General features: G+C 43.9%; 1 protein-coding gene and 1 pseudogene across 4 annotated transcripts; one reads left to right on the top strand and one right to left on the bottom strand.

Annotated features, from left to right (window-relative positions):
• Positions 1-8,442: 8,442 nt before the first annotated feature.
• Positions 8,443-8,812, top strand: LOC148478938 (histone H3-like; annotated as a pseudogene).
• A 66,926-nt stretch (positions 8,813-75,738) lies between these two features.
• On the bottom strand, positions 75,739-122,362 carry PLPP5 (phospholipid phosphatase 5). Of its 4 annotated transcripts, none has more exons than XM_088455223.1 (9): positions 122,191-122,237; positions 118,282-118,373; positions 117,037-117,126; positions 102,894-103,002; positions 98,991-99,081; positions 83,979-84,042; positions 80,717-80,841; positions 76,361-76,531; positions 75,739-76,233 (listed from the first exon to the last, which is right to left on the bottom strand). In XM_088455223.1, the coding sequence occupies exons 3-9, from the start codon at positions 117,105-117,107 to the stop codon at positions 76,064-76,066; spliced, it is 801 nt and encodes a 266-aa protein (XP_088311349.1). In that variant the 5' UTR covers positions 117,108-117,126; positions 118,282-118,373; positions 122,191-122,237; the 3' UTR covers positions 75,739-76,063. The 4 variants fall into 4 exon arrangements, with proteins under 4 accessions (XP_088311349.1, XP_088311346.1, XP_088311347.1 ...); XM_088455220.1 differs by lacking the exon at positions 122,191-122,237 and adding an exon at positions 122,138-122,166 and having other exon boundaries at positions 118,282-118,524; XM_088455221.1 differs by lacking the exons at positions 118,282-118,373; positions 122,191-122,237 and adding an exon at positions 122,290-122,362.
• Positions 122,363-143,145: the final 20,783 nt, after the last annotated feature.

The following is a 143,145-nucleotide window of genomic DNA, read 5'->3' as shown; positions in this document are numbered from 1 at the left end:
GGATTGTTTAGTTTGTCCCATTACTTTTGGCCCCTTAAAAAGTGGGAGGCACATATAGAAACCGTTGTAATTCCTACACCGTTCACCTGATTTTGATGTAATTACCCTCAAATTAAATCTGAAAGTCTGCAGTTAAATCACATCTTGTTTGTTTCATTTCAAAGCCATTGTGGTGGTGAATAGAGGCCAAAATATGAAAATTCTGTCAATGTCTCAATATTTATGGACCTGACTGTATATATATATATATATATATATATATATATATATATATATATATATATGTTAAATTAAAATGAACATATAGACAGATGGAGAGGGTTTTTTTTTTTTTTTTTTTTTTTTAAATACCTAATGGATTATCTTAAACAAAAAACATGTGTTCTGTTTTTATTATATTTTTTTTCAAAATGTAAATTTTTTTAAAGCTCCCTTTGGATAGCAATGGCTGGATACAATGTCAAGTTATTCCTTGTAGGGTTACGGATACCCTCATCCAGGAGGCACTAGCCAGATTCTCTTTTGGACATAACATTCCAGTACAAGCTCGCAAGAGAATCTGTGTGGAAATAATCAAGATCATCATGTTGATGTTTATTTTGTCAGAAAAAAGTAGGTATTTTATTTATTTTACAAACAAAGGAAAAATGGCTTGAGAATGTTGTTGTTTTTTCATGATTAACAAACACAACAAAGTCTCTTTTGTTGTCCCAATGCTTTAAGCCCAATGGTCAATATATAATTTGTAACATAGCAAGGTGTTTTTTTCCCAAATTAATTGAAGCTGTAAATCTTATTAGGTGGGATGACCACTGAGAGTGCTTCGGTCAAATAAATGCGAGGTGACGTGTACAATGACGTTGTCCTTTAATTATGGACGCCCATGAAATAGGGTGGTAAAGTGGGCACAGGCACCAATTTATACATTTCAATACGTAGCTATAGTTGAGCAAAGGTTAAATAGCCTTGGGAAACAAAGTTGACACTTGGAATCCGAATCCACAGAGGGGGGTCACTTACATGTGACCCACTTGCAATTGGCATTGCCCAACAAGGTTTTGGGCAAAAAATAGGGTGGTTAAGGGGGCACAGGCACCAATTTATTCATTTTAATACGTAGTTGTATTTGTGCAAAGGTTAAATAGCTTGGGAAACAAATTTGACACTGTGAACCTATTCAGGGGGGTCACTTACAAAATGCTCTCTTGCAATTGACCTTGCCCAACAAGATTTTGGGCAGGAAATCTGATGGCAAAGTGGGCACAGGGACCATTTTATAAATTAGACTGATCTGCCATCCGAGAAACCGATTTGTAAGCTATACCCACATCAGGCATATAGTGTTACCCACAGCAACCAAGCCCCGGAGTGCATCACTTTCCAGGGCTTCATGCATATGTGAAATGTGGCCAAACCCAGTGGCGGAACTCCTGGAGACAATGGAGTCATTTGCCGCCGGGCTCCAGCCCTTAAGGAGGCACCTGGCTCTATTGTCCCCCAGGCCGTTCCGGGCACTGCTATGGAGATGGAGCGCCGCTGATCGGCGCTCCACCTCCAGCGGCGTCAATACGGGGGGTGCTGTTGCACCCTCTATTTGCCGGGCGCATGCTGAGTGTGTTAAGAGCAGGCGCCCGGCTCATTTTTTCCCCCCGGCGGTAGCCGGAGGAACGGAGCTCACTCCTGAGCTCCGCTTCCGGGTCCCGCAATGCACTATGGGAGTGATGTCATGGGGATTTGGGTAATTCGATCATTTTGGGTCAGACTGACTTCTTCCCTAGGTGCTCCTGAATCACATGGTTCAAATTGCCACTGTTAGAGTGCAAATGTGGAAGATTCCCATAACGTGCATGTGTATGATCTGTGGGTGACCACTTCTCACTGGAGTTATGCTGGGCAACCTTTCTGGCAATCATGCGTTGTGACCCAGATCCTTGCTAGGTTTTGACATTTGCTTTTAATATGAAGGGGCTGATGAATAATATCCTATATATTCTCCTAGACTTGATGGGCGAAATGGATGGATAGTGTGAATGGAAACCACATGATAGCGAGCTTCATACAGGATGTTATTTTTCTTTGGCCAGATGTTTATATTTATATTTTATGTAGGGTAAATATTTTGTTTGTTTCCATGTTTCTAATATTATACAGTGTATACATATTTACTCTTTTCATTTTACAGCATTAATGTAAATGTGTGTGGAAAATAGAGGATTGTTCCTGTCAATAAGATCTATTACAATATTATTGGTAAGTGTTAAAATTATAAAATATTTTAAATGTGTCTCTCGATGGTTTACAAAAGTGCGATTACCTGCCACCCCCAGTAATTATTGTCCATCCATGCTCATTGTCCTCCAGTGATAGCAGCACATGCAAGGGGTCCTATAGGGAAGCCAGTGTCCCCTAAACATTATCCCACCTGTCACCATCTAATTAGTAAGCACCAATTACCATCTGCACCAGTATGGATTATTACTTTATGATATTCTCTCCCCTTATAACTAATCCCATTACAGTAATAACTACGTAATTGCATGTTCCAGAGTCATGGACAGTAGTGCATCCGATTTGTACACAGAAGAGAAAGAGCGCTCACTGTTGGTATAATAATGCACCATAGGAAGAGGTCAGTGATTATCGTTACATTAGGTTTTACTTTTATTGTCAATTCAAATATATTCAGGTCACTGCACATACATTCATTTTAAATCTTTACAGTACTCTTCAAGAGTATTAAACGCCATTAATCACTAAAAATATATATTTTATTTATGGTTATTCTTCCCAAGAACAAGCAAAATATAATTAAGACAAATTAATGTTCAGAAAGATTATTATATAGAACAATACAAGTGATTACTTTTATATGCTGTATCTTTTGTGCTGTATCTGAATTTATTTTTTACCTAGTGCGGTGTATTATGAGCCCCTATATATAACAGATGTAGCCCTATATTTTCTTCATGTAGTTTCTCAGTTTTATTAAGTTTAGGTTGTGGTCTAATGGTGCATATACATGGTCAGATTTTTCTTCAGATCTGAACGATAACGATTTTAAAAATTGTGCAAAGTATTTCACCTCCTGTGCCTCCTTTATTAATTATACTCATAGGTAGCTAGCTTATTCTTTACTGAATCCTAATGCTATAGTTTCTAATGCCTTATGATTTGTAATAGTTAAATTGTTTTAAGGATTCTCTCAGTCTATTGACTAAAGTGAATGCTTGATTTATTTGTAGCCTTAGATGTATGGTATGTGGTCATTGTTGACTTAAGCCATTTTTATTGCTAGCTTTCTCTGGCTGGCCAATTGGGGGTTTTCATTAATTAGTGTCCACACTTGCCTGCATTCCTGTATAAGTGTCAGTAGTTTGGCTGGGGAAGCGTTGGCTGGGTTCAGCTTTTTTCAAAGTGCAGTGTTTTTAAGTGCATAACTAGCGTTAGACCAGCGTTAAACCGAGGAGAAACAGAAGGAGATAAGGTCCATCAAGCAACAAACCTCAACAATCTAAAGACTCAGACTACAACTGGACTCCCTGTACAATCACGGCAAGAACACTTCTATTGCTATTAATAATGCTGGCCTTCTGATTCTCGCATACAATTCAATGCTTATCGTACTTTTTCCCATGTCAGTTTACATCTATCTACTTTGAAACACTGTCCTTTATCTCAGCTCTCCTGCCTAGCCTCACATCATCTATCTGCTTACAATCTGCATTATTTTTCAAATTCTGCACACATTAGATTACCACTTTTAATCCTCCCTATGACAATCTTGTTATTCTGCAGACATATTGATACACTGTTTTTTGATACATCACTGTTTTTTTTTTCACTTGCATTCCTACAAATTTCTTGTACTCATATCTCATTTACATTTCCAAATTTCATTCCTCTTGTTTACTTATAAACACCATGACAAGGTTTTCGTCAACTCCCTCCTTCACTCAATCTCTACCTAATCCTCTGTTCTGCCCCCCTGCTTCCACCTTTATCCTTTCCCCCTTATCTCTTCCACCTCCTCCTTCCCTTCTCCCCCCTCCTCTGTCTGCCTACTCTCCCCTTCTCTCCCATTACTCCACTTTCTTCCTGCTCTACCCCCCCCATTGTCCTACTATCCCACCACTAAACCCTCCTCCCTGTTACTTCACCACACTGCCATCCACATCTCCCTCCCTGCTCACCTCCTACAGCTTCCCTTTCTAGCTCAGGTGCCCGCACCATCACTAAACTCTATTCATATCAGTCCCCCAAATTAATCTTTCCTCCATGTTACAGCAACCCGGATAATCTTATTCACATCTCCCCCACAAATGCTATCTCTCTATCCTGTGCCCTCTGGAATGCCAGGTCAGTCTGTAATAAACTGGTCCCCACCCATGACCTTTTTATCTCCAACTCTCTGAATCTCCTAGCCATCACTGAAACTTGGATCTGACCCTCTGACACCACTTCTCCTGCTGCCTTATCCTCTGGGGACCTTGCCTTCTCCCAGACCCCCCGGCCTGGGGGTCGCCATGGTGGTGGTGTTGGGGTCCTTCTGTCCACCAGATATTCCTACCAGCTAATACCCTCTGAACCATCCCTCACATTCCCCACATTTGAGGTTCATGATATATGCCTCTTCCAACCAGCAAACCTCAGAGTAGCTGTCATTTACCGTCCCCCTGGCTCTCCCTCCAAATTCCTTGACAACTTCGCTTCCTGGCTCCCTCACTTTCTCTCCTCAGATCTTCCCTCCATTATCCTAGGTGATTTTAATATTCCTATTGATATTCCCACAGAATCCTCTGCAGCTAAACTACTTACCCTCACCTCTTCATTTGGTCTCGCCCAATGGACCTCCTCACCCTCCCATGTGAGTGGGCACTCACTTGACCTGGTCTTTACTCACCATTGTGATATTTCTGATTACTCCAATTACCCATTCCCCCCTCTCTGACCATCACCTTCTCTCTTTTAACCTATCCCTCTCTCCTTCCCCTCCTCTAACTCCTAAGTCTACCATTACTAAGCGTAATATTGAGGCTATTGACACTGTTGCTTTTTCCTCCCTGCTGGACTCTCTTCTCTACCCTATCATTTCTCTCTCCTGTCCTGAACAAGCTACTTCCCTGTACAATTCCTCCCTTACTTCTGCTCTTGATTCTGTTGCTCCAGCAATAACCATTCACCCTCGCAGATCCACACCATAACCCTGGCATTCCAAATGCACCAGATACCTACAAAAGTGTTCAAGAGTTGCAGAGCGTCAGTGGAGAAAGTCACGCTCTAAGGCTGACTTCCTCCATTTCAAATTTATTCTCTCTTCCTACAGTGCTGCCCTGTCTCTCTCCAAACAAACATATTTCAAGAACCTCATCTCCTCCCAGTCCTCAAACCCCCGGCGTCTCTTTGCCACTTTCAACTCCCTACTCTGCCCTTCCCCTCCTCGCCTTCCCTCCTCGCTCTCTGCCCTCGACTTTGCCACCTACTTTACATCTAAAATTGACTCCATACGTGAGGACATCATATCCCATCAGACCCTCAGCACTTCTCCCCCTCCTTGCCCTTACCACCCCTCCCCTTCTGTCTCACCAACTCTGACATCCTTCTCCCCTGCTTCTGGAGAGGAAGTCATGGCCCTCATCTGGTCCTCCCCTCCTTCCACCTCCCCTCTTGACCCTATCCCTTCCCGTCTCCTCTCCCACCTGTCTACTTCTGCCTATTCCCATCTGGCTCACCTCCTTAATCTCTCCCTATCATCTGGCACTGTCCCTTCTGCATTCAAACATGCCCATTCTTAAAAACCTACCCTTGATCCTAACATACTTTCCAACTATCGACCCATCTCTCTTCTCCCTTTTGCTTCCGAACTCCTTGAGCGTATTGTCTACAACCGCCTTACCACCTTTCTTTCCTCCCACTCCCTCCTTGACTCATTTCAATCTGGCTTCCGATCTCTCCATTCCACTGAAACTGCCCTCACGAAAGTCAGTAACGACCTCCTTGCTGCCAAATCCAAGGGCCACTACTCTCTGCTCATTCTCCTTGACCTCTCTGCTGCATTTGACACTGTAGACCACCCTCTCCTCCTGCAAATCCTTTACTCTCTCGGTTTATGTGACACTGCCCTCTCCTGGCTTTTCTCCTACCTCTCTGATTGTTCCTTCGCTGTGTCCTCTTATGACTCCTCTTCCCCTCCACTTCCACTAACAGTAGAAGTTCCCCAAGGTTCTGTTCTTGGACCTCTCCTTTTCTCCCTATATACATCCTCTTTAGGTGAACTCATTAACTCCTTTGACCTCCAATATCATCTCTATGCAGATGATACTCAAATTTACCTTTCCACCCCTGAGCTCTCCCCCTCGCTCCTTACCAGTATCTCCAACTGTCTCTCTGCTGTCTCTTCGTTGGTGTCCAAGCGCTTTCTTAAACTTAACATGTCTAAGACTGAGTTGATCATCTTCCCACCCTCTTCCACTACATTACTTTCCACAATTTCATTATCTATTGATGGCACAGCCCCAAAGTGCGCTGTCTTGGAGTTATCCTAGACTCCTCCCTCTCCTTTAAGCACCTCTCGCAGTCCTGCCGTTTTCACCTAAAATATCTCCAGGATTAGACCCTTCCTCACCCAGGATGCCACTAAAACCCTCATCCACTCACTGGTCATATCCAGATTGGACTACTGTAACCTTCTCCTAGCTGGCCTCCCAGTCTCTCACCTCTCTCCACTACAATCTGTTCTCAATGCTGCTGCTTGGCTCATCTTCCTCTCCAGACGTTCTACATCTGCTTCCCCACTCCTTCAAGCCCTACACTGGCTCCCCTTCCCCTTCAGATGCCAATTCAAGGTTCTTACATTTGCCTACAAAGCCCTCACCAAATCCTCTCCCACATAAATTTCTGACCTCTCCCTTCACACTCCCGCCCGCCCACTTCGCTCAACTAATGCATGCCGCCTCTCTTGCCAACTGATTACTTCCTCCCACTCCCGCATCTGAGATTTTGCCCGTGCTGCTCCCTACCTTTGGAATGCACTCCCTCTCCCTATCAGACTCTCCACCTCTCTACAAATCTTCAAACGGGCTCTCAAGACCCACTACTTCATCAAGGCCTTTCAGCACTCATCCTAACCCACCTCATGCTCTTTCCTTCCTAACTTCCCCTTCTGTGTCATGCTTGTCTGTCTGCCCCTCCCCTTAGAATGTAAGCTCTCATGAGCAGGGACCTCTTCCCTCATGTGCTTCTCTTTACATTTTCTTCTACTCTCTACTCCCCATAGGGCACCTAACACGTGACTGCCAACTCCCGGCAGCTTATTGTGAGTGCTTTAATCGCTATTTCAGCAATGTATATAAATCGTGTCCTTGTCCTGCACTGTAATGTACTGTAAGTTACTTGTTTCTTGTACACCTATTAGTTCTATGTAAGGCGCTGCGGAACACTTGTGGCGCCATATAAATAAAGGATAATAATAATAATAATAATCGTTCATAGCTGAAGGAAAATCTGATATATCTGACATGTTTGTCAGATGAACGATGCACGTTCCCGCTGGTCAGATAACGGTATCTGACATCTGATGTGTTTGCAGTCAGACTTGGACGCTTCCTTTCAATTTAATGCAGACAGAAATCGTTCAATCGTTCAAATCGTTCATCTGACACATCTGACCGTGTGTATGCTCCATAAGTTTAAACTTTGGCACAGATTGAATCAGCAAATGTTTAACAGAATAGTAACAATTGTATAATACTATATACTGTTTCCCATTAGTATTATATTGTGTCCAATACATACATAAGCTCTGATTATACTCAATTCTAATGCTACTCATAATATGACAACTGATACCTTCCATATAATTTTATTCTTAATGCTTTAATAAGAAAATTATTATAAATATTTCATCACATAAGGATATATTGATCTAAGGTGCTGTATTTATTGCAAGCATATACTATGGTCTTCTGGGCATAAGTGAGTGTAGCTTAAAAGTATCATATTGTTTTAACACAATACTGTCCCTGCTCATGGTAGCCATTCAGCAATGTGATTACATTATCTCTTTCAAATCTCTTTAGACCCGAACCCTGTATTGCAATATCACAGCCATGAGTTCCGTATGTAGGGGGCAACTGTTGTTTCTTCTCGCTGGAATACAAGGAAATAATTCCCGGTTCAGTTACATGGACAGAAATATGATAACATTTAAAACTTCCATTTATTGTAACTCATGTCATTCCCACGCTGGGAATACTTAACTGTACCAATATCGGAGAAAACGAATTTTTGGCGGGCTTTTTAAAATTTACAACAACTTTGCCTCAGCCAATCAGGAAGATGGGCGTCTCTAATACATCAAATCACAACGCAGAACTGCGCATAAATAGTTGCCCACTACTATCTTTATTCATTCTTCCTACATAACTGTCTGTACTTGTATATAGAACAATGGCCAGGACCAAGCAGACCGCCCATAAGTCCACCGGTGGGAAAGCTCCCAGCAAGCAGCTGGCAGCCAAAGCCGCCCAGAAGAGCGCCCCAGCTACCGGCAGCGTGAAGGAAGCCTCACCGGTACCATCCTGGAACTGTTGCTCTCTGAGAGATCCGCTGTTACCAGAAATCCACCAAGCTGCTGATCCGCAAGCTGCACTTCCAGCGCCTAGTGTGGGAGATCGCCCAGGACTTTAAGACCGACCTGCGTTTCCAGAGCTCTGCCGTCATGGCCCTACATGAGGCCAGTGAGGCTTATTTGGTCGGGCTCTTCGAGGACACCAACCTGTGCATCATCCACGGCAAGAGGCAGAGCTGGATTTAGACCTCATGGGGCCTTAGGCAAAATACCGATTTTGGGGCCCCCCCTCCCTCAAACAATCCATATCACTATACTTTAATTACTAATTCATGAACCCCTCTCCCCACCCCTCTCCTGTTACAGCACCCCGCTACTCACAGCACCAACCCCTTTCCCTCTGAGCACAGAAGCCCTCTCTCCTCAAAGCACAGACTCCACTCAGCACACAACCCTCCCCCCACACAGCACAGACCCCTTTCTCCTCTGAGCACCCCTCTCTCCTCACAGCACAAACAGCTCTCCCCTCTCAGCACAGACTAATTTCCACTCTCAATACAGACCCCTCTCTTCTCTCAACACAGATCCCTCCTCCCCCCTCTCAGCACAGATCCCCCCTCTCAGCACAGTTCCCCCCTCTGCCCTTTTAGCACAGATCCTCATCTGCCCTCTCAGCACAGAACCCCCCCTATACCCTCACAGCAAAGACCCCCCCTGCCCTCACAGCACAGATCCCCCATCTGCCCTCACAGCACCCCCCCTCTGCCCTCACAGCACAAAACCATCCCCTCTACCCTCACAGCACAGAAGCCCCTCCCCTCTGTCCTCACAGCACAGAACCCCCTCCCCTCTGCCCTCACAGCACAGACCCCCCCTCTGCCCTCACAGCATAGAACCCCCCCCTCTGCCCTCACAGCACAGATTACCCACCCTCTGCCTTCACAGCGCAGATCCATCTCCCATTTCCTCATAGCAGCTTTCTCCCGTCCAGTTACAGGCAGCTCATCAGCATAATAACTTACCCGCCTGGCCTTGCTAGGTGCTGCTGCTGGTGGGCGGCAGGCTGGCAGAGTTGCGGGCTGTGGCCGCACGGCCTCCTCGATGTTGTTCCAGTGCGCATGCACACGAGGGAGCCGGCTCCTTCGTGCACATGCGTGAGACCCGCTACGACCGACAGCGCCAGTCGTAGCGGGTCTCTTTCCAAAGGGGGCGAGCTGTCGATGTTGATTGACAGCTCGCCCCGTTTGGAAGGCGGGCCGGGGGGGTGGCAGCCCAAACGGATGCGTTCCCATGGGAACGCCTGCCGTTTGGGGGAGGCCCCACTGACATCACTAGTTATGTCAGTGGAGAGCTTCCGGGTCTGACAGAGCCAGAAGCTCTCCGGGGCTTACGACAAGTGAGACCCTACCCTAGGGTCTCGTCGTATGAAGAATGATATTGTAATTCCAAACCAGCCCACCTCCTCATTTATATACACAGTAAGGATTCACTGCATGCTCTGTGATTGGTCAGTTTACCCAGTAACCAATACAGCAGAAGTTCAAGCACTGACCAATCAGCAAATTAAAATAGGGTTATTGCCGCTTAAACGTCACATAGCAAGCCTACTTAATAGTGCAGCCAGTAGGAAATGAAGCCTCATTTGCATGGGCTCCCTATAAATTTAGCAGATTTGAACCAAATCATTTTGCATTCATTTACTGACCCGGTGACAACTGTATTCATTTATTTGTTGTGTGGAAAGACCGAGAGAGGGTGGGGCAAATTTACTAAGAATTGAGATAGGTCAAGATGACCATCTCGGGTGATTTATTAATTTTTTTCCTGCTTGCAAATTTACTTAAGGCAAAAGTCGGGTGAGTTACAGAGAGATTTCTTTCATCTCAATCGTAAAACTCGGGTGAGATAGCAATCTCGAATCAAATCACTATCGGGCCAAATCGGAAGTACTTTTCACCTAAAACATACGTCTCTCAAATTTATCAAGAATCGGGATGACAAGCTCGGGTGAGATAGGAGCAAACTCTCTGTATGTGTTTTTCTGTAAATGGTTAAAATAGGGTTAATTTTCCCAAAAAAATTAAGTGAGGTCCCCCCCTCAGACTAACCAGCCCTGGACTTGCCAGCCAGTCCTGGTTCTTAAAATTACAGGGGAAAAAATGAGTAGGGTTCCACTGTAATTTAAGAACCAGCACCAGGCAGCAGGGACAGAGATGGTTTTAAATATAGGGAGAAAAAAAATGGCGTGAGGTTACCCTTATATTTAAAACTAGCTCTGGACCCTTTTTAGCGGGAGACTGATGCCACAGTCAGGGGTGTCCTTTTACTGGGGCCCCCAGCCGCAGCATCAGCCCTGACCGCTAGTCTATTCACTTATTATTTCGCCATTTTTTATTTACTTACTTCAATAACTCTAAGTACAGTATATATGTGTTTTTATTTGTTTTTTGCTATGATGTACTATTTTCCATATAGGATATCACTCTGATCATTCCCTTTTGCTGAGACATACTGTATATACATAGTGAATAATACCTCTATATGTATATAGACAATACTACTGAATACGTACTTCAATGAACCCGTTAATATGTATGATTAATCCATGCTTATAAGAGATATACATATATATGCCGAGTAGGTAAATTGTTGTTTTATTGTTTTCTCATACAGATCCCTTGGGATTTGAGGACAGTTATATGAATTGCGGATTGTATAATATGTCTTGGTAATTACCAAGTAGTATACTGTGTGTAATATTTGAAGGCTTAAATTCATTTGTGAACTATACATCATATCAGTCTGATAGAATTTCACATATTGTAGCCATTTCCTTGTGGGACGTTAGAACAGATATATAGGTGTTACATATTGGAATTTTCAGTGGATCTCCTTAATGGAGATTTGCTCATCCACATTGTAATTTTTCAGCTACTATATTTATATATTTAATTTTGATAGGTGTGTATAAGGCCATTCCATTTTTAATGAATACCAATAAATCTAATTTTTTAATAGATACATATTGCGTATGAAGAAGTGTGCCCCAATTTGGAGTCTTTTCTTTCCTCTTCTTACCTTGTTTTAATGATATTTTTGAGCAGGCCCGGCAACAGGGGGGACCCAGGGGTACGACTGTATCGGGCCCCGCAGTCCTAAGGAGCCCAGGAGTGTGTGCCTGTGCTGCTGCTGCAGTGATCAAAAGGGTGTAGGCATGTACAGCGCCCCTGCTGATCACTGCAGCAGCAAGTCCAGTGGCAGGTTGTGGGGGTGGACAGGGTGCCATCTGCCACCTGGTCTGTAGAAATTAACTGCAGCTGGCCCACAGGCTGCAATGCATATTCACATAGTCAGAGCTGTAACTACACTTTTTGGTGCCCTGTGCCAGAAAGAGCATTGGTGCCCCCCTCATTTTTCAAAAGGACATAATGCACCCAAAAAAGGGCCATGGCCTCATGGGGAAGGTCCAGGGAAGAGATAGGAGAGACCAGTAGATGCTGGGGATGAAATAAGAGGAAGCTACAAGTGAGAATGATAATAAACAGAAATGTGACGGGCCCAAACAGCGCCCCCTGACCTGTGGTGCCCTGTGCGATGGCCACACTACCCTAACTACGGCCCTGCACATAGTGACACAGGCCCGGCCGGCCCTGCTGCTATCACTCACTGCTGGCCTCCGGGGCTTGGAGAAGCTCAGCACTGTGGCTGCTGCCTGATGACTCCTCGATCTCTCAGCCAGTGATCCGAGGAGTCTGATGTAAGTTGAACTGTCTCCTCAGATCACTGGCTGAGAGATCTGAGGAGTCGTAATAACAAGGGAAAAGGGGAACAAGGGAGAACCTAAGAACTGGTAAGACAGAAGAAATCACAATATGATACAGTAGCACAAATTATAGTCGTAAATTGCCCACTATTCCAGATAAATTTAATGGTATGTTTTTATATCACTAAAAATCACAAATGTGGGGGTACACCTCAGAGGTATCAACAGGCAGCCCCGCCCCACCCCAGTATTTCGGCCCAGCAGCAGCAGTCAGTCAGCATAGTTGCCAAGTCTGCTTATAACAAGCGAAACTGGGCTTGTTTTTTGTTTCAAGTTAAGAAAAAATTAGAGAGAAAGCCGCACAGAAAAGTTTGGTATAGTAATCCTGTATTGTTATCCAACATAGGGCGGTGTTCAATTAGTTTCGCATCGGCGAAAAAGTTCGGCCTACCTGACTTTTCACCTACATTGCATGTTTTGGATGCGAAAACTTATCGTGCGCGTCCCTGCTTTTCGTCCTAATCAATTACTGACCAGGCGAAAACGGCAAGCGGTGAAGCCAGAACAGGCGGAAAGTACTGTCAGAATAGGGTGAATCAGTCTGAACCTCCCAAAAGGATGCACTAACATTGGGGATCAATGTAGAAGTGTTCATATAGCGCTAATACAACTATTTGGGGTATTGAAGTTGTTTAAAAACCTTGTTATTAGTGTCCTTGTTTAAGTGGTGAAGAATGGTATTAAGCAGGGCTTTTTGTGAAAATAATTTGCTGTACTTGAAAATGGGTGCTAGCACATTTTTAAGTCTTTAAAGTGAAGTTTTAAAAAATTGTGAGAAACGCACCTGTTGCCTGCACCTGCAATCCCAAAAACACCTGACCCATCATTGCAGACCCCTAAGAAGGATATTTTGTCTAGTTTTTATGCTTGTCCCCCCACTTTGTACTTTTTCGCCCCTGAAATGAAAGGACTTTTTTGGGGTGTTTTTATGTTTTTTCCCCGGATTTTTTTGACACAGTTGTCCTTTGGGGGCTGTCCCAGGGGTTCTGAGTGGTTTCCCCATGTTTTCACCCCAAAATAAAAAATTTGCATTTCTTTTCTCCTGCTATTCTTAGGCGAATCTTTTTCGCCTATTACACTGCATTAACTCCCCGTAGGCGAAACCCGGCTGGAATTTAATTCCAACCACACGGAAAGCCGCGATCGGCGATATTTATTGCGGAAAAGGGCTTTTTGCTTCTAATTGAATCCAGCCCATAAACTACAGATATGAGCCCATACCGGCTTGCAAATGACTCTAGTCGGCGATGCTCTCTATAGCCAAGATATTATGTATAAATATTAAGAGAGAGAGAAGGCTCTTTTTCTGGGGCACTCTTGTGGTTAATATTATACTAATTAAAATATAACTTTTATTAAAGTAATTTAAAATTATGGTTCTCTAGAATAATATAGTTCAAGATAAAATATGATTCAAGTAAAATTGCAAAGTAGCATAATGTGTTGTTAGAACGACATATAACTGATTCCTGCCTATGTATATATTACATTCATTGCATATGATTATTACTAGTATTTTTAGAAAGGAATCGCAAAAGTAAAAGTAAAACAAGGGCAAAGGGCAAAGGTCAAAATCTTAAGAAGCAATGGTAAAGAACTATTGTTCTCAAACAAGGTTCCCCTAGTGAACCATAGTTCATATATTTCCTTCCTATCTTCCCCATCTGTATCATGCCTGTATGTCTGCCCCTCCCCTTGAGAATATAAGCTCTTGTGAGCAGGGCCCTCTACCCTCTTGTGCTTCTCCTTACTTTATTTTCATCTACTTCTTACCCACCACTAGGGCACCTAACACTTGGTTGCTTATGCTCTGTTGCTTATTTGGGTATTATGCATACTTGCCTACTTTTGAAAAAGCATTTCAGGGAGATTGTGAAAGCAACACCTAAGAGCACAGCGTTAAAGTGGACTGTACTGCTACATCTGAGAGGCGTGTCATAATACTGACTTATATATTGAGCCCCAAAGCAGTTAGTAAGATTATTTGTTGATGAAAACACACTGATACTTTTCAGAAAATGCATGTAACCAATGTGCTTTATAACCAATGCAGGGAAATTATACTAATGATCCCATTTAAATGTATATAGCTCTGTTTTTTTTTTTTTTTTTTAATATAACAGCTTCATAATGGGGATAAGGTGTGATCAGGGAGATTGCTAGACTCTTCAGGGAGTCAGGGGGTTTGCTACTATTTCAGGGAGTCTCCCTGACAATCAGGGAGAGTTGGCAAGTATGGTATTATGGTCACCAATGTATCAATGTATATTATCCATGTCCTTGTCCTGCATTGTATTGTATTGTACTGTAAGTCACTTTTTTGGTTATGTACTTTGTAAGGAGCTGCGGAACACTTGTGGTGCCATATAAATTAATAATAATAATAATAATAATAATAATAATAATAATAATAATAATAATAATAATACATATATACATTTATATTTAAATTTTGTATATGTCTCTTGTATATGTTCAAGTTCATATTGGTAATCTGAAACTGGGAGTGTGTTCATGAATATCTAGACAATGGACTATTTATCTAGTGACAGGTTAATTTTCATATTTTCACTATCTATATCTATATCTATTCACTTAATATACTCTGAGGGAGCACCTCTGTATCAAATATCAGAATTCCTTAATCCTGACCTATTAGTGTTCCTCTTGTGCTATTGGTTTTTTTTTTCCCCTTCCCTATTAAGAATACTAACTTTCATATTTGTAATAATCCTCATTACTTCCACGTGAGTAATGGTATATAGGAAAACATCTAATACCTCTTTTCCACCAAAAACCCGGGTCCGACCTGGGTTTTCAGACATGGTTTCAACCAAGGTCAGACCCCGTTTACACAGCAACATCGATCTGGGTTATTCTCAGGATAACCCGGGTTGCGCCGTTTATACTGCACCATTACCCAGGTCCATCCTGGGTCCGACACTGGTAGCTACCTGGGTTGGATTTCCGGGTCACTGGACCCGGGTTATTTTTCAGGGACCCTTTTACACTGAGCTGCAACCTGGGTAGACCCAGCAAGAACCCAGGTTTTTGCTCTGGTGTAAAAGGGGTATAAATCTTTTTTACCAAAAAAATACAAATGTGTTACCCACTGCAGCATGTACCTGTGGTATGTTAAGCTCACACTTCAACCATAATATATCACAGGTTAACCATCCTTATATTATACATTTATATAGCAAATGATGGACTATTCCACATCGGTCACAAATAAATTATTAATTATTTCAAGATTAGCATGCATATGTGATACTCTTGTATTTCTGACAATATAATAAGTCACCATGGTTACAGAGATTTACAAAGTCGTCCACTAGTCCTAAACTAGTATTCATCCATAGTCCCTTCGTATAGCAGACAGTGCAGTGTATCATACAATTCACAGGGATTTCGAAGTCATCTATTGGTCCCAAAGTACAATAAAATATCTGCCAAGAGACAGCTGGTTAGTATAAACAGGACTTTTTGCATGCAACAAGGGCTGATTCTATATACATATATGTCAAGTTGCAGGGCCGAAACTAGGATTTTTGTCACCCGGGGCAAGACAGCAATTTGGCACCCCCATGGTAATTCCTCCATAGTAATGTCCCCTTCAGAAGTGTACCTATAGTAATGCCCCTGTAGTAGTGCCCATATAGTAATGTCCCTGTAGTAGTGCTCATATAGTAATGCACCTGTAGTAGTGCCCATATGGTGATGCCCCTGTAGTAGTGAGCATATGGTAATGCCCCTGTAGTAGTGCCCATATGGTGATGCCCCTGTAGTAGTGAGCATATGGTAATGTCCCTATAGTAATGCCCCTGTAGTAGTGCCCATATGGTAATGTCCCTATAGTAATGCCCCTGTAGTAGTGCCCATAAAGTAATGCCCCTGTAGTAGTACCCATATAGTAATGCCCCTGTAGAAGTGCCCATATAGTAATGCCCCCAACAGTAATGCCCCTGTAGTAGTGCCCATATGGTAATGCCCCTGTAATAGTGCCCCCATAGTAGTGCCCATATGTTAATGCCCCCTTAGTAATGCCCCTGTAGTAGTGCCCATATAGTATTACCCATATGGTAATGCCCCTGTAGTAGTGCCCATAAAGTAATGCCCCTGTAGTTCTGCGCATATTGTAATGCCCCCATAGTAATGCCGTATGTTAATGCCCCTGTAGTGCTGCTTACAGAAAAGGAAAAAAAACCCTTACTTACCTTAAACCCTGCTCCGACATCCAGTCTGCCCAGCTGCTCCTCGGAACTATGGGAAAGACGTCATGCCCATGGGGATAGCCGGAAGCTGGAGTTCAGGAGAGAACTTCAGCCTCCGGCTACCACGGCGCTGCAGGGAAGAAGCCGGGCGCCCACTGGTAATAAAATCTCAGTGGGCGTCTGGATTGGAACCTCCCTACGGGTCTGGGCTGGAGGACACTGGCGGCGGCACCTGCACCTCAAGCACCTCCTTCCCTAGTTGCAGCCCTGCTAGTTGCTTGTAATTTTTATGTTTGCTTGTTTGTTTTTGGGCTTGATTTTTTTTAAGTTTGCTTGTTTTTGGGCTTGTTTTTTTTGTGTGCATTGTGGAGGCACCATTGGAGGTAAGTGCAGTGGTATCCAGTGGTGGGCTGGGCCGGGGGGCAGGGTGCCATGTGCCCCCCCAGGCCGGTAACATTTTAGTGTCCCAGGGCCGCCAGCAGCCGTGCTCTGCATATACATAGCGGCGCAGGCTGTGGAAGGCCGTCGGCTGGGGCTGGTCCTCCTCCGCTCTCTGCTCCATCGGACTTCCTACCTCTTGCCCCGCCTCCTGTTCTCCGTTCACTCGCAGCGGGCCCCAGGCCATTAATTGCAGCTGCAGTCAGTGTATCAGTGCAGTGCAGATCCAAGTAGGCAGTCAGTGCCAGGCCAGAAGTAGCATGGATGAAAGTAGATTGAGGAGACAGAGCACATAAACAGTGAGTATACTGTATCCTGTCTGACAGTAAGGTGATAGAGAGGGGGGGATCCTGCGACTGTGTATGTATCTGTGTGTATAAGTGTGTAAGTATGAGTCTCTGTAACTATATCTGTGTGTATATATGTGTCTCTGTAACTGTATGCATGTAAGTGTGTGTATATATGTGTCTCTGTAACTGTATGTATGTGTGTTTGACTGTGTATGTGTTTATATTTAAGTGTGTTGTTTATGCGTGTTTGTGTGTGACTGTGTGTATGTCTGTATAAGTGTGTGTATGTATGTCTGTGACTGTGGGTATGTGTGTCTGACTATATTTATCAGTGTGCGTGTGTGTATGTATGTGTGTAACTATATGTATGTGTGTGTATGTGATTATATGTGGACTGTGTGTGTGTATTAATTTGTGACTGTAGGTGTGTATTAGTGTGTAACTGTATGTATGTGTGTATTAGTGTGACAGTGAATAAATGTGTGTAACTGTATGTGCGTATGTGACTATGTGTGTGTGTATTCATTTGTGACTAGGTGTGTATTAGTGTGTGACTGTATGAATGTGTATTAGTGTGTGACTGCAAATTGTGTCTGTATGTATGTGTGTAACTGTATGTATGTGTGTTATTGTATATGTGTGCAGTGGTGTAACTACTGTAGGTGCAGTAACTGCAGATGCTATGGGGCCCGGACCGTCCTGGGGCCCGGCCCTCCATCTGCATCTACGGTGCCAGGCCTCGGTCTATGCCCCCCGTCCGGGCCACTTGACTGCATGTGCCCCCCAGACTAAAAGTTGCCAGCCAGCCCCTGGTGGCATCCCTCCCTGTGGTGTCACTTGGGGCGGGGAGGGATGCTGTGGCCACACCGAAAAAGGGGCGTGGCCTCACAGCCTGAACCCCCGTGCCTATTACTTGGTGGGGGTACCTGTGTGCAGTGCCAGCTGCCTCAGTGTCAAGAGCCGAGTGCTGCACTTAATGCTACAGTGCAGCACCTGGCTACTGTCAGTGAGGGGGAGTCTGCACCTTGGTGTCACCCTTTGGCGGGTGACACCCAGGTGCTGACCGCACCCCCTTTGTGATGCCATTGGGTAAGTGAATGTGTTTATTACACTGGTAGTGACTGAGGGAGGGAGGGAAGATTGTGTCTGGGGAATAGAGAGCAGTGTACTGTGGACAGGGTAAGGTTGGAGGGGGCAGGCAAGAAGAAGGAGAGGTATAATGAGTGGTGTAACTAGGGTATTTGGAGCCCAGGGCAAATATGAACAGGGAGCCGCCCCCGATGTGCACGCGCAAAAGGTGCGCGCGGCAAAAAATGGGCATGGTCACTTAAAAATGCGGCATGTCAACATGACACACCCCTTTATTTTCAAACTGAACATTCCTATCCATATGCACCTTAACCCCAGTAGTACCCCTTATACAGTACCCCCAGTATGCAGTTGTGGTCCCTCTTATGCAGGCCCATAGTAGTGCCCCTTACTCAGTACCCCCAGTAGTGGCCCCCCCAAATGCAGTGCCCCACGTAGTGTTCCCACTTATGCAGTGCCCCCAGTAGCAGTCCCCACAATGCAGTGTGGCCAGTAGCGGTATCCCCTTATGCAGTGCCCTTTATATGGTGCCCCCAGTAGTAGTCCCCCCCCCCATGCAGTTTTCCCAGTAGTGGTTCCCTTATGCAGGCACCCTGTAGACATCCCCCCTATCCAGTGCCCCCTGTAGTGGCCCTTCCTATTATTGCCCCCAGTAGTGGTCCCCCGAGTGCAGTGCTTCTAGTAGTAGGCCCCTTTTATAATGCCCCCAGTGGTAGTTCCCCCCAAGTAGTAGTCCCCAGTAGAGGTTCCCCCTCCCGATTAAGTGCCCCCAGTAGTAGCCCCCCCAGTAGAGGTCCTCCCAATGGCGCCCCCAGTAGTAGCCACCCCACCCCCAGTAGAGGTCCCCCCAGTAGTAGCCACCCCCCTCCCCCGTTGTGCAGATAGGTTAAAAAAAAATATATATATATATAAAAATATACTTACCTGAATCCACGCTGCTGCTCCTGCTCCTGTCCGCGACGCCGCTCCCGCCCCCGCCAGTCCGCCCGGGCTGGCGCGCTCAGTATTATGGGACAGACGTCATGACGTCAGTCCCATTACCCACTGCAGGAGCCGGACGGAAATCCGGCTCTTGCAGTGGGTGCTGCAGCAGTCAATGAGAGTCTATCTGACTCTCATTGGCTGCTGTTTAACACACGCATCACCGCCAGCGCTGGTGGCGATGCGTGTGTTATGCACAGCCTGAGCCCGCCTCCTAGCGCTATTGGGCAAGCGCTCAGGGGGAGGGAACGGGCTCAGGTGTGCAGCACAGGACCGGCGCTGGAAGCCTAGCGCCGGTCCTGTGCAAATGTGTAGCGCTGTCCGCACTCATTGCGGTTGGCGCTACACTGGCTAACTAGGGCAGGCGGGCCGGTACTGTGGCCGGCGGCGCCCCCCCGCGCCGCCGGTCCAACGGCGCCCAAGGCACGCACCCCGCTCGCCCTGCCCTAGTTACGCCACTGGGTATAATAGATGATGGAAATGAGGCAGGTAAATGGGGGGTGAGTTAAAATTACTGTGGCTGTTTAAGAGAGGGGATAATGGAATTAGACAGGTGACAGGAATGAAGGAGGTAAAGAAGAGGGGTGAGAGGAATGTGGAGAAGTAGAGTCAGGTAAAGGAAAGATGGGAACACATTAGACGATATGTTGCCCGATCCTGCTGATCGGACCGACATATTGTTCACATCTGTCAGTGTATACCCACTATGTGCGACCCTGCGCACTCCCGCAGGTCGTCCATCAGGGTCGTTCCATCGGCCTACATGTAGGGCCGATGAAACGACCCAGATGCCAATGCTGGCATAGTGGATGGAGCCAGTCCCTACATATCTTATGTTTCGGTCACCGTATTGTGCAGTATGTATCGACCTCCCGTTATATATTGCGTCGTCATGCGTTGCATCGCTGGGTACACACATTAGCGAGTGTGTACCCAGCTGATGACTGGCAAGGGAATGAGGTATGAAAAGAGAGGAGATAAAAATATGGAGCTGGTGTAGAGAGAGAAAAGCAATGTAGGCAGATAAGGCTGTGCACACACTCACATATTTAGGTTAGAGAAGGGGGAATAAAGGATGTTAGGCAGGTAAATACTGAGAACAAAGAGATACCCCCATAAATTGGGCTTTTTTATTAGTATCCTGTGTATTCGAAAATAATACTATAGTGTCATATCATAAAGTGCACTGTGCAGGAAAAGTACATAGATCATATACATGCACACAATGCACTTTGAAAGTATTATTTTTCTATCATATGTCTCTTAATTATCAGAAAAACAATAATTACATTTATACAATAAAGTGCATTGTGCAAACAGGGAGTATACTAGAATTTCAATCCCAATAGCAATATCTTTTATTATAATTATTATTATCATTATTATTCTTATTCTTATTCTTATTATTATTATTATTATCATCATTTATTTATATGGCGCCACAAGTGTTCCGCAGCACCTTACAAAGTACATAGACATATAAGTAACCAGTGACTTACAATACAATACAATACAGGACATGGATAATAAACATTGCTATATTAGAGACCTTTACCCCCACATAAGCAGCCAAGTGTTAGTTGCCCTAGTGGGGAGTAAGAGATAAATTAAATTACAGTAGGGAGAAGCACAAGAGGGTAGAGGGCCCTGCTCAAAAGAGCTTACATTCTTTAAGGGAGGGGAAGACAAACAGGAGTGACACAGAATGGGGTAGGTGGGGAGAAAGGAAGATGTAGCAGCAAGTTAGGATGAGAGCTGGAAGGCTTTAATGAAGTATTGGGTCTTAAGAGCTCATTTGAAAGATTGTAGAGAGGTGCAGAGTCTGATGGGGAGAGGGAGGGAGTTCTAAAGGTGGGGAGCAGCATGGGCAAAATCTTGGAGGCGGGAGTGGGAGGAAGTAATCAATTGGCATGAAAGGCGGCATGTATTAAGTGAATGAAGAGGACGGACAGAAGAGTGAAGGGAGATGAGATCAGATATGTATATGAGAGAAGATTGGGTGAGGGCTTTGTAAGTGAGTGAGAGAACCTTGAATTGGCTTCTGAAAGGGAATGGGAGCCAGTGGAGGGCTTGCAAAAGAGGGGAGGCAGATGTAGACCGTTTGCAGAGGAAGATGAGCCGAGCAGCAGCATATAGCACAGACTGGAGAGGAGAGAGATGGGATTTGGGGAGGCCAGCTAGGAGAAGGTTACAGTTGTCCAATCTGGACATGACCAGTGAATGTACAAGGGTTTTGGTAGCATCCTGGGTGAGAAAGGGTCTGATCTTGGAAATATTCTTGAGATGGAAATGACAGGACTGCGAGAGGTTCTGAATGTGTGGTTTGAAGGAGAGGGAAGAGTCCAGGATGCCTCCAAGACAACGCACTTTGGGACTAGGTGAGATAGTTATGCCATCTATTAATAAAGAAATAGTGGGACATGATGTTATGTGGGAGGGTGGGAAGACTATCAGCTCAGTCTTAGACATATTAAGTTTGAGAAATCGCTGGGACATCCAGGAAGAGATAGCAGAGAGACAGTTAGAGATACGAGTCAGTAGAGAGGGGGAAAGATCAGGTGAGGAAAGGTAAATCTGAGTATCATCAGCATAGAGATGATAATGGAGGTCAAAAGAGCTGATGAGTTTACCTAGAGAGGACGTATAGAGAGAGAATAGGAGAGGTCCAAGAACAGAACCTTGGGGAACACCTACTGTAAGAGGCTGTGAGGGGGAGGAGTCATCGTGAGAGGAAACAGAGAAGGAATGGTCAGAGAGGTAGGAGGACAGTCAGGAGAGAGCAGTGTCACGTAGACCAAGGGAGTGAAGGATATGCAGCAGTAGAGGGTGGTCCACAGTGTCAAAAGCAGCAGAGAGGTCAAGGAGAATGAGCAGGGTGTAGTGGCCCTTGGATTTGGCAGCAAGGAGGTTGTTGCTGACTTTTGTGAGGGCAGTTTCAGTGGAGTGGAGAGAACGGAAGCCAGACTGAAAAGGGTCAAGGAGGGAGTGGGAGTAAAGAAATGTGGTGAGGTGGTTGTAGACAATACGCTCAAGGAGTTTGGAGGCAAAAGGGAGGAGAGAGATTGGTTAGTAGTTAGAGAGAATGTTAGGATCAATGTTAGGTTTTTTAAGAATGGGGGATTCAAAGGCATGCTTGAATGCAGAAGGAACAGTACAAGAAGAGAGGTAGAGATTAAGGAGGTGGGCAAGATGGGAGCAGGCAGAAGGAGAGAGGTAGCAAGGAGGCGGAAGTGGATAGGGTCAAGGGGAGAGGTGGAAGGGGGGGAGGACTGGATAAGGGCCTTAACTTCCTCTCCAGTCACAGGGGAGAAGGATGTCAGAGTCAGTAAAATGGATGGGGAGGGGTGATCCGGGAAAGGAGAAGGTGGAGAGCTGGGGGACTGGTTGGATATGATGTCCTGATGTATGGAATCAATTTTAGATGTGAAATAGGTAGCAAAGTCAGTGGCAGAGAGCAAGGAGGGGAGACGAGGAGGGGTTGGGCAGAGGAGGGAGTTGAAGGTGGAAAAGAGACGCTGGGGATTTGAGGACAGGGAGGAGATGATATTCTTGAAATATGACTGTTTACAGAGGGAAAGGGCAGCACTGTAGGATGACAGCATGAATTTGAAATGTAGAAAATCTGCCTGAGAGCGTGATCTTCTCCACTGTCGCTCGGCAGTTCGTGAACATTTTTGCAGGTATCTGATGCATTTGGAATGCCAGGGTTGAGGTGTGGATTTATGAGGGTGAGTAGTGATCGCCGAAGCAACAGAGTCAAGAGCAGAAGTAAGGGAGGCATTGTATAGGGAAGCAGCTTGTTCAGCGCAGGAGAAAGAGAGGATAAGGGAGAGAAGTGAGTCAAGTAGGGAAGAAAAGAAAGCAGTGTCGACAGCTTCAATGTTACGCTTAGTGATGGTGGCTTTCGGAGGTAGAGGAGGGGAAGGAGAGAGGGATAGATTAATAGAGAGGAGGTGATGGTCAGAGAGGGGGAATGGAGAATTGGAGTAGGCAGAAATATCACAAATAGCACATATATATATACAGTGTTTATATATATATATATATATATATATAGCAATGTCGGGTAGTACTAAATAAATAGCACTGAACCACACAGGTCACTCCACGGCTTTGTGAAAAAAGTTTCCTTTATGTAAATACGACGTTTCGGGACTGCGTAGATACAAACACCTGTTTGTATCCTGAAAAAGGGACTCTGCACAGTCCCGAAACGTCGTATTTCCATAAAGGAAACTTTTTTCACAAAGCCGTGGAGTGACCTGTGTGGTTCAGTGCTATTTATTTAGTACTACCTGACATTGCTTTACATGACTGTAACAGGAGCACCCAGGTAGTTGCTTATGTTTATATAGGAGTGCCTGACTATTGGACGAATATATATATATATATATATATATAGTAGCAAATGAACAGCGGCACTCCCGGACTTGATGTGAAAAAATAAAAGTCTTTAATGCATGCCTAGATATGCCGACGTTTCAGGGCCGTACAAGACTCTCTTGTCAAGGCTGCCGTTGCAGTGTTATAAATATAATAAACAGAAGAAGAAACAAGTCTGCCTCTTACCTTTCAGTAGAATACGCCATACTGCACGCTGTCGCAGGCCGAGGCAGACAGGAGGAGGCAGTGCCGGGCTGGCGGCAAGCTGGGCCCCCTCTAATGACATCACTCCTTGCAGTGTGGGTAGTCATAGAAACAGCCCACACATTGGGTACACTGTCTCACCGGCCCACTGACAGACTGCAGAACGAGAAAAAAACATTTAAGGAAATTTGTTACAATGCTAATAAAGGAGCCTATTAACCATAAATAACAGACTCTTCATTTAAAACGAGGCAGACAAGTCAATACACTGTCTACTGAATAAATAAGACAAGTATAGCAAAATATGTGACAAGAACAGGAAAAATCCACATATATACATATGTATAGACTATTTCAAAGGGTCCGTAAATTAGTCCATGATTTAACGTGTCATAAGTTTCAATAATTAGATAAATAGACTGGCTGTTGATGGATCAATTACAGAAATACATTAAAGGATAGTTTCTTGTTTAGTCCAGCAGGATAGATCGTGCCCAGTCTATGGATCCAGGTGGCCTCAAGCCGCAAAAGCTGTCGCCCTCTATCTCCTCCACGTAACGATGGGGCCACATGGTCAATAACCAGATGGTTTAATGATGCTAAAGGGTGGCCAACTTGTAAAAAGTGGCGAGCCACAGGTTGTTCAGCCACTTTTTTGTAACTGCTGTTTTAATAGCGGAGCGGTGGAGAGCCAAAGCTCTCTAACCGTTCTTGTGGTCTTGCCTACGTAATAATGTCCACAAGGGCACATGATTAGATAAATGATGTAAGATGACATGCAGGTCAGAACATGCTTAAGTAAAATCTCGATGTGGGTGCTTAAACGTTGATCCCGTGAGCATATATTGGCAGGTTGTGCACTTAGTGCATTTATAACATCCAGGAGCCCTGGTACGTAAAAATTGGTTGTCACGGTTCACATTACAGAATCCAGTGATGTCTGTATGAACCACTATGTCCCTTGTACTTCTGCCCCTAGTGTAACAGGCCATAGGACGCTTCCCTTTAAAACATGGTAAATCCTTGTCAGATGACACTAAAGGCATGTTGCTCGTTGTATTACTGGGCCACTGGTCTGGTACTCCAATTTCCAAGGGATTATATTTTTGTCACACTTGATTTTTGGATAAAGTAAATCTTCCCGTTTGTACAGCATTACCTCGTCCCTCTGCTTTCTTAATGTAGCTAATGGACTGTCGAAGCAGGATTAGTGGCTGAGACGGAATCAGCGTAGAAATTAGCGTGTGCGCCGCCATCTTGCGAGTGACAGCTAGACTCCATTTTAGAAACAAGACTCTGCAAGACGCCATTTTGCGACCAGCGCCATTTTTAAGTTACAACTCACCAGCTAAGTAGAGATGGCAATGTTTTTGATAATCTACCAAGGGCAACTGGAAGAACAGCCCCTGAGAAATAGTAAATAGAATAGACAATGCACCTGAATACTGTGAGTGTTTTACATACAAATTGGGAATCCCTGTATGTAGACAAGTATAGTTGTGGCAATTGTAATATAACCCAGGCATTGATCTACAGAATTGAATTTGTCTGAATCCTAAACAGGTTGTAGTCCCACACCCAGACAGAATGGCCCCAGCTTCACAGCTGGGAGTAACACATTTGCATTACAGTTTGAAACAAAGGAATGAGATATGTGTGTGTATATATATATGTGTATATGGAATCTCATGCATGAACACCGCACATTACGCACAGTTGAGCTGCTAACATGACGCTCAGTAGCGAATGCACAATATTCTGCATGCGAACGCTGTTTATTACCTGCATGCGTGCATATCTGCCCCAAATCAGATAAACCTAACTAGCGTCTTTTCCCATATCCCTAATACTTACATAATGCACACTTACACAAAAGGTTCCATAGCTATAAAGTAAAAGATTCAAGTTTTATTCATTTATTACAAATGCTGTGAAATAAAGACTATTTTGGTATCTAATGTTTAATACATGATAAGTAAGCTGTGTTTGATATTATACTGATCCGCACTTTATCCACAGCTTCCCGGTATCAACGGTGTGAAGATCGGAACATGCGTTCGCAACTTATGGACCGTAAAGACATAAAGAACCAAAATGTATTTTTGTGCATGCAGGGGAAATAGAGGAGGCAACAATCTGTTAGAGGCTGTTCTGTGTCCATTTGAATCAACCTGTTAAATGCTCTGTAACAGATGCGTCCCCCTTGGGAACCAATGGCATCATCAACAAGCCTTTCTATTGTGTTGTCTATTTCTGGGGGGGTATAAATTAGGGATGGGAATCATTTGATGTTTCATTGGAAACATCGGTCAGATGGTTTCGATGTTCGATGTTTAACCCTGCAATGTTTAGCAGCCAATGTTTCATTACCATCGCTAGATTTCTCCCCCGATGTTTTTCCCTACTTTTCCAATTTTTTTTTTTTTTATTTGTGACAATGTGTGGTGCAAGACTGCTTTGGGCTGCCAGCTGACTCTCTCGTTTTTTAGTCAATTGCAAAGTAAGATAAGAGTGTTCAAAACACACTGACTGGGTTACTACTGGTGGGTGTTGTGGCTGACAGAGTGATAGACACTCTAATTAACCAATTAGCAGCAGCACATAGGACAGTCCCACCCCTGGCTCACTGTCACTGGTGCTGCTCTCAGTGAATACTGATTGTGTACTGGGGGGTCTGGCTGCTGCAGCTGTTGGCACTATGGTAAGCAGCAGTGAGATGATTAAAGTTTCATTAGTTAATGCATCACATTTTATTTCTTTAAAAATATTGATTCACCACAAAACATGTTTTACTCCTACTTTTTGCACCATTTGTGTGTGTATGTGTGCACCATTTATGTTCTCTGCCTCCATGAAGATAGACATAGTAAACCAATTATTTTAAATGTTTATTAGCCTATTTTATGTTAAGTACAGACTTTGCATAAAAAAACAGAAACATCGGTAAACATCGGTTCCAGAGAACCAATGTTTATATCTAAATAATGTTTTGGATTCAATGTAAAAAACATAAGTACTTCCAATGTTTTGTTTCGATGTCCCATCCCTAGTGTAAATATGTGTGCTCCAACACTGGGTCTTAGTCTTCTTGTTGAATGCTGATTGACGAAGGGGTTTCTTGCTGATACCTAACATCTGGTCCGGAAGCGCTGCATATGTATACTGTACTTGGGTCTGTATAATTCCTTTGCGCCGAATTGTGTCTGGATCAATAGCGTGTAACTGACTGTACTTTTACTTGAATAATACTTGTGCTTTGGAACCACAGATTCCAGGTCTGAAGTCTTTATTTACTGTATGACTGCGTACGCAAATTAGCGTCATCCTTAGAAGGTATAGGCAGGATATTAGAAGGTATAGGAAGGAGTGTATAGAGGTTCTAATATAGATTCCTTAGTTGGGGACTCATAGTGAAGTCACTTACCTACTCACACGGTACATACGGTTATCGACATTTCAGCAAAGGATGGAGTGGCCACATGCAGGGTTTGTGCTGAAAGATCGCTATCCATTTCTGTGTGAGCCAAGGAAGCTGACTAGAATCCAGGGACAAGAGAGGAAAAAGTTTGTTTTCCTTTGTTGATAGAATCTAACGTTTAAAGGGGCGCCGCAGTATTGAGTACGCGGCTGAGTCACAGTTTTGCGCACAGTAAAGACGCATTTTTGCGTACACAGCTAAAAAGTTGTCATACGGTTGTGTGGTAGTCGCATTATTGTGTATGCGACTGGTTGCACAATAACGTATACGTACTTCCGGTTGTGCTGCCACGTGTTTAAACAAAGCCATTGAGGTTTACATTCTTTTCAATTGTTGCCAATAATTGGGTTAACTTGTAGTTTTCTGTGCAGGAAAATAGTGTGTGATTGTGAGTATTTGTTTAGAGTGTAACACGGGACCTAAAGGTTAAGGGTACTGTATGACCTTTAAGTACTAGGCGAAGGAGTTGGCCTAGTAGCTCAGTAAGTAGCTTACCGTTCTATACACATCAGCAGGTGTACTTGTTGTCTTTGTTGTAGGGACCCGCTCTCAGTGTGATTGCAGTGTTCAATAATTAGGTTGGGTTATTTGAGCATTGTAGTTGAGCCACACTAGGAAATTTGTGATTGTAAGCTGAGAGATAATAGGTGAGCGGGGGCATCTAGAAATTTCTTCCGTAGGTGAGCGGGGGCATCTAGAAATTTCCTCCGTAGGTGAGCAGGGGCATCTAGAAATTTCTTCCGTAGGTGAGAGGGGGCATCTAGAAATTTCTTCCGTAGGTGAGCGGGGGCATCTGGAAATTTCTTCCATAGGTAAGTGAGAGTATCTATATTGTCTTTCACCAATTTAAATCTTTATTGAAATACTTAGGGTTCTCACAGGATGAGGGCCAAGCAATCGGTAGAGATGTTAAATGATTTGCTGCTGTTGGACGCGCCACCTGGGTCGGCGTGGCATATTATGCATATTAAGTACGGTGCCAATGCAACCAGGTATTGTGATTTATGGTTTTATATGACGAGGAAGAGTGTTAGACCATTTTCCAGAATTGGTAGTTTTGATAAAAATGTACTAGATAATGTCCGAGATCACATCAGTTTGATGCGCTCCCGAGAGAAAAAGGGAAAATATTATGAATGTTTAAAGTTGTGGCAGCATGAAGGGGATGGCGTGGCTTAAAAATGTGCAAGCGACGAAAACTAGCGTTTGCGAGCGCATTGCCAGAGAATACATCCGCGACACTAAATTGCAATACGGGTGAGCCGCAAAATGGCGCGCACGTGTGGCAAGGTAGCATTGTGGAGAGTATTGCCAACAGTTCACGCTCACCTCCCCCACCTTATGTGGATGGAGGTGCAAGTACAGTTACCAAAAATACCCATAAAAATTTAACAAGCAACTTGTACCCTCTCTTAAGCAACCATAAAGAAAATGTTTATGATGTGGATGGTGAGCCTATTGTAATGTCTGCCATTTCCCATGCTGTGCAAATGATATATGCTGCATCACCACAATCACGAGTGGTGCCGCCATCTTCATCGGTAACCGCAAGGGAAGTGCTAACACCCTCTGCACCCGTAGAGGAAGTTGTTAATACCATACATAGCAGCAACAGATTAAACCCCCAGCCAGGTAACCAGGTCAAAGGTAGCAGCACTACCGGTCTGCATCCCATTCGGACGATAACTGTTCCGAATGGAAACGCAGATGCAAATGGTGTAGTGCCCACGAGGGAAGTAGTAATGCACTGTCCTTGGACAAGAGCAGAACTAAATTCCATCATAAATGATTTCCCCGATCCCAAAAAGGAACTAGCCAAATGTCACCACAGGGAAATGATAGTCACGGTACTCATGGACGGTCTGAAAGACGACTTAAAGACTCGGGTTCAGACCTCACAACCTGGCTGGAGGGGAGTCACAATAGATACACTCATAGAATCTGCCATAGAACATGATAAAAACATCTCAAAGAAGAGAGAGACCCAGAGCGAAAAAACTAATGGCTGTCAGTATCCAAGCTCTGGAAGGAATGACAATAACATCACAGCCAACCGACACACCTGCACCCACACACACACACCTGCACCTGAACAGTTACACATCCTCACCAATCCCACACCACAGCAAACACATCCTTACCCCACATATCATACACAACCACAGGTCTCATGCTACCCACAAACTTCATACCTCCCACCATACACTTATCCTCCAAATCCTTACCCATACCCACCATCTTTTCCTCTTGCTCAACTCCCACAAAAATCCTTTCATCCACCCCATTCAAAAAGATGTTTTAACTGTCACCAAGTGGGACACATAAGTAAGAACTGCAAAGTGGAGAACACCACACAGGAACACGAGTTTCCCATGGGTTCATAGGCAACCCCAGTATCTTCTCCCAGGCCTTATATGACTGTTTACTATCTTTTCAACCTATCAATGGATCTGTTCTAATGTAAAATGTGGACGATTTATTGTTGTATTTTAGGTCATGTTTAAATGATATTAAACTGTTGTGCTTTATCTCCCACTCACAGGACACAAGGTTGCTAAGGATAAATGGCAGCTATGCCAGGCTAAGGTCGAATACTCGGAATACTATCCAACCCAGTGGCCCAGGCATTATTTAGAGCAGTAGCTATTAATAACAAGATTTAATTGCAGGAACCTGTATGCAGATACTATATCCCTAGAATTATTAAAAAAATTATAGGGGGACTTATTTTACAGGTGACGTTTCCAAGAACATGAGTAAGGTGATGGGTAACAACACTAAGATTATCCCAGACTGTTTTTTCCTTTATTTGCCCCCCTTTGAGATACTGTTCAAACAGGCAGCCTCATGTGAAAATATGATAATGAGGTTACTGTGCAGGGTCTCACAAAGATGAATGAGAATAACCGAAATTGAAAATGTTATTTTCCGACATGTCTGATGCAAACTGTCATGATGTTGAACCTGGGGAATTTGTTATGATCCAAATTTTTTTTAGCTCAGGTTGTTTGACTGATAAGTGGAAAGGTCCGTATCTGACGTTGTTGACGATACCGCATCCTCAAAGGGTGGCCGGGGAAGATACGTGGGTCCATTCCGCTCACTGTAGGGAGGTTAACTGGCCGGTGGAGATACAAGGCGGAGACAGGGCCAATGGCGTAGACCTGTCGATTGCGAGCTTGTGCTGGGAGGATTGAAAAGGTGACGGTGAGATATCTGAGCTAAAAAAATGTGTAGATCAGTGCTTCCAGCAATGGAGTGGTCTGCTGTGGCCATCCTAGTTCTGTTTTTCCAGAGTTTCTGTCGTGATGATCTGTTTGGGGATACCTAGTGTCTGTGATGGAGGACCGATTGAGGAAATGGGAGCTTATGGCAGTGCTGATGGAGTGGAATCAGGAGGAGTGCAATGCCAATCAGGGGAGTGTCTGACCAATCTTAGTACTGTTATTGTGTTACCTGGGAAGAGTAGCCCCAGAAGTTATGACCCTCACACATGTTGAAATGCTTGGTATACATATACTTAGACATGCATATAATGTATTATTGAAATGCTATTTTTAAAACACCTCAGATAATGTAAAGTCTAAATTTCCCTTCAAGACTGCTTTTATAAGACTGGTGCATCCCCACACCTTTCACATGATCTTCCAAGATTCGTGGTGTGCATATAATAGTAGTTTTATGTCCCCACTCAGAGACACATTATTGATGGATTAAGAACCACCTTGTGCCATCCCATAATAACACTAAATAATATGTAAATGTAAGCCTAAATTAAATTCTAATAGCAGATTGTGATAGCATGTTGTTCGCTATCAAAGGGTGGACTGTCGAAGCTGGATTAGTGGCTGAGACGGAATCAGCGTACAAATTAGCGTGCGCGACGCCATCTTGCGAATGACAGCTAGACTCCATTTTAGAAACAAGAATCTGCAAGACGCCATTTTGCGACCAGCACCATTTTTAAGTCACAACTCACCAGCTAAGTACAGATGGCAATGTTTTTGATAATCTACCAAGGGCAACTGGAAGAACAGCCCCTGAGAAAAAGTAAATAGAATAGGCAATGCACCTGAATACTGTGAGTGTTTTATATACAAATTGGGAATCCCTGTATGTAGACAAGTATAGTTGTGGCAATTGTAATATAACCCAGGCATTGATCTACACAATTGAATTTGTCTGAATCCTAAACAGGTTTTAGTCCCACACCCAGACAGAATGGTCCCAGCTTCACAGCTGGGAGTAACACATTTGCATTACAGTTTGAAACTGTAAATAAGGAATGAGATGTGTGTGTACATATATACAGTCAGGTCCATAAATATTGGGACATTGACAGAATTTTCATATTTTGGCCTCTATTCACCACCACAATGGCTTTGAAATGAAACAAACAAGATGTGCTTTAACTGCAGACTTTCAGCTTTAATTTGAGAGTAATTACATCCAAATCAGGTGAATGGTGTAGGAATTACGACGGTTTCTATATGTGCCTCCCACTTTTTAAGGGGAAAAAGTAATGGGACAAACTAAACAATCCTAAATCTAACTTTCACTTTTTAATACTTTGTTGCAAATCCTTTGCAGGCAATTACAGCCTGAAGTCTGGAACGCATAGACATCACCAGACGCTGGGTTTCATCTCTGGTGATGCTCTGCCAGGCCTCTACTGCAAATGTTTTCAGTTCCTGCTTGTTGTTGGGGCATTTTCCCTCCAGTTTTGTCTTCATCAAGTGAAATGCATGCTCAATTGGATTCAGGTCAGGGGATTGACTTGGCCATTGCATAACATTCCACTTTTTAGCCTTAAAAAACTCTTTGGTTGCTTTTGCAGTATGCTTCGGGTCATTGTCCATCTGCACTGTGAAGCGCCGTTCAATGAGTTCTAAAGCATTTGACTGAATATGAGCATATAATATTGCCCGAAACACTTCAGAATTCATTCTGCTGCTTTTGTCAGCAGTCACATCATCAATAAATACAAGGGAACCAGTTCCATTGGCAGCCATATATGCCCACGCCATGACACTACCACCACCATGCTTCACTGATGAGGTGGTATGTTTTGGATCATCAGCAGTTCCTTTCCTTCTCTTCTCTTCCCATCACTCTGGTACAAGTTGATCTTTGTCTCCTCTGTCCATAGGATGTTGTTCCAGAACTGTAATGGCTTTTTTAGATGTTGTTTGGCAAATTCTAATCTGGTCTTCCTGTGTTTGTGGCTCACCAATGGTTTGCATCTTGTGGTGAACCCTCTATATTCACTCTTGTGAAGTCTTCTCTTGACTGTTGACTTTGACACATATACATCTACCTCCTGGAGAGTGTTCTTGATTTGGTCAACTGTTGTGAAGGGGTTTTTCTTAACCAGGGAAATAATTATTTTGTCATCCACCACAGTTGTTTTCCGTGGTCTTCCGGGTCTTTTGGTGTTGCTGAGCTCTCCGGTGCGTTCTTTCTTTTTAAGAATGTTCCAAACAGTTGATTTGCCACACCTAATGTTTTTGCTCTCTCTCTGATGGGTTTGTTTTGATTTTTCAGCCTAATGATGACTTGCTTCACTGATAGTGACAGCTCTTTGGATCTCATATTGAGAGTCGACACCAACTGATTCCAAATGCAAATGTCACACCTAGAATCAACTCCAGACCTTTTACCTGCTTAATTGATAATTAAATAATGATGGAATAGCCCACACCTGTCCATGAAATAGCTTTTGAGTTGATAGTCCCATTACTTTTGGCCCCTTAAAAAGTGGGAGGCACATATTGAAACTGTTGTAATTCCTACACCGTTCACCCGATCTGGATGTAATTACCCTCAAATTACATCTGAAAGTCTGCAGTTAAAGCACATCTTGTTTGTTTCATTTCAAAACCATTGTGGTGGTGAATAGAGGCCAAAATCTGAAAATTCTGTCAATGTCCCAATATTTATGGACCTGACTGTATATATATATATATATATATATATATATATATATATATATATGTGTGTGTGTATGGAATCTCATGCATGAACACCGCACATTACGCACAGTTGAGCTGCTAACATGACGCTCAGTAGCGAATGCACAATATCCTGCATGCGAACGCTCTTTATTAGCTGCATGCGTGCACATCTGCCCCAAATCAGATAAACCTAACTAGCGTCTTTTCCCATATCCCTAATACTTACATAATGCACACTTACACAAAGGTTCCATAGCTATAAAGTAAAAGATTCAAGTTTTATTCATTTATTACAAATGCTGTGAAATAAAGACTATTTTGGTATCTAAGGTTTAATACATGATAAGTAAGCCGTGTTTGATATTATACTGATCCGCACTTTATCCACAGCTTCCCGGTATCAACGGTGTGAAGATCGGAACATGCGTTCGCAACTTATGGACCATAAAGACATAAAGTACCAAAATGTATTTTTGTGCATGCAGGGGAAATAGAGGAGGCAACAAGCTGTTAGAGGCTGTTCTGTGTCCATTTGAATCAACCTGTTAAATACTCTGTAACAGATGCGTCCCCCTTGGGAACCAATGGCATCAGCAACAAGCCTTTCTATTGTGTTGTCTATTTCTGGGGGGGTATAAATATGTGTGCTCCAACACTGGGTCTTAGTCTTCTTGCTGAATGCTGATTGACGAAGGGGTTTCTTGCTGATGCCTAACATCTGGTCCGGAAGCGCTGCGTATGTATACTGTACTTGGGTCTGTATAATTCCTTTGCGCCGAATTGTGTCTGGATCAATAGCATGTAACTGACTGTACTTTTACTTGAATAATACTTGTGCTTTGGAACCACAGATTCCAGGTCTGAAGTCTTTATTTACTGTATGACTGCGTATGCAAATTAGCGTCATCCTTAGAAGGTATAGGCAGGATATTAGAAGGTATAGGTTCTAATATAGATTCCTTGGGGTATCCCCTTATCATGAATTTATCAATAATTTTATCCAGTTCTATTTTTGTGTGGTTTAGATCACTTGAAATTCTCGCGATTCTAAGCATCTGAGATTTAGGAAGACCTTTAACTAGTGGCTTAAGATGGTGACTACTTACCAATAATAAAGTGTTGCAGTCAGTTGGTTTTGAATAGACCCCTGTGATTAAATGGCCATCATGTATCGTGACCTGCACATCCAAATAGTTTAATGTGGAATTGCTAAATTGATGTGTTAGCCTAATTGGTGAGTCCCGATTATTAATCTGTTGGATTAATGTTTCAAATGCTTCTACTCCACCGGTCCACAACATAAATAAATCGTCTATGTATCTCATATAGACAAGGATATGTTTGCTGACATCCTCATTGTCAAAAAACATGTTTAGTTCTTCTTTAAACATGTAGATATTAGCATAGCTCGGAGCTACATTACTGCCCTTGGCACATCCGGATACTTGTGAATAGAATCTTCCATTATACATAAAATAATTCCGTGTTAAAGTCAATTGCAATAATCGTAGAAAGAAGTCCTTATCCAGGCAAGTCAGGTCTTGTTGGTCAATAAAAGCTCTCATGGTGTCTATCCCTTGCCTGTGTGGAATTGAGGTATATAAATTGCAAACATCCATTGTACAAATGAGAGTGTCTCGTGGAACAGATGTAATTGATTGAAGGGCCAGCAAGAATGCTGTGGTATCTTTAATGTATGTTGGTTGTGATGTTACTAGTGGCTGCAATATAGAATCCAGGAACATGGAGATAGGCTGGTAAAGCCTGAAACGGCCCTGAAACGTCGGCATATCTAGGCATGCATTAAAGAATTCAATTTTTTCACATCAAGTCCGGGACTGCCGCTGTTCATTTGCTACCTTATTGGATCTTCTACAGAGGGCACCCTGGCATATAACATCTTCATTTGTGAGTGCCAGTTCTACTTTTGAATATATATATATATATTGAATCAAACAATAACTTAAGTTAAAAAGACAATTTGCATAGGACAATATCTAGGCATATAAGGTAGGGTTAACATTAAGTCAACAAGTGCTGAACGTTTACTTTAAGAAAACATGCATAAAACATCACATGTATTAGATATATAAAAGAGCTTATCTGGTAAAACAATGGTAAGTTCATTAAAGGTAAGAGGAGCCTCCAATGCGTTTTGTCTGGGTATCAGACTTCTTCAAGGGATCCCTTGAAGAAGTATGATACCCAGACAAAACGTGATGTCTTGCACCTTGACGAAAATACGCAATGTATTAAAATGTTGGTAACTACAGTACCTTGCCTGCAGAGTCTTTATTGTTGCATCGAGTGCTGCAGAGTTGCTGATTTGTGTCTTGGTCTGCCTGATACATATCTGGCTGCACTGGAGGGCACCTGCATTTATTTTTTTACAATACATTTGGAGGAGTGCTGCCCATTCAAATCTCGTCTATATATATATATATATATATATATATATAAGGCCGGCACTCCAACTGTAAACACATTACCCACTCAGGTGCCCTCCAGGGTCCATGTTCCCATATTCCAATGTACATGCAAAATAGGCGGCACTCACAGTTCATGTAATGAAGTAATGAGGAAACAACCTCTGATTTGACATTTCGGTTTATTCAACCTTTATCAAGAATACAAAACAAGCATATGATACACACCTTATATACCACCAGTTCCCTCGTGTATCCCATGTCACTCTTGTCAGCCTGATGCCCTGCATAGCTCCACCCCTCTGCACCCGGGAGGAGGAACCCCGTAACCATAGTAACATTTAGACATACACAAATTTTACAACAAGCAGTTGATAATAGAATTATCACAGATGCAACTAAGAGGAACTAGACTATTGAACATCCCAGGATACCTTTGATATATTCATTACCCAAGATCCACAAATCAATGACAACACCCCCAGGCCGACCAGTTATCTCGGCCAGGGGCTCCATGTACAGTAATATTTAGAAATATCTGGATTCTTCCTCCAGCCTCTGGTTGTAGCCGAAAGTACCTAATTACGAGACACCAATATGCTGTTACAAACATTAAACAATCTTGAAGACATTCCAATGGGTTTGTTTCTATGTACCATTGACATAGCATCATTGTACACACCACAACAAGGTCTTGATAGTGTTCGACATTTTTTACAATATCATATCAGTTATACAGGACCAGACATATCATTCTTCATCGAAGCATTGAAATAAACCTTAGTTTGCAACTACTTTTTATTTAACTAGTTTTTTCTACAATGTAGAGGGTGTGCCATGGGGTCCCCTGTGGCCCACTCTTTACCCAACATTTTTATGTTTCAAGTGGAAAAAGAAGTATTTTTAAACAACCCTAACTTCAAGCCATTTATTTTTTTGTTTTATCGTTACAGTATATTGATGACATTTTAGTTTTTTGGTCTGAATCTATGGAGCAATTTACAACTGCTATGGAGGAAATCAACGGTTTATATCCTGCTATTAAGTTTACCTTTACATGTCATCATGAAGAAATTCATTACCTTGATGTGAAGATCAGTATAAACAATCACGAACTCATGACCAATTTGTGCCATAAACCGACTGATGCTAATATGATTCTGCATGCACAGAGTCATCATTCCCCTGCTTTTATACGAGTACTTACATATTCTCAATTTTCGAGCTTTAGGCACATTACAAAGGATGATAATTTGGCAGCTGCAGCAATAGATCAGATGTTCACCAAATTCTTGCAACGGGGCTATAAAGTGAAATATCTTATAGTTTCCAAAAACAAAGTCTTGAATATAAAATGTTGTGATTTGTTAAAGAGCATGAATGATACTGCCACAAAGAAAAAGTAACAGCATAGTATGTTTTTCATTAGTGAATTCAACACGGCCAGTAACCTACTGCAATGCACAGCCAAAAACTTTGGCCTATAATTAATACGGATACTACATTGAAACCATTGGTGAACTTAAAATTGATGATGGGTCATAAAAGGGGCAGGAATTTACATGGCTGGTTGGTTCATAGTGACATTGGAGAGTGTTTATTAACCAGCATGCCTCACTTTCTCACCAAACAACCTGGTTGTTATAGGTGCACTGGTTGCACCACATGTAGGTATCTTGAAACAGGAAACTTTGTGTCTCATCCGAGATCTGGTAAATGGATTCCAATTAAACGTGGTTCTCAGCACACCTTAATGTAACAAGAAATATCTTTGAATGAACGCAGATTTTCAATGTGAAAGATATGTACATATATATGAACACAGGCAATTAATAGCAGCATCACTTTCAGTTACCAGATATAGATTTAAGAGAAGTACAAATCTAGTGATATTCAAATAGAGTCAGTTCATTTACTCTACTCTATATGTATAATTTTGTTAATTAAATATACTGACACACATGTAAGAATATATTATATAACAACCTAGGAGAGGAATAGATTGTGAGCTCCCACAGCTAAAACCTGGAAAGTACATTATATTTAAGGTCCATAACTAAAAGGTTGGTAAAGCATATATTAAAGAGCCAGATCATTCTGTTGTCTCCTGACACTCTCTAAGTATAGTGTCAGTTATATATCTGGAGACATAAATGATACAAATTATCAATCGTAAGCGGTCGATTAAACAAGAATAGATTATTCTATATATTAAAGAACAACTTGTAAACTAACAACATAGGTTTATGGTCAGAATTTTAATTCACAAGTATATGTACAAATATTTTTTTAAATAATTTGCCATTCAATTAATTTAATAAAAGTGCTGGCTAAGCACGCCATGTCTATGGGCACCAACACCATCATCAAGTACACCAGCGCACAATTATCATGTTTTCCTCTGTCTTACATGAACACAAAGGCTCTTCTAAGAGCCACGCACCTTCTCTCTAGTCAGGCTGTAACTATTGCTGTGACCTTATTCTGAGCAAGATAGTAACCTGCTATGTTCACCTTCTCCTGGGAAATACAGACATATATAATTTTCTGGCCAGACTCCCTGTATTTTATGCTAAAAGATCAGTGGTGCTGCTTAAATTGGATTCCTGAATCCAGACCAGACTGAATATCTCTTTCATTCTCTTTACTATATTTGAATATGAAATGTTTTGAGCGTTTGGGCTCAATTTTAAATTTAGTTGATCAATAACGCGTTTTTTATATTAATACTTGACGCGAGTTGCTCTACTTACTGCAGAGAAAGAACTATATGCAAATATATTAAAATGGCAATTACACTCACAAACATTTACAAGTTTATGGCATTCCCCTGATGCTCAGCTAGCACAGCTCTAATAAGTCGCAAATAAAAAATTGGCAGCTGAACTTATCTATGCAGCAACAGTGACCTCATGTGGTCATTGGGGAGAATTCCTGACTCTGGGCCTGATTCGGACCGGCTCGCGAGCGCACAGCGCTCGCAAGCGGGTCGATGGTCCCCCACTGTGCATGCGTATGCTGGACCCGGCTCCGGCGTGCACATGCAGGAGACCCAGCCAGCGACGGGAGCTCCATCGCTACGGGTCTCGCACCAAAGCGGGGCAGCTGTCGATTGTGATTGACAGCTTGCCCTGTTTTGGAGGCGGGCAGGGGGGGTGGCTGGCCAAACGGAGGCATTCCTGAAGGAATGCCTGCCATTTGGGGGCGGCCCCACTGACATCATGAGTGATGTCAGTGGTGAGCTTCCGGCTCTATCAGAGCCGAAAGCTCACTGGGGCTTGCGGGAATGAAACCCTGCCACAAGGGCCTCGTCGCAAGCCCCGATGGTCGAGATGGTCGTGACCATCATCTGGCCGCTCGCTAAAATTGTGGGTGGTCACCCACAGCTATGCGAGCGGCCAGGAGGCCGTCTTTAAAAAAAAACAGGGACGCCCTGATTCAGAGCGAGTGCTTTCAAAGAGCGTCTGGCTCTGAATCAGGCCCTCTGTTCAATTAATTTACATGTACAGTTAAGATCGTCTAGCCGCATGCATACAAAATTTGACAAATATAAGGTTTATTTATTTTACACGATCCTTTACTGTGATAAGATTAGTTTTTCAAACATGCACTCTGGCCAATGGTGTGTTGTATGAAATAATTAATTTGTAATATCTGTCCCTAGTATTATGTCTGCACGGTTCAAAAATGCTGCCAGGTGATGTCCACAAACCAAAGCACTCCTTTGCATTTGTGGTCTGCTGACGGAGCTCATTGCCATAAACTTTACAAAGTGTAGCCCATAGTACACAGCAGCATAACAACATCTTCAGATGGCAAGCACAGGGAGAATATACAAACTCCACACAGTTAGGGTCGTGGTGGGAATCAAACCCACAACCTCAGTTCAGTGAGGCAGTAATACTAACCATTACACCATCTATAACCTATAAAATGAGCTTGTTTCTTCTTCGGGATCCACAGGAATACCATGGGGATATTATGGTTGGAAGACCATGCACCAAACAGTTAAAGCTTTGGCTCCCAGAATGCCCCAAGTCCTCCTCCATATATAACCCGTCCCTAGTCATAGGACGCCAGTTTGTTGTTTGGTGCGGCAAGACTCAGACGCACTTTTGTAACAGGACTGCTTAGAACAATCCTAAGCTTTTATTTTAAGTTTTTTGAATTGGCAGTACCAAGCGTCTGTATTAAGACGCATCTACTGCGACTCCATCTACCTCTGCCAGGCTGCAATATCAGTAATTGTGCTGGTGATTTTGGCGGTTCATGGTTGAGCTTAGCTAGCAGAGAGGCTGCGACCTGGACTGGACCGAATTCTCAGAGATGTCAGGTAAGGCAATTCCTAGGTTAAGGGGAATTGCGTGCGGCAGTCCTTGCTTTCTGGTGTCAGAGATGCACCAGAAGTCGCTGCTGTAAGGACAAGGGATTGTCTTCATCCTTACTACACCAGCCGGGGCCCTATCGTCTGATGCAGAGGATCAGCAGCAGATGCAATCTGCTGCCACGAGGCCAGCGTACCCAGCTGGTTAATGCAGCTTAGGGGGCTACCTCTCAACGCTCTCCCAGCAGCTCCTCCCCTGACCCATATGTAGTCCCTACAAGGGTATCATGCATCTGGGTTGCTCTGCCTACCCTCTATGTATATGAGATGCTCATGGTCCACGCAGTGCACTCAGTAGCTGTGGTCTCAGGAGGGTCTGGGTCAGTCTCCCTGTATACCTATCCCTTGGTTAAGGTATACGGTGCTCTATGTTCTACCATTCCTTTGTGTTGCTGTAGCTGATTTAGAGCCAATTTTAATTATATTACATGTGCACTGTATATGACTGTTTACTAGCTGCTGATATTTCTATCTGTCAATTATAACTATCACTGTTATTTCTTTCTGAAGTACTTCACATTCATTGAATATGTCAAAAATCTCAAAGAAAGGCACAAAGGGAAACAGGAGGGGAAGCCACTTGTGCTGGTTTCATGTAAATCATGTAGGACTTGTGTGTCCTCACAGGACATAAAGGAGGGTTTGTGTGTTGACTGTTATAAAGTACCACCTTACCAGTCCGGTTTACCTGTTGTTGGACCAGAGCCATCTTGGGTTACTTCTTTGTCCCAGGTTATGATGCAGGTGGTGGATCATTTGGCTACTCCATCGATGTCTCCTTGGAAGGGGTGTCCACATATGATTTCACCTCAGATGCATTCTGCAATAAGAGATGTTGATGGCCATTCTAGTCAGTGTGTGGCACCATCTAATGTTGACCACATTGTTGATAACAGACCAGTAGTGACTAAAGCGCCTAAACACAAGTTGTCTTTATCTCAGTCTGCCCAACATATGAATTCAGACGCATCATCAGAGGAATCTGATGATGCACAGGATTCCTCTCCAGGATCTACTTCTGGGGAGGAGGATCATTCATCTAGCGTGGATGTTACTACTTTGGTGAGGGCGGTTAAATCAGTCCTAGATATTCAGGATGATGAACCAGCTCACAGTAAGATGATTCCGGTGTTTAATCACCACTAAAAGGTGGTCAAAATGGAGTTCCCTGTGTCTGAACAGCTCACTGAGCTTATTGAGGAGGCATCGGGTAACCCTGATAAGCGATTTTAGGTAGATAGGAGGATAGAATAATTGTATCCATTCCCACCTTCTGTATGTGTTAAGTGGAAGGTACCTCCTACTGTGGATGCTCATGTAACGCATTTAATCAAAAATGCTACATTGCCTATTCCATCAATGTCTTTGCTGAGGGATTCCACAGATAAGACTGAAGCCTGTCTTAAGGCAATATTTTCATCATCTGGAGCGGTTACCCATCCAGCTATAGCTGGAGCCTAGGTAGCCAAGGCTGTTGAAGAATGGATTGAGGCATTGGAAAATTCTCTATCAAATACTACCAGAGAACAGATGACGAATATCTCCTACATACGGGAAGCGGCTTCCTATCTGGGAGGAGCTGCAGTGGATGCTGGAATTTTAGCTTCTAAGGCATCAGCAGCATCCATAGTAGCATGCAGGGCCCTTTGGTTAAGATCTTGGAAAGCTGATACAGGATCAAAGAGGGTGCTGGAGGTTTAACCTTTAATTGGAAAGGTACTTTTTGGAGCAGAGTTGGATAACATAATTACTACTCTGGCGGCTTCAAAGTCAGCAGGTCTGCCATCTAAGTCAAATAGTAGGCAGGTTTATTTTCAGTCTTTCCGTCCTCAGGGAAGAGGTAAGGTACAGACTTCTTCTAGGCCGACTAGTTTTTGTATGTCAAAACGACAAAACTAATGCAAGATGTTCAGCTTCTAACCCGGAACAAAAGCCCTCGGCCTGATGGGGTAAGGTACAGACTTCTTCTAGGCCGACTAGTTTTTGTATGTCAAAACGACAAAACTAATGCAAGATGTACAGCTTCTAACCCAGAACACAAGCCCTCGGCCTGATGGGGTGGGCCTCCTCCTGGGAGATCCCAGGGTGGGGGGCCGACTTCTTCAGTTTGCGGATTATTGGCATCAAACAACTACAGATGCCTGGGTCCGAGAAGTGGTCTCTCAGTGGTATGCCCTCACTTTCAAGTGACATCCCCGCCAGAAGTTTTTCACAACAAAGCCTCAATCAGATGTGGACAAGGCCTTGGCTTGTTAGGAAGCCATTCATTCCCTGCTACAGGCAGGGGTAATAGTCCCCAGTTCCTGTGTCCCAACAAGGAAGGGGTTATTACTCAAATCTATTTTTGGTCCAGAAGCCGATTGGGGCATATCGCCCTATATTGAATCTAAAAACCCTCAACAAGTTTATCCATGTTCCCAAATTCTGCATGGAAACTCTTAGGTCAATTATTTTGGCTGTGGAGCCAGGAGATTACATGGTTTCCCTGGATATTCAGGATGTGTATCTGCATATACCAATTATCCCACCCCACCAGCAATTTTTACGATTTGCTGTCCTTTAGCAACATTACCAAATTCAGGCTCTACCCTTTGGCCTTTCTACGGGTCCCCGGGTATTTACCAAAATGATGTCAGCCATGACGGCTTATCTCAGGCGTCAGGGAGTCCGAATTCTGCTATCTCTGGTTGACCTTCTGATATTTGCACGGACTCTGCTGGGTTTGCCAAACCATCTTCAACTGACCATAGCCTGCCTATTGTCACGACCAGAGCGTCCTTACCTGCTGGCATGCAGTCTCTGCCTGTGCATGCGCTCTGGCGCGGTCCTACCAGTGGGGGTGCTGGTTCCTGGAGGTTGGTGCGAGGTGCGCGAGGTGGTCCCGGGGGAACAGGCCATGCTGGTACAGGTAAGACTGGCAGCTTCTCCATGCTGCAGACTGCTGGGTGCTGCCATCTTGGTTTTGGGCATGTGACCTGAATGGGCCAATCAGGTTGGAGCCTTGCATGTGACTCTCAACAGCCTATGTTGCACCTTCCTTTGGTACTTAAGGGTGTTCAGCACACCCTCTAGTTGCCAGTGCAACATGTTCTCAGCCTTGCTGTGTGAGAGTTCCCTGTGCTCCCTATCCTTGGTATATTGCAGTCTCAGCAGTGTCTCGTTTGCTTCCTGTCAGCATTCCAGGCAGTTCCCAGGATTCCTGCACCAGCTATACCCCACGTCTCACCCTCCACTGGTTGCCCACCAGCTGCATGCACTCAGAACCCACTGCAGTTTACAGACCTCTGATCCTCAGCATACCTCTACTGGAATTTTTTCCCTGTCAGTTCATTACCAAGCACCTGTTTCCCTGCCTCACATCAATTGGACTCATTCATTACCAGAGACCTGCATCTATTGGATTTGTTTTCCATCAGACACTTGTTTTGCAATTCCACAGCAATTGGACTATTATTTTCTGCCAGACACTTATCCTCAGTTCACCCAAGGACTTTTGTTACAGTATTTATATATTTGTTTAATTCCATGAATCTGAATACCCCCATTAAACCAGCTGCCTTTCTGTTTAACAAGACCGTTCCTGCTTCGACTCCTGATTCCATCCCGGGTCCAAAAATCACCCGACAGTCCTGACAGTTTGCACTGGTCAAATGGATTCAGCCACTATACCGGAGTCCAGAACGGATTTGTTACATGGTATCGCCGATCAGCTAGAAGGCCTAGAGGTTATGCAACAGCAAATGTCATAATTTATCCAGGAGATGGTTCTCCGGCAAGACAACTTGCATGCCTCTCTGGTCACAGCTGGTACCCCAGCAGTTGCCACCCAGTCCACACCGATGGTCCCTACTTCCTGTGCTCCACCCCGTCTGCACCTATCTACACCCAATAAGTTTGATGGCAACCCCAAGGTGTGTCGAGGGTTTCTCAACCAGTGCGACGTGCACTTTACCCTTCAACCCTCTAACTTCCCTACTCCGAAAACCAAAGTGGCCTATATTGTGTCCCTGCTATCTGGAGCGGCATTGGACTGGGTTTCCCCGCTCTGGGAGAGATCAGATCCTCTACTGGATGATTATTCTCACTTTTTGGCATCATTTAGGAGGATTTTTGACAAACCTGGGAGGTCGACTTCAGCATCATCCACAATGCGCCTCAGACAAGGGATTCGTCCAGTCAGTCAGTATGTCATCCAATTTCAGACCTTAGCATCAGAGTTAAAATGGAACGAGGAAGCCCTTACATCGGCTATCTGGAATGGCATCTCTGATCGTTTGAAGGATGATCTAGTCACCCAGGACCTTCCACTTGACCTTAATTACCTAATTTCTCTGTGCAACAAGGTGGACCTACGCTTCAGGGAATGACAGGCCGAGAAGAATAGGCCTGATCACCTCCGGTTCCGACCTACTCCTGGAACAGACAAACTCCCGCTCGTAACCAGTTCCGGGGACACTCCGTTGTTAGTAGTGCTTCCGTCCCCAGGAAATATTGAGTCTGTTCTACCCATAGCCCTAGACTTGAAGCAAGGCCCTGTGTTCGTCTCTTCCCTCCTGGATTCTGGTGCGGCAGAGAACTTTATTACGCTCAAACTTGCTAGAAAGCTTCTAGTGCCTCGTATTCCCCTCAACCATGCTATTACCCTGTCGGCTGTCGATGGCCATCCCATTGTCAATGGTACAATTTCTGAACAGACAAAACCCCTAACAGTTCGCATAAGAGCCCTTCATTCTGAGCTCATCAGTTTTTTGGTTATACCCAAAGCGTCACATGATGTGATATTAGGATATCCCTGGAAGTGTAAACACAATCCCAAAATCGATTGGCAATCCATGCAAGTACTGTCCTGGGACGATGCTTGCCAGAAATCTTGTCTGCAGATTATTAAACCTATAAGGAAAATTCAGGCATCAGAAGACCTGCAAATCCCTAAGGCATAAAGATCCTTCTCGGATGTGTTTTCTGAAAACAAAGCTAATATCTTACCTCCACACCGAGACTGGGACTGTCCAATCGATCTGATGCTGGGCAAATCTCCTCCACGAGGTCGTACCTACCCCCTATCGTTACCTGAAACCAAAGCCATGTCACAGTATATCCAGGAGAACCTGAGTAAGGGATTCATCCACCCATCTACGTCTCCGGCCGGTGCTGGATTTTTCTTTGTGTCCAAGAAGGATGGGAGTCTCTGACCTTGTATTGATTATAGAGGGTTGAACGATATCACTACAAAGAATCAATACCCGCTACCACTCATCACAGAATTGTTTGACCGAGTCAAGGGTGCCTCTATTTTTTCCAAGCTTGATTTACGCGGGGCATATAATCTCATCAGGATCCGATCCGGTGATGAATGGAAAATTGCCTCCAATACCTGAGATGGTCATTTTGAATACCTGGTGATGCCATTCGGACTCTGTAATGCCCCCGCAGTTTTCCAAAACTTTATGAATGAGATATTCAGAGATCTGCTTTAAGTTTCTGTGGAGGTATATTTGGACGATAGTTTAATTTTCTCATCTACTCTCCAAGAACATCAAGCCCATGTCAAAGAAGTCCTGTCACGGCTGAGGGAGAACCATCTATACTGCAAGCTTGAAAAATGTATGTTTGACTTCCGGTGGGCGGGGCATCCAGCATGGCCGCACTTTTATCAAGCTCCCTACAGAGGCATTTGTAATCCTCCTCCATCCACTGTTTACAGTGCTTTTTTCTACTCCATTTCCAAGATATTATTTAGAGGAAGTGTGGAGGAACAATTTAGTGGCCTACGTGACCACCTATATATTGGTGCGAGGGGCAACGTGGTAGCTCCCTCTGCGCTTACCTTACACCAACCTGCCAGATGTTGCCTGATTGGTGAATTTGATCTTTTTGGAGACCTGCTGCTCACCCTTGTGTACCCCCGACGACTTTCACGTGGGAGCTGACATGCCTAATTACACCGGCAACCTGCTGCCAAGATAGGCAATCCATTCTGAGGAGTCCCTACCTGCTGTACCTGTTTCACCCACCGTCAGTGATGCCGGCTGTGTCTCTGTGGAGCTGCGGATCCTGTGTGCCTTTTCCTGGCTGCCATCTGGTTTTCAGCCTGGTCACAGGCGGTGCTGCTGTCGCTCTGGGCTCTCGAGTCTCCTGCTCCTTCCACTGTTGTGGGGAGGCTTCCCCTCGCAGAGCACGTGTGTTTGGCCTTTTCCTCCTTAGGCCCACTCTGCTCCGCACCTAGTGCTGAGATCCGTCTACCCGATCACTGTGCAGAGGTCCTTGGAGTGCTGGCCTCGTGGTGCGCTTGTGTCCAGTCTTCCCTGTTGTGCACTTGTCCTCTGCATTCTGTGCTGGGCTCAGTCAGTCAGACTGCTGTGTGGAAGTGCCTGACACCTCTCCTTTGTGGTGTGCCTGTGCCCATTCTCCCTAACCTACAGGCTGGTGTGGGGTAATCCCCATTTCTCAACCTACGGAGCACCTGATTCAGCCCTATCCCTTATCAGTGGATTCACTGGGGCATCCAGTGATGGACTCTGGAGGTCCTCCAACAACGGCTGCTGCCTCTTGGGTACTGTCTGACTTCCACAAGGTTCTAAGTGCCATTGAGGCTAAAGTGAGGGGGTCTGAGAGGATTACCTCTCTCACTATTACTAATCATACCTTTTATGTTCTGTTCCCCTATATTTACTGTTTGCACTCTGGGCCTGCTTCAGAGCCGGACACTCTGACCAGAGTGCTCGCTCTGAATCAGGGCTGGCCTACCTAAAATTGGTGTGGCCTCCTGGCCGCTCGCATAGCTGTGGGTGACCACCCACAGCTTATGCGAGCGGTCCATGATGATGGTCGCGATGGTCAAGACCATTGCGACCATCATGCTTGCGACGAGACCCTTGCGGTAGGGTCTCGTTGCCGCAAGCCCTGGAGTGATTTTGGCCAAAATCATTCCCACTGACATCACTTGTGATGTCAGTGGGGCTGGCCCCAGACGGTAGGCGTTCCCATGGGAACGCCTCCGTCTGGGCAGCCACGCCCCGGCACGCCCACCAAAGGGGGCATGCTGTCAATCACCATCGACAGCATGCCCCCTTTGGTGCGAGACCCCGAGCGACGGCTTCCCCATCCCCATCGCGTCACCGGGTCTCGCGCATGCGCACGATGGAGCAGACTCCATCATGCGCATGCGCATTTGGGTACCATCGACCCGCTTGCGAGCGTCCTGCGCTCGCGAGCGGGTATGAATGAGACCCACTGTTTCCTCTGCTCCCCCAATCTTTGTCCCACCCTACATAAGCTGTCCCCCCCCTACCCCTTCATTCCATTTCACCAACTAACCCTTAAATAATCCATCACTGCTGCATTGTTTGCTCATAATATCATAATATACAACACATAACGATCTGGTGGCTAAATGTTATGGTGACAGTCTATAAATATCAAAATTGCTGGATGCTCATGAAGCATCCTTAAAACGATTGTATCACTACGCACTTACTGTACTAAGATCGCCACCTACTGGCCGCTTCCAATAATTGTTATGTTTGTGTATGTGTTAGGAGAAATATTCAGCTCAGCCTAACTTTTCTTTTTGATTATTGGTATTATCTGATTTGTGAGTTATTCAAATGTAGACTATTGTAATAATTGTGGGATACTACCTCTGGGAGCAATTGAAATATTAAATTAACCAAAGGTGATGCAGACCCTACCCAGGTGTTCAATTAACACTAAATATCGCTTAGGTGACCACTACTAGTTATTGTTCTATTGCAGTTCCTGGGGCATGGACAGATTTGTCGATAAAATCATGCCTCCCAAATATCCTAACTCATCAAATAAGAATGGTAAGGCAAAAGGTTCTCAGAAATCAGGGCCGCCCTCACCATCTCTCTCTGAGCCAGGGGCCCCGGAAATCCCGTCAGATAAAACTACCCATCTGACGGCAAAGGAAATATCAGATTTTATGATGCCTTTAATGGATAAAAGGTTTGAGGATCTCCAAATGCGATTAGAATCTGGCCTGGCCAGAAACGACTCCCATGCATCACGTATTGTAGCATTAGAGATGAGAGTGAGTGATGCAGAGGACCATATGCAGCCTTGTCAGTCTGGAGTAGATTCTCACAATAGATTAATACAGCAAATGCAAGATAAAATTGATGACCTTGAGAATCGGTCCAGACGCAATAACTTGCATTTCATAGGCATTCCAGAATCAGTATCTGGGGCAGAATTAATTTCATTTCTAACAACTGATCTCCCCAAAACTCTGGAACTAGATGTCAATATAGAAGTTCCATATATTGAAAGAGCCCATAGACTAGGAATTGAGCAGGAGGGAGCAAGGAGGAGATCTCGACCAGTTCTGGCTCGATATCTAGATTTTATAACAAAAGAAAAGATACTGGCTACCTATCGTAAAAAGAAGGAACTGCTAATAAATGGCAATAAAATATTCATATTTCAGGATTTCTCAACTACGGTCACCCAAAAGCGCAAGGAATGTTTGGAGAATTGTACCTTTCTGTATAATAAAAAAGTAAGATTCGCCTTACTTTATCCAGCTAAACTGAGAATAGTGGAGGATGGAAACACGCTCTTCTTTACTGATCCAGAAAGGGCAAAGTCCCATTTTATGAATCCACGGTCACCACCCAGATCCCCACGCTGAGAATGTTATTGTCAATCAATACTAGTTATAATAATGGGGATTACTACACCTGGATGGGATATGTTACTGTTTATACTCCTAGGGGTTGAAGGCCCAATAAATTAACTTATATTTTGATTTTATAAGGTTATATTAGTGTGCACACCTCTATTGATAGATGGTGTCCATCGTCAGTTTGAGTTTAGTGGAAAAAGTTGAAAATGGTGATTTGAGATGATGTGTATTAAACAAGTTTTGTCTTCAACATTGGGTACGAAGAATAACAAAGAAATTTAATCATATCTTCCAACATTTTTGTTTTATAAATGTATATTGACTGTGATGACCTGGGGCCTGGGAAGAGGGAGACAGCCACACTGTACAAGAGGGGAATCATGACACATTTCTACCTGCATCTGCTGGGTGAGTAGCCATGCCATCACTATTAAATGAACCGGTAACCACACTTCCCCCTAAATCTTTACAATTTGTTTCTTGGAATGTGGGTGGTTTGAATACCCCTGTTAAGCGGAAAAGGGTCCTCACCCACCTTAAACGTTTTCACCCGGATATAATATTTTTACAAGAGACTCATTGGCCTGCATCAGAAGAACATACTCTGAGAGCTAATTGGCTGGGCTTCTGTTATTCAGCTTCTTATAAAAATAAGACAAGAGGGGTGGATATACTTTTTCGAAGGGATCTGCCAGTCTCTATACTCTCCCAAACGATTGACCCGGATGGAAGGTATATAATTTTAGACGTTAAATTATATCAGGTCACTTATACTCTGGTAAACGTATATGACCAAAACCCATTTGTACATTCAGGATTTAGGTCATATCCTTCAAAGTAGATTTACACATCCGCTGATAGTGGGGGGGACTTCAATATGGTGGAAGACCCCTCGCTTGACAAATCACCGGTGATATTGAGACCTCAGATGTCGAGCAATCGTATGCTCACTACATTTAGGCACAATTTAAATGTGTAAGATCCGTGGCGATTATTGAACTCCACTGATAGAACACATACATATCTATCCATGGTACATGGATATCTTTCAAGAATTGATAACATTTTGATCTCTGATGGTTTGATGTCTGAGGTTCAGGGGGTGGATATACATGACATAATTATTTCAGACAATGCTACTGTCTCTCTGGCTCTTGCTCACCCGCACATGAAACAAATAGATTATGTTTGGCGCTTTCCACATTATCTTGCTCAATCTGATGATTTTAAATCATACATTATTCACCACTGGACGAACTACGTAGACAATAACTTGTCCTCTTGGGATGATCCTGTGTTCTTTTAGAAAGCCTCTAAGGCTGTGATGAGGAGCCATGTTGTTAGCTATATGTCCCGCAAACGTCGAGAAGCTAAGGCAGAATACAAGGCCCTAAAAGATGTAATGCAGGATACCTTTCAACAATATACTATTGATCCCTCACCAGAAAATATGTACAAACAAGCCAGGCAGTTATTAGAAACATATCTGCTAACACAGGCAAAACATTCTATGGAATACACTAAAAACAAATATTATCGCTGGGGAAACAAGGCAGGCAAGCTTTTAGCAACCCTATCCAAACCTCATAGACAACACTGCACAATAACTGCTCTAAGAAACCCTTTTACAGGGAGAATAATAACTGATTCTAAAGAAATTGTTAACCAGTTCCAAACTCATTTTGAAGAATTATTTAGTTCCTCGCCCATTGATAACACACTTCAAACCGCTTTGCTCACGGACGAAATATTACCTAAGTTAACGGTGGATCAAAGGGAGATGTTAGCACGCAGTATTCCCATCCATGAAATTAATAGGGCCATAACATTGCTCCCTACAGGCAAATCCCCTGGGCCAGATGGATTTTCTGGCGAATATTATCAAATATTACAAACCTTCATAACCCCAACATTACTAGAATTATTTAAGACAATACACGACAATAAAACACAATATGAGACTTTCAATGAGGCACATACAATTCTGCTACCAAAACCTGACAGGGACCCAACTTTGATGTCCTCTTATAGACCTATTAGTCTCTTAAATGTTGACTTTAAGCTCCTGGCTAAGATAATGGCGTTACGACTCCAAACAATTCTACCTCACATAGTGACAGAACATCAAACGGGGTTTGTACAAGGGCGACACACAGTTAAGGCTATAAGGACGGCAATAGCAGCAGTAGTGGCATCGGGTGGTGAAAATATACTTCTGAGCTTGGATATTCAGAGAGCTTTTGATATGGTCTTATGGCCATACTTGTTTGAAGTTCTGGAGAGAAGAGCCTTTGAGACCAGTTTTGTTGAGCTTATACGTTATTTTTATTCATTAATGGTTAATGGAGTAGTAGGTCCCTGTTTTCATCTAGAAAGGGGCACCCACCAGCATTGGCAGGAATTTAAGGGCTTCTCCATAGGTAGACAGGAGTTAAAAATTTCCGCATTTGCGGACAATATTATTCTCTATGTTGGTAATCCTGAACAATCTCTACCCCTTCTGTTACGTAAATTGGAACATTTCGGCCTAGTGTCTGGTTTACACATTAATATGAATAAATCAGTGGCTATGTCACTTAAAGGCTCTACCAGATCTCCTGGATGGGCCTCTCAATACCCCTTACAATGGGTTAAACAGTACATACCATACTTATGAATTTTATTACCACAAAATATTTTCAATCTTTATAGACTGAATATTAAAAAAGCAATTAATATATTGAGTGCGGATATTAGGTAATGGGAGCGTCTTCCTTTGTCTTTTTTGGGAAGGGCTAATTTGTTAAAGATGGTGTCTATCCCTCGTCTAATGTATCCCTTACAATCTCTCCCTTTTCTTTTAACAAAAGCTGATCAAATGAAAATTAATATGTTGATACGTCATGTCATCTAGAAGGGAGGCAGAACTAGAATAGCACTACGAAAACTTTGACAACCCCGGAATAATGGAGGCATAAACTTTCCAGATATAACTATATATAACCAGGCGGCTCTCTTGAGACATTTACGCGACTGGTTGCTTCAATCTTCCATATATACTAATGTCTCAGTAGAACAAAGTTTTATAGCAGAATGTGATTTAGCTTTCTTCATCAACATGATCAAGAAATATCTGAGATATATAAATCAAATCCACTATTGTGGACTACTCGAAAAATATGGCATATTTTACAACATAAGGCTGGATTAATTGCCTATCACACTCTTCATCTCCCACTGATCCGTAACCCCAGTTTCCTTGATGGCATGGCTGCTCATCCGTTTACATTATGGCGTTTAGCAGGTATAACCAATATTAAATCCTTGGTTTCAATGGAAGAAAAGTGTGTTCTTACATATACAGAGGTTTCAAATAAATTCCCAATGATAAACCCTTATCCATTGGCATTTCTACAAATGCGCTCTTATCTCACACATGTTTTAAAGTATTTCTCTGATAAAGATTGGGATAACAAACTGGACACTTTTCTGTCATATCAGGTACCACAACGCAGAGCAATCTCAATCCATTATGCTTTCTTAAGAGATATAGTAGACCATTCCACAATTTCTGGAGGTATGGCTAAATGGCTTGTTCATTTTCCAAATCTGACGATTCCTAGGTTAGAGAAGGCCTTGGAGTTCTCTAGAAGAACCTTGTCAGCTAGTATGTATACTGAACTCTTTATAAATATCTTTCACAATGTTTATTTATCTCCAATTAGACATTTCAATATGGGTTCATCTAATAACTATTTATGTCCATGTTGTCAAGAAGAAGAAGCAGATAATTTTCACTGTCTATGGGCGTGCCCAATAGTTAAACACTTCTGGCATCAGATTCGTAGGTATGCAGAGACAAAATTTGTAAACTATGTCCCTTTCACTCCTGAATGGGCAATTCTAGGGGTGTTTGACCCAGAACAGCGTATGACCCCAGATAGTAAGAGATTACTGCTGATCATGAGTGCGGCAGGCAAGAAAACCATACTGCAAGGCTGGTTAGATAGCTCACCTCCTCAATGGTCTCTGTTCATGACAAAATTATATTTTATTTTCAAAATGGATTGGATAGAGACCTTGTGTCACGTCTGAAACTGGAGAAGAGGGCGTGGTGGGCCTCAGATGGGGAAAGAAACGGAGACGAGGGGCCTGGATGTATGTTCTCCTCATCCACAGGTCTTGAGTGTTGGCGAGACCTGGGCAAAGGTGCGGAGTCTAACCCACAGGATGGTGTTCGCCAGTGACCCCCCCAATTGGGATATGGGCTTAGCTGCAACCCGTGAGCAGGTCGCGGTCCTTTGACCAGGTACCCAAGCCCTGCAGGGATAGAGACACTACACCCGTGGCCCAGCGAGGATATGCCTGTTAGGCACAACACAGTCCCTGAAAATACTGTATAGACAACAACTTGACACGAGGATCAAAAACGTCAATAAGGCTTTCAAAGTGGGAAGCGACTCACGGTTACTTGAGACGTCACCAGAGATAGAAGGCACATGGGTAGAGGTGGCAAATGTTGTAGCACGGATGTCCACGGGAGACGTGAGGCACACAGGTGGGGATGATCACACTGCTGCACGGGTATTCACCAGAGACGTAAAGGCACACAGGTGAAGGTGGTAACACTGCTGCACGGGTATTCACCAGAGACGTAAAGGCACACAGGTAAAGGTGGTAACACTGCTGCACGGGTATTCACCAGAGACGTAAAGGCACACAGGTAGAGGTAGTAACACTGCTGCACGGGTATTCACCAGAGATGTTAAGGCACACAGGTAAAGGTGGTATCATTGCTGCTGTACTGATGAATAGGAACCTGGACCGGGAACTCACTAAGGCACGCTAGGAAACAACCGTTGTTCAGGCAATTTCCCATAACCTGTGGGACAGTTTTATACCCAGGGGAACCCTTAGACAGGTGCACAACATTAGCTGGAAACGAGCCAATCAGGAGGAAGGTCCAGTCACATGGGCCGACTGTCATGGAGGCGCCCATGTCCGTATTTGAGATGCCGGACACCAGCCCTCCAGGAAGCCACAGCACGCGGGGAGAATCCTCAGCTTCTCCCCCGCTGTCGCGCAGGCCGACCGACCACCCAGGAAGACAGGGGAAGCCGGCGGTGTGGTAAGCGGGTGCCGATCCCCGGCTGAGCCCTGACACCTTGATACAGAAAGAAAAAAAGGGTGGAACGTTTCTTTTCATTATGGGAAACATATATAGACACACTTCCACTCACCACAAGACAACAAATACATCATAGTTTGAGGAATACCACATGGTATCTCACAAGACTGGCGGTATGTGATACTCCAATACATATCACCTAGAGTGGTGGGTTAGACTGTTTTTTTCTCCAGGTCCCCAGGAAAAAAAAATTGCTCAAAAACAATAATTTTGTACTGATTTATTTTATTAAATAGATATATGCAAAAGATAAAACTATAGATTTACTTTTACGTTTATAAGATATACAGCAAATTGTATAGAGGAACACTAAATAGAATTTGTTTCTGTATTAAATTTTATTATGTATGATTGTATATCAAATGATATTTGAAACAAAAAAAAAATGTTCATTAGTTTCTATACACATTGTCTCAATAAAAATATTTTTGAAAAATGTATGTTTGAAGTCCCTTCCATTCCATTCTTGGGGTATATCATCTTGGGCTCCGGATTGGAGATGGATCCAATAAAGGTTCAAGCAATCCAGGATTGGTCACGACCCACTTCGTTAAAGGCAGTCCAAAGACTTCTCGGCTTTGCTAATTACTATAGACGATTCATTAAGGGGTTCTCTACTCTGGTGGCTCCTATTACAGCCTTGACCCGTAAAGGAGCCAGTCCCTCCAAGTGGCCTCTTGAGGCAGAAACAGCCTTCCAACTGTTAAAACAGGCATTCATCTCAGCTCGGGTGCTAAGGCAGCCAGACACTAACAGGCCTTTTCTTCTGGAGGTGGATGCCTCTTTGGAGGCAGTGGGAGCTGTCCTGTCACAGAGATTTGAAGACAACAGGATCCACCCATGTGGCTACTTTTCTAAAAAGTTTTCTCCAGCGGAAAAGAATTATGCCATTGGGGAACAGGAATTGCTGGCGGTCAAGTTAGCCCTAGAAGAGTGGCGTTATCTCCTCGAAGGTGCCAAGTATCCTTTCACAGTATATGCAGACCATAGAAACCTGCTGTTTCTAAAGAATATACAATGTATCAGTCCTAGGTTGGCTCGCTGGGCCATACTAAAAAGTTTTCTCCAGCGGAAAAGAATTATGCCATTGGGGAACAGGAATTGCTGGCGGTCAAGTTAGCCCTAGAAGAGTGGCGTTATCTCCTCGAAGGTGCCAAGTATCCTTTCACAGTATATACAGACCATAGAAACCTGCTGTTTCTAAAGAATATACAATGTATCAGTCCTAGGTTGGCTCGCTGGGCCATATTCTTTGCCCGCTTCAACGTCACACTGACTTTTCATTCAGGATCCCTCAACCAAAAGGCTGATGCCCTGTCACGCTCCTTCGCTCCTGACAACAATAAGGAAGTCCTCCGAGAAACACCAGTTCTCGACTCCAGAGTCTTTGCCAGTATTCAAGTGCAGCCTCCCCCTGGCAAAACCTTCGTGGCTCCGGAATTACAGAAACAATTACTGTCCTGGGCTCATGCATCTCGCTTCTCAGGCAATACAGGTAACCACAAGACGTTGAAATTTCTGCAGCGCTCTTATGGGTGGCCAGGTATGAAAACAGAGTTCATTGCTTCTTGCACCCAGTGTGCCCAACACAATGACCCCTAGACAAGCTCCTGCTGGAGACCTGATGCCTCTTACCATTCCAACCTGTCCATGGACACATCTGTCCATGGATTTCGTGACAGACTTTCCAGATTCCAATGGATATACCACCATCTGGGTGACAGTCAACCGATTTTCCAAGATGGTCCACTACATTCCACTTAAAAAACTACCTTCCGCTTCTGAATTGGCTCATCTATTTGTACTTCACATATTCCGCATGCACGGACTCCCCACTGAGATAGTGTCAGATCATGGGGTTCAGTTTGTGGCAACGTTTTGGAGAGGTCTCTGTTCCATCCTGCAAGTCAAATTAAACTTCTCCACAGCCTACCACCCTCAAAGCAATGGATCTACAGAAAGGGTGAATCAAGACCTAGAGACTTTTCTGAGAATTTACATGTCGTTCTCCCAGGATAATTGGTCAGAGTCTCTTCCGTGGGCTGAGTTTGCACATAACTCCTCATATCACTCGTCTTCTGGTCAGTCACCATTTTATATTGTCTATGGTCTACATCCAAGGGTTCCTAAATTTAAAGACCTGCCAGTCTATGATGTTCCCGCTGTTGACTCTACCCTGTAGAGGTTTGCCCAGATATGGTCACAAGTTCATGCTACCCTCCTCAAGACCTCTCAGCGATACAAAATGGGTGTAGATAAAAAGCGCAGAATTGTTCCCAGAATGCAAGTAGGGGATCAGGTCTGGCTGTCTACTCGCAACCAACGCCTCAGAGTTCCATCTATGAAATTTGCACCTCGATTTATTGGTCCGTTCTCCATCATCGAGGTCATCAACCCAGTGGCTTACAAACTGCAGCTTCCTTCCTACCTCAGGATCTCTAACTCCTTGCATATTTCGCTATTGCAACCCCTTATTCTTAACAAATTTCTCAAATTCATGCCGTTACCTCCTAAAGTTCTTACCGAGAAGGGGGTGGAGTTCGAGGTGAAACAAATCCTAGACTCTCGTATGCGATATGGACATTTACAATATTTGCTGGACTGGAAGGGTTACGGCCCTGAGGAGTGATGTTGGATCAAAGCTGAGGATGTCCATGCTGCTAGTCTCATCCACAAGTTCCATACCTCCAACCCAGAGAAGCCTGGGAAGTGTCCAGAGGCCACCCATAGAGGAGGGGGTACTGTCACGACCAGAGCGTCCTACCGGTGGGTGTGCTGGTTCCTAGAGGTTAGCACGAGGTGCGCAAGGAGGTCCCTGGGGGAACAGGCCATGCTGCAGACTGCTGGGTGCCGCCATCTTGGTTTTGGGCATGTGACCTGAATGGGCCAATCAGGTTGGAGCCTTGAATGTGACTCTCAACAGCCTATGTTGCACCTTCCTTTGGTACTTAAGGGTATTCAACACACCCTCTAGTTGACAGTGCAACATGTTCTCAGCCTTGCTGTGTGAGAGTTCCCTGTGCTCCCTATCCTTGGTATATTGCAGTCTCAGCAGTGTCTCGTTTGCTTCCTGTCAACATTCCAGGCAGTTCCCAGGATTCCTGCACCAGCTATACCCCACGTCTCACCTTCCACTTGGTTGCCTACCAGCCGCATGCACTCAGAACCCACTGCAGTTTACAGACCTCTGATCCTCAGCATTCCTCTATTGGAATTTCTTCCTTGTCAGTTCATTACCAAGCACCTGTTTCCCTGCCTCACATCAATTGGACTCATTCATTGCCAGACAACTGCATCTATTGGATTTGTTTTTTATCAGACACTTGTTTTGCAATTCCACAGCAACTGGACTATTATTTTCTGCCAGACACTTATCCTCAGTTCACCCATGGACTTTTGTAACAGTATTTATATATTTGTTTAATTCCATCATTCTGAATACCCCCATTAAAGCAGCTGCCTTTCTGTTTAACAAGACCGTTCCTGCTTCGACTCCTGATTCCATCCCGGGTCCAAAAATCCCGCAGGTCCCGACACCTACAAAGGCACGGCTGGATCATCAATAGGAAGCATTTCTAAATTCAGAGGCACAAAGGGTGTTTCTGCCAGAAGACAAGATTGGCACCTTGTCAAAGTGGATACACATGCTGCTATGCAAACAAAGAGTATCCATTCTGTCAGCAATGCAGGTGCTGGGATCAATGGTATCGACCTTCGAAATGGTGGGGTATGCTCAGTTCCATTCCAGGCCTTTGCAAAGGTTGATTCTCTCCAAGTGGAACAGACAGCATCATTTAATATGGTCCCAGGTGATCTTTCTCACTCCAGAGGTTGGTAACTTCCTTTTGTGGTGGCTAAAAATGGAGCATCTGGGTTCCAAATTGGGTGCTTCTCACCACGGATGACAGTCTTTGTGAATTAAGGGCAGTGACAGGTCATCACACCTTCCAGGGGAGATGGACAAATCAAGAAAGTCATCTGCCAAAAAAACATTCTGGAACTGCAAGCAGTATACAAAGCACTTGTTAGGGCACAGGAACTGTTCCAGGGCAGGCCTGTCCAGATCCAGTCTGACAATGCAACTACATGGGCCTAACTCAATCATCAGGATGGCACAAGGAGTTATGCGGCCATAAAGGAAGTCACAAAGGTTCTCATTTGGGCAGAACGTCATTTTCCGGCCATCTCATTAATATTCAATCTGGGGGTACTCAATTGGGAAGCAGACTTCCTAAGTTGCCAGGACATACACGCCGGAGAGTGGTCTCTCCATCTCGGAGTGTTTCAGATGGGGTCTACCAGAGATAGATGTCATGGCGTCACGCCACAACCTCAAGGACCCCAGGTATGGGGTCAGGTCCAGAGACTCGTCAGCAGCCCTCGTGGACGCACTGGCAGTAAGATGGGACTTCAATTTGGCGTATCTCTTTATTCCAATTTCCCTGCTCCCAAGAGTTCTCAGGAAATTCAAGCAGGAAGGTAAAGCAGTTATACTGGTGGCTCTGGCTTGGCCCAAACATCATTGATTCACGACATACAGAATCTGTCAGCAGACAGTCTGTATCCTCTTCCTCCGTGGCAGGATCTGCTAATGCAGAGTCCCTATTGGCATCCGGCTTGCCCTGTCTGGCTTTGACGGCGTGGCTCTTGAATTTTCCATCCTAAAAGTGAAGGGATTTTCCAGTTCTGTAATTCAAATGATGCTTAGAGCACGGACGCCTGCTTCTGCTCGCATCTATTAGAGGTTGACATTCTTTTGGTCAGTGATGTTCTCATAGGGAATATGATCCTAAGGTATTTAGGATTTCCATGATACTGGCTTTTCTGCAGGCAGGGTTAGACAATGGCCTCCGCCTGGCTACTTTGAGAGTGAAGGTTTCTGCACTGTCAGTCTGGTTCCAGTAGAATATTTCTTCATTACCAGATGTTAGAGTTTTTTTCCAAGGAGTCCTGCGAGTTCAGCTTCCTTTTGTTCCATCAGTAGCACAGTGAGATTTATCTTTGGTTCTTAAGGGGCTACAAGCTTCCCAGTTTGAACCTCTGTAGATTTGAAATGGTTGACAGCAAAGAGACTTTTTCTTCTTGCTATTTCTTCTGCTCGCAGAGTATAAGATCTGGCAGCGCTCTCTTGTCGCTCCCCATTTTTGATTTTTCACCAGGATAAAGCTGTTCTTTGCACAAGGGAGGGTTACCTTCCTAAGGTAGTGTCCCATTTTCATGTTAATGAGGAAATTGTTGTTCCAGGTTTTCAGGCTCCAGATCTTTCTGTAGGTGAAGCCTCCCTTGATGTAGTTCATGCTCTTCGTATTTATGTGGAGTGTACAAACTGTGTAGAAAATTTTGTATTATATGGTTTTCACAAACAAGGATGGCCAGCTAATAAGCAGACTCTGGCGAGATGGTTACACATGACTATCTCTCAGGTGTACACACAGGCTGATCTTCCTGTCCCAAGCACGGTGACAGCACATTCTACTCTGTTTGCAGGGCCATCGTGGGCATTCAGTGTGGTGCCTCTGCTGAACAATTGTGCAAGGATGCCATGTGGTCTTCTGTTCACACTTTTCTTAGGTTTTATGCCTTTGATACTTTTGCCTCCCAGTATGTCATTTGGGCGAAAAGTTCTCCTTTCTGCTTAGGAGCGTCCCCCAGCCTAGGGGAACTGCTTTAGGACATCTCCATGGTGTCCCTATGTACCCCGAAGAAATATAGAGTTATAGTAGACTTACCTAGATAACTCATTTTCCTGGAGGTCCATAGGGCACCCACCCTGACGCACCTGGCTTCATTGGGTAATATTCTTTCGGTCACAGATTTCCTCATCTTCTGTAAGAGTGTTTCTGGTGTACAATTGTTCTTCCTTCTCCTACCTTTAGGCTTGTTAACTAAACTGCAGTCCTATGGCTAGGGGTGGGGTATATATGGATGAGGACCTGGGGCATTCTGGGAGCCAAAGCTTTAACTGTTTGGTGTCTGGTCTTCCAACCATAATATATACCCATGGTATCCCTGTTGACCCTATGGACCGCAAAGAAAAGGAGTTATCTAGGTAAGTCTACCATAACTCTATATTTTTCACCTATGGAACACTCACTAACCATAGAGAGTGAAAGTTTCTGCACTGTCAGTCTGGTTCCAGTAGATTTCTTCATTACCAGATGTTAGAATTTTTTTTCAAGGAGTCTCTTGCCCTTCTTTTGACTGGCATTACTTTCATCCACAGTACCTTCCCTCCATCATTCATGGTGATTTTAACATCCCCATTGACAACCCCCATTCCCTCACCCACTGTCTTGATTACACCCTTGACTAGGTCTTCTCCCATCTAAGTGCTCTCTCCCTTCCCACTTTCTGACCACCATCTCCTCTGCTTCATTCTTTCCACATCTCATGCTCCCCTCCCCACACCCAAATCTTGATCCCACTAGTTTTCTGCTTTGCTTTAAACTCTGCTTTCCCTCTATCCACCATGGACTCCCCCCAAACAGACAACCTTCTTCTATAGCAACACCCTCACCACCACTCTGCTGTCCACCTTCACTGTTCTAAACCCCAACTTTGGCATTTCAAATCTACATGTTTTCTGTAGAACATCTTCCTGGGCAGACTTCCTTATTTCAAGTTCATCTTCTCATCCTACAGTTCTGCCCTCTCCCTTGGTAAACAATCCTTCTTCATTTTTCTCATCTCTTAACACTCCCCTGCCTAGCCCAACCCACCTCCTCACCTCCCATTCTCCATCACATTAGTAATTTTCAGATCCGAGTACCTGGTGACTGTTGTAGCAGAATAGTGGTGGCTGATTTAGAAGTCTACTCATGGGTGAGACCCATGTGGTAAATGCCTAGTGCCTTCAGAGAGGTCAGTGACACTTGGAAGGCTCCCAGTCTGTCCCTGGAACCAATTGGTGTGAAATTCAAACCCTTACCCAGAATGTAGGGATAAGGGTGGGGAATCTGTATTTGAGAATTCAGGGAACTGAGCAGGAAATTGATATACCACCTGTAATCTGCTAACAGATACTGCAAACAAATTACCAGAGCTGGGTCACTTGAGCCTAAACCCTCAAAAATGATTCTGGGTCCAGTAACCAGTCCCCAGCAACTGGAGTGAACACTTTAGCAGAGACTCAGCACAAACCCCAACACTCTAAGGGGCATATTCAATTGTGTGCAAGAATACCAAAAAACCTGCACCTGCTAGGTTTTTCCTGCAGGTGCGGGTTTTTTGCTATTCTATTAGGTGCGTGGAATTTTATAAAGCATGCACCGGGAGGTTTCTTTTCAAGCACCTCCTGAGCAAGCGTGATTTTTCCTAAAAACGATGATTTTAGGAAAAATCACCGGGACTTGCTCTGACACCCCGCGGCACCCCCCTGAGGACTAATTAAGCAATTATCCAATTAGCTTAATTAGTCCTTAAGTACTCACCTTCCGAAGCGCTGTCTTCTGCATCTTCTTCTGCATCCAGCGTCGGGAGCCGGCTCTTCTGCAGCAAGGTATGTCAGTGTGTGTGCTGTATGTGTGTATGAGTGAGTGTGTAGGTCAGGAGCTGCAATGCTGAGTATAAGTAATATAATTGCAGAGCCGAAAGGTAATCTGAAGTACAGTGAAAGAAATCCACTGAACCCGCAATAAGCAGATTTGTCAAGGGACTTGCTTGTAGTCAAGATCACTGTAGACTGAAGACTTGGCACTAGAAAAGTCTATATAATGCACAGGAGACTTCATACAACCATGCAGGGTGGAATGAAGGGACAACTCAGGCTTGGACTGCACCTGAACCAAATAGGGACTGGAGGTTGCGGACATAGAACGTGAATGGAGCCTGAAGTAAACAGTGGAACCAGAGTGGATCCGGAGACTTGAACTGGACTGGAGATAACAGCAGCTTTAGCCAGAATGGAACCGTAAACAACAGCAGCGTAGCTGGAGGGAAACTGGAGACTTAAACCGGAATAGGACCGGAAATAACAGCAGCTGATCTGGACTGGGATTTGTGCTTGAACACAAGCTGTTAAGGTGCAGACTGGAAGCTGGACACAGCGCAGTGCTGAGTGAATGGAGCAGACTCGGATGCAGCGGCTTGTAGGAATCCAATAGACAGCAGTGCAAGACCAGGCAGTGGATCAGAGGTAGTATTTACACATTAGTGAGTGAGATCACAGTGGGGTAAAACCAGACACATTGGGGGAGATGTATGAAACGCTGAAACGGTATCAGCGCACATAACGTGCATGTATTACTGGGGGGCTGGGCAGGGCTGTCTCTTCCATTGGGCTTTTAGGGCAGTTGCCCAAGGGCCCAAAGCTTCAAGGGGCCCTCCAGCCCCCTGCAGCCATGGCCAGTTAGTAAATGGTTTTTTTTTAAAGTACAAGTCTGTCCCCCCCCCGTGATGAGCGACCCCCCACTCCTTCCCATGCAGCCGCGGCCAGTTAGTAAAGTCTGTGTCCCCCCTGTGATGAGCAACCCCCCCCCTCCCCTGCAGCCATGGGCAGTCTGTGTCTGTGACACAGCTGCACCGCATGTGTAGTGCTGACTGGACGGAGTTTAGTCAGCACTACACAGTGACAAACACACAGCCGCCGGCGCCGGCAGCTGTGTGTTTGTTTTAGCAGCCGATGAGAGTCAGACAGACTTTCATCGGCTGCTGCTCCCACTGCCGGAGCCGGGCATCTTCCAGCTCCCGTAATGGGTAATGGGAGAGATGTCATGATGTCTCACCCATAATGCAGAGCAGCCCGGCCCGGGAGGACGGATGGAGGAGCGGATGGCGGCAGCGGGGATTCAGGTGTTTATTTTTTATTTGTATTACGTGTGTGTGTCTACTGGGGGGTGGATCACTACTGGGGTCAATACAAGGGGGGCACTATAAGGGGGGACTACTACTGGGGGAAATACAAGGGGGCTATTACTATTGGGGCACTACAAGGGGGACTACTGCTGGGGGAAATACAAAGGGGGGACTACTATTGGGGGCACAAGGGAGGACTACTACTAGGGGCACTACAAGGAGGGGGACAACCACTAGGGACACTACAAGGGGAGGGGACTACTACTAGGGGCACTGCATAGGGGGCACTACCACTGGGGGCACTCCATCAGGGGACCACTATTGGGGGCTCTATATAAAGGGCAATACTGGCAGTACTGCATAGGGGGGGGACTACAACTGGGGCCACTATTTAAAGGGCACTGCATAAGGGGTACCACTATTGGGGACACTGCATGGGTCTACTGCTGGGGGCACTATATAAGAGGCATTGCATAGGGGGTACCACTACTGGGGAAACTGCATTGGGGGGACTACTACTACATAAGGGGCTTACTACTGTGGGCACAATGGGTGGGTAGGTGCCTCCAGCGCATTGCTTTGCCCAAGGCCCACACTGCTGTTAAGACAGCCCTGGGGCTGGGCGGTAAATGACAGGGGTGCTATGCAGCTTTCCATAGTCTAAAACAAGAATTTACCTCAGCACCAATACTTTTGCAATCTGATTTGGAAATATAATTTATCCTCAAAGTCGATGCATCTGCTGTGGGGGTAGGGGCTACTCTATAACAGTATGCGGATGATAAAAAATTACATCCTTGTGGATTCTTTTCATAGAAGTTTTACCTAGGCTGAACAAAGTTATTCCATTGGTGATAAAGAACTTTTGACAATTAAACTTGCATTGGAAGAGTGGAGATAATCTATACAGATCATAAAAATCTGCTCTACTTGTCAACGGCCCATTGTCTTAGTCCCCGCTAGGCTCACTGGGCACTCTTCTTTTCTCAATTAAATTTCAGTATCAAGTATCGTCCAGTGTCTATGAATACAAAAGCGGATGCTTTATCCAGGTCATTGACTTCGAAAGAGGAAGATAATATATTCAAGGGGCCCATCATCAATCCTCACGCTACCACAACTATTACCACTAGTCAAGTTCCCCCACCTAGTAAATACAAACTTCCCTGTAAACTAAGGAAGAAGCTTCTGACATGGGTGCATGCATCTCGGTTTGTTGGGCACACAGGAGTCCATAAAACCTATACATTTTGACAGAAGTTTTATTGATGGCCGACCATGAAGAAGGATGTGCAAGACTTTATCAAATTTTGTCCCACTTGTGCTCAGCATAAATCTGCTCGGGAACCTCCTGCAGGACTACTACAACCATTATCTGTACGAACTCGGCCCTGGACTAATTTAGCCATGGACTTCATTACAGATTTACCTGAAGGGAAAGGTTATAACACAAATTTAGTAGTGGTAGATTGCTTCACCAAGATGGCCCACTTTATTGCTCTTAATGGGCTTCCCTCTGCTGCCAAGCTTGCCCAGATCTTCTTTCGTAAAATTTGTAGTTTACAAGCATACTGTATATCCACAAACCAACAGTCATGTAGAAAGAGTTAATCAAGACGGGGAAACATTTCTCCGAGTTTATGTAACCTCAAGACAATTGGGTGGAGCTCTTACCTTAGGCTGAGTTCGCCCACAACTACCGCTAGGTGCGAATGGCGAGTAGCGAGTATGTTTCTCGAAACTCACACACTTCGCAGCGAAGCGCGCTCTTGAGAATTCTCCAATCCAATTAAAAATGCCTATTCGCAGTGGAGGGGTGCGAATTGACTGCCAAATGAGATTTGCGAGAAATGCATAAAAATGTGGGGAGACCATGCTGGACCCCCCAAAATGGATAATTTTGTTAGCAGGACCATATAGAAGGCTGTTTGTGGGCATTAGGAAGGTACTACTGTAGGTTTTTAAATGGTGTCAAATGGCTGATTTGTGGAGGGGGGGTTAAATGCAAGAAAAAGATAAAAACTTTTTTGTTTAATCTCAAACGAATTAAACTAAATAAAAACATTTATTTTTCAACTTAAAAATTATTGTAATTGGGGTGCCTAAACTAACAAAAAAGTTGATTTTGGGGTAATTTGAGGATATATATTTTTTTTTTACTCCAAAAAAATAACATGTAATTATTGGACTAATTAAGCTAATTGGAAACTTCCAAATGCCTAATTAGTCATTGGGGGGTGTCCAAGGGGTTCAGCTCAGTGTCTCAACATTTTAACCTTAAAATAAAGATTTTCCTTTCCATCTCTTACCTTCCGGGAGGTGCGAGTGGAAAGTTGCGAATTCAGCCTGACTGATTCAGTGCGTGTTGCTAATTGGATTGCAAAATGAATTCGCTATGCAAATTCAAAGTAACTTGCAATTCACACCTAATAGGATTGACCTCAAAGTACCAACAATGAAATTCACACCTTGGTTTATTGGGCCATTTCCAGTATAAAAAGTAATCAATCCTGTGGACTATAAACTCAAGCTCCCCAGTTCTTATTGCATCCCTAATATGTTCCATGTCTCTTTGTTGCGACCTCTGGTTTTGAACTGCTTTCGGCCTTCTCCTCCTAAGTTGCTGCAAATAAAAACCAAGTGAGGAGTTGAGTTTGAAGTTGCCAAGATTCTTGACTCTCGACTACGACAAGGACATTTACAGTATCTGATAGACTGGAAAGACTATGGGCCTGAGGAGAGACCTTGGATCAAAAGCCAAGGATCTAAATGCCCCTTGCCTGGTCAAAAATCTCCAAAGATTTCCTCACAAGTCTAATAGGTGTCCGGTGGCCATCCTAAAAAGGGGGCAACTGTCAGAGCACAGCACTGGCACCACCGGTGGTCTGCACGTTTATCCATCCAGGGAAATAGGATGTTGGGGATGGTTGCAGAGCTGCTCGGGGAGTTCCTTCGTACAGCCAGTGGCCTTGGTCTTGGAGTCCCGGCTGCGTCCCTGATTGCAGCAGTCCCGCTGTTCCTCCCATGGGCGCTGCCATACTGGACTGAGTCAGATGACCCAGTTCAGCCCGTCACAGACCCAGCTCAGTGCTCCACCAATCCTGAGCCAGCAGGGGGGATAAAAGGGGGCTGAGTGCATGCACTCAAGCCTGAACAATTAGTTACTTCATGCGGTGTGACAGGTTATCCTGTTGCATTCTCCGAGTGTGCGAGCTTACTGTTGTAGCCTCCTGCAGTTCCACTCCAGTTCTGCAAGTTACTCCTGCCGTTTCCAGTCCAGTTCTGCAAGTTTTCCTGCCAGTCCCAGTCCGGTTCTGCAAGATACTTCTACAGATGCCAGTCCAGTTCTGCAAGTTCTCCTAGCATTCCCAGTCCAGTTCTGCAAGTTCTCCTAGCGTTCCCAGTCCAATTCTGCAAGTTCTCCTGCTGGTCCAGTCCAGTCCTGTCTAGCAGCATCTATCCATCCATTGTCGCTACCCATTGCCAAAATCAGTTACATTATCAAGTTACTTCTTGAGGTCCCAGTCCGGTTCTGCAAGTCACTCCTTCCAGTTCCAGTCCGGTTCTGCAAGTAAGTCCAGTCAGACCAGTCAGGCTCCTCCTGGCTGCATATAATCTATCCATTTCTGCTACCAATCACCAAAGGCAGTTCTCACTGCTACCAAAATCTATATGAGAAAGCTTTATATTGCCTCCACGGTTCCTGTTGCGCTCATCTGCTGCTGATCCTACACCAACACCTGAGACAGGTAACTACCACCAGCTGTGAAAGGAAAATAGTGTATCTTGACAATATTTCTAAGGTGGTGACAGCAGGATTAGGCAATGGTCTTGGGATACTGAGGACATAGTGGTGTTATTGATGATGAGAGGTATGTGATGTGTTTCTTCCAAAGGCAGCAATCAGAGCCCACTACTATAACAGGGAGAGCCACAAAGTTGCTGGTGGTATAACATGACATTTAAATAAGCTGTTCTCATTAAACAAAATAATTTTTGGCAGGGTGGTGCAATAATAAGCCCATTCATGTGCCTCCTCCAGTACGCAATGCTACATTATGCACCCTTCTATCTTGGCCAGGAAAGCCATGAGCTTCCCCATAAAGATAGATACATTTATAGAACCACAGGAATAGGATGTCACATTTCCTATGTAAAGCTCTGTACACACTGTACAATATATCGCGGATAGGAACAATATATTATACACATCGTATAATGTGTATGCCCGATCCATCTTTCATCTCATCTGCCCATCTGATATTCTGCATAGCACATGGTACGATACAATGAACGATGCAGTGCTGTTACATACAGTATATGAGGACACATCGCACCGTCGTACACCGGATAGCGCAGGTTTTTTTGTGATGTTTTCGTTACATCGCATTTGCGCCGTTGCTGGGTCGCACCATCGTATGGTGTGTACCCATCTTAAGCCAGCACATGACCTTTAATAGCTACATAAAAGCAAAAGTTACATACTTTTGAAAAAAAAGTGAGAGATAATAAATACATATGCCTCTTAGTAAGAGAAGTATCGGATTCTAGACCTGATAATTATAATTTATTTTGGCTGTTTATCACCAATAAACTGAAAGCAGCCTGTCCCTGCGCTGGTTAAAATTGAAGTGATCGCTAATACGGAAAGTAGCCAATAGGCTACAATGGCTAACGCCATCTGGCGACAGCATTAGCTACCATGGCAAGGTGCGTTGGTAATTTTACTAAATAAGCCACCCCCATAGCCTTCTATATGGGGGTGGTTTGTGCAATAGACAACAGGTGATTACAGCAGATATCTCTGATAGCTGCTGCGGTCCTCTGTATATACATTCAAGGGATACTTAATATTTGTGTGTACCTAATGAAAACGGTTGTTACCGGGGAATATTTCACAAATATTGATAAATTTACCCCTAAATTCCATTTGCAAAGTTATCATGAATTAAAATACTAAAGTATTTGTGAATTTATATATGCTTAAAATATACAGGAGCATAATCTTATTCCTGAGACATTCAGCGAGCACTGCAAAACGTAATATATATTGTACGTATGCTTCTTGTTTTAATACATGAATATTGCACATACTGTTAATGCAACAGAGAGAAATAAAATAAATGAAAGTAAATGATTACAAACATTATATAGTCAGACACACAAGTGTTTCCTCCCAAAAGTCACATTTTGTTCTGAAACATTTGAGGACTCTTTGTACAAAAAGTGATACTTGTTTTTGTAAATGTAAACAGCTCAGTCCTATGCAAATATTGAAATATAATGGACATTTGTCCACAAATGTGGCTCAAAAATAAAATCATAAATGTAATGCTAATAACACATGGGCACTCTGGGCTATATTTCACTGCTCCTTTACTGCTATATGCAGGACAGTTGTGAGCACTATATGTAGGCGTACAAAGCACTGGCCTGTACTCACCTTTATAAGCTTTTCAGAATATGGCAGATGATATCTCAAACTTATTAACAATTCAGTCTTGCCTTGAAATCACATTAGTACAAGTGATCTTATTCCAACACACAGCCCACCAGAAAAACAAACCATGTACTGATAAGTGGGTTCCCACAATACAACAGATGTGCCCATTTTTAAATTATTAATGTCCTCAGTAGTTTCTCCTCAAAGCACTCAAGCTTCAAAATCTCCCGATGCTATGTGGAGGAATTTAATTCAAAGTGAGGTACCATGGCTGCACACATATAGGCCATTTACGGTAGTGCCAGCATCATAGGTTTTTCCTCACGAGTCTATGGGCTGCGAGAGAAAACATGCACTGCTGTCAGACACAATGTGCCAATCCAGATTGGCACATTGCATCCTTTGTGCAGAACTAAATCCCCATTACCCCCCTTCCTCTAAGGAGGCACATCGGACTGCTGTACTGGGCGACTTGCACTACTTAGGGAACCATTCAAACCTCTTTTAGGCATCTGATTTAAGCAGGTCAGCAAGGGCATTGTGCTAAAATGGATGTTCAGAACCATTACAGATATATATCTAGATATGAATATCCATTTACTTCAAGATATGTTTCCATTGACTCTTAGAGGTAAATTTACTAAGAATCAAGTTTGGGTGAGATTGCAATCTCACGTGAGTTTAGGCATGTTTTCCATCTTGCAAATTTACTAAAGACAAACTGGAGTGAGTTTGGAACAGTTTTCTCTCTTTTCACTGTTAAAATTCATGTGAGATAGCAAACTCGAAAAAACTCACCATCGGCCAAACTAGGAAGTACTTTTCATGAAAAAGATGCAACTCGGGAATTTACTAAGATCAAGTTTACAATCTCGGGTGAGATTGTAGCAAACTCACTGATAAATTGTAGTTTCAAATATACCACCTCCTGAGCTGCGACTTTGCCAGAAACATCAGTGTGATTTGTGCATGTTTCTGCCTGCATACCTAATGTAAAGGTTTGTTTTTTTTTTTTTTTTTTAAATGATGCAAGGCCCCCCCCCCCCCCCAAAAAAAAAAAAGCCATAACCAGCCCTGGACTTGTCAGCCTGTCCTGGTTCCAAAAAATCACGGACAACAAAACAAATATGGTTCCATATTTCCGTAATTTAGGAACCAGCACCAGACTGCAGGGCCAGTCCTGGTTTTAAATATAGGGGGGGAAAAATCGCGTAATGGTCCCCCTGTATTTAAAACCAAAACCAGACCCAAATTGACAGGGGTGTAATTCCACAGCCAGGAAACCCTATTACCGGGTCTCCAGGGCCAAAGCATTCTCACCCCAAGCCGGTCAGCCCAAGCCAGGGATCTCAGGGGAGGTGGGGACCCCCCCTCTCCTGAAACCCCAGGCTTGGTCTGAAGCCCGGGGCTCTTCCCCGCACTCCTGGGCTGTGGGGTATGGGGGTAATAAAGTGTAAAATAAAAGTAAACTAATGTGTATTACAGTGGAACTACAGGTGCCAGCATGCTGCCCTTTGGCACTTGTGGAACTACAAGTGCCAGTAGGCCGCCGGGACACCCGTACCTCCACTGTAAAATAGTTAAAGACAGTACACACACACCGTATACAGTAAAAGTTTAATACACACATACCTCACTCACACATACTTACCTGCTGCCAGATGTTCACGTCCCCTTGTCCCCGAAGATCCCGTTTGGAGTACCTGAAAAAAATATCCTATACTCACCTCCATCCTTGCGCTGGTCTCTGTAGAATCCAGGGGGGTCTTTGCAAAAAAATAAAAATAAATGAGTATGCGCTCCATATACTTACGCTAGTGGTGTATGTGTGTGACCACATACACTGCTAACCGGCTCCCGACTGATCAGTGAGAACTGTCAGGAGCCATCAGCCTATCAGCAGCCGCTCTACAGTTAACAAGTGAAAAAATAGATACGATGTAAGTCAGGGCGCTAAAATTCTAGTCACCTTGGAGTGATTGTATGCATCAGATATATACTTATACTTATCTTTTCAATATAGACAAGGATTCTGTATACTGTTTGGCACGTCCTCAATGTGGGTTGGATTCATCAAGGGTTTATGCAAACAAATAAATAAATGAAGATAATGTAAAAACTGAAGAGAAACATAGAATCGAATAGTCTTTTTCTCAGCATAATTTATGCATCTATGCAAGATAAATTCAAGCGTACCCCCACTCAGTAAAGGGAGGTGATTTTGCAATAAAGGTATCTTTTGTTAGGACGAGAATTAAAGCTCCTACAGATTAGCAGTATCTCTGACTTGTGAAGTATAGTTGATATCTAGTGTATTTCGCAGAGGTGGTGTACCTCACTTACACTAATATGCAGGTAACGAAGCTTGTAAAAAGGTATCTTTATAGGTCATTCATAATAATGCGTACCGATACTCACAAGTTATCGTGGTGGTAGAAAGCATGTAGTGCTATCTTTAAAAATTATTATTTCCAGAATATACTTCAATATTAATAAAAGAGCGATGTTTTATTCACACAAAGATAAAAACAGTAGAACAATTAAACAAAAGTTAAATTAGACTGAAAGGTTAGGCAACACTTAGGGAGAGGCAGACCAAGTAATGGAGGACCTACTACCTGATGGGAGACTTTTTTTAGACACACTACTGGAGTAAAGGTATGACCATTTTATCTTTTTTTATATATAAATCCCAGGACTTTTTATACATTTCTCGTTACTTGGTCTCGTACATATATATATATATATATATATATATATATATATACACAAACATATATACACAATACTGTGCAAAAGTTTTAGGCAGGTGTGGAATAAATGCTGCAAGGTAAGGATGCTTTCAAAAATAGAACACTTGCACACAGTTTTTGAAGGAACTCCGCAGGGAGGTTGTACCAAACACCTTGGAGAACTAACCACAGATGTGGATGTAGGCTTGCTCAAATCCTTCTGTCTCTTCAAGTAATCCCAGACATAGTCGATGATGTTGAAATCAGGACTCTGTGGGGGCTATATCATCACTTCCAGGACTCCTTGTTATTCTTTACGCTGAAGATAGTTCTAAATGACATTGGCTGTGCATTTGTGGGGTCATTATCCTGCTGCAGAAAACATTTGGAGCCAATCAGATGCCTCCCTGCTGGTATTGCATGATGGATAAGTACCTGCCTGTATTTCTCAGTATTGAGGACACCACTAATCCTGGCCAAATCCTCAAATCCATTTGCTGAAATGCAGCCCCAAACTTGCAAGGAACCTCCACCATTGCCTGTTGCCTGCAGACATTCATTATTGTACCGCTTTCCAGCCCTCCGGCGAACAAATTGCCTTCCGTTACAGCGAAATATTTCAGAGTTTGTTTCATCAGTTCAAAGCACCTGCTGCATTTTCTGCACCCCAGTTCCTATGTTTACGTGCATAGTTGAGTCGCTTGCCCTTGTTGTCACATCGATGATATGGCTTTTGGTTGCAATTCTTCCATGAAGACCACTTCTGGCCAGACATCTTAGAATAGTAGCTGGGTGTACCTGGGTCCCACTGGTTTCTGCCAGTTCTGAGCTAATTGCACTGCTGGACATCTTCCGATTTCATCTGATGCACTAAGTTTCCTTGGCCGACCACTGCGTCTACGGTCCTCAATGTTGCCTGTTTCTTTGTGCTACTCAAAAGAGCTTGAACAGCACATCTTGAAACCTCAGTCTGCTTTGAAATCTTTGCCTGGGAGAGACCTTGCTGATGCAGTATAACTACCTTGTGTCTTGTTGCTTTGCTCAGTCTTGCCATGGTGTATGACCTGTGACATGAAACTGTCTTCCACAACCTCACCTTTGTTGAAGAGTTTGGCTGTTCCTCACCCAGTTTTAAGCCTCCTACACAGCTGTTTCCATTTCAGTTAATGACTGTTTCAACCTACATATAAAAATGATGATCATTATCACCTGTTTGGTATGATTGGTTAATCCTACATCTACCTGGCTTTGTGCGAGTGTATCTAGAAGAATTGATGCTGTTTTGAAGGCAAAGGGTGGTCACACCAAATATTGATTTGATTTAGATTTCTCCTCTGTTCATTCACTGTGAATTTTGTTAATTGATAAAATACACTATCAACACTTCTATGTTTGAAAACTCTTACTTTTAGGCAGGTAATGGAAAAAATGCTGCAAAGTATGATTATATATATATATATATATATATACATACATACATAAAGACATGTATATATGTAACAAACCCTCAATGCGCTAACTGTAATAACAATTGTCATACACAATTAGAGTGCAATGTTGCTCTACTGAACCAGTAGCCCTATTTAAGCACCTTCAGTGGGTCAGGAGCCTTATCCCTGAGGAAGTTTGGTTCAAACGAAACACGTTGGAGGTTCCTGCCAGCTGTCTCTCAAGACTACACTCACCAAGGAAGCATCATAATTACCGGAAGTTCCCAGATACTGGTGCCACTCTGTTTGGACTGTCCAGATCCCGGGCTGGGTGAATTGTACTTGATTGATATGCACTTCGTCAAGCTATTTTTATGTTCGAGTTTTAACTTTTATTCTTAATATAAAATTGTGATATACTACCCTATGAGTTCTCTTTGGTTTTCTTTTTAGGTCTGGGCTTTATTCTGAAGTTGGTGAATCCAATGAAGGACTTGTCCTGATCCATTACATCTTCAAGCAGAGTCATATTGATATGAGCATCATCACAATCTTAACCTTCTTGTCCTGTTGTTATATATATATATATATATATATATCCATCCCTATAGAAACAACCTTACAGTTTGACATGTCTCATTAAGGCTTAGTAGACATGATCTGAAAATTCACAAAACCTACTGCATTTCTGACACTCAAAAAACCAATGAAATTCCGATCATTAAGGCTGACACCTTAATGGACGTGTTCCTTGCGCAATACAGATATGGTATGTCATCACACTCTATGGTGATTCTGCAGATTCAGCACTCTCACTCATAAAACGGTGGAGCTGCTAATTGACAGAATTGTGTGCTCATTGGAATACACACATGCAGTCTATGCAACTGAGGTCTGAACAGAAAATAGAGCTGCATATATGGGATAAGAGTGGTGTGGAAAGGGGGAGGAGATACAGCAAAGTAGATGGGGAAACAGAAAGGCATGGAGAGGGGGCCAGAACGAAGTTCGATGTTCCACGTAATTATTTATTTTTTTTTGCCAAGCCCGGGGAAGCTACATGGAACGAAGAGGATGTGATCCACGCATAGGAGGAGGGGAGTATGGATTTTTTTAATTACAGGTACCCTATTGATTCCTACTGGACAAGGGGACATGATGGCTTCAGGGACACATAGGTGAATATGTGAGATAGTGTGTGTGCATGCGTGTGTACATGTATGTTTTTACTTTCAATGGTGTGTGTGTCTTGTGTTTATTTTAATATTGATTTTGCTGTGGAACTACAGGTACCAGCGGGCCCGTAATGCCCCGCATGCTGGTACTTGTGGTTATCAAATGCACCCCACTACATAATCAACCCAGCATCCACTGATCAGGGGTCCCAGGGATACCCCCGGGCTATCAGCCTAGGCTTGGGGTGCCCTGGAGAGGGGCACCCATTTATTGGGTGGGGTCCCGAGGGATCCCGGGCCTGGGCTGACTAGCGGTCAGGGGTAATAATTTGGTCAGGGGTTTCCCTGGCTGCGTTATTACCCCCCCTCCCCCCCTAGAAAGGGTCCGGTGCTGGTTCTGGTAAATAAATGGGAACCATACCTCATTTATGCTCTGTATTTTGGCAACCAGGACTGGTTCTGAATAGCCTGGTGCTGGTTGTGCTTAATACAGGGGACCCCTACGTCGTTTGTACCCTGTATTTAGCACAACTAGTACTGGGTCTCCAAAGTCATGTGTTGGTTGTTCTTTTTTTTTTGAGGTGGGGGGACATGCAGTTTTCTTTTTTAATTACACAGGTTTTATTTTTTTAAACACAGAAGCACAGATGGCTCTCGCTGATCCATCCATGCTTCTGTGCTTATTTCTACACAGATGCAGGTCTCACGGATCTCCCAGGATCCGAGCCTGCATCTGTGTGTGCACAATAGAATTTGTGTTAATTTGAAAAATGGCGCAGAGGCACCAATTTTGAATTGGGCACCGCTGCCGAATTCGGCAGAATGGCTGGCAGGGACTGAATCCTCTCGGATCCAGGCCTGCCACCAACACAGCACCACCTGTCAGTAGGTATCCTAACCCTTCTCCTATTCCCTACCTCTAACCCTAACCCTCCTCAGTGCCTAAACCTAACCTCCACCCTAGTGCCTAACACCTAACCCTCCTCCTAACCCCGACGCCGGTATTCTAAGTGCCGGCATCCCCTTTGCCGGCATATTGACCGGATCCCATATTATATATACACAAACACACTTTCCGTATTATCCCTTTAATTCAGGACACATATGAATTATCAGAATGTGTGTAATTCACGTTTCCCGAATTAAAGCAAATAAAACAATATGGCAAGCCTACTTAAAATGTATTTTGGCAAATCAGATATTTTTGCTAGGTGTGACATCTATTAGAAGAGATTACGTCATACCTGATAACACTGTGTGATCCTGTCCAGATAAAGGCAGCCATACACTGTGCAATTATCTGTTGATCAGACCTATAATTGCTTGTGTATGGCCAAAATTGGATCCGGTCAATATCCCGGCAAAGGGGATGCTGGCGCCGGAATCCCGACACCTGTCAGAATCCTGGTGCCGGCATCCGGAAAGCAAGTAGCGGGGTCAGGGTTAGGCACTAGGGCAGGGGAGGGTTAGGTTTAGGGTGTGGGAAGGGGGAGGTTACGTTTAGGCACTAGGGGAGGAAGGTGTGTTAGGGTCAGGATACCTACCGACAGGCTTCGGAATCCTAACCTTGTCGGGATGCCGAGTGCCGGCATCCCATACCCAAACCCAGCCACGACTGAGCACTATTAGTCTGCCAGGCATGAGAAATCTTTCAGCATGCCTGACAAATGCAATCATTTTTGTTCAGACTGCTCACCATCAGACAAACAGACCAATTATCTGACAGTGTATGGCAAAGATATTGTATATGTTCAGATTGTCAGACAATTGGTCTGTTTGTCTGATGTGTATGGCCCCCTGAACCTGCAGTCAGGAGGTTAATTAACAGTATAGAAAAAAAAACCAGCACTGTATGGTCTTGTCCTGATAATCAGTAGTCAGGACATCACTGAAGATTACATATAAACTGTGTCACCCTTTCCTGAAATCAGATGATCGTAAGCTATTATGAGGCAGATTCAGTTGCGCATGAGAAGCTTCATGTGGTGTACGCTGTGCCCACGACAGCAATTACAGTACCTCATTATTGGGCACACATCCGTGGACTGCTAGCCACAACCAGCATTGAGTAAACTTATCCTGCAGTCAGGTTAAATATAATTCCAACACGGTCTAATGGCATCTTATAAAATACGCATGGTTTAATAGCATTTGAATGCTACGTTTCCCCAATGCAGATAGCACCTGACTAGGCATACAAACCTAAACACTACTATCTGGTAATGTAATAGAGACTATGCCTGTCCCATTTCACAGGGTATGTCCATCAATTGTGTCACACAACTTGTGACACAATATATTACCACAACTAATAAAAACATTATTTGCTCCTGAGAAAGCAGATATTACCTCTGTGCTATAAGAGGCGGCTGCCATGCTTTGTGGCAGAAGAAGATTAAAAGTCCATAAATAAGGAATGTAAAGTCATCTCTGTCCCTTTATGTAGTTAGACATCCAGACTGTACCCTGCAGTACTCAGTTTCCTCTCCTGAGCCCCAGAAACTCTTCCCTTGTTCCTGTAGGGTTGGTGACAGTCTCTGTCTGTCAGGGGGGGATAATACTGTCTGTAGCAAAGGTAGGCAAAAACAAGTCCAATAATGGCACCAACTACCACATCTGCAAGAGAAAGAAATCCATGTGTAGTTACCATAAAACATGCGAGTCATGCTTTGGAATAATAACACTACCCCCCACCACTTCAAAGACCAACAAAGACAATATACCAGTAAATATGCATGCTCACCCTGCCAGTGATGCTTGTAGTCGCAGGTGCGGGACAGTGCAATGGCTATAGCACAGAGCAGGGGGAAAAGGAAGGTACACAATCTCCAGGAATGTCCACGACCAACGGGGGAGAAGCTTCCAAGTTTCCCGGCTATATACAGAGCGGTGAAGCCCAGCCCAGCAAAGGCAACTGGTTGAGAGAGTGGGAAAGAAAAAAGGTTAAGAAAGGGTGAGGAAGCATGCATATCAGCTTCAGAGGGATATGGTAAATAATTCATATAACTTAGAGCGAGCAACACTTAGTAGAGGGAGATGCTGTTGCAGATCTGTCTATACCAACATTAGGCAATACAGTATGTGACCCCCTCACTTGTGTGGAATTACATTTGCTACATATTGCCTATATACATATAACTGGTCCAGCCGGTGGGTCTTTAAGTCTATTGTTACTTATGCTTATTCTTGATTGTGTGGAGCAGAGGTTCCCAAATGCGGCCCTCAAGGCTCCCCAACAGGTTCAGGTTTTAGAGATATCCTTGGTCGAACACAGGTGGTTAAATCAAATTGACTGAGGTACTAATTAAGTCACTTGTGCTCAACCATGGATATCTCTAAAACATGAACTGTTGGGGAGCCTTGAGGACCGTGTTTGGGAACCTCTGGTTTGGAGTATTGCAGACCCTCCAACATGACCCATTCCATTAGGTACAAAATGCTCTGCTCCTGGACTTCCTTCTTTATTGATAATTGCAGCCACCTCTGTTGAAACACCTGTCTCAGCAATTAACTAGCTCAACACATGCAATCATAAATTACAAAGGGAGTCCAGGAGCAGAGCATTTTGTACCTAATGGAATGTGTCATGTTGGAGGGTAGGGTATTGCTTTGTCCAACTTACAGCAGTTAGACCCAAAGGGGTAGAGAGAGATAAATAGAAGATATCTCTACCTATAGGCAGTCTCTTCTAAACAAGCAGGACCAATTATACGACTCTATACCCTCTACACCAGAGGTTCCCAAACGGTCCTCAAGGCTCCCCAACATTTCAGGTTTTAGCGATATCCATGGTTGAACACAGGTTGTTAAATCAAATTGACTGAGGTACTTATTAAGTCACCTGTGCTCAACCATGGATATCTCTAAAACCTGAACTGTTGGGGAGCCTTGAGGAGCGAGTTTGGGAACCTCTGCTCTATACCAATGGTTCTCAAACTCTGGGCCTGATTCAGAGCTGAACGCTCTGACCAGAGCGCTCGCTCTGAATCAGGGCCCTCCTCCATGAAAATGGAGCGTCCTCCTGGACGCTCGCATAGTTGTGAGTGACCACCCATAGCTTATGCGAGCGTCCATGATGATCGTCGCGATGGTCTTGACCATCGCGACCATCGGGTTTGCGACGGAGACCCTGCGGTAGGGTCTCGCTGCCGCAAGCCCTGGAGTGATTTTGGCTCTATCAGAGCCAAAATCACTCCCACTGACATCACTAGTGATGTCAGTGGGGCCGGCTTCAGACGGTAGACGTTCCCATGGGAACGCCTCCGTCTGGCAGCCACGCCCCGGCACGCCCACCAAAGGGGGCGTGCTGTCAATCAACATCGACAGCACGCCCCCTTTGGTGCGAGACCCGGAGCGACGGAGAGCCCGTCGTTATCCGGGTCTCGCGCATGCGCACAACGGAGCTCCATCCGTCGTGCGCTTGCGCAGTGGGGCAACATTGACCCGCTTGCGAGCGTCCTGCGGTCGCGAGCGGGTCTGAATGACCCCCTCTGTCCTCAGGACCCCACACAGTTCATGTTTTCCAGGTCACCTAGCAGGTGCACAGGTGTATTCATTAAGGTACCCAACCATCTGCGATGGATTGTCGCGATATAGCGATGCCATCGGAAATGCAGACCGGCCACCATCGATGTTCAGCGATCTGTCGCAGGATCGCTAAAATTTTACATGTTAAATGTCCCCAATTTGACGATCACAATAATTTTTTGATCGCGATCGTCATATTGGGAAAATCCTACATGTTGGATTTCTGCGATCCTGCGATGTCAGGTTGCAGCTTTGCGGCAATCCGTCGCTGATGTATGGGGCCTTTTACTCACTGAGACATTTTTTAAAGGTCTACAGGTGAAGCTAATTATTTCACTTGTTATACTGTGAGGAGACCTGGAAAACATATATGGGGGTATTCAATATGGGTGCGATAACATCGTTTTTTGCATTAATATCGCGCTTTTTAACGTTTTTGCGTTAATATCACTTGTTTTAGTTTTACACCGTATTCAATTTCAAAGACTTATCGCAGTTTTGAAAAGTCTTTGATAAAAAACGGTGATAACTTTTCACCATTGAATAGGTGTCGAAAAAAAGTGCAGAATTGGGGTTTAGGGGTGCAGGCTTAAAAAAAATAGACTGCACCCCTGAGATTAACATTTAAAAAAGAACTATGTCAAAAAAAGTAAAAAAAAAATATTGGGACACCCCAAAAAATGTATTTAAAAATTGGGGTGCAAAAAAAAAACTGGGAAAAAATTGTTAAACAATAGGCAAATAGGTTCAGGGCTATTCTGCAAGTATGCGGCAGGTGTTTTCTAGAATAGATTTATAGCGGCAGGTGCACAAATGCAGAATTTTTAAAGACTTACTTTAGGGACATCAAAATATGCTAGTACCCATTTTCATGTACCCCAAATTTGATGGGACCACTTAAAAAAACGAAAAAAATAACCTAAGTGCTCTTCTGCATCACTTCTTCAATGTCGGGAAAAAAACACCTGCTGCGGCTATTTAAAGCCCCGACTTTCACTTAAACGCTAAAACGGGGGTACCCATAGTGTTCCCCCATGTTTTTACAACTTTAGGGGGGTCTTACAATTATTTTAAGGAAAAATTCGTAACTTTACGCAAATCCAACTTCGGAGTTTCCCGTTTTCGTTAATTTGATATTGAATACAGGGATAAGCGGGAGCGCGCACCATACCTTTACGCAGAAAAATTCTCCGATATGAAACATTAACTTCGCCAGGGAACTTAACCTTTCATATTGAATACCACTCTAAATCTTTTGCACCTAGTAAAGGGCAGGTACAAATGCACATTGATAATGTAGCAAACCAGGTGTACATATAAGGGACAGGTGCACCACAATATAAACACAATCTGCATTCAGGCCAATATACACATTGTTTTAGTGCACAGTTTGGGAGCAACATACACCCGTTTTCCGTCCAACTGTGCATCGGGCCCTTCGTGTTTATTAAGAATTATATAGAAAGATAGGTTGGAATACTTTCAAGAGAGACATCCATAAATCTAAACAACACACCAATCTATATAATTAAATAATATATATATATTTAAAACATCAAATGTCCTGACTGACTCATCAACGCCCAGACCAAACCCCTGGACCTAGAAATATGAAAATCGGGGAGTATATTTCTTCCATGACGTAGGTGCCCAATAAGGGATTTTTTGAAATTCGACTCCTAAGGGGGTGAAAAGGGCTAAAATGTTTCCTCCCCCTGTGCAATGTGCTGCCTGATTGTCTCATCGTGGCTGTAGCACAGTTCATATTCAAACAACAAGAGGTATATTTACTAAAGTGAGAGCTAGAATCTGATTGGTTGCTATGAGCAACATCTCCACTTCTAAAAACTATTATCTTCTAGAAGGTGCTAGTTAAATGTTAAGTAGAATCTGATTGGTTGCTATGGGCAACATCTCCACTTCTAAAAACTCTCACTTTAGTAACTATACCCCCAACTGTCATCCCAAGTGCTGCCAAACATCACTGGTAGTTGGTGTGACTCCCCTATTTGAATAGAGAGTGAGGGGAATGTGTTACTACAGAGGTGAGAGAGGAAAATGTGTTACTACACAGGTGAGGGAGGGGGGGAATGTCAAATGTGTTACTATGGGGTGAAGGAAGGGAATGTGTTACAACACAGGCGAGGGAGGGGAATGTGTTACTACAGGGGTGAGCGGGAGTAATGTGTTACTCCAGAGATGAGGGAGGGGAATAAGTTACGAAAGGTGTGAGTGTAATGTTTTACTACAGTTGTGAGGGAGAGATTGTATTCTACACAGGTGAGGGAGGGGAATGTTGAATGTGTTACAACATGACAAAGGAGGAAAATGTGTTACTACAGAGGTGAGGGAGTGCAATGTGTTAGTAAACAGGTAAAGGAAGTGTAATGTCTTATTATATAGGTGAAGGACTAATGTGTTATTGGAGTGCAAAGATGGAAATAGAGTTACATAAGGGTTTCTAAGGGTGAAACTGGGTAAATCAGCTACTATATTAAATATACACGCACACACACGAGCATATTTAATTTTTTTTCCATCTCACTGGTGACTAATTTGAGATGCTGCTTACATGAGGCGTGACCACTGGGAAAGCTTTTTCTCCCTTCAATCACCACCTCTGGGTCACCTGTACAATCAAGTCGGGGCGACTCTCGGCCATCTGGAAAACAGCGGAACAAGAAGTCTGGACGCGGCCTAAGAAAAAGAAAAAAGCAAGTGGCATGAAGGCTGAAACACAAAACCAAAGATGCAGGAGAATAGAATATACAAAAGGGACCATCATCCTGGAATCTAGCATCCACAAATATTTTGAAAGAATACAATGTGGAGAAGACGAGAGGTGCTAAATAGCAACCAGTGCTACATGTTATGGTCCTCAAATCTTAATCAGACAACAGGAGTAATGTTACATTTGGTTAAGAGTTTAGCAGTCCAAATTAAGCAAGTCTAGCCATTTAGGTCAGGGAAACTGTAACAAATATGTGCCAGCTTAGTATAAGGAGGTCAAGTAAACGGTCAACTGGTGTTCAACTTAAAAAGGTGTCTCCACCCAACCATTATAATATATATTATTAAGCATATGGAGGCAGCTATTGTGGACGGGGTTTACCTGCTCCACTGATATCTCTTTCACCAAGGTTGGCCTGCGATGGATTATAAACACTGTGAACCCACAGAAAAGAACTTACTGCAGCATGTGCCGGCATTCTATTTGTGGTGCCAAGAACAGCCAGAAGGCACAACAATGCTGGGACATGCTACGAGAAAGTTCTTCTCCGTTTAATAAGCTGGCCCTCCCACATGGTAAATACAAATTCTCTCAGCCATGACAGGCTCACCACGATAAGGAGGGACTGGATGCACCTGGAAACCCAATTCCCCTTTCAGCCAATGCTGATAAAAAAAAAAACACATATCGGTGGACAACGATAAGCGGTGATCCATAGGGGAATCTGGGAAATTCAACATGTTAAAAATCCGACTCGCCGATTCAGACCATTTTCGGGTTGGAATCGGGGAATCGAGATTGTCTAAACATGTTGGACACCTCTGATCCCCTGACCCCAGCAGAATGGGAAATTGCCTTGATAGCCGCTTGATGTATGGTCCCCATTACATGTGATGGGTCTGTGCATTGCTGGATGGATCTGGGTAGCATTTTTCTAATAGTCTACATGTTACATAGTAAATTGATTGGCTGTGTTAAAATGAGGAGCATGTCTGTTGGGTTTTGGGATAGATTAAGCAGTGAGGCCCAGCCTGCGTCGGATGTGGCCTGCACCAAAGTACACATATAAGAGGTAATCACAGAGGTTCTTCATTGAGAGAACTCAGAAACTATGTTTGCACGTTAGCAACCAGGTATGAAACAATGTTAAAATACTACTCTATCCTATTTTTTTTCTTCTGTGGTGACCAAGATAAAGAGGAACTAGAAGCACGTGGCGACAGGAACAGGTAAAACAAGTACATTATTATTTTCTTTTAAACCCAGCTGCACTCACACTTGGGGTAAAGTAAAAAAAGTCATGGGTGGAGGTATATACTAATCATGATGGGGAGTGTGGTGGTATAATCAAAGTTTACATAACACTGACTCACAAGTGACCTTAAAATGCTATAAATAAGCTTAACAATATCTACAATCTATTTTGAATGTAGCTATTAGACCGATTTTCCCCTAAAAACGTTCTCCAGTTGCTACTCTGCACGGTCAGCCCCTACATTGCTTTTCTGTATTTTACTGAATTCAATATAAAATATTTCGGCTTACATAGGATATCAACAAAACTGCACCAACATACAGTACATCTCTTTGCTTATCTGAAAATATCTTGACCCCTCTGCACAAGATCTGCACATCCCTTCACCCTTTCACGGTCATAGGACTTTTTTGGGCTGCACCCCCTCTGTGGAATGCCCTCCCACAAGTAGTCAAATTAACAGGGCAGCTGGGGCTGTTGCCCAGGGCACCCCTCAAACTGGGGGATGTCCACACATAGTTACATCACCAGTGTGGGGACACCGTGGCATATGTGAACAGGGGCTATAGGACTTTGTGAACTGAGAGCACTACAGTGTGTTTAGCACATTTGTAGTGTTGGGAGTATATACAAATTATACTTTTAATTAACTCACCAGCTTATCATTTTGACGATTTTTCGGTAGAGGCTCCACAAGTTAGTAACCCTGGTGCCTCCTACAAACCTTAATCTGGCCCTATTCACAAAACTTTGATCTAGCTCCAAAAAAAAAAATCAGGCAATCCCAAAAAGCTCACCTCTTCAGGCAGATTATCAAATTCCAGAAGCACTCATGTAGCTTCCATAAGCCATTCTATCCAATTACATCCCCTCTATACAGTTGAAACTTACATATGTTCTGTTTGTACACTCACACATCTCGCTGACCCCAGGCCACGATTGCGGTGTAACTGGATCATAGAGCCCACCGTGAACCTCTACAATCTGGCTGGACTAAAATGCAAAAAGTAGCAAATTCCTATTTCCCTATAGATTGTAAGCGTGCAAGCAGGGCCCTCTTACCTCTTGTTTATTTGTTATTACCCAGTCTCATTTTATTACGGCTTGGCTCCCAACTGTAAATGAATATGCTGGCACAATACCAATAAGCAGAGATTTCTGAAAACATTTGTATTTTAAAACAAATGTACATATATTTTTGTAAACAGACTAAAACTATAGAATTGGATTAGATTCTAGGGGCTCGATCCAATAAGCCGCAATGATCTCGCGGGTGCAAGTCAATGCGGCAATAGCCACACCTTATAGCAGCGCGAACTCGCACAAAAGTGCTCGCAGCCCCATAGGGCTCCGAGCCAGCCACGTGGGGTACAAGATGAGGTTGCCGGTGTTTTAACGCCCCTAGTAATGCTAGCACTTTTTTATAGCCACATATGGATCTTTCTGCTTGTACTAGGATAGAACTCTGCCACAATCTGTTCAATTCCAGGGTGTACACACAGTTACATCTCTAACATGGGGGCCCATATATCAACGAGTTTCATCATACGCAACGAGTTTGAAAACTAGTTGCGTATGATAATGGTGTTCCAGCCAATCAGCTCCGAACTGTCATCTGTTTGACAAATGAAACTTAGGAGCTGATTGGCTGTAGCACCATTTATCATACGCATCAAGTTTTAAAACTCGTTGCGTATAATTAAACTCGTTGATAAATAGACCCCATGGTCTCCTACATTAGTGTGCAGAGGAATATTACCAGGGCAAGTTGGGTGTATAGATAATGCCTCGTATACAGAGTATAAGGGAAAGGTCTGACTTGTAGCCGTCTGGTTTCAGGTCACTTACCTTCCAACTATGAGTTTTATTGTATTGGTAAAGATGCCATTGAGGGCAAGAGATAGACTGGCAGCTGCAGAAACAAAGAACAGAGGAAACATTAAGTAACTGTATATTCAAGGCTCTACAAATGCTATGGTAAGGATTTCAGCTCTGCACATAACATTGAGTCACATGGACATTAGGCAGCAGTAAATGTTCTGCGGTTAGTAATACAGGGGATATGCTGTGTCTTTCTCTGTTTATTCCCTGGGCAATGTTACTTTTGTGTGTGTATATAATCCCTGTATTCATTGTGCTTGGAAAATACCATTTTAAACAGTATGGGGTATCAATGTCAGATTGCTCTCTGATGGATTTATTGCTACCTTGTTTTAAGAGAGAACCTCTGACCATTCAACATTGTAAACGGTCTTAGGTGGATCTTATCCATGACAATAACCTGGTGTTAGAGTGGGATGGAGAACAGCTGGGTAGGAGGGGGAGTGGGGATGTACCAGTATACTTTCACATTATGTACCTGATGCAGAGATGGTCACTGTTGAGTCCACTCTAGCGCCGGTTGGCGGGCTCATGGGTCCGTTAATATGCATATGCTAGTTTCAGCCTTCCCTTTGTGTTCTAGCAAGTGCCAGGAAGCGAGACGCCCATTTTCTGCACCCCTGTACGCAGTAGCACCGCACTGGTCTAGACCAGAGGAGGGCAATAAGCGGCCCTCCAGCTGCTTTTGAACTAAACATCCCAGCATACCCTGATAGCAAAACTGTGGCAGGGTATGCTGGGATGTGTAGTCCCACAGCAGCAGGTGGGCCACTTATTGTCCACCCCACACTCCCATTACACACCTGTGACTCAGATATTTTTAGATTCACTTTAGGCCACCTCGTAGTCACCGCCCAGAAACGCCAATCACTTTGCATCTCAGGTTCTGTTTTCAGCCCACTCAGTCGTAACAGGACCATTGTGTCTACACTGCGGGACGTATGCATCGCAGGGGCTTTCTAATTTTTTGTGCATGAGCAGTAGCAAATAATCACTCAACTCCGCCAACAATTGCAGTGCGTTCAGTTAGCGTCCATCTCTGAATCAGGCCCACTGAGTCTAAATGCAAACAATGGGCCTGATTCAGTACAGATCGCAATTGCTTTCACAGCTGCGATTTTTAACGGAACACAAAGCTCAGCCGGCATTAAAATGCCCACTACTGCTTTCTCACATATGTCCAATGTGTCGCCCTTCTGCGTAAATATCGGTAGCATCATCGTACAGATACGCAGCATTTACACCAAGTCTGTCCAACCAGAGAAACTGCAAGTCTCTTAGCACGCATTAGGCTCTCTGCATATTATCGCACCCATGATTCCGCCAAATTTATGGACGCCCAAGCAATGGCGTTCAAACAGACAGACACGCCTGCGTTTTTCCGATTACTATCGCTACCACCCCCAAACGCTCTCAGCCTGTGACTCACTCTGCAATGGATCCCTCTGTGTGTACGTAATCGCAGTGCGGCTTATATGCATGCGCAAGGGCTAACAATCGTTTGATCTGCGTACGTAGCTGCATTTGCGATCGCTGCTGAATAATATCCTTTCTTTAGTGAAGATACAGTATGTAGTATCGCATTAATACGTCTTGATGTCTTGAAAGTTTATGCAGTTTATCACATGCTGTACCAGACATTGTCTTGATTGTCTGGTATAGCCAGGGTCAGACTGGCCCACAGGGGTACAGGGGAAACCCCCGGTGGGCCCCACTGCCTGAGGGCCCAACCCCTCCTCAAAGGATCAGGGGCCTGATTCAGACATGGTCGCAAGAGCTGAGCGCTCGCAACCAGGTCGATGGTGGCCCAAAGCGCATGCGCACGACCCAGAGAGCTTTTGGCTCTATCAGTGATGTCAGTGGAGCGATTCCGGCTCTGTTAGAGCCAAAAGCTCTCTGGGGCTTGCGATGAGCGAGACCCTACCACAAGGGTCTCATCGTAAGCTCGATGGTCGCGATGGTCGCAATAGCTGTGGGTGGTCACTCACAGCTGTGCGAGCCGCCAAGAGGCCGCTCCAAAAAAAAAAAAAAAGCCTGGCCCTGATTCAGAGCAAGCGCTCTGTCAGAGCGAGCGGCTCTGAATCAGGCCCCAGGTTCCAGACTGTGCACTTGTATTATATTGCACAGGACTTTGGTGTATTTTCTACAAGTATTGCTGTTATTAGTCTGGTACATTATTATGCATTCACTATTCACTAGCAATATTTAACATATCTATATATTTTAAGGGGCCCAGACGCAATTTGCAGGCTGGTCACACCCCTAAGTATGGGCCCCAATCACTGCATTCCCCTGGTGGGCCCTTCACGCCCCAGTCCGACACTGGGTACAGCATGTGATAAACTGCAAAAACTCTGTGCTCAAGTGGTAAGGTTGCTGGCCTGCATATTACCAGAGTCTAACCCAGAAGTGCCACTAGGTAAGAAATAAATTGTTTTCTAGGGGTTAGTGTCAGTGAGTGTTCTATTTTTCATGCTACATCATATTATATTATAGTATTCTTAGGTTTTAATAATCTTTGCTGTAGTAATAGCAAAATAATTACATTTTGTTGTGTGCAACATAATCAGTAGTACTGCAGGTTATGATGGTATGATGTAAACTCTGGTTTGTCTGAGACACAGGCATTGAGTTTGGAAACTATTTTACTGATATCTCTCTCTCACTAAGGTCTCAGGGCCTGATTCAGACCCGCTTGCGAGCGCCGAGTGCTCACAAGCGGGTCGATGTTGCAGAAGTGTCAATGCACACGACGGAGGCGGCTCCGTCGTGCGCATGCGCGAGACCCGAATAACGACGGCCAAGCTGTCGTTATGGGTCTCGCACCAAAGGGGGCGTGCTGTCGATGGTGATTGACAGCACGCCCCCTTTGGTGGGCGTGCTGGGGACATGGCTGCCCAGACGGAGGCGTTCCCATGGGAACGCTTACCGTCTGGGGCCGGCCCCACTGACATCACTAGTGATGTCAGTGGGAGTGCTTTTGGCTCTGATAGAGCTAAAAGCACTCCAGGGCTTGTGGCAGATGAGACCCTACCACAAGGGTCTTGTCGCAAGCCCGATGGTCGCGATGGTCTTGACCATCGCGGCCATAATTATATTGTTATAGCTGTGGGTGGTCACCCACGGCTATGCGAGCGGCCAGGAGGCCGCTCCAAAAAGTAAGAGGGACGGCCCTGATTCAGAGCGAGCGCTCTGTCAGAGCGTCCGGCTCTGAATCAGGGCCTGAGTTCATCATTCAAGTACCATCTCATGATACCATTTTCCTGTGTCAGTGCTGCGTCTAAAGGCACAGTATGTGTACTTAGTACATCAACCAAGTACCCGCTCATTATACCATCTCCTGTGCCAGCATTACGTCCTAACCCACTTAGTGTGTGCACATCACTTCAGTACTATCCTCCAACATCTTTCTCATGTGCTTGACCTCTAGTAGTGTTCTTCCATTTTTTTGCCACTTGTGTCGGATACCTGACCAAAGGGCCGTGACCCACCTACTGGGTGCAGCTTAAGCCCAAATCCCGCTTGGAGGGGTCACTGAACACCTCCCAGTAGGTTAGACTCGGTGCCTTTGGTCAGGTCTCGCCATCATCCGGTACTGGTGGGTGAGGAAGACATTAATCCAGGCCCCTCGCCTCCTGTTCCCTCCACAACCTGGGTCCACGTCTTCTAATCTCATGGCGGAGAATTACCTTAGACAGAGTGTGATGTCACACCTGTAGACACACGTGATGTCAGTGGGAGAGCTTTCGGCTCAGTTTGAGCCGAAGGCTCTCTGGGGCTTGCGGCCACGAGACCCTACCACAAGTTTCTCGTTGCAAGTCCGATGGTCGCGATGGTCAAGACCATCGCGACCATCATCCTGGCCGCTCGCATTAGCTGTGGGTGGTAAGCCACAGCAATGCGAGTGGCCAGGAGGCCGCTCCATACAAAAAAAAAAAAGCCCTGATTCAGAGCAAGCGCTCTGTCAGAACGTCCGGCTCTGAATCAGGGCCTCTGTCCTCAGGACCCCAAAACATTCATGTTTTCCAAGTGCACAGGTGTATTCATTACTCACAGATGCATTTTGAAAGATCCACAGGTGGAGCTAATTATTTCAGTTGAGATTCTGTGAGGAGACCAGGAAAACATGAACTGTTTGGGGTCCAGAGGACAGAGTTTGAGAACCAAAGATTTAGGGTACCAGCATTCAGGTTCCCCTGCTGTAGTGCTCATATCAGCCTTTTCAGGATGACCCCACATTTTTGGCCCACTTGATTCTGACAATACGGTCCATGGCTAACAGCATTATTTTATTTATTCATTCAGTCTGGGGAGATAGGTGCCAGTTTTTTATTGTATTTTTCTTCTCTTTGATTTATGTTATGACAAACTTGAGCAAACTAGTGTGGGTGGTCTTCATTGCATAGATATACTAGGCATAACTCCTGACAAGTGTATCTCTCCTTCCATCTATATAAACTAAGCAAAATGCATGAACACCCTTAAGGGTCAATCCAATCAGCCACGTAGGGTACGAGTTGACGTTGCCACAGCAATAAAACGATGGCAACGGCACCTCATCTCGCACTCCTCGCAGCCCGAACTGCGCCCAAATTCGCACATTTTGCTTGCAGCCCTATGGGACTGCGAGCACTTTTGTGCAAGTTCGGGCTACCATAAAGTGCGTTTACTGACGCGATGGCTCGCACCCGTGAGTTCATCGCAGTTAATTGGATTGACCCCTTATTGTACTTAGGGCCTTATTCAGAGTTGTATGCTTATGCCGCCAATACTGAGCCGGTGTACACAGCTGCTGTGCGCAAATATTGCATATGTCAAGGAGGTATTGAGACACCCACCTACGGCTTTGCAAATCGAAGCATTGGCGTACAAAGACACAGCATCAGACACAGATCCTTCGATAATCGGTCTTCTGAGTAACCCTATGGCTGCACACAATGACCAGGTGTACTCAAGATGCCAGAGCCATTTTTCTTGTGTATAGTACCGTAGACACAGGTTGTGATACGCCCCCGAAAACAATCACGACGCATCTGCATTCTTTGCCGACACCCTTTATTACCTCCTCCAAAATGCTCCTGGCTGTCAATAACACTGCGAACGACTATGGTAATTTGCCTTGACACATGCGCAGTTTAATGATAATCGCTCAACTGTGAAAATATCAGAACTAGAGCCCCTTAGTCTGCACTAGCCAGCCCCTTACATTCCCTGTTCTGCCTTTAGAAGTGTAGAGGCTTGTACACATGTTCCTTTCTTGCTCAATCTGCGCTAAGCCCCACAACGTACAAGTGTAAGGGGTGCAACACCTGGGACAAAATGCCAGCCAGCTTCAGTACTTTAGGCCTAATTCATGTTTGTACACAATTGTCGATGTTCACGCGAGTGAGCAATCTGCAGACTGCACATGTGCAGCAATCGCACTGTAAAGATGCTTTTGTGATCGCATTCTCACTGGGATATTTATCATAGAGTGATTGACAGGAAGGGACCATTTGGGGGAGGTAACGGGGAGTGGCAGCGAAAACGTAAGTCTGTCATGGCTGGTTGTGTGCGTGTATCTGTTGCCAGCTGCGATTGTATTAGGAGTGAAACACGGCACGTGTGTCGCTCTTGCCATGGCCAGTCTGCGTAGCCATAGGGCTACCCTAACAGTCGATGTTCCTCATTCTTGAATGTAGTCTGCGTATATGTGTACACAGGGTGGCTCCGCTGGGCATCTTTCTTGTTTTCTGGGTGTCAGCTTCACTTGCTCAGATTTGCAGTTCCGAAGCCTTAAAAACCGCAAATGCAATTGCAAACAAACATGAATTAAGCCCTTTGAGTTCAACATGCAAGTGCACAGTGCAGAATGCTACACAGGATACAAAAACTCCTTTTCATTCCCAACTAAGCTTCAAGTACTGTAATGCATCATGCTTTCTTTCTTTACTACAGTAATCTCACCATATATTGTAAAACACTAAAGGTGTGCTATACACCTGCCATACAAAATGAGACTTTTGCCAGGATAAGCTGCTTTTCTTATGGGGCTGGGAGTAGTAATCAGTGCTGTGAACAAGACGACCTGGGTAAAAGGTAGAGATTGTAACACAATGCTATACCGATAAATAGCTACTTCTGATGGTTCCATTTACTACAGGAATGATAGAACCTGGTCAGTAGGGTATAGTCATTGTACTGTAGGAAACAAACTACAGGTTGAGTCTCCTATATCCAAAATGCTTGGGACCAGGGGTATTTGGATATGAGCATATTCCATATTTTGGAATATTTGCATATAGTAATGAAATATATTGGGAATGGGACCCAAATCTAAACCCAGAATACATTTATGTTTTATATACACCTTATACACAGCCTGAAAGTAATTTTATACAATATTTTTAAAAATGTTGTGGCTCAAACAAAGTTTGTGTACAAACATGAAATTCATTTACGTTTCATATACACCTTATACACAAAGCCTGAAGGTAATTTTGTACTTTATTTTTAATAATTTTGTGTCATAAACAAAGTTTGTGTACATTGAACCATCAAAGAGCAAAGGTTTCAGTATGTCAGTCATGCTAAAATAATTCCATATTTCGGAATATATGGATATGGGAGACTCGACCTGTATATGCTTTCCAATAAAACACAATATGTAGCAGGTTATAAACCATCACCTGAGATACAATCACAAAACACTATCTCATTGGAAACTGACTCATGAATGAAACATCTATTTAAAACTAGATTACAAGCTTGCAGTCAGGTCCTCCTACCTTTTACTGTTTCTTAATACACAGTCCTGAGTAATAACTTTATTTGTAAGCATGTTGCAGCTATATAAACAAATGTTAACATGTAAATGGTTTTATTTTGTAATGGAAAAATAAAAACTAAATAATGACATAAAAATGGCCACCAGTAGACTAGTCGGAGAGTTGCCACTTGCGATACATCAGACACCCCAAACATTGCGCCCTGGGGCTAGATGTATGAAGTAGAAGCTTTTACAAGCCTTGGGAGAATAATACATTTTAAAATTTAACAGACAATGCTTGTTTAAAAGCAGCAATATATATCAGTAATTTTTAGAGAACTGTGGGCCTAATTCAGCAGTGCACGATGTTCAGGAACGCAGCTTCCCGATGTTTGGGAATCTATGCAGGCGTCAGACCCGTTCTGCGCAGGTGCAGAACGGGTCTGTGAGCCAGCACGTAGACTGTCAGTGATCAACACGCTGCTGCCGTTTGGGGGCGGTGATGGCCGCCGTTAGGGGTGGAGTTAAGCGGTCAGGATCTCCGTCGGATGCTGGAGATTTCCTGGCCTCTTCCTTGCAGCTGTGACGGCCGGCTGCATTACCCAATGGGTCACCTTAGCCGGACGATGGTCCGCAGAGTATCCGCTGCTGCGTTGGACAATGCAGCTCAGATACGTAATGCAGCAGGAGGCATGATGTCTCCTGCTGCATTACCAGATCAGCACAGACGGAATAGCTAAACTGCTTGGCAGCAGCTTAGCTGTTCCGTCTGAAGCTGAGTAAGTGCCAGTGTACCATTGCGTGGTAGTCTGAAATACTGACAAAGGGGGTCATTCAGACCCACTCGCAAGCGGCAGTACGCTCGCAAGAGGGTCGATGTTCCCCACTGCGCATGCGCACGATGGAGGGAGCTCCGTCGTGCGCATGCGCGAGACCCGGACTGCGACAGCCAAGCTGTCGCTCCGGGTCTCGCACCAAAGGGGGCGCGCTGTCGATGTTGATTGACAGCACGCCCCCTTTGGTGGGCATGCCGGGGGCGTGCCTGCCAGACGGAGCCGGCCCCACTGACATCACTAGTGATGTCAGTGGGAGTGATTTTGGCTCTGATAGAGCCAAAATCACTCCAGGGCTTGTGGCAGGGAGACCCTACCGCAGGGTCTCCGTCGCAAGTTCGATGGTCGCGATGGTCAAGACCATCGCGACCATCTTTTTGGATGCTCGTATATGCTGTGGGTGGAGACCCACAGCTATACGAGCGTACAGGAGGACGCTCCATTTTAATGGAGGAGGGCCCTGATTCAGAGCGAGCGCTCTGGTCAGAGCGTCCAGCTCTGAATCAGGCCCAAAGCACAGTAAGGTTAGCATTACTGCCTCACAGCACTGAGGTCGTGGATTCAATTCCCACTACGGCCCTACCTGTGTGGAGTATGTATATTCTCCCTGTGCTTGCGTGGGTTACCTCTGGGTGCTCAGATTTCCTCCCACACTCCAAAATTATACTGGGAGGTTAATTGGCTCCCAACAAAATTAATAGAAAAATACTGCGCTGGTAAACAAGGTTATATGAGGTCAATTTAATAAATAAAAATAAATCATGTGGTGGACATAGCATTCGAATTACAAAGCAAATAAATGTAAAACAATATAAGAAAAATAAAAAAACATGTAGTTCTCAATTGGAAATGAATAAAGATAAATAAATAGGAGTAAATAGCTGATGGTTAGATGATAAATGGAGCTGTGCTGTACTCCGGATCATGAAATAACAGTCAGTGCATTTGTAAGCAGTTCAAGTGCATCAAGTGTTAGCACAACATATTGATGGATAGCTTTGTATGGCAACAATATAACCACTGTACTGTAACAATAGTGTCCGTTTTAAAGTATCCAAAGGACTAGGCAGCGTGAGGCTTGTAGATTGAAACAGAAGCTAGCGTATTGAAGTAGTCTAGGTGTCACTCCGTCGGGCGCCACTGTATATTGGAAGAATAGTAGTGCTACTAACCAGCATCAAGGTCTCAAACAGCTGCGGATACTCCGGTGCCGTAGCTCTCTGTCCGGCTACAATGTGAAAGATGCCTGCTGGAGAACGGAGCTTGGGGAGAAGCTGGAGATGGTTCCAATTGTGTAGATAAGTGCAGCCGCGGCTTGAAGGAACTCCCAGCACCAGGATGGAGGAGGGTGGGCACTGAATATGCGTGCAGGAGCTTGGTTACAGCACAGGACAAAGTGGTCAGACAATGGACAGCAACGCGTTTCGTCCCATTCCTGGGATTTTTTCAAGCTGAATGCCCATGTTAGCGTCCTTCATCTAAAGTAAGGAGCATAATAGATCCAATCAATCTTTAATTGGTAGCCATAAATGGCAAATCAGTATATCCTTCACACAGGTTGTCCATTGAGAAGCACAAAGTTAAGCGCTGAAAGTATATGTATCTCAGAAAATAAATAATGAATAATATATAAACATATAAAAAAGAAAAAAATAATAATAAATAAATGATAGTAGTCTATGAAAAAATTACATAAAAAGTAATCAGATAGATTGTAATCACAACATCCCATATAAATGTAGTAAACAGCATGTATTTAAAAGTAAAATAGAATAAAACCCTTTCATAGAATAAAAATCATTTAAAACTAATGTTATGTGTTTAACAATTATAATTCAGAACAAGTAGGGAATATCTTCATTCATAAAACATTACATATTATAGAATGAGATACTTTTAATAGTAATTTCCCAATAGAATTAGCTAGTTCAAGAAAAATGAACAAAAGAACAGAAAAATCATCCATGAAACATTATGATGTACTAAATGTGTATAAATAAGTGGACATTGGTTGGTATAGCAAACAGATTGATCTAAATAGAAATTAATAACCAGGAGGTCTATCTGGAAGCCAGGTGGAAGTAGCATCACATTGCTATCGTTGCAACCGCCCTAGGTGCCTTACCTGTGGCTATATTCAAAACAGAGTGAAGGCTATCACATCAGTAATAAATAAAACAGAGCATACCATAAAATGTTTTATTAATTGTCAAACAGAATATACAATTTACATGCTGAGTTGCACTTGCCCGAAGCAATATATCGGGCATACATATAAGGCCCCTTAAAGAGAGTTTTCGGGAACATCGTACCAATATACTTAAGGGACTGATCACACACTGGGGGTCATTCAGACCCGGTCGTTAGCGCCGATGTGCTCGGACCGGGTCGATGGCCCCCCACAGAGCATGCGGCATGCGGCGCCGTCGTGCGCATGCGTGAGACCCGCTACGACCGACAGCGCCTGTCGTAGCGGGTCTCGATCCAAAGGGGGCGAGCTGTCGATGTTGATGCGAGCATGCGGCATGCGGCACCGTCGTGCGCATGCGTGAGACCCGCTACGACCGACAGCGCCTGTCGTAGCGGGTCTCGATCCAAAGGGGGCGAGCTGTCGATGTTGATTGACAGCTCGCCCCGTTTGGAAGGCGGGCTGGGGGGTGGCAGCCCAAACGGGGGCGTTCCCATGGGAACGCCTACCGTTTGGGGGCGGCCCCACTGACATCACTAGTGATGTCAGTGGAGAGCTTCCGGCTCAGACAGAGCCGAAAGCTCTCCGGGGCTTACGACAAGGGAGACCATCACATCGCGACCATCACCTTAGGCGGTCGTAAGGCTGTGGGTGTTAACCCACAGCCTTACCACTGCAAAGGAGGACGTCTTGAAAATTCAAGAGGTCCTCCCCTCATTCAGACCGACCGCACGCTCTGTGCGACCGGCTCTGAATGAGGTCCACAGTGTATCTCAACAATTTTTCGAACATTAGAATTGTGATCCATTAGAGGTTTCTATCCTAGGAATTGACACCATTAAACCTACTTTGAGAGGAGGTGATTGTTTTAGAAAACTTTGTAAAGCAGAATCAGAATGGATCTTCAGACTTCAGACACTGGCTACTGATTATCTATATCATTTTTATTATCATTACTATTAATATTTTTACTTGTGGGCATCCGCAATTACAGGTGCAATATGTCCACATTTATATTACGTATATGATTATGTGTACATTTAATGTTTATGTATACACTTGTCATATTATCCAATTTAATAATATTAGTTTGTTTTCCCTCTATTGCTCTTCCCCCTGTCTCCGTTAGCGCGTGTGTGTGTTCAATTATGTTTATACACATATATATGCACGCTTTATCAAATTCTTTTTCTTTTATGTCCAATTTATTACATTATATTTTTATCTAAAAACAAACAATATTATTAGTAATAACCTAATATAAAATAAAATTACCCCACATTTGCAGTTACTCTGGATCATCATATGGGCATCCTTATGATGGTCTTATTTTATATCAATCATCTACATTTTGCAGTATTCCATCTGGATTTTTAGTATATAAATATTTTTTGGATCAATTATCAATTTTTCTTTAGATCAATCTATTTGCTATACCAACCAATGTCCACTTATTTATACACATTTAATACATCATCATTTTTCATGGATGATTTTTCTGTTCTTTTGTTCGTTTTTCTTGAACTAGCTAATTCTATTGGGAAATTACTATTAAAAGTATCTCATTCTATAATATTTAATTTTTTAGGAATGAAGATATTCCCTACTTGTTCTGAATTATAATTGTTAAACACACAACATTAGTTTTAAATGATTTTTATTCTATGAAAGGGTTTTATTCTATTTTATTTTTAAATACATGCTGTCTACCACATTTATATAGGATGTTGTGATTACTAACTAATTACTTTTTATGTCATTTTTTCATAGACTACTACCATTTATTTATTCATTATTTATTTATTTTATTTTTTTTTGTTATATGTTTATATATTTTTCATCATTTCCTTAATTTCTGAGATACATATACTTTCAGCGCTTAACTTTGTGCTTCTCAATGGACAACATGTGTGCAGGATATACTGATTTGCCATTTATGGCTACCAATTAAAGATTGATTGGATCTATTATGCTCGTTACTTAAGATGAAGGATGCCAACATGGGCAATCAGCTTGAAAAGTCCCAGGAACGGGATGAAACGCGTTGCTGCCCATTGTCTGACCACTTTGTCCTGTACTGTAACCAAGCTCCTGCACGCATTCAGTGCCCCCCATCTTCCGTCCTGGTGGGGGTAGTTCCTTCAAGCTGTGGCCGCACTTACCTACACAATTGGAACCATCTCCAGCTTCTCCCCAAGCTCCGTTCTCCGGCAGGCATCTTTCACATTGTAGCCAGACAGAGAGCTACGGCACCGGAGTATCCGCAGCTGTTTGAGACCTTGATGCAGGTTAGTAGTACTACTATTCTTCCAATACTGTGGCGCCCAACAGGGGTGACACCTCGACTACTTCAATACGCTAGCTTCGGTTTCAATCTACAAGCCTCATGCTGACTATTCCTTTGGATACTTTAAAACGGACACTATTGTTACAGTACAGTGGTTATATTGTTGCCATACAAAGCTATCAATCAATATGTTGTGCTAACACTTGATGCACTTGAACTGCTTACAAATGCACTGACTGTTATTTCATGATCCGGAGTACAGCACAGCTCCATTTATCATCTAGCCATCAGCTATTTACTCCAATTTATTTATCTTTATTCATTTCCAATTGAGGACTACATGTTTTTTTATTTTTCTTATATTGTTTTACATTTATTTGCTTTGTAATTCGAATGCTATGTCCACCACATGATTTATTTTTATTTATTAAATTGACCTCATATAACCTTGTTTACCAGCGCGGTATTTTTCTATTTATGTTCTTGTGGGGTTGCAATTTGTTCCCCTTTTTGCCACTTACCGCTGTAGGTACATTATCTAATATTTAGGAATCAATGTGTTTTCAAGCGCTAGGGTTATTCTATCTTTCCCAACAAAATTACCCTAGTATGTATGTGTGTGTAAATGTGATAAGGAACATGGACTGTAAGCTCCACTGGGGCACGGACTGATGTGAATGGCCCGATATTCTCTGTAAAGCGCTGCGGAATATGTGTGCGCTATATAAATAACTGGTAATAAATAAACTCGTCGCAGCTGCTGTGCTAAAATATGCAAATGTCGCAGCCGCTGGGAAATTGAGACACTTATCTGCGGCATTGCAAGTCTAAACTTCTGTGTATAAAGATGCAGCATCGGTTGCAAAACAATCAATTAGCGCAGTTCCGAGTAACCTTATTGCCGCGAGAACTGAGGTGCCTCAAACATGGTGTATGTGATCACAATTGCTGGCCTGTGACACGTCTGCATTCTTTCCTGCCACTGCCAGTTACCTCCCCCATCCGCTCAATCACAGTACGAGAGAAAAAAAAAGATTGCTGCAAGCAAATACAGTAATGTACTTTGACGCATGCGCAGTTTACCAATAAATGCTCAACTGAGAAAATAATCGGAATTGTGTACCTGAATCAGGCCAATTGTAAAGCTGCATACACACAAAGATTTTGTTACCAACGATTTTATGGACGATTTTCTGTCAGATTATCTGTCAGATTTTTTAAAAGTGTAATGAACAATTTTTTTTAAACTACAAACGATTTTTGCATATTCCCTTAATGAAAATCGTTGAGTTGACAAGTCTGACTGAACTACAAACGTGAACGCGCATGAACGATAATCGTTCATCGTTTGACTCAGAAAGTGAACGATTTTTTTAAACAATATTGTTTAACGATAATCGTTGTGTGCATATGCACCAAAAGGCTAAGTAAGGTTCATCCATGATATTTGTACAGAAAGTATTTATACCGACGTTCACATTAGAAAAGTAGTGGAAACTGCATCTTGTAATAGGGGCATAATGAGTAATCAGCGTTAAGATTAGCATATTTTACATGAAATCACTCTACATGTGCCCAGAAAATACACCTAGGGGAATTTGGTAATTAAGCCAGCCTGCATCTGGAGAGGAGAGATGGGAGAAGGGAGCAGAGTTCCAGCATAGACATAAGTAAGGATAGAGGGGTGTTCGGACAAATACAGACTGGCGCAGGCACATCTGAGTAAGCCACATTATACGTGGGTGGTAAGGAGAAGGTGCAAACAGCAGATGATTATCATCACCAGCACACAATAACTACTTATGCCTGGCTGACTGCAAATGCTCCACTGAAGACGATTGATGCTTTTAGTTGGTCATGCATAAATTATGTGTGTGTGCGCACATTTACAGACATTTTTGTTTGTTTTTTCGGTATATGTGATGTAAGACAGGTGTATATGCCACAGGTGCCAACCTGAATGTATGATTGCAACTTTGTATATACAAACAATTGGGGTTTTTTTTGTTTGTTTTAATGATAATGGTGTCTGCAGCCAACTTTGCATCAGCCCCTTTAATTTAAAAATGTATTACATTAGGTACTTTTTATTTTCAAAGTATTACTTAAATATGACAGGAAAAAAAGTAATCAAAGAAGCTGTAGCATTGACCATAATATGGCTAGCAGGGTGAAAGATAGAAGGAAACGTACAAATGTATAACGTAACTTAGCGATTGCTATAAAAAGCACAAGAAAAGGAACTGGATGGTTTGTAAAACACGCACACATTTAAAAAAAATAATAATTAAAAAATCAGCTTAGCATTAGACCTTGAAATAGAGCTTTTTCTATACTACTGGTACTGCCATGCATCAGTAATAGGACAGGAGTTTTCCTTTACATTTCTCTCTTGGGAAATGTATTTTGAATTACACATGTCAAATCTGTCTGCTTTTACTCTGAATGGGAAAAGCCATTAGCCAGTATGGGTTATGCATGTCAGATCGGTTACCAATTAGTTCCTCTGTACTTTGTTTTATTGAAAACCTCTGGACTACACTGCCCTAACCATACAATTTTATGGGTCCAAAGTCTCTTACAAATATAAAACAAGAACATTCTGCATAGATTTAGCATTCACATTATGGCTCATGGATATCTTTGACACCTAAGAAGACTGTCCACTCTGGATAGCCCTATACTAAAGGCTTTGTTCATTAAAAATGTGTAGACCAGAAATTCTTAGTAACCATGCAAGTATAGCAGAGGCAATATTCACACTGTTGTATTGTTCACAGATAAATCAGATCACTGAAGCATTATTTGTTAGTGTAGCAATCCAGGGCACAGTTGCTGAAGTCCGTACAAAGGTGCACAGCGGCTGATACCTACAGTATAAGGATTTGAGTAACCTACTTAATATCAGAATAAAAAGTATTACCAAGTATGGCTACCCATGTATCCGTGTGATCCGCTCGGCGGCAAATACGTGCAATGACCACGACCAAAACAGGAGCCAGGAAAGAGATCAGCTGGAAACACAAACAATATATGCTATACAAGTCTGAGACACAACACAGAATCGAATCACATATTACGATTTCCATATTCATGTGTGTACCCTTGAACACACACACCCCCATCTTCCCCGCAGGAATGTTTGGGGGGCAGTGCACCAATTAGATTTATTTTTACATATATACAATCAGTGTCATGAGTCTAGTGCATCATGCAGAGTTTTCAAAAATTACAGAAGGAATGGATTAATGTAGTGAATTTTTTTCTGGTGTATATTTTCTACCAACGAAGTATTTAAGACTTGGACACCAGAAAATAATAAACTGGTGTAGAAACATGGGCCATTCCCTGTCCAATCAACACACTTTTTGTTAAAATTCTACATCACCAACTCAGATTTTGTTAAAATTTGGTATATGGAGAGTATAGATCTAGTCTAAGAAGTTTTAAAAAAAATCTGTCAAAAACACACAACCAGCATATTTTTAAGTCGCCATAGCAGCTCTCCTAATTAAGCTAGAGTGGTAGGAGTGGTGTAATTTTACTGTGTTTTTTATGCCCTTTCCTATGATATACAACACAATAGGCTTTGTGAGGAAAAACTTTCCAAATTCAAACTGAAATTTTTGATCGTGATTATCTCAAAAAGCACATTGACAAAAAAGTTCAAAACATTTCTGAAAATAGTCTATACTAATGTTTAATGTTTTTTAAAATTTAAAAGTGGGAAGATAATGGGTTCATTTCAAATAATTTTAAACCAAGGTAGTTTATTCGAATTATTCATATTTTTGAAAACTTTACATCTACCATATTTTGGAATCGGCATGATATATTTAAATAATATTTTGTATTTTTCTTAAAATTTGGTATATGTAGAGTATATATGTAGTCTAACAAAATCTGAGCTGGTGAGGTAAAATCATTGTGTTGATTTGACACGGAATGACCAACAGTTAATGTACTTGACTGAATGTAAGTGTTCCATGCGTTACACAGAATCTCCCTTTACATAAAATTATATTTATAGCTATCTATCTAGCATTAAAGTATAGTGGAATACCCTAGGTGTCTAATAGTTGCGATGCTTGGGGTGGGTTAAGGGCATAATTCAGAATTAGCATGGGCACAAACGTAGAGTTTGTACAGAACCAAATTTATGCATATGTCCATCCTATTCTGAGGCAGATGGAACTTGGTTGGCTCTGTCTTTCCTTGAGATAGGACGTTGGCCAGGCGATAGCACATAACCATGTGGACTTGTGGGAGTGTCATGTGAACGTGTATCAAAAGCTCCATGTGATTCAGTGTCGGGTGTGCGGGAAAGGGAGGCCTGTTTGAGTAGCTCTGGCACCTAGCATGGGGCTGGTACACAAGCCGATACTTATGATGATGGTTGCAAGAGCCGGAGTGATATCAATAGGTCCCGCTTGCACACACACAAACCCGGCATGAACGGATTCTCACATTAGCGCAAGGTAGTAAGTCTGGCTACTGCAGCTGCCCACATCTGCAGCTACTATGCGTACAACTGAGATTCAGCCAGTTAATCTTTAAAAACCATGCGTGCAGAATTGCAGATAAGCCTCAGCCCAGATAAAAAGGATAATCACATGTTGTATTTCATATAGAAAGCAGTATAGCAATTGCCATATTCATATTTCTGAGGAATTTTTAAAATAGGACTGACCAGTAAAGACTTTGATGCAGTTGGTCAGTTTAACATACCTTCAAGGAAATAAAAATTCCTGGTTTTTAACATAGTTTGAGTGTAAATACAGTGTCCTTTTTATTGTGTACACCAGATAAAGAGCATGTTGATGTAACAGCCCTAGCTGTGTGAAGTTTGTATATTCACCCTGTGCTTGCGTTAGTTTCCTCCGGTTTCCTCCCACATTCCAAAGATATACTGGTAGGCGAATTGGCTCACAAAAAAATTAACCCTAGTGTGTATGTGTGTGAGCATGTGGTAGGGAACAGATTGTAAGCTCCATTGGGGAAGGGATTGATATGAATAGTCATATATTCTCTGTAATGCGCTGCGGAATATGTGTGCACTATATAAACAACTGGCAATAAATAGATAAAATGTATATATCAGCCATAAAAGTGGTATAACACTGATTAGTTACACACAGATCAGAACGGTTATTGCATGCTTACCATGTGACATAAAAGCAGGGGCATTTCTAGAGAGGAGGGGGCCCGTGTGCAGTCTACGACACGGGCCCCCTCTTCTCCGCCAGGTAGCACACTGAGCTGTGCGCGGCCAGCGCCGGAGTTAGACTCTGGGCACTAGAGTGTGCCCAGAGTCTAGTGTATGCAAAGATCACCGGGAAAATGGCCGTGACAGCCATTTTTCCTGTACTGCGCATACTACGGGAAAATGGGCACTGCAGCCATTTTCCAGTAGTTTTTCATCGCCGGACGCCATCTCCGACGTGGGACTCTGGAGAGGTAAGTAATATTATAGGTGAAGGGTGTGCGGTGCGGGGCCTCCCTGGACCCAGGGGCCAGTGTCCCCGCACACCCGAGATACGCCCCTGCAAAAAAAAAAAAAAGCTTTATTAGGCTCGGTCTCACTGCAGCTAGACATGATGTGAGAAAACTTATGTAAACTCATCCCTATATTCAGCCGAATATAAAATTGCTAAACTAAGCTGTAAGGGGCTAGATGTAGTATTTGGCACTTTTCAAAGCAGACACATTTTGAGCTGATGGATGTAAAGGTGCAATTATACAGAATACAAAACACGCCTAGTTTTGTAGTGAATATAATGACTCCAGCAGTCAAAACCGATAAAGGATGCAGTGACTTTGAAAAGCACTACAAAACTAAATTCAGCCCAAGGACTTCTCGGTCTCTGGCACCCAATTTATTAATGATTGCTTTTGCAACGCGATCAGGGCATGACAGTACCGCTCATGATCGCATTGCAAAATGCGATTATAGCGGCCGGATGCATCATGGAGAGACATGGGCTCCGAAAGGTGCCTGTCCCTGCGGTGTCTCCGGAGAGCTGCCAGTCAGTGCAAGGACTGCTGCGAATGCACAGTCCTGCGTACTGCACATGCACAGCTGCCATAGCCGGGGAGGGTTCCGGTGGTTCTCTCCGCCGGCTAATTATGCGCGGTGTAGCCCATAGACTACAGAGGCCAATTCCATCTTCAGATGGCCCCCGCAGCTAACGCCAATATCTGGAATGTATCGCATCCCACACAGAAACCTATGGGGGAGTGCGCTTGCCAGCGGGAATGGAGGGATCACAGCAGGTATCAGATACCTGCTGCGGTCTCTCAATACATCTGGGGGATACTTACCCATTTTGGGGGGTTTACCTCAAATATTGTTTTCGGAGATTATACCTCAAATATACTTTGATAAATGGGTCCCTTAGTCCTAGTTTTTAATTTAAACTTTTTGCCTTAATTTTGATCAATTCCCCCACCAGGGTGTGGTTCATTAGATCGACAATAAGTCAATAGGTCTACAGGGACAAAAGATCAATATGGATGATCAATATGGTTGTTTTTTTGTTTTGTAACCCTAACCCTCCCCTTGGTGCCTAACCCTAACAGTCAGGGTAAGTGCCTTTATCGTAACTGCCCCTCCTAGTGCCTAACCATATATAAAAAAAAAAAAAAAGGCCTGTTACCCATTCCCACTGCGACCTTTACCTGTTGTACAAAAAGTCATCATGGGTTTAGGCCATGTCGACATCTGGTGTCTACATATTACTTGTCAACCTTTTATCTGGGAAGCCCCCCTCCCCTCCACCAAACTGTTCCTTTATACAGTCACTGTCTTGTGCCATCTGAAACTTACAAACATACTGTTAGTGGGGACCCGATCTGAGATCACATATGGATTTCTATAGAGCCACATTTCCTCCGGCTGTATCACTCGCTGGAAGGGGTGCATCATCTCTGTCAGCCTATGGCCAAAAGAGAAAAGAAAAATGGATTGAATTTCATAGAAGATCAATATGGATAATCTAGACATTACAAGTAAACTGAATTGGAAGATCAGCATAAAGGTAATTATTCTGCAAGGTATTTTTTTTGTAAAGTCTTTTTATTGTACAGCAAAGATTCAGACAAAAAAAATCCAAAATAAATCTTTGCGACTAACATATGATATTGCTGTAGTTTGATTTTTGTTTTAGATGAACAGTAAACATACATATTAAGGCAGTGCAAATAGATACAGAATCAGTCGAATAAAACTTGACAAGGAACCAGACTGGTATACAAAAGGAGGAGAGTAGAGGGAGAGAGATTGGAGCAGCAAACCACAGAGCAGTAATAACAGTTTTTGGGGCAGATGTATGAAGCTCTGGAAAGTGATCAAGTGCAGAGTGATAAACTGCCAGCCACTCAGCCCCTAACTGTCAGGTTACAGGCTGTGCTTGAAAAATGACAGTTGGGAGCTGATTGGTTGGTCGTTTATCACTCTCCATTTGATCACTTCCCAGAGCTTCATACATCTGCCCCACTCAATAAAGAGTCTAAAGTAATAGACAGTTCATACTGCGTCAGGTCCGGTAAGCTCTCAATATATCTGCCCCATTTTTTTATGGAAGACTTTCATGATAGAGAGTCTCCAATAGAACAGTTTTTCATTCACCTAAAGGTGGAGAGAATAGAGAGATCCAGGGTTGTAAAATAATCTACTTAGCCACTGTATACATAACAGCTAGGAGGGGTACATGTGGACCCAACAAGGTGTTGACAGTCCAAAAGGACAAAACAGAAAAAAAGCAAAGTTCCAGCCCTTTTAGGGAGCCTAAACCCTAGAGTGGCATTTACATGGCCAAGAAGCTTATCCCAAAAACTGCTTATTTTTCAGTATTGCAATAAATTATGAGATACTGAAGCATTAGCGTGGTGACAATTGATACGATATCTGGATTCTGATTACACAAAAGGTTTCCTATGAGCTGGAGAAATACAAAATCTATTTAACACTCTTAAAATTATCCTCCTATAAACAAGGAGACTTAAGAGCAGGCAAAATAGTAATTTGCAAGATAAAATAGACTGTAATGGTGCGTACAGACGGGACGATCGACAACGATAACGTTGTTCGATCTCCCGAGTGTGCTGGACGATCGATATTGATCATCCAGCACACCACCAATACATCAACGATCACGGGTCCCTATAGTAACCTGGTCGATATCGACCAGGTTGGCCTGCATGCACGTGCAATGGTAGATATCGACCATACATGCCCACGCACCGCAGGTCGATGGTGGGTGAAAAATGCACGATAAGATCGATATCGTTAATATCGTCCATTTTAATTGTACCGTGTGTATGCACCATAAATCTGGCAATTCCAGCAGGTGCCACACTTTAGATATAGTGGGCCACAATGAGTGATGAGTCACAAGAAGGTCTGGGTAAAATGGGGAAATGTATTTGTCAAGATTGGGGTGTTAAGAATACAGGACACCCAGAAGGTGTATAAATGGTCCTGGGAAGCCAAACAGTTGGAGCATCTCGTACAAGTGGTACCATGTAACAAAGTCAAACACCTTTGCAGCATCTAAAGACAAAGGGAACCATTAATGAAGAAGCATCCAGGGACTGCCAAGTCACTGATAAAGAAGTTGACTTAATTATATATTTTGAGAGAGTCCTGCCATAGCCTCTTCCAGGCCAGAACATGCTTGCCTCACTGTAACCACTAGTACCCCTCTGAAAATATTTGTAGTCAAGTCCATCTTGAGGCAGACAAATTTGATCATCAAAATACATAACTTCTGAGTGAAAGATTCTCCCGCAAAATGTAGGGACACAAGTTTGTTCTTAGACTTGGCATCTGCAATCCAGGGATAGAACGATAAAGACTCTGATTCTAGAGGACAGTCAGATACATGCAAGCATGCTCAAAAACTTATGGCAAATTGCATTTCTTGCACAATTTTGATACTCTCATTCCTTTTGATTCCATCATGTATACATCTTCTAGGTCATTGCCCCATATTGTGAGGGCACATAAGGTTAGTGTTGGCCAAAGCTGCTCCTTCCATTAAAGGAAACCATATACCTATTTACATTTTTATATCCATTGAATCTTTGTAAGGAGTTCCATCTTCAAGCACGTACTAAATAGCTTACCCTATGCTTGGTTGGGTCAGATTCTAGCTGGCAGAACAGTGCCAGAAGATGGCATCGATTCCACATAGATGCGGAACTCCAAGTTTTTGCTTCTAACTTGCCTCTAGAAAAGTGTTGGGTAATAAGTGGCCTGCCAGCTGCTGTGGAACTACACATCCCAGCATGCATTGTCACAGCTTTTCTATCAGGGCGTGCTAAAACTTTGGCAGTACATGATGGGATATGCAGTTCAACAGCAGCTGGATGTCAGCTTATTGCCCAACCCTGCTCTAAAATCAATTCCTGCAACCACATTACTGCTTTCGGTATGCTATGTATGTGTGCGATGACATGGCACCCAATACCACAAGATGGGGGGAAGGGGGAAGCTTTTCAGCAAAATCATAATGGAGAATGAAACTTCCAGTGGGAAGTCATTGTTTCGAACAAGGACAGTGCTGCCACCAGCCTTGTTACTTCCCCTCTGTCCCCTATGAGGTTTTCAGTTGTGCTAGTTTAGCACCTATATTAAAAATAAAAGCCTTTCACTAAAATAACCAAATAGTTCCTGATTTCTTCCCAGCAGCCCCCTGGCTCCCTTTCCATTATACCCCCGCCCAAAACCACCGGCCAGCAGTTTTAAGTTAGCAAGTCAATGGCAGGAGCAAGGAGGAGGAAGACCGGCACACACATCAGAGAAATGTGCGCCAAGAACTGGCATCAAATAAAATAAACCCCACAAGGAAGGTGCTTCATAAGGGGCACAGGGCGCCCACCCTGGAGTCGAAGAAAAGGATTTAAACAAGGTAAAATCCTCCTCTCTTCTTCCTCCACTAGGGGGCACAGGGATCACTCTGGGATGTTCTAAAGCCCCTATTTGCCCGAAGGCAGCGTCCGAAGATGCGAAGGTCACAACTGCATAGTAACGAATAAAAAAGTGTGGGCAGATAACCACGTGGCAGCTATAAAAAGGTGTACCGCAGAATTACCACATTGAGACTACCACGAAGGTCCCACTGACCTGGCATAACGAGTAATCACCACAGAAGGGGCAGGAGATCCACCACAAACTGTGGCAGATAGCAAGCAAGGTCACCAGGATAATCTGTTGAGAAACCGTCCAGCCCAGCTTGTAAAAATCATACAGTACCACAGAGAAACTGATCTCCAGGTCTGACCATGGAAATATTACCGGAGTGCCTACATGCATCCTCCGGTGAGGAGTCTGGAACACGGAAACCCCAGGTGGGAGAGGAACCAAAACAACTCTGGGATAGAAACCAAGCGAGACCGCAAAACTGCCGATCTATGAATAAGATCAGAGAGGGGGAGTGACAAGACAAGGCGCTTAAACAGACACCCACAGCACCAAGCAAAGGCAAGTAGTAAGACGGCTGTCCAGGTAAACCAAAGAAGTCAAATAAATTAAATAAAGTAACAGCAGACCCCACAAACCGGTGCCCGCTCCTGCTCAGCACCAAACTAAAACTGCTGGCTGGTGGCTAGAGGCGGGGTATAGTGAAGGAGCCAGGGGACTGCTGAGAAGAAATCAGTAATTATTTGGTACCCAGATTTTCCCTCTCCAGGATATAACCAGAGTGATCCCTGTGCTCCCTAGTGGAGGAAGAAGAAATTAGTGTCATAAGCATCATTACGTAGAGAAAAACAAGAGATATGGTAAGAACTTACCTTTGTTATCTCTGTTTCTACGAAGTCCATAGGGTCCACAGGGTTGACCTTGGGGTATAGCTGGATCTGGATCCACGGGCACCACGCAGTTAAAGCTTTCACTGCTCCCAGGATGCACTTGGGTCCATCCTCCTCTATACCCCGCCCCCGACCACAGGCACCTCAGTTGGTAAGCAGCCAAGCCCAGAGGAGGAGACTAAACAGAGAGAAAACTGGAACACTCAATAACCATACTCACAGAAATGGGAGACGGAAAACCGGTGACCAGCCACACAGCCCATATGAAGCCAGGTGAGTCAGGGCGGGCGCCCTGTGGACCCTATGGACTTCGTAGAAACAGAGATAACAAAGGTAAGTTCTTACCATATCTCTTGTTTTCTACTTCAGGGTCCACAGGGTTGACCTTGGGGATGTCCCAAAGCAGTTCAACTAAGGGCGGGGACGCTCCTGTGCAGAAAGGAGAATCCTGCGCCCAAAGGATGCATCCTGAGAGGCAAAGGTGTCAAATGCATAAAACCTCAAAAATGTCTGAATGGAAGACCAAGTGGCTGCCTTGCACAGCTGAACAGCGGAGGCACCACGTCTAGCAGCCCAAGAAGGACCAACAGACCGAGTGGAATGAGCCTTAACAGAGGCTGGAACAGGTAAATGTTCCTGTATATAAGCCTCTCTAATAACAGAACAAAGCCAATGGGCTAACGTTTGTTTGTTGGCAGGCCAACCCCTCTTATGAAAACCAAAGAGGACAAACAAGGAATCGGACTTTCTTACAGAAGCAGTCCGATCAACATAAATCCGTAGAGCACGGACAACGTCCAACGAAGCCTCACCAGCTGTAAGTTCAGGAGATTGAAAAGCTGGCACCACAAGTTCCTGATTGATGTGGAACTTAGAGACCACTTTAGGCAAAAACTCAGGACGAGTGCGAAGCACGGCCCTGTCCTGGTGAAAAATTAGGAAGGGGGACAACAGGAAAGTGCCCCCAACTCGGATACCATCCTGGCTGAAGCAATTGCCAGGAGAAACACAGTTTTCAGTGTTAACCACTTGAGGTCAACGGACTCAAGAGGCTCAAAGGGAGGTCCCTGCAGGACCCGAAAAACCACCGCCATGTCCCATGGAGCCACTGGAGGCACAAAGGGAGGTTGAATCCTAAGCACATCCTGGAAAAAAGTGTGAACATCAGGCAGGGTAGCGATCCGTCGTTGGAACCAAACCGACAGAGCAGATACGTGAACCTTCAGGGAAGCAAGATGTAAGCCCAGGACAAGACCTGACTGCAGAAATGCCAAAATCCTAGAAACCCTGAACACTTGAGGATCAAAGTTTCTGGACTCACACCACTCAAAGTAAGTGTGCCACACTCTGTGGTAAATCCGTGCAGAGGCAGTCTTACACGCCCTCAGCATGGTACCGATGACAGAGGTAGAAAAACCCCGGGACCTTAAGACGGCTGTCTCAAGAGCCACGCCGTCAAAGACAGCCGACCCAGATCCGGGTAAAGGCAGGGCCCCTGAGACAGCAGGTCCCGACGCTGAGGTAGAAGGAATGGAGCGTCTACGGACAAGCTCCTGAGATCGGAGTACCAAGGACATCTGGGCCAAGCTGGAGCCACCAGCAGAAACGTGCCCCCGTCCTGTTTGATCTTTCTGAGTACCGGAGGTAGCAGGGAGATCGGAGGGAACAGGTACGCTAGGTGAAACGTCCATTTCACCGACAGAGTGTCCACTAGGCTTGCGCCTGCATGTCTTGTCCTTGATCCGTACACTGGCAACTTGCAGTTGTGACGGGAGGCCATCAGGTCCAACTCCGGCAGTCCCCATTTGTCCACGAGAAGTTGAAACACCTCTGGGTGAAGCGACCATTCCCTGGGATGCACGTCGTGACGGCTGAGGAAGTCTGCCTCCCAGTTGAGGACTCCCGGGATGAAGACTGCCGAGATTGCCGGAAGGTGGCACTCCGCCCAAGCCAGGATCTGAGACACCTCTGACATCGCAGCGCGACTGCGAGTCCCTCCCTGGTGATTTATGTAAGCTACCATGGTAGCGTTGTCCGATTGCACCTGAACTGCTCTTCCGTGAAGAGCGGTGCCTGACGACAGTAGAGCCCAGAACACGGCCCGCAGCTTTAGAACGTTTATGGGAAGGGCGGCTTCCTCCGCCGACCAACGGCCCTGAAGAGACAACGAGCCTGTCACTGCCCCCCAACCCCGGAGACTGGCATCTGTCGTAAGCAGAACCCAGTCCGGGATCCAAAAGGGGCGACCCTTGACAAGATGAGCTGACTGAAGATATGACGCCAGAGACCGGCGCACTTCCGGGGACAACACCAGCATCTGGGATCGGATCCGGTGAGGTAACCCGCTCCACTCCAATAGAATCTGCCCCTGCAGGGGCCTGGAATGGAACTGGGCAAATTCCACCATGTCGAATGCCGACACCCTGGACCCCAGGACTCTCATTGCTGAGTGGACTGACACCCTGCCACTGCTTAGGCAACTGTGTATCCTTAGTTGTAAAGAGGACACTTTTTCCGGAGTCAAGAAAATCCTTTGTTGACAAGAATCCAGAAGTGCTCCCAGATGGACCATCCGTTGTGATGGGACAAGAGAGGACTTCCTCCAATTTATCAACCACCCGTGTGCTTGAAGACAAGCAATGGTCAGGTGGAGATGACGAAGAAGCACCTCCGGGGAGCTCGCCAGCAGCAGAAGATGGTCCAGGTACGGCAACAGCCGAATACCCTGACCCCGAAGGTGGGCAGCCATAACTGCCATCACCTTGGTGAACACCCTTGGAGCCGTGGAAAGGCCGAAAGGCAATGCCTGAAACTGGTAGTGACGGTTCAGAATAGCAAACCTCAGATACCGCTGATGTGCCGGTGCTATGGGCACATGGAGATAGGAGTCCTTTTATATCGAGGTAGACCATGTAATCCCCGGGTTCCATCGCCAAAATGATGGAACGGAACGTTTCCATCCTGAACCTGGGAACTCTGAGGTATTTGTTCAGAGACTTCAAATTCAGGATAGGGCGATGAGAACCATTGGGTTTCTGCACCAGAAAGAGTAGAATAGTACCCCGTCCCGCACTGAGACTGCGGAACTGGAACAATGACCCCTGCGTGTAGCAAGGATTCTATAGCTACCTGAATCTGGACAGCTTTGGTCTGGTCCAGAGAAGGACTCGTGCAGAAAAACTGGTGGGGCAGCCTGAACCGAAACGACAGGGCGTACCCCTGAGAGACCACTTCTCGAACCCAGGCATCCGTGGTGGTACTGTGCCAACACTGGGCAAATTGGAGAAGTCGGCCTCCCACTCTGGGGTCCCCCAGAGAGAGGCCCGACCCATCAGGCAGCAGGTTTATCCTCCTGTTTGGAAGAAGGGTGCCGAGCACTCCAAGCCTGCTTCTTGGGCTTGGGCGCGGCCTTGGTCGCTGAATGCCTCGGGAAGGACTGACCCTTGGCCTTACCTTGAACCCGAAAGGACCGAAAGGCAGAGCTCCGAACCTTAGCCGGCGCTGAAGCCGAAGGAAGGAAGGCCGACTTGGATTTAGCCAAGGTATCCACTATTTTGTCCAAGTCCGGACCAAATAGTAACTCACCATTAAAAGGCAAAGCCTCCAGACCCTTTTTAGAGTCCGCATCTGCTCGCCAAGACCTTAGCCACAAGGACCGACGAGCAGATACAGCTGCAGCCGACACCCTAGAGGTCAGCAGACTAGCATCCAACGAAGCTTCCCCTACATAGGAAGCGGCATCCCTCATTTGTCCAACTAACGCTCTCTGAATTTCCGGAGCATCCTCTGGAAAAGAATCCTCCAAAGCGTTAGCCCAGCTCTCAATGGCCTTGAAAGGGAGTAAATCGATTTCAAACATATCTCGACCTTCCTGTCTGTGGGATCATTCAAAGAGGAAATAGACGGTAATGGGAGCGTAGCGCTCTTAATCAAGCGGGTGACGTGGGAATCCACAGCCGGTGGAGTTTCCCACTTCCTGCAATGTGCTTCAGGAAAAGGATAATTCGATGCCAACCTCTTTTGTGGTTGGAATCTGCCAGGCCCCCGCCATATGATCCGTCAACTGGTCAGACAAGGGAAAGACACTCGACGTAACCTTAGCTTTTTTAAAGTTAGGGTACTTAGATTTCGGGGCCGGTGCATCATCCTCTATATGAAGGATAGCGCGCACCGCCCGAACCAATGCCGGCACATTAATGGAGGACTTAGTCTCCATCTCCTGGGCTGCGGCGTCAGAGTCAGTGTCTTCGTGAACTTCTCCATCATCCGAAGACACCTCCGAGTCTGACAGCTGCGCTGTTAGAGAACTCACAACGTGACGCTTGGGCGCCTTATGGGGCAAATCACTCTGCAACATAGACTGAAAAACAGTGGATGAAGCTGCCAGACTCTGCACAGAGCTGGAGAGTACATCCACCCAAGGTGGAGGCGCAGCATGAGGATAACCCTGAAAAGGCACCACCCACTGCTGAGTCACAGGGGGGGACTGGACATACACAGGCACCCCCACATAAGGACCCACAGTTTGAGACCCTGGGGAAGACTGCAATAAATGCGGAATACCCGGGGAATGGGGGATGTTAGGCTGGGGCAACGCCCCAACAGGCAAGGCAGCAGGCACCGCTAAACGGTCCGCAATAGATGCCAACACCTGGGAAAACATCGCCCAAGGAGGATCCTGTGAAATAGGGGGCATGGAGGGGCCAGGCATCAGCTGGCACCGCCCGCACAGACTATCCTGAGAGAGATCCCCCCTATCAACTCCAGCAGCACAGCGTCTGCAGGAAAATAGCACAAGAGCTCCGGAGCGCTCAGTCTCCTCATCAGACATGATACAGTAAATACTTAATGAATACGTATCACCAGAGGGAATATAGTGAAAACACTCCTGCACTCACAGTATGCAACACCAAGAGCCCACAATATGGAACTGTGCAGCACACAACTGTATGTGACTGACCTCGCAAATACTTGATTTATACAAGCGAAGGTCTACAGAAAAAATCCCTTCCCCCACACACCTGTCGGGCCGTATGGAAAGGAAAGGGATAGGTACAAGCTGACAGTAAGTTTGAAAAAAAAGTCACAGACAGCAGCACTAGCAAAAGTCACATACAATGCAGTAAGGATTCAACTCACCGCACCTTCCGCTACAATCAACCTCCCAGATTCAGTGTCTGGGAGGGCTATAGCACTGCGCACACTGTCCCTTTGCAGAGGAGAGGTACACAGGGGGACCGGTCCATGAACCGCCTGGGAGTCTGCGTTACAGCCTAGAAGATGGTCGCCGGAGAGCTCTGAGGAGGAGTGGCCGCATGTAGAACAGCTCAGCGACGCCAGCACGCATGAGAGAAGGCGCGCTGAGCTGAGGGGAGGAGCCGCTAAACCAGGAAAGGCTGCCTCCCCTGGCTAGTGATTAACCCCAGGGACGCTGGTTCCCCTCCAGCAATTACTCCCTGGTGGTCCAGCAGACGCGCGGGGTATGCCTGCAGAGGGGGAGCCCGCCGCCGCTACTAGCACCGCCGGTCTGTTCCCAGAGACCGGCGGCTTAGAGACTGCATTTCCCCCACGTGCAGCGCTGACAGCGCTACACGCGGCTTACCTGAATCCCCATGAGCCCGGCAGCAGTCAGTGGGAGGTCCCGGTGCCACGCTAGTACTGACTCCGGGGTCCCGCTGCGATCCTCAGATCAGTACTGGTGTCGCAGCGCCAGCGGGGTTGTTGGAGCAGCAGCGTGGACGTCCAGCTGGACAGTCTGATGCTGCCGCTCAGAAGAGTAAAAATAAAATAATAAATATTCTTAAAATAAAGCTTAGGGGCTGTCATAAACAGCCCCACTTTACTCCGGCCGGGCACCAACTAAAACTGAGGTGCCTGTGGTCGGGGGCGGGGTATAGAGGAGGACGGACCCAAGTGCATCCTGGGAGCAGTGAAAGCTTTAACTGCGTGGTGCCCGTGGATCCAGATCCAGCTATACCCCAAGGTCAACCCTGTGGACCCCCTATGGACCCTGAAGTAAAAACAAAGTTTACAATCTAAAGAGAGGGAGGGTCCCTGTGCTTGGGAATAATTTCAGCACTTAAATATAACTGAAAGCTGCAGATCTTCTTTGGAACCACCGCGGTCTCACCACGGCAGGAGAGATCTGGCACAGCAGCTGTAAATATAGGCTTGTTGCCGATCGGATAATATCTATTGTGAAGGAGTGAAAAAGGTAAGACTACTGCACAGACACATTGTATTCTGCAAAGAAAGTACTAGAACATATGCAGATGCAAGCTGCCTGTATATATTCAACACGCATTTTATTTTTTTGTCGGAACCAATAATGATAAGGAGGTAGACAACTGATTGGCTAAGAATTAGTGCCCGAGTATTTCTTAAGTGTGAGAGAGGTCACTAGATTCTAGCCAATCAGTAGGCTGCATTCATTATGTGTAGGTGATAGCAGACACAGAGAGTAGGACCTAAAGTTAATTCCTAAAGTGTTTGTAATCTGCCATCTGAATGTTTGTTCTGTGTGGAGTTTTATTGCAGTCTTTGAAGTTGGGGGGAGGGTCTTTGGGCCTTAATTGGAAGTGTTGAACACACATGCATAGTAACCATTCTTCTTGTACAGCCATTTGGCTGTATAGAGGTCTTTTTGTTTTTTTAAAGTGTTCTTTAAATTTAAAGAGAATTGCAGACTTACACAGGAGAAAATTCAACCTAAACTCACTACAGCTTTTAAACTACTAGCAATTACTTACACTCATCTACATCTTACTCCCCTCAAGTGCACCTAAAGGTGGGTACACACCTGACAGATATATCTGCAGATGGTCGTTCATACAAACTGAATGGCCATCATCTGCTTGTGCCCTTGGGACCCGGCGGCCCATGTGTGTTTGTACGGGCATCTGCCGATGGACAGATATGTCTGCAGACATATCTGTCCATTGACTATGCAGCACAGCCAATGCAATATGTCTGAACGACGACGTTCACCGACATATCGCGGGTACACACTGGCCGACGGGCAGCAAATCTATTGACTGATCAATTGATCGGCCAATGTATCTGTCACTGTGTACCCAGCATTGTACTTCGTCACTGGTGCCCAGCTGCTAAGAGTGCTATGTTCGCTTATGCCGCAATGTGTATAGACCACGTCCTTGTCCTGCATTGTATTGTACTGTACTGTACGTCACTGTTTTCGTGTTCACCTATTTGTTTATGTACTGTGTAAGGTGCTGCGGAACACTTATGGCGCCATATAAATAAATGATGATGATGATGATAATAATAAATAATAATTCCAATCTGCTTTTTGCCCTCGTACAAACTTATCTGTGTATTTAAACATGTGTTTCTATTTCTTGCTTGTGGTTGTTGCCTGTGTGGGAGATTTTGTTCAGTGAAGAATGGTTTACTGTTGCATACTAATTGGTGTTTACTCAAACACAGTACAATTTGCTGTGTGTGTGTAGTACTTAACACCTACTTAATCCATGTCCTAGACACTTACTGGGCAACCTGCTTGAACTCTCCCTGCAGCTCATCCTTCTGGACACATTGCCACCTCATTAATATGCTCTCCTCTTCTGAACACACATGAGCTGTTAACTTATCTACACATTGACAATAACATCCACAACCTTTCGCTATAACAAGTCTTCATACAAATACCACAAATATTTATATCTCACTCCTGCTGCTTTTATTAGCTGGTGACGGATCACCAAATCCAGGCCCAATCCACATGCCACACCCACAACGGACTATAAATCCAGCTAACCTCATAAACATCACGTGTCTCCCTTTACCCTCCAAGTCACTAAAATGTGCCATATGGAATGCACACTCTGTTTGCAATAAACTTACATCCATCCATGACCTCTTAATTTCAACTAACCTCAACCTTCTGGTGATAACAGAAACATGGCTCACACAATCACACTGTCTCCCCTGCTGCACTTTCACATGGTGAGCTACACTTCACCCACACCTCCAGGCCTGGTAATTGTAAAGGAGGTGGGGTAGGAATATTACTATCCCAATCTTTCACATACAGATGTGATAAGCTAGTTTGTTGCTCCATACAGCCATGTAACAGAATGTTTCTTAACGGAACATAGCACTGGAAAAAAGTCATATCGTGTAATACAACTTTGTCCACCATGTATCACTTTTCCTAAACTACACAGCACATGCGTCAGAGTTCCAATGCATTTTCTGTATCGCCACCCGATTATTGACTGACAGAAGCTGTGATTCGGTACACTATAGTATAGCATTTTGGTCATGGAATCAGGGCTGTAGAAGGATGTGTAATAAAGTATTAAATAACAACTGTACAGTATGTGTGCGAGTCCTGTACAGTTAAAAAAATATATATATTTTTTTTCTTCTTTAGGTTTATATATCTTCACTACTAGATTAAAAATAAATCACTTGGTGGTGTGTGTGAATTCTGTTATTTATACATATACAGACCCTCCAACTATACCGTTTCAGCCGGTACAGTACCGTTTTTTCATGGTCTGTACCGGCAACAGGGGCTGTACCGTTTTGTACCGGGTTGGTACAATCACCCGATTTCTTAAGCAGCGCTGCTGGGACACAGGACTCCCGCAGCGCTGCTGAGTGACAGCCGGCTATTTTCAGTCCTCCTTCCTCCTCTAAAGTTTGCCCTGACCGTCGCTAGCGCCTGTATATAGAACTTGCAGTATAACACTTATACTGCAAGTTTTAAACCAGCCAGCGCCGATGCCTCCAGCCCCGTGGACACGCCCCTTTATCTGTGGTCACGCCCCCATGTACCGGGTTCATACTCTAAAATGTTGGAGGGTATGCATATACTGTACACAGTTCTCCCATAGGTACCTTCACTCACATTTACATCATTTGAAGTACATTCTGTCAGGACTTTCTCTCTGCGAGTTGCTGTTATCCATCGCCCATCTGGGCCACCCCAACAATTTCTGGAACATTTTTCTGCCTGGCTCCCTCACTTCCTATCCTCAGACATCTCCACCATCATTATGGGCGATTTCAATATCCCCATTGACAGTCCACAATCTCCTCATGCCTCCAAACTACTCTCTTTAACATTCTCTCTTGGCCGCTCTCAATGGACTATGCTCAGTTTCTGATTTCACTAATGCTCCTTTCTCTCTCTCAGATCACAACCTTATTACCTGCACACTCTCCTCCATCACATCAGCCTCAATATCATTAAAATCAACCAAGCCTCTTCAAACCCACAGAAATATTAATGCTATTAATTTCCAACAACTATCCAGCTCTTTCCAATAACTACTCTCACCAATTTCTGCAATTTCCTGCAATAGAGCAGGAAGTCCACAGCTTCCCCCCCTACAAGCCTACAAAACGAGGCGAGCTGTCACTCACCATCGACAGCGCCCCGTCTTGTAGCGAGCCCCGCAGTGTCTGAAGCTCAGTCGCTCGTCGGGCCGGATGCGGCGCAGGGCCCAAACATCGAGCCGCTTGCGAGTGGCTCTGAATTAGGCACATTGTCTTTCTTTCACATCCTCCTGACATTAGGCCGACATTCCTGTGTGATTAGATCATACAGCCCACCAAGAAACGCTGCATTCTGGCTGGACCAAAATGCAATAAATAGCACCTATCCTTGTGTATTAAGGCCTACTTCCCTATAGATTGTAAGCCTGCAAGCAGGGCCTTCCTACCTTTATGTCTGTATGTTATTACCCAGTTTTGTTCAATGTTCCCAATTGTAAAGCGCAATGGAATATGTTGTGCTATGTAAGAAACTGTTAATAAATAAAATAACACTTGCTTTATACGAGTGTTTTAAGTCTTATCCCTACGCCTCCTGTTCTCCACCCTGGACACTCTCCAGCCAGTACTCAATGACCTGGCAGTCAGTACCTGTCCATATACCCTAACTCCCACCCTAAAACCTTAACCCTCACCCTTAATTTTAAACCAACACTAATACCAAAAAACCTCACAATTAATCCTACTACTCTAACACCCCAACCCTTACCCCCAAACCCTGACCTTAATGTTCTAACATTAATACCCTAACCAAACACCAATCTAATCCTAATAGCCGCACCCTTAAAAAAGGGCAGAATAGTTGGTAGATAAGAACCATTTGGCCCATCAAATTCTATGTTTCTATGACTCACACAAATATTCCTAGTAGCAGTATCCGGATGCAAAATTCAGCTGCAAAGCCTTCCAGGATCCTCTTGTTCATCCTGGTGTAAAAGGTCAATCTGTAAAATAGAAAACTGATAGTAAAATACTGCATTGTCCACAGTCCCAGAAATGAACACACCTGTCTCTTTGTATTCTACTCAGAAAACATGGCAGTTTAACATTGTGGGGTTTATTTAATTAACTGTGATTCATCCAAGTCACAGCTTCACGGGGATTTCTGCTGTGGGAGTTAAAGGATCACTGATCCTCTGGTCGCAAGGGACCAGCTGCAAGCTCCGTCCGCAAGCCGCAGGAATCCTCGCAGCGCTCTATCCACCTTTGTCTGCAGGGGGCAACGGACCTCCTCCCAGGAGCCATTCTGCTCCGGCCATGGGGCCACGGACCTCCTCAAAGTGCTGCAAGCTCCGACCGCAGGGGACATACAGAGCTGTGAAACACAGACCCGACAGCTCTTGTAGTATGCCGGTTGGCCACTCTATTTTTATATGCACAACTGTCAACCAATTATTCACAGATACCTTACAGCACCTTCAGACATGCTGCAAAGTCACCTAATACCCGTCTATATCCACCTCTCCTTTCAGTATCCATATGTATAGACCCAGATAAGCGCCTAGTTTGCTGGGGGAACGCTGCACACTATGAAATTAAAAATAGCCAGCCTGCCTGAAAAATTATTACTATAGCAGCTAGCCAGCCTACAACACGGGCAACCTCAACCCCCATATACTGACCACTAATATGGTGTGATCGACAAGTTAATAAGCCCCTATGTGTTAATATCAAGTAATACAGCTAGCCAGTCCAAAGCACCAGAGAAATACTCAAATATCCTAGCTACTTAGAAAGTGGTAATTTTGTCTGAAGTACAGGGAATTCAAAGTAAAATATATCTCTGTATGCTGAAAATTAAATTATATATATTATACACACACACACACATATATATATAAATATATATATATATATATATATATACATACACACACGGACGGATTATGGTCTGTGGGGGCCCCTAGGCAACAAACTTGTGGGGGCCTTTAACTGCGTGGTGCCCGGATTTGGTTCCCAACCTATACCCCAAGGTCAACCCTGTGGACCCCCTATGGACCCTGAAGTAGAAATATCACTATCTCAGCCGAGCTCATAAAATTACTTATTTTCTGAATATTTGGATATGGGAGACTCAACCTGTAATACCAGTCACATACAGTTAGTTGATAGTGCCGGAGCAGAGACCACCAGCAGTGTGTAGCGTTCACGTGTCCGGAGCTTGCTGGATCTGTCTTTTCCACAATTGTGGCTGCCAAATGAAGTGAACAATCAGCTGTTGTAGAGTATTGAAAGTCTCCCTAACGCCTTTCTTCCCCGGCTGGGGATTTCTTCAGAGGGGTGTCAGCGCTCACAATCCATCCTCATTCCTGTCCATCTCCTCTGGTAATGTATACAACTTTCTAATATTAACAAAACCAGAACCTAGCTTAAGATAACTTTTTATTGTGATTCAAACATAAAAAATATTTAGCAACCAGCTGATATTACCTAATTAGATAGGATTATCATATTTTTTACTCTGATATTTAGTATACTAATTATGGAATTATGTGTATTTTCTATGTTTATGTATATTTATATTAAATGTATTATATTAATTTTCATACGGTGCTGCTGATTTGGATTACTAGAGCGCGGTTATCAGTTTTTTGTTTTGTTTTCTTTGTATGCTTATTGGTTTGCCACCATTGGTATAACTGCTGCTCATCATTAGTATAGTAATCTATACACTAACTTATTAACAATTAACTAGATTGAGATAAATCTTCTTTGAAATTCTATTCCTAGTTTATATCTTTACTAATCTATACACTTGATTGTCATCCATTCCTGCGACTAAGACTTTATCCCCCCCCTTTTTTTTCCCTCTTTTGTTTGTTACATACAATTAGAGGAGCTTACACTAAATACTGACCATTTGCACCATTAAATCATTTGAAAGTGAGCCAATTAACAGTTATTTTTGTTAGTCTTCGCATTAGACAAGATCTATGTAAACATGCAGTTATTATAGCATGCAAATCTTCTTTGAATACTGTAACACAGGAATTTGGCCCCAGCTCAAGCAGAAGTTACAGTCTATTACAATGCACACATGCTTGCTACTGTTACAACAGCGGCAGATGATCATTTCCTGGGTGTAGTGATTGCACACACAGCAGGATTCTGCCAAATACATTTGCATTGATTCATATTAAAAGCCTAAGGAATGTTTGGAATTCAATTGTGCAGGGTGTCAGCTTTGCTAGTAAACACCTCTACAAATGAGGCTTGCAATGGGGTTGGGGTTACCCATCCTAAATGGCTTGATCTAGATTTCGGTAAACAAATCATGGGTTATAATCCTGTGATAGATGCATTTGCTAATCCCCTGGGGATCTGGTCTAGAGGTAGACAATGTCTAGATAGACACCAGATGTTAGACAGGCAACAGGTTGACATGTACAAAAGGTTGACAATTTTTTTTTTTTTTTTTTTAGGGTTAGTGTTAGGGTTAGACACTTACCCCAACAGTTAGGCACCAGGAGGGAGGGATAGGCACTAGAAGGGACGGTTATGGTCAAGCACCTACCCCGACGGTTAGGCACCAGGAGGGAGTGTTAAGGTTAGGCACCAAGGGGAGGGTTAGGGTGAAGATTAGGGTTAAAAAAATATATATATATATAATAATAATAATAATAATAAAAAATGTGTAGACCATTTTTGTGTCAACCATATGCATGTCGACAGTGTGACCCTGTCGACCATGTGTACCTGTCAACCTTCTTATATGTGTCGACCTTTTATCTCTAACGACCTATTGACTGTCTAACATCTGGTGTCTATCTAGACATTGTCTACCTTTTTACTGGTGATCTTTCAAACAACATCCCCCTTATGTACACCACTACAGCACATATTGGCAAATTACATATGGGATAAGGCACTGGACTATAGGAAAATTAGATGTCACAGCAGAGGTCAATGATCAGTAGTGGATTTTACCTAGGGGCTGCAACATCCCCAGTAAAATCCACCAACCGCAGGGACAGCCTAGCAGTGGCCATCTATTTATTTGGCGCCACAAGTGTTCCGCAGCGCCTTACACAGTACATATAAATAGGTTGACCAGTGACTTACAGTACAATACAATACAGGACATGGATAATACACATTTCTACATTCGCGACCATAACACCCAGTTAAGCAACAGAGCAAAGCAACAAAGTGTTAGGTGTCCTAGTGGAGAGTAAGAAGTAGATGAAAGTAGAGAACGGAGAAGCACAAGAGGGTAGAGGGCCCTGCTCATAAGAGCTTACACTCTAAAGAATCCTAGAATCTGGCTGGCTTGTTAATTTGTGTGCATATCGCGATCCTGCACAGGCCCATATTTACAGCCCCCCAGGACAGCCACCATCTATGACCATACAAGTGCACCAGACTAAAGCTGGGTACACACCTTTATGACAGTGCGACCATCAGGGACCACAAAATACGCACTATAGCACGTTTTTACGCGCTACAGGCAGTTGGGGACCCAATTTTAAAAAGTAAGCAGGTCCTGAAGGACACGCTGTGTCTGGTTTTGCTAGTCCCGCAGCAGCCAATAGCCGCCGGTGGCGACGGCTGCTCAGCCAACAGCTGCCGCTCGGCATCTCCTCAGCCAACAGCTGCCGCTCGGCATCTCCTCAGCCAACAGCTGCCGCTCGGCATCTCCTCAGCCAACAGCTGCCGCTCGGCATCTCCTCAGCCAACAGCTGCCGCTCGGCATCTCCTCAGTCAATCAGCAGCTCCAAACTGACAGACACCGAACATCCCACCACGCTCCATCTCGGGATATAGCATGGCCCTTCTGGCTTTCCTCTATCAGTGTATCGTGTGGGCAGCAATGGTTCCTCAGCATCCCTGTAGTGGTGCTATGCATGTGTATAGGTAACAGCAACTATAGAATATTTCTGATGATTCCTAAAACATAGTAGACAACTCTTAAGCTGGGTAAACACTAGACAATATGTTATCCGATCCGGTGGATTGGACGACAAAATCCACATCAAGCAGTGTGTACCAGCTATGTCGGTGATGATGGGCGCTCCCGCGTGTCGTCACCAGTCGGACCTGCATGCAGGTCAGGTCCGACGGGCGATATCATCAGCGGGGGCCATGCTGCCAAATGCAGCATGATCCCAGCTGTCATTCCGTCACTGCCGGCATCAGCAAATGTTAATGCATTTGCCGATGCAGGCACCCCTGCCTTGTCCAGTCGCTCACTGTATCGTACTGAGCCTCCTTATCTCCAGTACTGCCCAAGCTGCCATCTACCTTTGCCCACTCCATACCCCCAGTACTGCCTGCTCCTAGCCCCCTAGCACTATCACATCTGCTGTCAGCACCTACCCCTCCCTACCGGTGGCACTGCCTGCCCTTACTCCCTGCCTATACTCCCAGCTCTACCCCAACTGCTACCTGCCCCCAGCACCATCCCAACTGCTGCCTGCCATCACCCACCATAATATGTAATAGGACCCAGAAACCCACAATTTTTATTCGCTCAGCGCGATCACGAACCACACATTGCGACACAATCCATCATACAACCTGGCAATGCTGCATGTAACAGCAACTGGTCGGCCATCCCATCCGATGTGCAGCACAGCAGATGGAACAATTCATCGAACAATAGCAAGGAACGACGGTTTGGGCATACCCACTACACCAAATGTACACAATATATTGTTTCTATCTGCGATGGAACGATATATCAGACAACAGATTATATAGTGTGAACCCAGCATATAAAATTTATGTGAATTCTAATATCAATGTTACTTACAGTATTAACATTGCATTATAAAAAAACATGTTTTCCTAAAAAAAAATAAAAACACATCTGTATATAAACACATGTTCACTATATTATTAATCATTAAGATATTTTATAAGTATGGATCACAATGCAGTGTAAGGAAGGAGAAGCATTACATGATGTGCAGTATCTAATTCTAAAGCATTGTGATGCGACTTAATCTACTGTACCACGTCACGTATTTGCTCCCATGCGACAGTAATGACAGCTAGAGACCACCCACCTAAAGAATAGTGAGTGCAGTGCACCCCTGCCTCAGCAGCAGGACCCGGACTGGTATGCACTATGGTGACGTGACATGACATAAGCCCCTCCCACTCACCTTGCACACGTGGCACTGCCCCAGCTCCGGCTCTCCGCAATCTCAGATTCCGCTACTTATATACAGAGCTCCGGGACAGCGAGTGGGGGAGCGGGGAGAGACATGCCAGTGATCTCTGCTTGGTGCGTGCTGCCACCTGCCTTCCGCCGGGCAAAGTGCAAGTCATCAATGTGGTCCTTTTTTATCAGCAATGGAGCAATCCTTTTAAGAATTCTAGAATGAAAATCAAGAAATAATATTTATAAATTGGATGCATCACCCTGGTAGCTGTTTTAGCTGGGTGTACATGCAAGTGCTATAGCTTTTTTGTATATTTGTGGATTTATTAGAAAGTTTCTACATAAATCACTATAGTCTGGTTGCTGGCACAGATTAGGAACGTCTGTGTGTGTGTACACAATGGCATAGTTATTATTATACATCCTTGTTGAGTTTTTCATGAGACTAGATAAGCATGCTACTATTGCACAAATGAAAGTGATCTTTATCTACAAGGAAACCAGTAGCTCTTATCTACTATGAGTAAACTGCATTTGTTAATAAGTATTCTGAATTCCAATTTACACAACCACACCACTATGAATGGTCATCGGGAGCCAAGCGTCGAATTGATACCTGGCTTTTGACATTAAATCATGCAATGCAATCAGTACTAGTCATCACATCATAACAACACATAAGCTGAACTGTGTACACCACTTCCGGGTGTCCAGAGCTGAATTCAAACAGTCAGCCATCAGATTGGCATCAGAAGCAGCATCCACTGAGAGGCAACCATTGCAAACCCATTATTCCATGGAAAAAGTACTTCCATCACGTCGAGAACATCGATGATTGCTAACTATCGGTTTCCTGCGTCCATCCCTACAAACCACCATCCCTTAAATCAAGAGGACAGTAAGCTAGGAACTAAAGAAGAAATAATAATAAAGAGTTTATGGGACTTATTTAATAGCCTGCCAAATTGCATTGGCATAATTCTGGCAAGTTAGCCCATATTTTTAAAGTGACAATAATTTAAAAGGCAAATCCAGGTTAATTTTGATTTTTAAATTATTGCCGCTTTAAAAATATGGGCTAAGTAGCGGGAATTAAAGGCCTTATGAGAGAGATGTATCAAACCTCATTAGAAGGTGTGGTACATCTCCCACCATGCATTAAGTAATCCTAAATAGTTTTAGAATAAAAAAAATACACTTTATTAATAAATGGGTGTTCCATACCCCTTTGCCAGCCTGATTTTGGTGGGACAGTCCTGATTTTCATGCAACATTCCACAGTCCCACTCGTGGGCCACAATGTCCAGCCAGGTAAAAAAGGTTGTCGGGCTACTCTCTTAACGCTGCACTGCATAGAAGAGCACTGTGTGATAGATCCTGCATTCAGGTGCCCCACCTCTTAATAGTGCTTAAAGAGCCTGGGGGCAACCAAGCAGCTCTTGGAGCGCTGGGCATGCCCCTAGAGCGACGAGTAACAGGGGAGTGATGCACAACTTCCCCATATGCATCTCTTTGAAAGTGATATCACAGAGGAACAGCATTCACTTCTGTTATGCCTAGGGTGTCTCAGTGAGTACTCACTTTAGAGAGGTGTTTCCATGGACAGAAAAGCATGTAATTCCGAACCCTGCTGTGAACTTGCTCGTAGGGCCAGAAAACAGGAATCACATTGAGTGCTCCAACCCCACCCACTCCCTGTTGCCTCCTGAGTCGTACTACTAGTGTACCCCTGACATGGAGGCAGTAAGGCAGTTGCAGATTCCAACCCCGCTCCCAGAACACTTCTCCCCTGCCCACTACCATTGGCACATCATGCAGGAGGAGAGAGGAGACTGCATGCTGCCATGTGCTGGGCTGCGGGCAGTTCAGGGAGGCAACTGTCGCACTGATCGCCCCCTTCTTAGTTGTAACAACATCTCCACACAGCTAGGGCCCTAGCTGGAAATTGATCTTATGAACCCAGTAGCAATGCTACTGTTAATTTACCCAAGGATCCTGTAAATCCTAGGAAAGTGTGTGCCTTGAAACACTGGTTAGCTCCTCAGAAGGGATACCGCAACTACTGGCTTGATGAGTATTTTCTACTACTATGATGCTTCCCATGTTACTTTTGTATTGTTGTCTTGTCGTGTGATTTATTTATTTTTTTTCATAAAAAAGACTGTAGCTCTTTGGTGACAGTGTTTAATATTCTTAAATATTCTTAATTCAGATAGTTTCCTGGGTATGATAATACTGAACCACATCCACATTATTAGTGCTGGTATAGGCTGAAGCATGTCCTGTGAGAGCTGACCTGGTGTGGGAGAGGTCTCAGATTAACTGGATGAACACTCTCCGCAGGTTAGTTACTAACACTAGTTACTAACAAGTGTCCACTACCCACTTATAGTTATTGTACATTCCTTCAGTCACTGCACTGATTTGCCTTAAGCCAGACAGGTGGTGATATTGTGGTTGTCCCATGGGTCAGGAGATGGGTTACCTTAGTCTCAGGGCCTTAGCTAGGGTAGTGCAGCCGGTGCCATTGCACAGGGCACCACAGGTCAGGGGGTGCTGTTTGGGCCTGTCAAATTTCTGTTTATTATCATTCTTGCTTGTAGCTTCCTCATATTTCATCCCCAGCATCTCCTGGCCTCTCCTATCTCTTCCCTGGCCCTTCCCCATGAAGCCATGGCTCTTTTTTGGGTGCATTATGTCCCTTTGAAAAATGAGGGAGGCGCCAATGCTCTTTCTGGCACAGGGCACCAAAAAGTCTAGTTACGGCTCTGCTTAGTCTGGTTGGCTTGACAAGCAGTTTCTCACAGTCATTAATTACACCACCACCCAACTTCCGGTTCCAGTTTTGATGGAATAGGACGCTCCATCATAGGGCTCCGCAACCCTCACACAGCACCCACCGCTGACAAGGCTATAGCCTCCCGTACCTGACCTCTAGTAGCCCTCTCATCTCCCGGACTATAATGGAGAAGTTTCTCTCTTCTCCCCCGCCGCTGAAATCACAGCCGCAGCATTTGGAAGAGAGAAGGGCGGAATCCAACATGGCAGCGGACGCGGACACCGGCGCAAACCTCCCTGCATTGAAAAAAGTGATTGCTGGATCCTCCGACCTGCACTCTCCAGAGCTCCCAGGTACTCCTATTTCATACTATGATGTGGTAGAGGCAATTAAAAGTACCATGGGTCTCTTGCTTTCACAGGCTGTGGCAGACATAACCTCGCAGCTGCAGCTGCTGTCCCACAGAGTATCAGAAGCGGAACACAGACAAGGGGATGCATTTCAGGATATTTCCTGTTTAAAAAAAGATCTGCAGCATCTAAAGAAAGATAATTATTATCTACTTAACAAAGTAGATGATTTAGAGAACCACTCTAGAAGAAACAATATCAGATTAGTAGGTCTCCCTGTGAGCATTAAAGGTCAAGCGCTGGCTCATTTTGTCAGAAATACACTCTCAGCAATCCCTAAAAATGAATCCGAGTACAGTGATTGATCTAGAAAGAGTGCATAGAATTGGCCCCCCTCAATAATCCTCATCTTCTTGGCCAAGGGTCGTTTTATTTTGCTGCTTGAATTATTTACACAAGAACCTAATATAGTCCACTTCAAGACATAATTCTCCCTTGCTGTGGTAGGGAAAGAAATTGTATGTCTTTCAGGACTTCTCCACTGAACTCTCCAGAGCTACAAAAGCTTTCTCACCAATCTGTTCTCAGCTGGTAAAGTCATAGCGAAAATTTGCCATGATTTATCCTGCTCGCCTTCGCATCTTTGACGGAGACACATACAAAGATATCACTAATCCAGTGGATGCTGAAGCATTCATACAAGAGGAATTACAAGCCAATAATTCCGATATAGCAGACCATCCATAAGCCTCTATCTACTTATTACAGGTAAGCCAGATTGAAATTTGGACAAAGGCCCTCATTCAGAGCCGTACGCTCTGAGCAGAGCGCACGCTCTGAATGAGGGCCGGCCTCCATGAAAATGGAGCGTCCTCCTGGACGCTCGTATAGCTGTGGGTCACCACCCACAGACTATACGAGCGTGCAGTTTGATGGCCGCGATGGTCTTGACCATCGCGACCATCGAAACTGTGAGCCGGAGCCTGCGGTTGAGGTTTTCAACCGCAAGCTCCGGAGTGATTTTGGCTCTATCAGAGCCAAAATCACTCCCACTGACATCGCTAGTGATGTCAGTGGGCCGGCTTCTGACGGGAGGCGTTCCCGTGGGAACGCCCCCGTCAGGGAGGCACGCCCCCGGCACGCCTACCAAAGGGGGCGTGCTGTCAATCAACATCGACAGCACGCCTCCTTTGATCAGACACAACGAGCGAAGGACTTTCCTTCGCTCGTCGCGTCTGGCGCATGCGTACGACGGAGCTCCCTCCGTCGTGCGCATGCTCAGTCCAGAACATCGACCCACTTGCGAGCGGACAGCCTGGATAGATCTAACACTAACATCAATGCTCCAACTCTCCCCAAGTTAGATATTCTGCTACTAGAAAAAAATGTACGACTAATTGATGTATGGAGATCTCTTAACCCTACAGAGAGAGAATATACATGCTTATCCTCTGCCCATGACACATTCTCCAGGATCGATTATATTGTTATCTTTCACTCCTTGTTACCCAATGTCTCCTTAACCTCAACTGAACCCATCATCTTGTCAGACCATGCCCTCACTTGGTGTGACTTATTGCCAAAAGACAAAGGTCCATATAAATTTGGAACTTCCCTTCTTACTTATCACACTCTACTAAATTTAGACATAAAATTGAATCGGTTTGGGAAAAATTTAGAGTCAATAACCTGGCACATCTTGATTCTAATCCCAAGTTGTTTAGAGCAAACAGCCAAAGCGGTTATACGAAGTGAAATTCTGTCATATGAAGCGAGGCGTAATAAGAATTATACCTTCAACAATCCCTAACCTTAGCTTACCAAACCTTTAGAACTTTTGCCACTAGTACTAACAAACAAGAATATTTCCAAGCTAAAACTAATTTTAACAAATTTTTACAAATACAAGGAGACCGATATTTGTTTAATATAAATTATTGCTATCATAAATTTGGGATCAAAAGTGGTTATTTACTCTCTAATTTATTGCAAGGTTCTCATCCCCCTATGATTGTCCATCCTCTTGGACAATCTTCTGGGAATCTAACCTCCTCGACTACTCAAATCTCAGAGATTATGCATGATTTTTATGCCTCATTATATTCTCACACACCTGCCCCCAAACGAATGACTACTTTCACTCCTCCAGATATTCTCTACTCTCCATCCTCATCTAACCCCTATCCCCAATCATTTTGGGAATCAATACCATTCCCCAAATTACCTGAAGTATTCTCTCAAAAACTGATCGAACCCATAACCCTCCCCGTGGTTCTCGGGGGAATACAGAATCTGAAGCCAAGCAAAACTGCAGGACCGGATGGATTCGGTAGTGATTTCTACAAGATACTCACACAAAAAAATAGGAGAACCCTTATATAAAAAATAGGTAGCCCTTTTTAATTCTATAATTTTCATTAGTACTATCGCCTCTTATTTCAACTCCACCATTATCAAAGTTCTCCCTAAACCCAGTAGAGACTTAACATCTCCTACCTCATATCGCCCAATATCCTTGTTAAACATAGATTATAAACTTCTCACAAAAATCTTAGCTAATAGAATTAAAGATGCCTTACCCATATCATACACAAAGATCAACCTGGATTTATCACTGGGAGACACTCAGTGATAAATGTTCGCAGAGTATTATCATCAATTTACCATCTTTCTCGTAATCCATCCAATCGTCCATAAGCCATTCTAACTTTAGATGCAGAAAAGGAATTCAACCTTGTGTCCTGGCCCCACCTGTTTCAGACTCTGTCTTGCTTTAGATTCCCTGAAGTATTAATACAAACACTCAAAGTATTATAGTCCAACTCCAAATCTCTAGCAATGGACATCTTTCCCCTCCCTTTCAAATCCAAAAAGGAACTAGGCAGGGGTGTCCCATCTCCCACTTCTCTTTACTGTAGCAATTGAACCACTTGCAATTGCTCTCAGAATTACACCATCATTTCAAGGTATATCGATTGGTGCTGTGGAACTGAAAGTAGCCCTGTTCACAGGCGATATGCTTCTATTTATATCAAATCCAGTCTCCTCCATACCTGTAATTATGAGTCTGATAGAATTGTTTGGCTGTATCTCAGGTTATAAAGTTAATACTGACAAGTCGGAGATTCTTCCCTTACTAGGTTCAACCACCTACTATAGCTCCTCTCAAATTTCAAAATATTTTAACCAAATCACCCAGGCATTTCAATATTTAGGCATAATGATACATGCTGATCTATCTCAAATTTATAAGCTGAATTTTACCCCAGTTTTATCTAAAATAACTACTATGGAAGTAGTTACCTATTTCCCTCCTAGGTCGTGTCGCAGTGATAAAAAGTATTATCTTCCCGAAGATTTTTTATATCATGCAGATGCTCCCCTTACATCTCCATAATATAGATATAAACAATCTGTTTCGCATTATATCCCATTTTCTGTGGCAGGGCAAGAAATTTTAAATAACTAAAAATAAAATGTTAACTACCAGAAATAGTGGTGGGCAAGGGTTACCTGATCTCCCCATGCATACTCCTTATCTATCTTTTTTAGATATAGAAGTTATTGGATTTTACAGAGGAACACCTATACAGACTTAATACTAGTTGAAGAGATTTTTAAACCTTTTGCTCCTAGTGGTTTACTCCACTCCTCGGCTTCAGAAATACCTCCCACTATTTTAGACCATATTCTCTTTAAAGACACATATTTATCTTGGGTTGACATTAACAAGAAATTGAAAAGAAACTTCAGAGTTACATCATATACCCCCTTATGGGGTAACACTATGTTCCCCCCATCCTTATCAAATGTTCTTTTCTGGAAGAGTAAAGGGTTGGACATAACCTTGAAAGTATTTGATCCTGGAGGGGTTATTTATCAGTTCTCAGCCCTACAAGAACGTTTTTCTCTTCCCAACCAACATTTTTATATGTTCCTTCATGGTTGACACTTCATTTATTCTATCCCTCCAGCCTCCCTCCTCTATATTACAGGATGTTATTGGTTCTACAGTTTAATTTATTCAATACAAACACTTTAGGACTAGATTTCTCTACCCTGAGCTTGCTGATTCCCCAGATGATAAAACTTGGTCTCAATTATTTAATAATTGGCAATCATACATACCAGAATTGTCAAGTATTTAAGTTATTTTTGGTAACTTAAAATTTCTGCAAAGCGCCTATTTACAAGAGGTTCATATTAGAGTGACACACAGAACCTAAATATCCCCCTCCCAACGTAGACATATAAATTCTGAGGAATCGGGTGAATGTGTGAAATGTCATATTTCTAGGGCTTCAATTTTTCATTGTTTCTGGTCATGCAGAAAGGTAAAAAAAAATCGCCACAAAATTATTAATTATATAAATACGCTGTAGCAGAGGTTCCTAAATTCCGTCCTCAAGGCACCCTAACGGTCCAGGTTTTTAGGATAACCATGGGTGAGCACAGACTGAGGTACTAATTAAGTCACCTGTGCCCAAGCATGGTTATCCTTAAAACCTGGACCGTTGGGGTGCCTTGAGTACTGAGTTTGGGAAACTCTGCCATATAGGGTAAGTGTGCCATAAGTCCCAAATTCATCTGCTAAATGTCTGGAATAAATGGAGCTGTTCTGTGTCTTGCAGGAATGCTAAGGAACCATAAGTCATCTACAGGCTTCGGACCATGAAATTGTTCTCCAAAGAGCATATCTGGCTGCCAAATTGCATCAAAATGTGGGAGGCGCCCGGGAGAGGGTCTACAAAGAACCAGTCAGCAACTGTGCCCCCTGACTGACTCCTACTATTTGGCTACTGAAAGTAGTTGCTAGACCTCTACTGGCCTTCACATATACAATAAACAGCTACCAAATGTAAAAAAAAAAAACTTGGGGCCCCTGAAGCAGGGGCGTTTCTAGAGAGGAGGGGGCCCATGTGCAGTCTCCGACACGGGTCCCCTCCTCTTTGTCCGGCGACAGGCAGCGCACTGAGCTATGCAGGTCAGCGCTGGAGTTATAGACTCTGAGCACTAGAGTGCACCCAGAGTCTATAGATAATGTGCAGGTCACTGGGAAAATGGTCGCGGCGGCCATTTCCCAGTCATTTTTACAGAGCCGGACCCCCGCACTGACGTGGGACTCTGGAGAGGTAATACTATGGGTGCAGGGTATGCGGTGCGGGGCCCCCCTTGACCCAGGAGCTCGTGTGCCCCGCACACCCTGCACCGATTATAGATACGCCCTGCCCTGAGGGTTTAGCACTACAGACATGAACCCTTCCATTCTCCCTGAGCTTAAGTGCTGTATAGTCTCTCCATCTCCATCGTTAAGGAAAACTGAATATTAGTTAAAAAAGATTTCCATTGCTGCAACGTAGTATAAAGTAAGTAAGGTTATAGGATGTGGGATGGACTTTTACACAAACATGTCAACTTTCAGCACCATGCAAAAGCAACATCTAAATAATGTGTTCAGCATACATGACAGAGGGACACAATCTACATTTCTACACAACATATCAAAGCATTTTGTTCAGGTTTAGTTCCACAGAAGACATAATGCAGGCCCAAACAAATCCAAGAGACCAGGTAACAATACTGCCTGGTACATTTAATGTATTGTTTTCCCTATATGCTTTTTTTAAAGGGTTCAATTTGCTTTGTCGACTCTCATCGATACAGTCATGCAGCATGTCAACATTTAGAATTGCAAATCAAAAAGCAAGTGAATTCCTGCACAAAGCTATTTGTTCATATACAGAAAAAAAGAAGTAATACAAAGGAATACATTGAGCTTACATCTATTTATTCAGTGTTATAAATACACAATGTCACTGCCTACTATAGTATTTCAAGATATCAAAAAGTACTGGTGGTGCGCCCCTAGAGTAAAATAAAATATTAAATGTCGAAGCTATTTAAGAGAAAGCATAGTCTGTAGCAGGGGCACTCTTCATAATTATTAATGAGGTATGGAACAATTCAAACTTAACTTTTAATCCCATCTACTTGAAAGGATGTCACACTTAAGTGCATGCTTCCACAAATATATATATATATATATATATATATATATATATAAAAAATCAAATGTCCTAACTGATTGAAGCTTGCCACACACCAGGACGATATCGTTCCAACCAGCCAACTAGTTGGCTGGTGGAATGATATTCGCCTAGTGTGTGGGAGCAAACGATAATCAGCCGTTTGCTCCCACACGCTGAAAAACAGGCCAGAAACGGTCGTTCCAACCAGTTGGTGAAAATCAAACATGTTTGATATTCACCAACTATCGTTCTAGTGTAGGGGGAACTTTCCCTACAATTGAATGATAAGTAGGCGGACACTGGCCGGCAGTGTCCACCTACTTTTGTCACCATCCTCATGTCAATCACTTCTGGGCTGCTGCCCCTGTCAGCCCATGATTGGCATGAGCAGCGGGAGCCAGGTCAGCAGCAGCTGCGGTAGTCTGTCACTGCCGGGCTGCTGTCCCACTCATCCCGAGATCGGCAGGCGGCAGCGGTGGTGCGGGAGCCTGGGAGGAGGTTCAGCAGCAGCTGCGGCAGTCTGACACTGCTAGGCTGCTGTCCCTCTCATCCTGGGATCGACGGGCGCAGCAGTGGTGCGGGAGCCGAGAGGAGGAAGAACCTGCGGCAGTCACGCAGCCCCTGTCACCAGTGGCGGAGCGGTGCTGCTGCACATCTCATCTCTAGCATTTGTCCACATTACAGCCAGCACTGTTCACCCTTCGCCCCCACCTGCTACCTGTCTGCTGTATATATATATGTGTGTGTATATATATATATATATATATATATATATACACACACACATACACACCCCACAATGACCGGCGATGGACGGAGGGTGTGCACTCGTGGTGAACATTTATAAGGTAAGAACCTGTTTTATTGTTGTGCTGTATCCTTGACAAAAGATTAAAGAATTTGAAACATTGGAATCTATTCCGGAAGATGTGCAGTGATTGAAATTTTCACATGAAGTCTCATGAGTACCGCCGTGGTGGTGATGTATGTGTATATATATATATATATATATATATATACACATACATACATACATATATATATATACACACATACATATATACTGTATGTATATATATATATATATATATACACACACACACACACACACACATACTTTTATATTTATATATACACGTTTGCCCCTCGAGCCTACAATTCCTGGCAGCAACAGCAGCGGTACCTGTCTCTCTATGTCCTAACCTCACCCACCTCCTCCTGAACTCTCTCTCTCTGTGCCCTAACCTCACCCACCTGTATCCTGTTTATTCAAAACATGCAGAAGTAGGCAGGCACTCTCTGCCTACTTCTGTAACATCACAAGTTTGACAGAAGTTGGCTGGTTTGATCAAAAAGGTTGGCAGGTTGGATGAAAAGTTGGTTAGATGTGTGGGGAAGCGTTTAAGATGGACAGACAAGTTGGACGGTTGGTCAGTTGGATGGTTGGAGGAAAGTTTGTCTGATGACTAGGAGTCAATTTTGAAAAATGTCTTCTTAAGCTAGCCACACATCTAAAAATTATTTGTCCAACCAGCCAATCAGTTGATTGGTTGGAATGAAAATCTGGTAATGTATGGGAGTAAATGATGATCAGCAAATTGCTCCTAAATGCCAGTAAACAGATGAAACCGGTTGTTCAGAAAAGTTTGTTAAATGTTTGATCTAAACAATTTGTTCAAACAACAGTTTTTGTCCATTTTCTGGCGTTTGGGAGCAAATTGCTGATTGTCAGTTGCTTTCATACCTTACCAGATTTTCATTCCAACCAATCAACTAGTTGGATGTAAGTTGGTCTAGTGTGTGACCAGCTTTAGTGGGTGCTTACATGATGGAGGGCATATTCTTCTCTGGGGTTTGGGCTGGGCGTTGATGATTCAGTTGAGCTGGCCACATACTAGAACGATATTGTCCCAACCCAGGGGCCGGTTCTAGACATTGTGGAGCTCAGGGCGAACGTTCACAGTTGCGCCCCCCCCCCCCCCCCCGAAAAAAAACAAAACAAACAAATGTTTTTTTAGATGGCATTCCTCTGTGCGCGCTGAAAGCACACGCGCTTCTGGAAAGGGGGTCGTGACCTTGCGGAATACCCCCAATTCATCACACTGTGGGGCATGCCCAGCACTTACGAAGGTGCTGGGCTTCCCCCAAGCTCTCCCCTCGTGGCGAATAATTGCCATGTGGCTGTAATATTCTTTATAACACATTATGCCACACGTAGTAATGCCCTGTATAACACATTATGCCACACGTAGTAATGCCCTGTATAACACATTATGCCACACACAGTAATGCCCTGTATAACACATTATGCCACACACAGAAATGGCCTATATAACACATTATGCCACATGCAGTAATGGCCTTTATAACACATTATGCCACACACAGTAATGCACTTTATAACACATTATGCCACATGCAGTAATGCCCTGTATAACACATTATGCCACAAACAGTAATGCCCTTTATAACACATTATGCCACACACAGTAATGCCCTGTATAACACATTATGCCACACACAGTAATGCCCTGTATAACACATTATGCCACACACAGTAATGGCCTGTATAACACATTATGCCACATGCAGTAATCCCCTGTATAACACATTATGCCACATGCAGTAATCCCCTGTATAACACATTATGCCACACGTAGTAATGCCCTGTATAACACATTATGCCATACGCAGTAAGATTCTGTATAATACATTGTGCCACACACAGAAATTCCCTTTATAATACAGTATCCCCAATTCAAATTACGCCACACATTAGGCTCAGCCGCACTTCTCTCTGTAGCAGGTGCAGCGTTAGCCTACAGTTGCATCAATGGACCCAACAGCTGCTGCAGGGAGAGCGCCTCACTGCAGTGCAGGTTCTGCTGAGTGTGTTGCTGAGGCCCCTCTGAACCTTGAGGCCCGGGACGGGGAGCCCATCCCTGCATCATGCCTGGAGTGAAGTGTCCGCATCAGCAGTCTGTACCGGGAATTCTTCGCATGTACGATCTACAAACAGCACATGTGCGGCGACTATTGCCGGTAAGCTTTGCAATGTGTAGCCCATACACTACAGCGGCTTGCTGGGACCAAATTTCGTAATTCCGGAACTTGGTAAATCTGACAGCATAGAAACCTATGGGGGTTGCGTTGTGAGCGGAAATGGAGGGACAGCAGCAGATATCGGAGAATACTTAATATTTGCAGCTATCCCCAGAAAACACTACAATACACCACAAATATTGAATGATAAATGGGCCTCTATATATTTTCTATGACCATCCCAACTTCTACTGCATACAGCCACCCTCCCCCTGACCATCACGGCTCTGTACCCGCTGATCCATCCCGACTCTCCTCCCCTCATTCGGCACTGTCCAGTGACAATTATATATATATATATATATATATATATATGTACATATACACAGACATATATGAGTATATGTATATACAGATATATATGTGTATGTGTGTAATATATATATATTCAAAACATGCTGAAGTAGGCAGATACTGCCCGCCTACTTCTGTGACATTACAAGTTGGACAGAAGTTGGCTGGACTGTTGAAAATTTGGCAGTTTGGCTGGTTGGATGAAAAGTTGGTAAGATGTGTGGGAAAGCATTTTAGTTAGACAGACAAGTTGGACGGTTGGTTGATTGGTTGGAGCAAAGTTGGTCTGATGTGTGGCCAGAGGACATGATCGTGCTGATGCCACGGGTCCAGGAAGAAGTGTGGACGGACATCAGGATATCAGCAAATGCTCAGTGTTCGGATGATTCCGCCTCCTATTCTTTTATTGTGATATAGCAATGTATCACACATGTTTTATGTGAATGGTTTTAATCTTGCTTGAGTAAAATTTTAAGTTTTAATATACTTCACCATTGTGCGCCCCCTATATTTTCTTATTTCAAACAGAGTTTTGACTCCTAGGGGAAAGGGGATTTTTGGGAGTGCTAATACTGTCTGCTAATAAACACAAAGAGTGTGCAGATAAAAAGGGAGAGCAATTGTTTTATAATATATATTAATACATTTAAAAGAAGAAAAATTGTTTCAAAAACATTATTTGAGACTAAGGGGTATATTTACTAAAGTGCAGGATTTTAGAAGTGGAGATGTTGCCCACAGCAAATCAATCAAATTCTAGCTATTATCTTCTAGAAGGTGCTAGATAAATGTCAAGTAGAATTTGATTTGTTGCTATGGGCAACATCTCCACTCCTAAAAACCTGCACTTTAGTAAATACTGTATACCCCCAAGACTCAAACGGTGTATAATTCTGAGGTAAGGCTGATATATTATTACTGCTGATGAAATCTCATGGGCGTGAGTGGCTGATCCCGGTGATAACAGGATGACTTTATTATCTCATGCGTAACAAACAAATAATCAGTTAGACTTCCTTTATACAGAATTGGAAAGACAGAGTTTGCAACCAGAGGTCAGAGTAATTATAATACAATTTTAAGTATAATATGCAAAGAGTATACACAGAACATTATTTTATTTCACGCAATATGTGCAAACAAATTTATTGCACATAAGCATAGACTACTGCACAGCTGTAACAAATATGAATATAGGATCTCGGTATACTCTTCGCGGAGACTATTCTCTCTCTTAAATATCTTTGACACTGATTAGAATATCAGCAAAACAATCCCGGCGGTGCAGCGGCTTCACTTACCTACTCCAGCTGATGCAGCATTCTGTGGAGTCATCTGATGATTTGGTTCCAGCAGTGAGTACACTATCCCCATCTCTAACCCTCCCCCTGGTGATTATCCCTAACTATCCGTCTTCACAGCCTAACCCTGCATTGTGCAGAATGTCGACATTTCAACAATGTCTAAATCATAACTATTAACAGTGTGGTGTCGACATTATGACTATCAACATTGTGATTATCACCATGGTGACTGCATCCTTATTTCAGTAATGATTGTTTATCCCGCTTATAAAAGTACTACAACATAATGGAACGTATAATTATATCAACTAAAGCAGACTGTGCATCCAGCTTGACTATATAAAGAATTATCAGCAACAGATTCAGTTAAAATATGTACATTTTACTCTATCAAATTAGACCAAAGCTTTCATGTATTCCTTTATTTTATCCTTTTTGTAGAACTGCTTGATAAATCTACTGTTCAGGCTACTTCAAACTAAGGGGTCAAATAAATTATTCAATTAGAGCTGAGGGTGGCAAATTGCCATTGTAATGGTGTGGAAACGAGGCCAACAGCACTGCAACTCATCCCAGACATGGATTTTTGTACACAGCTCTATTGGGCTGTGAGGTCTGGAGGTACTGAAGTGCGGCATATAGCCGAACTTACTCGCGGCCATAAGTAATTTGCGGCTAATTTAATTGACTCCTAAGTACCTCTAAAAATATTTTCTTTAAAACCAGTAACTGGTCAATGAATCACTTCTGGATATATGGCTTGATCCTCCTTAGTCTTCCCTAGATAGCCGAATCGAAGAGACCTCCGCCACATAACAAGTTTTGAGGAGGGCTCCGAAGATTTTTATGGATGGTTATTGTCTGTTTTCTTGGTCTTCATTAGAAAAAAATATAAAAAATATTTTAGTTCACAGTAAGTTTTTTTGTGGCCTTTTGTATAATTTGTTTAAATATTTTATGAGGAAATCAAAACTAATTAATTGAAATTTCCTCTTGAGAAAACAAGGAATGATTTGAGTGGGTACTGCATAAAAAAATAGTGATGATCAACTCAAGGAGGGCTCTTGGGCATACCTAGTTTCAAAATTTCTCGCTCTACGCAATGGCTCAGTACATTCTTTGGAACTGCCCATCTCTGAGGATATGGGACCCCAATAAATTATTTTTCCAATTCTTACAAATCTAAAAAAATATTCTGAACTCCACTGTAGATCAGGTAAACAGCAGATCCCTCACTTTGATAGAACCAATCTCCCTTAGGTAATCCTCTTCCTCCATGTAACATAATGAAATTATAGTCCGCTGACTCAGCCTTTAAAAATCTCCATGAACTCATATGGGAAAGAGATCTGGGTGAGACTCTGAATGGGTAGGAATGGGAGAAAATATGGAAAAATACTGCCAGAAGTTCCATCTGTGTTAAAACAAAATACTAACAAAGCATTATAACATTGGTACAATGCTTCAGTGAGACTCTACAAAATCTCGCCAGATGTCCCAAGCAGCTGCTGGAGAAGTTGTCTCAGGGATGGATGGTATCTTTCTCCAACTCTGGTGACAATGCCCTCAACTTTCTACCTTCTAGCGCAGGGATTCCCAACCTCGGTCCTCAAGGCACACTAACAGTCCTGGTTTTAGTGATATCCATGCTTGAGCACAGATGGTAAAATAAAAAAAACAAGGTATTGTTTAAGTCACCTGTACTCAAGTATGGCTACAGTATACTTAAAACCTGAACTGTTAGCGCGCCTTGAGGACTGTGGCTGGGAACTCCTGCTTTAGCGGAACATTCTGAACCCATTTCTTGTAATTCTACATATTTTAATTTTACTTTCTCCCAAACATTTAATTCTCCCACTAAAATGTCCTGGCCACGCAGTTATATCCAAACTAAAGTGATTTAACACATTCTTTTTCTACCACATCAAATAGCACACTCTTGGAAACAATCCCTTCCTCCAATTATTCACACAATTAAATCTAGACTCTGGCATGAACATAAGATGGAATTTATGAAGAATCATTAAGAACACTAACATATTCTCCTGTAACATATGGGAACCACGGCCTCCTATACAACAACAAATTCCCTTTTTTTAACATATGCTTGTTGGTGTCTCTTTTAGAGTCCATGCGATCTCCAAACGATCTCAGTGTACAAAGCCCTCTTGATTTACCTTGGTCTTCTTCCTTTGCCCTGTATTCCCATTACGGATTGCCATGTCATGCCCCCTCCTCCCTTTAATGTCAATACATCTGGTTCATTTGGACAAATTATTGCTCTGATTACTTTTGTTATTCTGTATGTTAATGTTTTAAGCTTCCAAACCTTGTCTTGCCTAATTTCACTGACTAAATCTCGAAAAAATTGTGTAGAAAAATTGCATGAATGTGGGAAGGGGACCATACTAAAAATGTGCCAAAATAGGCTCAGCACAGGGGTTTGAAAAGCCTACAGTGGCAAAAAAGGTTAATGGGGAATAAGCTTTGTACCCATTAAGTGATATTTGCACATGTTCCTGATTTAGAAGTCACTATATTAATTCCCCTGAAATAATGGGCAATATTCTTGACTAGTCCTCTACCTCCTGTCCTTTGTTGTCCACATATACCTGGTGGTTAGAAATGTTCTCAGACTGCACCACAATTCACTATAATAGCCGCTGGAGAGTTGTCACGGCTGCCGACACTTGAGACTCCTGGAAGGAATCAGGCCTACTGGGCACTATAAACTGAGGTGGTTTTAGGAATGACCTTTTCATGAAATCTCAGTAACACGGAATAAAAGTAAATAGAATTTATTCACAGGCAAAATATTATAACAACGTTTCACATAAAGTCTCAACAACACAGAAGTTCAGATATGCAGTAATCAATATAGGAGTAACCCCTATATATAAATAAAGTCTCTGATACTATGTGGTAGGGAACCCCGAGTACAATATGAGGCTAAGACCTCAGGATGATATAATGGACCTTACTAGGGTTGAGCCCTGTAGCGTGATGAAAATCCGGAACAGGGTTGAGCCCTGCAATGTAGTGAAGATCCGGAACAGGGTTGAGCCCTGAGACGTGGTGAAAATCCAGAACAGGGTTGAGCCCTGTGATGTACTAAAAGTCGGAGCAGAGTTGAGCCCTGTGATGTAGTGAAGATCCGGCGCAGGGTTGAGCCCTGTGATGTAGTGGAGATCCGGGACATCATTGAGCCATGCGATGCGGTGATGGTCCGGAGCAGGGTTGAGCCCTGCAGCGTGACGAGGATCCGGAGCGGGGTTGCACCCCGCGATGTAGTGAGGGTCCGGATCAGGGTTTAGCCCTGCAGCGTGACGGGGATCCAGAGCGGGGTTGAGCCCAGTGATGCACTAAGGGTCCAACGACGATAACTATAATGGTGCAGTTGACAACTGTAGTAAAGGTAAGTTCAATGTCCACGGAAGTAAAAGACAACAGGCAGAGTAACAAATCCAGCAGGGGATGCAACCACAGCAATGGAGTAGAATAATAATACTTAGGCAATAGCAATGCTGAGCTCTGTAGTGTGGCTGGTAACCAGTATCAGAAGTTTAACCGGAACACGGGCAGAGATATAGCAAAGGCCACAGCAAACCACAGGTACAGCAGGGATCTGGCAGGAGTCCAAGAAAGACCTGAAAGTAACGTTGCACAGACACTGAGACACAGTTATTCACAGGCTTTATAGTAGAGGTCTGTGATCCATAGGAAGTTCAGAACATGTGTCCCCAAATGGAATCAGGTTTGAAATAATAAGCAATCAGAAATCCCACAAGCTGACAACACCTTTGAGACAGATGATCATTTTAACTCTCTATCCCCTGTACATGGAGAACACCAGCAACCAGGATAGCTCCTCCAACGACCACAATGGAACTTTGGAAAATGTAGTTTATCTTTACATACTGAAATAGTCACAGTCCTGACAGTACTCCCCCTTTTTGGGTGGTCTCCGAACACCCACCAGGGTTTAATGGGATTTTAGCATGAAAATTACGTATCAACTTAGGAGCATGGACATCAGAGTCTTTAATCCAACATTTCTCCTCCGGGCCGTAACCCTTCCAGTCTATGAGATATTGCAATTGATTTTGATGCTTACGTGAATCCAGAATCTTATCGATCTCAAACTCCACACCTCGAGAAGTTGTTATGGGAGGTACTTTAACTTACATGCCACTGGGTTGATAATTTTTACAATACGAAAAGGCCCAATATACCGGGGAGCAAACTTCATAGTAGGTACTTTAAGTCGACGATTTCTAGTAGACAACCAGACACGATCCCCAACAGAATATTTAGGAACAGCCGAATGTTTTCTATCAGCAAAAATTTTATAATCATGAGAGGCTTTCCTAAGACACTTATATACCTGTCTCCAAATTCCAGAAAAATGTTGGAGAGTAGCTTTAGCTGCTGGAAAGTCCACTGTAGGAATTGATTGAAGCTCTGGAACTTGGGGATGCCGACCAGAGTTGGCGAAAAAAAGACTTACACCTGTAGCAGATGAATAATGAAAGTTATGGGCAAACTCAGCCCAAGGCAAAAAATCCATCCAATCATCTTGGGAAGAGGAAATATACATTCTGAAGGTCTCCAACTCCTGGTTCACTCTTTCGGTTTGTCCATTTGACTGAGGATGATATGCAGACTAAAACTGTAATTTAATTTGCAATGATGAACATAATGCCCTCCAAAAATGATCAAACTGGACACCCCGATCAGACACTATCTCAGTAGGAAGTCCATGAAGAGTGAATATCTTTTTAATAAAACTTTGTGCTAATTTGGGGACTGATGGAATTCGAGCCAAAGGACAAAAATGGGCCATCTTGGTAAAACGATCCACCACTACCTAAATAACCGTACACCCCATAGACTCAGGAAGATCTGTGATAAAATCCATGGAAAGATGGGTCCATGGTTGGGTAGGAATGGGTAGTGGATGGAGAGGACCTACAGGAGACTGCCGGGAGGATTTATGTTGTACACACTTAGAACAAGAATGTATAAACTCTTGGACATCTTTTTTCATTTAAGACCACCAATAAGAACGTTGCAAAAATGAGTACATTTTCTGAACCCCTGGATGTCCAGAGAAACGAGAATTATGAGCCCAAGAAAGAAGTTTACCTCGTAACTCAGGTGCCACAAATATCTTCCAAGGAGGAGGATCCGGAGAGATGGAGGTTGAAGAAAAGGCCAGAGGGTTTATTATAGGGTACCTTTGATCCTCATTTTGTTCTTTCTCTTCCAACATTGAGCGAGAAAGTGCATCTGCCTTTTTATTCAATGAACCTGGACCATATCTGAGGACAAAATCAAAATGAGAAAAGAAGAGTACCCAACGAGCCTGTCGTGGGTTCAAACAATGGGCAGTCTTCAAATACAACAAATTCTTATGACCTGTAAAAATAGTAATGGGATACTTTGCGCCTTCTAATAAATATCTCCATTCCTCCAATGCTAACTTAAAAGCTAACAATTCTTGGTCCCCAATGGAGTAATTACTCTCAGCACTGGAAAACTTTCATGAAAAGAATCCACAAGATACTGTTCTCCCATTTGCAGCCACTTGGGACAAAATAGCTCCAACTCCGTAAGTGGAGGCATCCACTTCCAGCATAAATGGTTTCTCAACGTCAGGTTGAACTAGAATAGGGGCCGCAGAAAATGCATATTTAAGAGTCTGGAAGGCATCCAACGCCTCTGGGGACCACACTTTGGGATTAGCCCCTTTTTTTGTCATAGCAGTGATTGGAGCCACAATCGTTGAAAACGCTTTGATAAACTTTCTGTAATGATTGGCAAAGCCTAAAAATCTCTGAATAGACCTTAATGAAGTGGGTAAAACCCAATCTTGAATAGCCTTCAACTTCTCAGGGTCCATCTGAAGTTCGGAACCAGAGATAATATACTCCAAAATGGGTATAACCGGAACTTCAAAAATGCACTTGGAGATCTTACCATAAAGCTTATTAGCTCAAAGGAGACTTAATACCTCTTTGACATGGGTACAATGATCAGAAAGATTCCTGGAAAAAATCAAAATATCATCAAATAAACAATAACAAACTGATAAAGTATATCTCAGAAAATTTCATTCGCAAACTCCTGGAACACCGCGGGAGCATCACATAAACCAAAAGGCATGACGAGGTTCTCATAATGTCCATCTCGCGTATTAAATGCAGTTTTCCACTCATCTCCTTCTTTAACTCTGATCAAGTTGTAAGCGCCCCTTAAATCGAGTTTAGTAAACAGTCGAGAACCCTTAACTCTGTCAAACAATTCTGTAATGAGAGGCAAAGGATATTTGTTTTTTACCGTGATCTCATTTAGACCTCTAAAGTCGATACATGGACAAAGACCATCATCTTTTTTCTTTACAAAAAAGAAGCCCGCTTCAGCGGGAGATGAAGAAGGCCTGATAAACCCCTTTCGTAGGTTATCTTGCACATATTCCGACATTGCTTGAGTCTCAGGAAAGGAAAGAGGGTATACTCGACCTTTGGGTGGCATTTTACCAGGAATAAGTTCAATAGGACAATCCCAGGGACGATGCGGTGGAAGTTCGTCTGCCACCTGCTCAGAATAGACATCAGCAAATTCATGATAAGGCTGTGGGAGAGAAGGTGGAACATCTACTTTCACTTCAGCCAATCGTACCACATGAATCAAACAATTTAGTTTGCATTTAAGACTCCAAAAAAGAATTTGAGAACAAGTCCAATCAATATGAGGGTTATGAAGTGTGGTAAACCAAGAACTATGTCATACATAGAAATAGGTAATACCAAAAACTCTAAACTTTCTTCATGCAAAGCTCCTTCCCTCAACTTCATAGACTTTGTTTGATGCGTAATATATCCATTCGAAATTCTAGTCCCGTTTACTGCAGAAAGGGAAAGAGAACGAGTTAATTTGACAACAGGAATTTTCAATTTTTGAACCAATGACAGCGAATTAAAATTCCTTGCTGCTCCA

The sequence above is a fragment of the Taudactylus pleione genome, unplaced genomic scaffold, assembly GCF_031769625.1.
Source record: "Taudactylus pleione unplaced genomic scaffold, aTauple2 ptg000644l, whole genome shotgun sequence".
Classification (NCBI taxonomy): domain Eukaryota; kingdom Metazoa; phylum Chordata; class Amphibia; order Anura; family Myobatrachidae; genus Taudactylus; species Taudactylus pleione.
This window is presented reverse-complemented; position numbering and strand designations above follow the sequence as displayed.

Coding starts and splice junctions, on each gene's coding strand:
- PLPP5 (XM_088455221.1), bottom strand. CDS start 117,107: ATGAACAAGAGGATCCTGGAAGGCTTTGCAGCTGAATTTTGCATCCGG. Junction 80,842..83,978: donor ATAAAACTCATAGTTGGAAG/GTAAGTGACCTG, acceptor TCTTTTTCTTAG/GCCGCGTCCAGACTTCTTGT. Junction 76,532..80,716: donor TCCCAGTGGTCACGCCTCAT/GTAAGCAGCATC, acceptor TCTCTCAACCAG/TTGCCTTTGCTGGGCTGGGC.